Source organism: Dasypus novemcinctus, chromosome 12 (assembly GCF_030445035.2).
Source record: "Dasypus novemcinctus isolate mDasNov1 chromosome 12, mDasNov1.1.hap2, whole genome shotgun sequence".
Lineage (NCBI taxonomy): Eukaryota > Metazoa > Chordata > Mammalia > Cingulata > Dasypodidae > Dasypus > Dasypus novemcinctus.
In genome coordinates, this window is record NC_080684.1 from 87,163,825 (window position 1) to 87,308,003 (window position 144,179).

General features: G+C 43.1%; 2 protein-coding genes and 1 long non-coding RNA gene across 4 annotated transcripts; 2 read left to right on the forward strand and 1 right to left on the reverse strand.

Annotated features, from left to right (window-relative positions):
- Positions 1-2,734: 2,734 nt before the first annotated feature.
- PAH (phenylalanine hydroxylase) lies at positions 2,735-83,627 on the reverse strand. The gene is made up of 13 exons (XM_004446806.5): positions 83,439-83,627; positions 76,493-76,600; positions 55,630-55,813; positions 38,647-38,735; positions 27,516-27,583; positions 22,178-22,374; positions 16,407-16,542; positions 15,298-15,367; positions 11,689-11,745; positions 9,918-10,013; positions 9,249-9,382; positions 6,200-6,315; positions 2,735-3,637 (listed from the first exon to the last, which is right to left on the reverse strand). The coding sequence occupies exons 1-13, from the start codon at positions 83,496-83,498 to the stop codon at positions 3,594-3,596; spliced, it is 1,359 nt and encodes a 452-aa protein (XP_004446863.1). The 5' UTR covers positions 83,499-83,627; the 3' UTR covers positions 2,735-3,593.
- A 421-nt stretch (positions 83,628-84,048) lies between these two features.
- On the forward strand, positions 84,049-107,745 carry LOC131280642 (uncharacterized). 2 transcript variants are annotated; one of them, XR_009188326.2, is made up of 4 exons: positions 84,049-84,219; positions 105,063-105,167; positions 105,960-106,141; positions 107,398-107,745. It is a non-coding gene; the product is annotated as an uncharacterized lncRNA (long non-coding RNA). The 2 variants fall into 2 exon arrangements; XR_011650295.1 differs by lacking the exon at positions 84,049-84,219 and adding an exon at positions 104,024-104,155.
- Positions 107,746-113,881: 6,136 nt separating this feature from the next.
- ASCL1 (achaete-scute family bHLH transcription factor 1) lies at positions 113,882-120,734 on the forward strand. Its single transcript, XM_004446805.3, has 2 exons — positions 113,882-120,245; positions 120,628-120,734. Exon 1 carries the CDS (start codon positions 119,506-119,508, stop codon positions 120,196-120,198), a length of 693 nt encoding a protein of 230 aa, XP_004446862.2. The 5' UTR covers positions 113,882-119,505; the 3' UTR covers positions 120,199-120,245; positions 120,628-120,734.
- Positions 120,735-144,179: the final 23,445 nt, after the last annotated feature.

A 144,179-nucleotide genomic window follows, 5' to 3' on the forward strand; every position in this document is an offset into this window, starting at 1 on the left:
TTTCAGAAACTTATTAAATGCTAATGCTTACAGATTTGTAATGTTCTTAAATTCTTAAGTATTTCTTTTGTTTGGATATAGCAGTAAAATGTTACTCTTGTTACTCTTGTTTCTAAAAGACTGTCCACTAAGTTGATATACGACAGATAATAATACTAACATTTTGGAAATTTACTGAATCTCATTGCCATAGATTGATCTTTCATATCCAGATAAAAAGAGTTAAACTTCAAAGATTACCTTACAGTCAGTATGTTATTTCTTCCTGTAAAAATCACAATCTAAACCTAACTTAAAACACATTAAAACATTTTCAGGACCAAAACTCACTATTCAATGAAATATTTAGCCCAAAATACTACAATATGTAAGTTCCAAAGTCAATAGATTCTCTAATGTGAAGTAAAGAAACATTTATCAAAATAGTCCCATTACAAATATTTAATATCTAGGGGAATATCAGAGAAAATATTCATTTCCACTTTAGTGAAAATCAATGTCTGTCATTAGGTTCTGCAAAGACATAAGAAAATTGATATAGGCAACACAATACCAACTTCAGAGGAATGAATGAAACTCATTCAGAACAAATTGTTCTTTACTCTCAGCTCACATGCTTACGCAAGTATTACTACGCCACACTAGTGCATCAGGGAGAGCAGTTTAAAGACACATGTGAGCATTTGAGTCATATCTCAAGGCTGGAAGGGATCTTGGCTTATCCAGTGTTGTGTGTGTGTGTGTATATATATATATGTATGTTTGGATGTTCATTGGGTATTGATATAGTGGGTAGAGTTTCACATGATAACTGAGGGAGCTCTGTCACATTCCCCAATAGAACAGCAACAATCCCCCAAGTGCAAGGGCAAAGACCAGTGAAGAAGGATGATCTAACAATGAGCCCTTGATACTAACAACTATGCTTATGAGCTTTTTGCATTGAAATTTCAAGTTGGTCTAGTGTTGTAGGGTGCCTAAGAGTTACCTCCTGAGAGCCTCCATATTGCTCAAGTGTGGCCACTCCCTGAGCCAAACTCAGCATATAAATGCATTACCTTCCCCTTAGCATGAGACATGACTCATGGGGATGAGCATCCCTGGTTCCGAGGGATTACTACTAAACACCAGTTCATGATGCAACTAGAAAAAAACCTTGAATTAAAGGGGGAAATGTTAAAGACAAATGAGTTTATATGGCTAAGAGACTTCAAAATGAGTCAGGATTAGAGAGGACTTACTGGTATTCTACTATAGAATTATCGTGATTCTAGCAATGGAAGAAATTATATCATTGATGTGGAGAGAGTGGCCACAGGAATTGCTGACAGCACGAGAGGGAAAAGGAGTTGTGATATGGGAGCACTTTCAGGATGTGGAGTTGTCCTCAATGATGTTACAGGGACAGATGCAGGACATTATACATCCTGCCATAACCCACTGAATGGTCAGGGAGAGAGTGTTAATTACAACATACTATAATCCATGCTGTATAGCAGTGCTCCAAAATGTACTCATCAAATGCAATTAATGTACCACACTAATGAAAGAAGTTGTCAATGTGGGAGGAGTGGGGGGTGTAAGGAGTGGGGCATATGGGAAACTCTTATTTTTAATGTAACATTTTGTGTGATCTATGTATCTTTAAAAAAAAAGATAATAATAGAAAAATGAAAATAAATAAAAATAAAACAAAAAATAAATTAAAAAATTTTAAATGCCATATCATGTGTTGACTTAATAAGAAGAATTTGTTGGATCATGGTTTCAGAGGCTAGAAGGCTTACTTCCTCCTGGAGTCAGTATTTTCTGTCTGGACTGCAAGCTTTGGGGTTCTTTGGCTTCTCTGTCACATGACATTGTACATGACAGCATCTTCTCTTTTCTTTCCTTGGTTCTGTGGCCTTCCAGCTTCTGGCTGCTACCCTTTGCCATTCTCTTTCACCTCCAATAGTAGTATTAAGACCCAACCTGAATGAGGTGGGACACACTTTAACTGAAGTAACCACTTCAAAAGGTCCTATTTACAACAAGTTCACACCCCCTATAATGGATTTAGATTAAGGACTTGTTTTCTGGGGTACATAACTCTGAACCACCACATCCAGACTAACTCCCTCATAGTTACCAAGTAAAACTGAGGCCCAAAAAAGGGAAGTGACTTCTCCAAAGTGATGCAATTGGCAAGTGGTGGAATTGACCACCAGAAGTTAGGGTTTCTCAAATTCAACTGGTGGACTTGGTTGTGTATATTAAAATATAATCTAGGGTACTTAAAAACATAGGTTTTGGGGCCCTATTCGGTAGATGCTAATTGAGTAGAGATGGGGTGGTACCCAAGAATCTGCATTTTATTCAATTTCCTGTTGATGATGATACAGCTGATCTAAGAACTATAGTTGAAGAAATACTATGCAAATCCTTTTAAGTTTTTTCTGAAATAAAAATGTTCAAGTGGTGTGAGGATTTGAAAACATGCCTTTAAAGGTCTTTAGAGACCCCTAACCTCTCATATATTCATGGACTCATGTAAAATGTACAACCATAAGAGTCAAAACCTGTTGTCTATTCAGACATGACTTTCATAATCACATTGAGCCCTTGCAATGGGCTGGAAATTTGAACTTCTAATCCTTATAGGACAGAAGATTATCCGGCTAATACATTTCTGAGACAATAAAAGAATATACTCCAAAATCATATTTCATTTCAAGCAACATTCAAAACTGAAAAATTTTGTAACTACTTAAGATGTTTATTATAATTAAAATCTCACTTTTGCTGTAGATTTATTATTCCATAATGTACTCACTTATTCATCAAATGAATATTTACCAAATGGCTCCAGCCAGTCCCTGTATTACAACATCATTTTGCATCATAAATGACTTCAATATGTCTCCCAAAACAATTGAGAATTAATTGAAAAATTATACAGTTGGTCAGGCGGGGACTTTCATTACTTTCCACAGAATTATTTATGATTACAATAAGACCTACAGAAATGTTTTTTATATCCCACTATAGAAATTTAAGGTTTGTAATCATTTTCATGGACTCCTGAATTAAAGGAAGTCTACACAGGAAAAATAACAAGGAAATAATTAAAATTATAGTTAGCTCATAGAGAAAATGAACTTTGGGAGTTAAGATTTATATTAAATCTGAAAATGCAATTCTAATGACAATCTTGTGTTTTACATTTACCCCTTATACACTCTTTTAGGGATTCTTTATGGCAAATAACAAAAGTATATATGAAGTTTGAGTAAAGTGGATCCAAAATTTCAATTAATCTTAATGAAGGTGACAGATTATTGATTTTAACCCAATTGAACATATGGAATTATTATCTCTAAATCAAAGATAACCCCAAAAGATGAACCATTATTTTTTTGTGTATACAGTAATGTGTAGTAATTTCACATTATTCTGATTTATTTATTTATCCTCCACCTTATTTCAAAAAGAATTTAAGACTATTATTTCAGATTGAAGTTTTCCTTTGCAGATATTTTCAGATGAAAAAAAAGAAGTAGCTGGGGTTCCATCAAAATATTCATCAGTTGACAGACCAGGTACTGCCCATGACTTCACTTTATTTTCTGGAAGGCACTGCAAAGGATTCCAACTTCACCTACAAAGAAAAACATCTGTATGAAAGAAAAACATCTCCATGGGCTACTTGTATAATAACCAAACACCCTTCAAGTGTCCACAATGTGCAAAACACTAGGTGCTTCCCCAATCTTCAAATACTTACAGCTTAGTTTTAGAGATAAAATTTAGCTAGCTAGGGTATAGGAACTTATATATTTTAAGAAGTGCTGCAGCTGTTAATGTAATTAATTTTCTCTTTCCATAAGCCTTTCTCCAGAGAAAGAGCTAATAGATTTCTCCCCAGGGAAATCACTATCTGCTCTGTTTCTCCTTTACATGACTATCCGCAGAAGCTTGCAAGTAGCTAAGTAATTGTATATAAACGTATGGCTCATACAAGCCTTTTTCTCAAAACAATGTAAGGCATCATTACAAATACAAATTCCCAAAATTTACCTCAGAATTAGTAAATTTGGTCTGGGGCTATGGCCCAAAACTGTTGATGTTTAATGAGCTCCCCAAGCTATTCTGATGAACATTGAAGTTTGTGAATACATGGTCTAAGTAGATAACTCCATCTAGATAGCTAGGCCACTGGACTAAGGTACAATGGAGTGGTTCTCATTCATCCCATGTTCTTCTGCTGCCAACAGGCCACAAGGACATAGACTTTTCACAGAAGTGGAAGGGGCCTTGGAAATGAACAAACCAGCTCCCTCGTTCATGAGGAAACATGTAGAGAGTCAATAGGACCTTATATAAAGTCACATAGCTCTAAGAAGATTTTCAGTTCCTAAATTCGTTATTCTGTGGTTCTGAAAACTCTCTTATTAGCAGTGGCCTATGGAGTTACATTTGCCTTTTCAAAGAGAATGGGAGAAAAAGAGAGAGAGAAAGAGAGGGAGGGAGGAAGAGAGAGAGAGACTGTGGCTTGATCTTTCTGCTTTACATTCCAACCTCTGCAGCATTTTGTTGGTCTCTTCCGTAGACAAGTCTTCTCAGCTGAGTGTCCAAGATGGAATGTAGGGAAGCAGATGTGGCTCAAGCAGTTGGGCACCCACCTACCACATGGGAGGTCCTGGGTTCAATTCCCAGTTCCTCCTAAAGAAGACGAGCAAGACCGAGCTGATGTGAGGGTTTGGTGCAATGAGCTGACACATCAAGAGGACACACTGAGGAGACACAACAAGCAAGGAGTGGAGGTGGCTCAAGTGATTGGGTGCCTTCTGAGTTCAGTTCTTAATGCCTCCTAAAAAGGAGACAAGCAGACACAGAGAGCACAAAACAAACAGACACAGAAAGCAGACAGCAAGTGCAATCAACAAGGTGAGGGGAGAAATAAATAAAATATATCTTTTAAAAAATCATTTGGCTGAAGAGGTGAGGGTCTATTTCTTAAAAAAAAAAGAAAAAAAGATGGAATGTATGAAGATGAATCAGCCTTGGACTTGTTCAAAATGACTGGTCAGGGGTGATCATTCCTAAAAAGGAATGCCTATACTAGCCAGGACCAGCTGTATGCATCAGAGGCGTCTGCAGACAATGTCTGTAGGACACTTAAAGTCTAACTGCCCTTTTGGCCTTCATCAAAATTACATAAGGCAGGTACCCCCACATGGCCTAGAACTTCTCCATTTAGGCTCACGCTTTGGTGGGGTCATCTACTTATTCAACAGTTATTGAGCACCTAATATTGTTTTTAGGTAAAGAGCTAAAGTGGTGTTGGGGATTTAACAATGAACTGGACATGGCTCCCTACCCAGGTCTAATTGGGAGACAGACAAATAAACAGATAAATACAAAACAATATAATGACAAATGCTCCAAGAGAGGGGTCTGTAGGAGTGCAGAGATGTGGTAGGGACACCCAAACCAGTCATGGATGAGGAGAGGAGGAGTGAAGTTCAGGGAAGTCTTTCAACAGAAGAGGTATCTATGGAAGACTTAAAGGATGAAGTGGAGTTGGACATCTCTAAATGGCAAGGAGAACATTTTAAACATAATGAACTGCATGGGCAAGAGCTAGAAGCCAAGAGAGAGCACAAGAATGGAAAGCCAAACGAAGTAGCTGGAGGAGAATGTGTAGGACTGAAGAGAGAATCAGGCAATGAACAAGGCAATTTCTTGTGATTTTTGAGAGCAACTACTAAAATATTCTTGGTCAGAAAGAAGGAAAGACCAATAGTTCTTTCTTATCAGCATAGATGAGTTACTTGAATGCTAAGGATGTAGATAGAACCTGTCTTCTTAGAGTATGAGATTCCAGACAGAGTAAGATCAATTGGGCACTTAGAGGAAAAGGGATGGAGAGGGAAAAGAGAAAGAAGGACATGGAAATGGCAAGTCTGGGGTGTAAAAGTGGTAATGGATGTAGGGAGTGGGGTGGAAATCCAGGAAGGTCAAAGGGGAACGGACACTCAAGGCCACCTTGCCCTTTTCACTAAGTTTTTCTGCCTCAGTGAATATATGGCTTACTGTGTGATGCCTTTTTCCTTAAGTCAATATTTAATAAATTTCTTTTTGTTCCCTGGCAAAGGAAAGAAATACAACTCTATATTCCTGAGAAATAGGGTGGCCTTAGAAGTTGTAAGTTACTTACTGTTGATGGAGTCAGCCAAAATCTTGAGCTGTTGGGTATTGTCCAAGACCTCAATCCTTTGGGTATATGGGTCATAACGAACTGAGAAGGGCCGTGGGATTGTGGCAGCAAAGTTCCTGAGACCAAAAACAAATCTGAATGAAGGCCTCATTTGGGAAAAATTAATTCTGAAGAATGTCCTGGTGGAATTTCACCTTGCTATGGGTAACGCTGAAACCTCACTTGAGCAGGGACTTCAGAATTTTTGTGTGCTCTGTGTATACATCTACGTGTATACATGAACACACCTACATTAAGATTTATTTATTCATACATTTGCAAAAGGACAGAGGTAGCTAACAATAAAAGCATAGATTACAAGAGATCCAAAAATTCCTGCCACTAAATAAAATCAAAAGAAAGAGTAAAATCTAACCAAAGAAAGGAATTGAAAAAATAAGCTCCCAGATGCCTAACAGTCAATGCAAAGAGGAAAACACAGCCCAGGAGAACTGAAAAAAACAAAACAAAACCCCACTATGTTAATAAAATTTAGCATGGATTGAATGCCACTTACGTATCAGAAACTTTGCTAAGTTCTAACTCTTCTATACTCTTTACAAATCTCATTCTTTTTTTTTCCTTCATAATGACCTTATGAGAAAGATACTATTGCTATCCATATTTTATGAATGAGGAAACTGAGGCTTAGAAAAGCTATGTAATTCTGGGAAGGGACTCAGGCAGCCTGACTCTGGCTTATGCTCTTAGGTTCCCTGCCAGACCAATGCAGTACTCCTGGGTCTGAGAGGAATCCATGAGGGCTGTTACAAAGGACACTGAGCAAAATAACTAACAAGTTATTCCAAAAGGGCTTGCAAGATGCAAAGACATCTCAAACAGTATTTCTTGAGTTAGCCCCTGGATTAAGTGAAAGTTGATGTTCTGAGAAGACAATCTAAGGGAGTCTAGTGGGGCGGTCCTAGTTTTGCAAGAACGGTGGAGCACAGTGGCTGGAAACTCAAGCTCCAGAGGCAGACTGCCTAGGCTCAAATTCTGCCCCTCCGAGTATAGCCCTTGTGATCACAGGCAAGCAGCTCCACTTCTCAATCCCCTCATCTGTAAAATTGGGCCAATAATTGTACCTACCTGAGAGTTATAGTATGTGTTATAATAAAGTAAATGCTATGTGAGTGATAGCTGTTATTTTTATCAGTGATGAAGGACCTAGGCTGGTCAGGAGGTGGGCACATAATCAAAGTTCAGTCCATCAAGTCTTTGAATGGAACTTGAATCTTGAAACTGAAGATGGCTGGAATCAGTTTCTCTTAGCCATTATGTTCTGAGAGGATCTCTAGAGAAGCCCAGATCTCCCTCTTTTAGCCTCTTTCTTCCGTATTTTTTCTGTGAGCCACCTCATAGCAGAATTGGAGCTCTGGTAGGTATTTCCCCTGGGCCCTAAGGACTGACAAAGTAGGTGGGATTTCAAAGGTCCGAGAGGCCTATGTCAAGCCAATCTTTCTACTGTTGACCTGGAACTGACCACTTCCTGGGTCAGGAAGTTGTCTCCAGAAGAGCCCTTCCAAATGCAATCTTAGTACAAGGTGGTTGTGGACCTTGGCTCTGAGCTCCACTGCCTAGGTCCACCTCCTTGCTTGGCCTGCCACTTACTAGTATATGACCCTGGGTGAGTTACTTAACCCTTGTATGCTACTGTGCCCCCATCTATAAACCTTGTAGTCTCATCTGAGGATTCAAGGACTCAAGAGATGTAAAGCACTTAGAACAGTGTTTGGCACATAATAGTGCTAGGGATGTATTATTTATTATTATTATTATTATTACCCAATTGTGATAGTACATTAACCCATGGAGGTCCATAACCCTGAAGAGATACTGGGAATGGGCAGAGTAGAGGCTTCAGGGGCTTGGAGGAAGGCTAATTTCCCAGTCAGAGGTGGGGGTTTAGGACAGAACTAGGAAAGAGAGGCAAGAAAGACTTTAGGACCCTAGAGAGAGGAGGAGGAAGGGGGTCATTTTAGGCCAAACTGAGTGGCCTTTTGGGGCCAGCAGTTTACTTTTAGATACCTAAAGTCCAACACATGAGAAGTTGACAACTCAACTTCTTTGGATTCCAGAAGTCTACATTCTATCACAGTCTGTCATTCTATCACTGTTAAGACATAACAAAAGTGGTGATAGTGACTATCAGGATAGCAATGGCCAGGTAGAGCCCCTGCCTGGTCTGTCTCCTGCTTGGAGGGGCCTCATGGGGACCCAGCCATGGAGAGTCTGATTGGATGGCTACCCAAGCATGTTATAGGCAGGGCTATCAGCTTCAGAAGGCTAAGAGTCTCAGAGTCCTTTTATTGCTCTGTCAGCCTCCTGCTGAATTGTCTCTAGAACATACACATTCAACAGTTACTTACTGAGTGCTTATTATGTGTCAGGCATTATTCCAGGAACTGGCGGAAGAGCAGAACACAGAAAAGACAAAACTCCCTGCCCTTATGAAGCTTAAGTTATGAAATATATTAGAAGTGAAGTACTATGGAAAATAAATAAATCATATAAGAGTGTAAGAAGTGTTGTTGGGAAGGGGTGGATAGCCATTTTAAATAAGTTAGCCAGAGAAAGCCTCATAGAGAAGTTTGGGCAATGATTTGAAGGAGGTGAGGGAACAGTTTTGCTGGTGTCTGAGAGGATAAAATGAGCAAGGAAATTTCCCTGGTTAAATGACTTCTAACACTGAATTGGGGACAGGGACCTTTTGTGCCCACTTTGTACACAGGAGCTTTGGTACTAAATGTGTTGGTTACATTGAGGCAACTGGAGGAGTCAGCATTTCCAGGCCAATTGGCTGTGAAGTAAGGTCTGACTAAGGAGCATCTTCTAGCAGAGTGGAAAGAGACAAGGGTGGGGTGAGGGATGCCTGGGAGATAAACTCTGTTCCACAATGTTGCTGCAGGCACTTGAGTTCACTCTCCTGGCCAACCACTCATAAATTAGTGGCATCAAATCCAGCCCACAAGTCCACAGAACTGCTGACTCACCTTGGTAGCTGACTTACCTCACTTTCTCCTTGGCATCATTAAAACTCTCAGCCACGTAATACAGAGGCTGGAACTCTGTGATAGTGTACTCCTGGACTGCTGTCTTCTCCAACTCCAGGGGAAGGAGCTTTGGCTTGTCCGATAAACAGTACTATAGGCCACAAGTGAAAGTTTTCAGAGTTAAATCAAGCCCAGGGGTTCCTGATAATCCTATAGGCCTTTTGTGTACCTCCTCCCATCTTACCCTGATTCATTCTGCACTCCAGCCAAAATGCAGAAAACTAAATTATTTTGCATATCCTTGATTTTTGCATGCATTTCAAAGTCACCTAAAACCTATAACCAAGACAGAAGGGAATAATTCAATTCCTCTCATCTATTGGTCAATTAGGCTGACCAATCTATGTGAGGGCCAACTACATTTTATGATATATGTTTGAAAACACTGGTACACATGTTCCAACCTTGGTATCAAGGAGGCCCTTCTGCCCTGGAGAGCTGTGTACTTGCATTTTAAATGTTATCTCTAGCACATGGAGTCATGGCCAAATCAGAGCTGTCAAGGTACCAATCATTGGTGGATAAGCTCTCAGGTTGCATCTCAAAGTGAATGAAAACGGGGTCTTAGCAGCACAAAGGAAAGAAGAATGACTCCTCTCCATCATTGGTTCCTGTTAGGGTCATACCTGTAATTCACCAAAGGATGACAGGAGCCCAGCACCATATGCCTTTATGGAGTCTCCTTGTTTGCAGAGCCCAAATTCCACAGTAAACCAGTAAATCTGGAATGGAAAATTAAGTTGAGAACAGACCCCCAAGGATGGGAATGCAGCAGATGCCTCATGTCCAAAGATAGGTCCATCCAGGTGAGAGTATGTATAGGTATTTTCTCTGAATCAGTGTGACCTGGGCTCAGTCATCTTTTGAATCAAGTTTGTTGAATGTGATGAGAGACAGTGTGAGGTATTGAGGAGGTCCCAAAAGACAGACCTTTAAAAGCACACTCCCAACCAGTTCCTTTCTCCCTAACAGGAACCCCTCAACCATTTTTGCTTTTTTAGTTTTTGCTTTTTTCTAGTTTATCAACTGGAGTGAGATGTTCCCTTAGGATAATCATACTTATCCAGTATTCCCATTGGGTTCAGGAGTGGGAGGTAAGAGTATTGGGTAGTAATAGAATTAGGGAGAAGGGAATCCTGTCACTCATGATAAAGCAGGATGTTTCTGAAAAGCTCCCTGTCAAACACTGCACTAATCCTCTTCAAATAACAGTCTTTTTCTTCCAAATGTACCCAGTCCAACACATCTTAGATGCCTGCTCTGGGGAAGATGGTCCTGGGGTCCTGGCATAACCTTGCTGAATGGGGCCAAGAGTCACAGTCTCAGAGAACTGGGGGTGGGTTACTAGTTAAAATTTTTTTTCTGTTTTTTTCTTTATTTATATCATCCTATTCTATTTTTCTGGTCTTTATTTTTTTTTTTAATATTACATTAAAAAAATATGAGGTCCCCATATACCCCCCACCCCGCTCACCGTTGGACTAGAGAATGTTAAACCTGGAAGGTTGACAGAGCTTAGTTGTTCTGACCTCCTCAAATGCAGATCAGTCTTCAGCCCAGGGAGGTGAAGCAATGTTCATATGGTTACACAGCTAACTAAGAGAAGAGAAAGGGCCCAGGAGTATTCTGAGCCTAGTATATCAAGAAAAAGATAACTTTTTTTTTTTTTTTTTTGAGAAGTAAGACTGGTGGGATCCATGCCTTTGAAAGCAGGTGATGGGAGCTTTTATCATTGTTGTGGCAGGTAATATGATACTCCAAGTTCCAATTTTATTTTCTTCTTACAAGTGACAGATTGTACCCATTCTGAAGCTTCTCTGAAAACAGCTTCTAGCATCTGAACAACATCTGGCATTTTACAAATCATGTTCACATAAATTTAACAATTTAGACCCTCATGATAGCCTTTTGAGATGGGCAGGATATCGACTATTCTATTTCTTTTTGGCCATGAGGTAACAGAAGTCACTTGCACTGGGTCTCAGAGTGGCTGTCAGTAAAAAAGAACCTCTGATATTCAGGTCTTCTGATATACAAATTTGTAAACTCCCAAGCTGATCCATTTTAAGGATGGATTTGCATTCATTTATGACCTCAAATGCCATTATAAAATTTTATTTTTCATCTTCTAGCGTAGAAGACTTTCACAGCATAATAAATGTGGCCTAAAGACTGGGGAGGGACATGTTCAAATAGGAGTCTGAAGGAAGGAAATCACCCACTCCGCAGAGTTGCTGCTTCTGTCCCTTCAATGGATGAGTATCACAGGATTCCCTCAGGAAAAGGAAGTGCTCAGTAAATAGGGAAAAGCTCACTCCCATCCACCTTGTGTCTGGGAAAGGAATGACCCTAATGCTGGCTTCAGCACAAAAGTAGACAAAAAGTATTCTAGATTACCGTTGCAAGTTTCTCAACATATTCATCAGGTGCACCCAGAGAAGCAAGGCCAATTTCCTGTAATTGTGGAGAAAAAGAGTTACTGGATGGCTGGGATCTGCCCATCTTCATCCTTTACCCCCAGTACCAACCTGGTACTTGACCACAGGAAGACAATGAGTAGCTAGATAACTTCAGAAGAACCCAGACTGACCCTGATTGTTCAGTCAAGCTTTTCCTGGCCATACACTGTAGATTCACAGGTCTCTAGAGCAAGTTAAACTTTTCATCCTCTCTAGGTCCTTTGTATTAACTTTACAAATGAGAAAACTGAGGTTCAGAGAAGGGAAGTGACTTCTCAAGATCACACAGTAAATTAGTATCTAAACCTTGCCTCTTGACCCCTGGCCAGTGATTACTCCCCCACGGCACAATTGGAACATTCCTGGAGTATGTGGATGAGTCTTAATGATGTACACAGGAGGAGAAACACAACAGGAGAAATGCAGATAAGTTGTTGACAGCCATCAAGATGTACACATAGCCGGAGAGTCTGAACTATCACAATCAACTTCTCATTATGGCTCCAACTGTATAATTCCTCTACTGTTCTCTTTTGCAGCATTCACTCCAGCTTGCCTTGCATCTGACAGAGTTGTTTATTCATATATATCTGTTTTCCTACTATATGCATTCACTCATTCCAAAAAATATTTATTGAATGCTTTCTATATGACTGGCAGTGTATAAAGTTGACAAATATCCTTGTCTTATTGGTGTTTACATTTGAGTAGGTGGACATAAGACAATAAACCATATGCATACAAATTGGTATGTCAGAAGGTGATAAGTTCTTGGGAAAGGGGGAACAAATGTTTAGAAGAGAGCAAATGGAAATGGAAGTGCCAGAGGAGCGAAGAGAGACTTTAAATAGGGTTCCAAAGTAAGCATCATTGAGAAGGTCATATTTGAGGAAAGACTTGAAGGAGTTGAAGCTGTTGGCTCTACTGACATCTGAGAGGGGCACTGTGGGCCAAGTGTATAGCCAGTGTAAAGCATCCCTAAGGTAGGGAAATCTTGTTAGGTTCAAGGAGCAGTGAGGGACCAGTGTGGCTGAAGCAGAGTAAGTAAGGGGCAGGAGAGGCAAGGTAGATGATATCAAAGAAATATTTGGAGACCAGGTCAAATAGGACCTCTACAGTCACTTTAGGGCTTGGGCTTTCTCCTAGTGAAATGGGAAGACATGACAGAGTTTGGAGCAGAGAAGTGAAATGATCTGACTGGGTTCTGTGTGAGAATAAACTGCAGAGAGTCAAAGGTAGAGACAGGGAACCCAGTTAGAAAGATACTGCAGTCACCCCAGTTAGAAACTATAGTAGCTGAGACCAGGTTGGTAGCAGAGGATGTGATGGGAACCGTCAGATTCTACACAAAATTTGAAGGTGGATCAGAAAGAATTTCCTGAAAGGTTGGTTGTGGGATGTGAAAAAAAAAAAAAAGGAGTCAATGATGTCTCCATGTGTTGTCAGTTTTGTGAAACTGGACGGATATAGTTGCCATGAACTGATGTGGGGAGGGCTGTGGGTAGAGAAGTTCTGAGCAGGAAGATTGAGAATTTAGTTTTGGACAGGACGAATAGGGATGCCCAAGTGGAGATGTTGAGTAGGTACCTGTGTAGGTAAGTTTGAGTTTTTATGTAGAAGTCTGGGATGGATATAAAAATGTGTTCATCAACAGAGTAAAGATGATATTTAAGTCATGAGATTGAATGAGATCACCAAGGGATTGAGTGCAGACAGAAAGGAGGACCAACTTTTAAGCAAGAGGCTACATGATCTTCATCCCTGTGTCCCTTTCTGGGCCAAGCACAATGCCTGACCCAGATTACATGCTTAGAAAATGCTGATTTAAAGTGAACTGAGATGAGACACTGTCTTAAGCCTGGATCTACTGTCTTACACTTCCCCATTTCTGCTCCATCCACCCTGCACAGACATGCTACAATCCTGAGCCTAACAGACTTCTTCCATAAAGGCAAGATCAAAATGGTATCCTGTTCTTCAAGTCACCATTCTGTATGCCTACAACATGCATAAAACAAGGGCACCAAGATTTCCCTGTGCTCTAACCTCATTCCCTCCTGCACTGTAACGATAAGCAATTCCTGCCTTTAGATTAAAAGCACATAAGCTCAGTGAACTTTCAAAATGACCTCCCTGCCTTGGGACTGTCAAGATCAAACTTGGAACCATCTGACCCTGGCCAGAAATTTCTGTCTGTTGACTCGAGTAACTCCTCTGTGAGGCCTTCTCAAAGTGGAAATTGCTGAAGGAGAATAGCCACTTAGCCTTTGGCTGGCCAGAATAGCTTCTAGTGGTGAGAATGAAAAGTTCCTATAATCTTAGGAAAAAACTGCTTGTTCTTTGGCTCTAGTAACAAGTACTGGTTAAAAATCCATCCCAACCAATTAATGACATCTTGGCAGCAGCTATCATACTTCTAAAAGTCGGGAAGTCAGCAACAACTTCACTCCAGTCATGACACTTCCACAGTTAAAGTTTAAACCCTAAACACTCCCACTTAAAAAAGTCCAACAATCTTTGAACTCCATAATTCTCCAAACCCACATTAAGCAGCAGTTTTATCTTTACTCCCTTACTTAGCGAGCAACAGATGCAGTGTTTTCGTTTGTTTCAAATATTAAGTGGTAGCCTCTTCATTCAACAGTGGAAATATTTTATTTCTTCCAGCTACTTGGAAATGCTTATAAAATTCAAAATTAACACTTTGGTAAGAATATTACTTTGGCATTTACTCGTAGGTCATTCCATTTTACCTTCTTCTTCCATATGAGGAAGAGGACAGACAAGGAAGGTTTTTTCCCCCAACGTGCATGTATGGAGTCTGAGGCACAGGGTAGTCTAGCAAATTGCCCCAGACCACACAGCTGGTTGGTGGCAGGGGTGGGGCCTGTGGGTGCATCAGAGCCATAGCTGACCTCTCCCATGGCCCCAGCTGCCCAGCTTTGATCTTAACTGCCTCTCAGTTCATGGAGAGAATGGGTAGAATTCTCTCACTAATTCAAAACTGCTCACCACTGTGAACTAAAGTGAAGGTGAATCGAGGTCTAGGCTGTTGCTTTGATGGTGATGATGAGACATGTGGCTCATTAACTTTTGTCAACTATGAAGCAGGCTATTGGTATTGTATTCTTGGCAAATATCATCCCATACAATTAGGGCATATAATCATGACCTCCTGACAAGATGGTAGTGGTAAAGTCCTAAAAGAGGAGGAAAAAATTGTTAAGAGAAGCTGGAAGGAGGTGAGTTACTTCTGTCTAGGAACCAGAGAGAGCTTCAGGGATGAAAGGTCTCTTAAACTATACCTAGTAGGACAAAAGCACATATATAATTCAGATGAGGACCGATTCACCAGCCACATACTAGATCCCTGGGATGAATATTTAGCCTGCTCCATGGAATCACAGATTCATCTCAAGTGGTACCATAGATTTTCACCTGGTTTCTGCACTGCAGAGAGCACTGGGGTATCTCCATGGAATCAATTCATTTGAGCAATTTAGGCCCCATCCCTATAATTGTTAAATTAAATCAATCTGTTCCTTACCTGGGAAAACTGTGCAAAACTTCGGTCTGAAAACAAGGGCACATGTCCCAACAGCTCATGACAGATGTCACTGAAAGAAAGAAAGCACTGAGGTCAGAGAGAAAGGCTACAATTCAAGTCAGACTCGCTCCTTCTACAGAAGGAATGGATGAGAAGAAAGGATGTAACTCATTTGGGCTTATGGCCTCACTCTCATGAATAAGTAGTGCGCAGACTTTGGGGTCAGATGAGGCAAGTTATAAGAGAAAAGGAAGAAGTGGGGAGGAAAGCAAGGAACAGACCAGGGCACAGCAGGCAGGGGGTCTTAGGAATGTGCCCAGTGGGCAGCAGAACAGAAGAGCCAATATTCCTGTGGACATGCTCCCATATACTTATGAGTTGTGAGCACTTTCCATCCCAGCCTTCTACTTGGTATTGACATCTCTGGGAAGATACAATATGCTCTGTTATTTCCAATGGGAACTAGAGAAATTAATGCTGCTCCTTTCTTTGAATGGAAGGAGGCAGTAGTTAGGGAAGAAAATCTATATTTATTTAGCATTTTATATGCCAGGCCCATTAGGAACAGGTCTTTATTGACTTGTAGCAATAAATTTGGTAGACAGGAAAAATAATTTTTGATATCCTGCTGACTTCTTTGTATAAATTATGACTAAGAACATGGATACACGCAAAATTAAGAAGCATAGTGCTAGCCCGTCTCTTCCTCCATCTAAGACACAATCTAGGCAAAGAAAGATCAGATTTATCTAGACATGTATCCAGAAGGAGTTGAGATAGGTTGGCCATCACTTGTTCCTGTTGCCATTTGGAACTTTATAGCTCTGACTTCTAATCCCTTAGGAACTTGAAGATGACCTCTCATTCCCACTGCCAGGTGTGGGGTTCTCTGAATCCTTGGTTCATGGGATCCCTAAATATCCAATCCGTCCAGTCTCTGTGACAGAGAAAATCCCTAGAGTGGATGAGTTTTCTCTTAGTACTACTGTCAAACAATCCAGACAACTCTTCCTGTGTACCCACCCACAACTAACCCAATCTCATTCCTGGCACAGGGAAAGAAGATGCTTAGTGTGGCTGGAGACTGGCTGCTGGCAGGCACTACTCACGGTTCTGGTGTATACATGGGCTTGGATCCATGTCTGATGTACTGGGTGCAGTGGAAGACTCGGAAGGCCAGGCCACCCAAGAAATCTCGAGAGGAAAGTAGGCCAGCCACAGGTCGGAGGCGGAAACCAGTACAAGCTGGGAAAGGCAAAGGAGGAAGAAAAACCAAGCTCATCACAATGGAGCCAGAGGAACCTGGAAGACCTTTAGGTAGAGCAGCACACCACGCTGTCTAGGAGCAAGGGCTTTGATGACAGGTACACTTGGCTTCAAATCTCTGCCTCACTACTTTCTAGTGGGGTGACATGGGTCAAGTTCACCGATTCTCTGACCACAAAACGGGGGTAGGTACTTCTTAGAGTTATTCTGATAATCAAAAAAGCTAATGACTGTTTCAAGGGAAAAGGGAGGGGAGGCCGGAGTGCTTTTCTTCAATGAATTTGGCCAGCAGAACCTGCTTTGAATCTCTGATCTGGAGATTCAACACAGGAAAAGTCCAGACTGAACCACTTCCTTGGAAAGGTGTACTGGCTAGTGCCATCTCCTGGTTGGTCTGGAAATTGCATGGACAAAAATTATTCACAGTCTCTGCATCCAAACCTGGGAGAAAATCTGTGCCCTGTTACTGAGTCCCTGGCCTAATTTTAAAAACTTAAGCTGGGAAATTTTAAGGACTGAGAATAAGTTGAACCGAATATCAAAGAAGAGCTGTGAAAATAAAAACAATAGGGGCAGCGGACTTGGCCCAGTGGTTAGGGCATCCGTCTACTACATGGGAGGTCCGTGGTTCAAATCCCAGGCCTCCTTGACCTGTGTGGAGCTGGCCCATGTGCAGTGCTGATGTGTGCAAGGAGTGCCCTGCCATGTAGGGGTGTTCCCCATGTAGGGGAGCCCCACACGCAAGGAGTGCGCCCCATAAGGAGAGCCGCCCAGGGCGAAAGAAAGTGCAGCCTGCCCAGGAATGGTGCCACACACACGGAGAGCTGACACAACAAGATGATGCAACAAAAAGAAACATAGGTTCCTGTGCCGCTGACAACAACAGAAGCGGACAGAGAAGAAGACGCAGCAAATAGACAGAGAGAACAGACAGCTGGGGGGGGGGGAAGGGGAGAGAAATAAATAAACAAATAAACAAACAAACAAAACAATAGGCAAGAGAGAGAAATTGGCCATCAGAGTAAATTCACCAACATACTCAGATGCTTAGACATCAGCAAAAAAATTACAAGCCACACTAGGAAATAGGAAGAGATGGCCAAGCCAATGGAAATGGCCAAATATCCTGAAGAGATATAGGATTTAAGACAATTAATCAGTGATAAGCACACAACTCTCCTAAATCACTTCAAAGAATTTAAAGAAAATATAACTAAAGAAACAAAGGATATTAAGAAGATACTGGGAGAGCATAAAGAACAATTTGAAATGCTGCAAATAAAAGTAACAGATCATATGTAAATAAAAGCTGCAATGGATGAGATTAAAAATACATTAGAGACACATAAGAGCAGATGTGAATTGCTCAAAGACAGAAGTAGTGATTTTGAAGACTGAACATCTGAACTGGAAAAGACAGGAGATCAGAAAGAGAAGAGAATGGAAAAAATCGAGCAGAGTCTCATGGAATTGAATGACAATGTGAAATACACAAACTTGTGTGGACTCTTTCAGTGTCCCAGAAGGAGAAAAGAATGGAAAAGGAGCAAAAAGAATATTTGAGGAAATAATGACTAAAAACTTCCCAACCCTTATGGAAGACATAAATATCAATATCCAAGAAGGACAATGCACCCCAAACACAATAAATCCAAATAGACCTACCCCGAGACACCTACTATTCAGAATGACAAATGTCAGAGATAAAGAGAGGATTCTGAAAGCAGCAAGAAAAAAGCAAAGCATCACATACAAGGGAAACTTGATAAGATTAAGTGCCAACCTCTCATCAGAAACCATGAAGAAGAGAAGAAAGTGGTATGATGTATTTAAGATAATGAAAGAGAAAAACTGCCAGCCAAGAATTCTGTATCTGGCAAAGCTGTACTTCAGAAATGAGGGTGACTACTGTGAAAATACTCAACAAATATCTGATCATTTTTATATACCCTACATATATGCCCTGTAGAACTCCCTACAAATGAAAACTGAGGAAGTGCTGAGTTCCTAATCATGGGAGCTCTATCACATTCCCCAATGGAACAGCAACAATTCCCCAAGTGCAAGGGCAAAGACCAGTGAAGAAGGATGGTCCAATGATGAGCCCTTCATACTGATGACTATGCTTATGAGCCTATGTGCCTGAAATTTCAAGTAGGCCTAGAGCTGCAGAATGCCTAAGAGTTACCTCCTGAGAGCCTCTATGTTGCTCAAATGTGGCCACTCTCTAAGCCAAACTCAGCATGTAAATGCATTACCTTCCCCCCAGTGTGGGACATGACTCCCAGGGATGAGCCTCCCTGGTGCTGAAGGATTAATACTAATCACTAACTGGTGATGCAACCAGAAAAAGACCTTGGATGAAAGGAGGAAATGGTAAAGACAAATGAGTTTATATGGCTAAGAGTCTTCAGAAAAGAGTCAGGAGGTCATCTGAGGGGTTGCACTTATGCATGCTTCAGCAGGATCCCAGAGACAGTCAAAGTAGATACAACCCCAGGTATTGGTGTTCCTGAGGGCTATGGAGGCACACAGGTTCAATGGTCATGGCAGATGGCTCTGGAGTTCAGTGTTTTGTCAGTGGGCCCTACTTTGGAATTTGTGTTCCTGAGTGTGATGGAATTGGACTCAGATGTGACCTTTCTATGCATGCCTCTTCTGTCATTTTTACTGAACCTGTGGTTGGTTCTGGGGTTGGTGTATACTCAGAAGACTTGAATCTCTGGACTGGCTATCTGCCAGCTGGGCCTGAGCCTCAGCAGAGTTTAACTCCTACTCTCTGGTTCTTATGGGAACCTCTTATATTTTTTAATGTAACATTTTTTGTGTGTGATTTATTTATCTTCAAAAAATACAATTAAAAAAATAAAATATTAAAAAATGAGAGTGAGTTCAAAGTCTTCACAGACAAACAAAAACTGATAGATTATGTTACCAAAAGACCAGGTTTGCAAGTGATACTAAAGGGGGTGCTGCAGCCCGAAAGGAAATAAAAAACAAGGTGAGAGATTTGGAGAAGAGTTTAGAAATGAAGATTATAAGGGAAGGTAAATTAAAGGATAAGAAGAAAGACAATATCAGAGCTCATATATAACAGAAAGCCAAAGGGCAAAATGGAAGAAGTAAGTAATGCCTTTACAGTAATAACACTAAATGTTAATGGATTGAACTCCCCAATCAAATGACACAGACTGATAGAATGGATTAAAAAATATGAGCCATCTATATGTTGTCTACAAGAGACCTACCTCGAATGAAAGGACACAACCAGGTTAAAAGTGAAAAGGTTGGAAAAAGGTATTCCATGCAAATAGCAACCAAAAAGGAGCTGGAGTAGACGAGATAAGTGTAAAATAGCAGCATTATAATATATGAACAATAATTACTCAGTGCAACTGGCAAATTGTTCCTGTGATCACTATTCTGTAATTTTTTTTTCATACAAAAAGACACTTGCTTTTAATTGAGGAGGGCTGGAAAGAGATAAAGTTTTGGATACTTCATTTTTCTTTAACTGTTTTTATTCATACTCTTTAATTAAAATAATCTATCTGGATCAGTGATTTAGCATGACTACTGTTGAACAAGATTTTGAATTTTTCTGCTTAATAAAATTATGAATTGGCAAATCCGCTGTAATTCATTCCATAAGATGTGAAGAATTCCCAAATAAGAATTTGATTATCTAGAAAGAATTATGGCCTAAATGTAAATTAAATATGCAAACCAGTAATTTGTTTCATTCTTAGAGGTTATTATGTCTAATGGTCAGAGCTGTAATATAAAAATTAGAATTGCTTTATAATTAATTTTTATTATATTTGAATTATTTACATTTATAAGTGTTGCTATGCTATATATTTTTTATAATCGATTATATTAAAATCTAATATGGCCTTGCACTCTCTTTTAAAATTTGTAATTTCTTTCAATCTATTTTTCTATTTATTTACAATTTGACAATAAAGGATTTTTTAACAGCTAAAAAAAAAGCCATTACTTACACACTTTGAATAGATCCTATGGTATGTGAATATATCTCAATAAAACTGCTTAATAAACAAATAAATAATTGTGCAAGAATAGCCATAATAGCAGCTATGTACATTAGGGAAATAGATTGAGAGGTGAGGAATTTTTTTGTTTGTTTGTTTATACGTCTTTTGTTTGTTGTTATTGAAATAATGAAAATGCTTTAATAATGACTGACATGATGAACACAAACTATGTAATTGTACCAAATACCATTCATCGTATACTTTGGATAAATTGTATGCTTTATTAATACATATCATAAAATTGATATCTTTAAAAATAAAAAATAAAAAAATAAAAATATGAAAGCTAATGAATATAAAGTACTTAGCACAGAACCAGTTGAGCTCTGAATCTCAATGGAGATGCAACACCTACTCTCCAGTTCATTGGTCTTACCCAGAGCCTAGCACATAGGAAGCACTGAATTAATTCAGCTTCCGATATTGTTGATTAGAGTGGAATACAAATTCCCTATTTCTGGGATTTGCAGAGTTGAAATAGAATTTTCACTGCTTCTGTCAGAAAGGAAAATGATGAAAGGAGCATTTCTTACTTCTCTACAGCACATCGCATAGACCGTCCACCCCATAAGAAGCTGTAACTTCTCTGATTGGAGCATTTGGGAGGAGAAAATGAGTATTTTCAATTTGACCTTTTCTGAATTGCTCCTTCTCTCCTGAGGGCATACAGAAGAGTGTGTTCTAGTTTCTCTTGACCATGCAATAGACCATGTACTGTGCCAGAGCAATGGCAGGTAAGATTATGTAATCTAGGAGTAAAATGTTAGGAAGTCCATTTTGGCTGCACATCTCTACCACATTCTCTGAATAGCATTTATCAGTATTGCTTTATTTTTGCTGAATTAACACCCTCCTGGTAGAAAAGAAAGCATCTGTCTCTCTTGGAAATGATGCCCAGATGCCAGGCCTCCAGGTAATGTATATACTATGGAATTATCCAGATACCTATTCACCACAAATTCACAGAGCACCTACTTAGCTGCAGCCTTGTGCTGTATGCTTTCATGAGCAAGGTCTCATTTCATTCTCATAATTTCCCTGTGAGAAAGGCTAAAGGGCCGACACAGTCTCCATCTTACAGGTGACCAGACTGAAGCGGGTTCATCCAGCTAGAAAAGGTCAAAGGCAGCTTTCCTACCAAATGCATAGACTCAGAGCTCAGAGCTCAGGTACTACCCCACAAATACACACACACACACACACACACACACACACAAACACTGCTGCCATCTCTTAACATGGCAGGAATTGCAGGGAGAAACTTGATAGCCCCAGGGCTTTGACTATGAAAGAAAATACTTTTCACGGTCATGTGTAGGGGTTGATGCCTCTTCCTGAATGGCAAGAGATGAATGGTGGAGGCTGGATGGGTGATGGGAAGGGGGACACAGAATGAAATTCAGTTTTTCCTGGGAAAATCAACCTGCACGCATCACCACCAACACACGAACTCACACACTTCTCGCTTCACTTCTCTCCCCTCTTCCCTTCTCTTTCTGTTCCCCAGCCCTCTGCCAGCACTTCCTGCTGGGCCTTTGGCCCTGACATGGACTTACTCTGGAGAAATTGAGAAACCTCCTCCAGCTGGGGAATGTTATCCTCACGGAAGCCGCAGTACTTTTCCAGAAGTGGGAAAATGTGGTTGTGCTCGTAGCAAGCATGGGTTTTATATAAGGACTTCAGGGTCCTGAACACTGTCCCCCATGTCTTCTTTTCTTCCTCTGTGTATTCCACTTGAGGGATGGGCTGCCCACTGGAAGACAGACACAAAACATGTATCTCTGGCGTGGCAGGCACGGAGCAGAGGACAAAGGTAAAGTTAGCAGGAGCCAGGGCCAGTCTGTGAGTCCCACTATCGTGCACTCAAAAGCTATTTTAAAAAGGGAATTCCACTTCTTGTTATGGGAAACAGTCATGTTTCCATTTCCCAACCAAAAGAGTGACTTGATTTAAGCAACAATATAAGTTCTCACCTCAGCAGCTGCACTGAGGATTTGCTGTATCAGTTTGGGAACCACTTAGTCTTTCTGTTCTCCTACCTCTCCAACTATTTACCCAGGGGTAGAAATTCACTTACCTTCAGGGGCCAGGCAGGTCATATAAAAGTGTAAAATAGCAGGTGTAAGGCAAGGATGGAGGCTGAGATGAACTAAAGAATGCACCCTCTTTCTAAACAAAGTTATCCAAGTTCAATGAAAGCAACAGAGTTTTATGTTATATTAACCAAAGCCATTACGTCTATGGGCTAAGCTGGGTTTACTACGTGAATCATGAGTAAATGACCCTTTGCTTAGTGGAGCATTTACTTGCTGGATTTGACATTTTTGCCCCTGGGATGTTATAAAGGCATTTAAATGCATGCTAGGTGTAAGATACAATTACCTAGCATCTTCTGCTATGACATAGCAGAGCTATAGGGAGCTCATTAAAGTACAAATGCAGACCCTGCCACATAGATTCCAATTCAGTAGGTGAGGAGAAGACCCAGGTATATGGATTCTGACGCACTTTATAATTTGAGAGTGTTTAGTTTGAGATCCTTTTGAAAAATACCAAAGAACGACCTGTATTCTGAACAACAAAAACAAATGGAAACCAAACAAAGCTGGACTTCAAAGACCAGGGATCATTCCCTGGGATTCAGGCCTAGTTCCATAACAGGGTACATAGTGTCTGGGACAAGGCAAGCCTGTTTACCTCAGAATTATGAATCATCACCAAGCTCCAAACTAGGTCCTGCCTGCCCTTTCAGAGTTGTTGCTCATCCAAGTACATTAAAGCAAAGTCACCAATATTTTCTAGATAATGATGGCCAGGAATTAGGAAAAAAAGTCAGAGTTTTGCTTAAGAAGTGAAAGCAAGACAACCTCAGATGGTCCTGTGGAGGCCTGCAGCGACTGTGAAGAAAGCCTCAGCTAAGCTCATGCCTCAGAATGCACTATAATTTCAGGGCTGATTGATAAAAGATGTGAGCACTGATTTCAAGGAGTTAGCAGTCTGCAAGGGAAGAAACTAGCAGTCAAATAATTATAATTCCCAAGGAGTGAGCAAAGCACTCTGGGGCATAGAAGGAGAGTGATGGATTCAGTGAAGACTTTGAGGAAGGTGGCATTTGAGTTAGTCGTAAAGGAGAAGTAGAAGCTTTAGAGGCAGACAAGAGAGGGAGAGAGCATTCCAGACAGAGAAAAGAGAATGTCTAAAGGCACAGAGGGCCAGTTGGGCCCTGAATTGCAAAGGAGTTGCAACACCTACTCTCTAGTTCATTGGTCTCACCCAGGACAACTAACAAGGAAGTGATGATGGACAACTACCATCATAAGGCACAGGGAGAGTCTACAACTGCAAGCAAGAGAGTCCATCCATTGGCTCCATGGAATCACAGCTCCTTATCAGTTAGAGGTGGAGTGGACATCACCATCCCAGAATCCTCAGATTGGGGAATGAACTATGGACTAAAATAGACTTACTGGTATTATACTATAGAATTATTGTGATTCTAGCAATGGAAGAAATTATATCACTGATATGAAGGCAGTGGCCACTGGAGGTTCTGAGGGCAGAGAGAGGGAAAAACAGGTGTAATAGAGGGGCATTTTTGGGACTTGGGAATTGTCCTGAATGACAATGCAACAACAGATACAGGCCATTATGAATTTTGCCATAACCTACAGAATTATGTGGGATAGAATATAAACTACAATGTAAACTTTAATCCACACTTAGTGGCAATGTTCCAAAATGTGTTCATCAATTGCAATGAATGTACCTCAGTAATAAAGGATGTTGTTAACGTGGGAAAATGTGGGAGGAGAGGCGGGGGGGAGTGGGCATATGGTAATCCCCTACATTTTTTACATGAAATTTGTATAATCTAAGTATCTTTAAAATAATAATATAATAAAATAATAAAAAATAAAGGCACAGAGGTATGAAAAGTCACCTGCTACATTCTGACTAGTTCATTTTGCCTAATATGGATTGGATAAGTGTTGGAAGAAGGTATTGGAGCTATTGGCAGAGGACAGATGGCGAAGGGCTCTTAAGCCATACAATGGAGAGTGGATTTTAAACTATGAAGGGGCATCCATGAAGCCTCTAAAAGTATTTAAAAGATCATAGAATTTCATCCTGCATAGGATCAGAGCTTCAATTTCTTCATCTATCAAATGGCATCAGTAAGAATAACATCATAAGATTATCACAGGAATAAATGAGATGAATATAATATTAATAAACATAAGAATAAATATAGAGAAATCTTAGTACAATGCCTGGGACATAGTAAACATTCAATACATGTTAGGTGTTACTGTGCATTCATTTTTCTGTATTATATATAAATATATATATATTTTTTGCTTTTTTTTTTTTTGGTGGAGAAGAGGGACTCACAGTTTTAAATGGATTCTCAAGAACATTCGTGAGTTCACCACGAGTTACCATCAAAGAGTTGGAGCCCAATGGAAGGTTTTAAGCAGAATAATAACATGACCATGAGTTCATTTTAAATCGGTTGAGTTTAAGAGGTTGTGGGAGATACAGGGCTAAACATTCATGTGGCGCTCAGGATAGAGGTCAGGATTATTGGGAGCTCCCTTAGGAGCTGGGGGCTATTGTCATGGATGGTGGCTGAAGCCAAGGACGAGGGTCAAAGCTGAATCCTGAAAGATGCTACAATTTCTGAGGTGGGAAGAAGAGGTCAGCAGAGACAGAGAAAATGCTCTCAGAAAGACAGAAAGTAGAATGCCAAGAACCGAGGTAAGAGACTATTTCAAAGAAGGAGGGGAAGGTAAACAGTATCAGAAGCTTAAAAGAAATGAGATAAGAATCAAATCTGAAATACGCTTTGAATTTTAAAAGTTCAGCCTCTAATGAGCCACAGGACCTTGGGCACATCATTTTAACCATCTGCATTCTTCTAAAAATGGTGGGTGTGAGAAGAGAGGCCATAAATTCCTAGGCAAAAAAAAAACAAACAAAGAAACCGTTCCCTGTAGGTATATCTTAAACCACACAGGCACATTCCTAAGCACGAGAGCCATCTGTACTAAACTACTCCTGCTACGTATAAGTAACTTCAAAGAGACATGTTTATGATCTTGCAAATCCCCACGTGGCTCTGCTGGCTCTGCGCCTTCTTTGTCCTTGTCTAATATAAACCGCCTGCAGACCCCTGGGTGGCACAGAATGCTACTCTGAACTTCCTGTGGTCACCCAGACCAGCTCCCAGATTTAAGTTTCCTAATGAACTGTTGCTACTTTGCTATTTGGAGTGGCCTGCTTCCTTTTTCAGTCTTAAATGCCCACCAAACTTTGACAGAACCTATTCTGTAGGTTCACAGCCAGACAGTGGGAAATTAAGTACCGTATGTCTAACGTTCCTCTAAGAGCCGAATTTTCTACGCACAATTTTCAATAATCAATTTAACTTATTTGGTTAGCATCCAGGTTTGCAAGGAATGCAATCAATTCCACTTAGCCTAACCTTTTTTCTCAATAGGTTTTACTTTTTTAGGGAAAGGAGTTTGAAGACAATTAGTTTCTCCTCTCAAACCCCAACAGCTAAGAAGTGAGTGAATATACCTCCCAAGCAGCTCTTCTTTGATTATAAGGAGAAGTTGGTCCCCTGACCATGAGAGAGTGGGTCTCCACAAACTCAGGGAGGTGGTGTAGAATGACTTTGGAGTTAGACAAACTTGGGTTCAGAACCTATCATGCACTTATTAGTTATATGTCCTTGACAAGTTGCTAAACTTTTAGTTTCCCCATCTGAAATATGGAGAGTAAGACTAGGTGAATAACGTACACTAAGCATTTAGCAAAGCCCCAGACTCATAGCAAGTAGATAATAAATATGATCTATTATTATTGATTATCTGAAGAAGAACTCTTTGGATGGTGTCATCTAACCATGAGGGGGACAGTGGAGCGAGAGGTCACTATCGTTCTTTGATTTCTGCATAGCACAAGCCAAAACTTAGGAGGGGGGGGGCTGGAAGATTTTGACCAAGGTCAAGCAACAAAGTTCTGGATCCACCTACCACCAGGAATCATTCACAGAAGGACACTGCCTCATTTTCTCTGGAGGTTCTCTCATTTTAAAGGCAACTATGGATTCAGTATATTAAGTCCTATTATCTCCTTTATTCTCTGACATTATATCAAAGCTGTTCATTTAAAATACTATTTCTTCAGTACTGGTCAACTTTTAAGACCTATTTCTTCTTGTGCATGTCTTTTTTCATGCCTTTTCATTCAGGAATGGCAATCAGTTCCAAACTTTAATTCCCGCCGTAGTATTTTTCTAGTTCCTGCTAAGCAAACCCGTACAACAGGCCTCCTCCCAAATAATATATTTGCTATTTGCATTCTCTTTGAGCTAAAAAAAAGGCTGGAGGAGGAGCACAGTATTACAAACAGAAAAAAGCAGACCCATCCTAAAATTGCCCTTGGCAGCTGGGTCACACCAGATAAAAGTAGAAGGCTGAAGCTTGGCTCGCCTGAAACCTCCAATGATTCATTATTTCAGTAAAGCAGCCAGTGATTTCTTTAATGTAAATGATTCTCTTTTTCCTTTTTCCCTGTTTCATGTGGAGAATGCCAGAGGCTGTTTTATTCAGGACTGAAGCCTTTTGTAATTACTTCAGACCCCTCTGCATAATGAGACACCAAAACTTGGGAGAAAGCCTGGCATCAGTGCAGTGGGTAATTCTGTTTTGTCTAGAGGCAATCTTAAAAAAACAAAACCGTGTTATTCATGAGAGGGTTGAAACACACACACACACACACACAGAAGGCAAGACTTTTCACACAGGTCTTTTCCAAATTTGGGAAGGGAGTGGTAGGCTAGGGGTGTGGTCTCCTCTCATCCCCTAAAAAGTCCGCCAGACTTACTGTCTGTAGCTGTAGGCAATGTCAGCAAACTGCTTCCGCCTTGCTCGGTACACGGGATCTTTAAAACCCTAGGAGAAAAGAAACACGATTTTTCAAGGCTTTTGGAGGGAGAGGCCCAGCATATCTAGGAACGCTTTCAACGGGGCCCTTGAGATCTGGCGATGCCTCTCTCCTTCCCTGGACTAGTCTCGGAAAGTAAAGCCGCAGTTTAGCTGAGGCTGAGCTTTCCCAGGAGTTAAAAGTGATACATTATTAGCAATATCTTCAGTGCAGGGAGAGCCTCCTGGCCACAAGATTCCAAAGTGCAAACAGAGTACAGGAGTACCCTGATTTTTAAAGAAGTCTAATTTATAAACATGCTAAATTAGACAGTTGGGAAAATAAAAACCTATGTAAAGGTAAACAATATCCATTAAATCTCTGGCTAATAGCATGTGTTTAACACTGTCTCCTAACTTGTTCAATTTCAATTCACTTTGCCTTTGGTATGTGTGTACGTAAATAAGCAAACAGGTATATACTTACTACTGATCACATTTTTTAAAAATACCATTTATTGAGTGCCTACACTGGCAGCTTGTGCTTTAAAAAAGTATTTTTCCCCACAAATCTCTCCGCAAACTTGCAAGGAAGACCAGTATAATTACCCTCCTTTTATCCCTAGAAGAATAAACAGTGGAGTCACAGCAAAGGTGGGGCCATTCCCATGTTCATTTCTCTATTCCTCCATAATTGTCAACCTGCACATCTTGGCAGGGGCCCGACGAACTGAGAAATCTAGCTCAGTACATAAAAAGGATGAAAATCATTTCTTCTCTGAGATTGACTTGCAGGCAGCCTTTTCCCCAACAATTCTTAATGTACCACAGTTTCGGAGTGAAAAAGGACAAATGTGCTTTCGCGTTGGGGCAGCACATTCCTGAGTTGAAACTGATACAAAGGACTTTCTCTTTAAATGTTCGTTGTATTCCAAATTTTGGTAAGACAAGAAACTGCTGTGATCACTATAGAACTTCCATTTGTTCCCTCCAAACATTTCCCAGTAAGTGTTCCTGGCCATGGCATCTGTCATTTTAGCTTGAATTTTCTCCATCCACCATTCCTCTGATCCAAATTGTTAATGATTTGGGAAATAAAGGATTGTATTATGGAGCTTAATATCTAAGCAGTTTCTTTCCTTTTTCTTTCTTTTTTTAAAATACGAACTCCCTGATTTTCAGATATTGCTTTTTGTTTATCTGCTTGATTGGTTGGTTGCTTGGCTTTTTGTTTTTAACATCAGGGCCTTCCTCTAATTCCAAAGAAGCAGGAGTCAATGTATATAATTTAATTTCTTCTGAGAATCTATAGTACAGAGTCTGGTATACAGAAAGAACTACAAAACACTTTTTGAAAGAAGGAGGAAAATGAGGGAGGGAAAAGGGGAGGGAGGGAGAAGAATAAGTTAGTTTATTTCCTAAGTTACATTTTGAGAAACAGAGAAATACAAATGTTGCAAACTGGAAAAGTAAAGTTTCCATACAACTTTTTTAAATTCCAGAATTAAATTCCAGATAAATTAAGTGCCAATGCAGTTTAGAAAATGTTTCATGACGTGGTTACTACAAAATGTAATACAATTGTTTTTCCTAGAGCTCTGAATGATTTTAAATCATGTAGTACAGGTAGGATTGCCTGGGAATCTGAGAAGTGAAAACTACTGTTGGGCCCCAAAGTTACTTTGGAATGATGTAGTAAGAAATCTGGGCACACATGGCCTGATTTCCAAGCAACACTACCACAACCTTTTAAGAGCATGTTGACTGGCCTAAATCAGGAAATCTTGTTTTGAGCCCATACTTAGGGCTCAAAAATAAATTTGTCTGTCAATAGTTAAGACTTAATTGTTACAGCCATCCTCACTTACCCATATATATATATATATATTTTTAAAGAGCATGTCGACTGGCCTAAATCAGGAACTCTTATCTGTACATAACTCCATACTTAGGGCTCAAAAATAAATTTGTCTGTCAATATGTCAATAGTTAAGACTTGATTGTTATAGTCATCCTCACTTACCCATCTTTTTTTTTTTTTAACACTCAGCAGTAAATGACTTTCTGCAGTTCAAAAGTATAAAATATAGACTTTTGTACCTGCAAGACCTGTAGGAGAACATCTACTTTGCTATTTTGATCCAGAAATAAGAGAAATGAAGCCCATATGCTTAATTGCCTAAGGGGCCTTGACTGTGCCTCCATTCGGGTTTTCTTATCCTACAGAGTTGAGGTTGAATGGTGGAGTTAGAAACCAGGGAAGAAAAGAAAAGAATTGCCCTTACTTAGTGGATTTCTACTTCTTGCCTTGCCTCCAAATATGGAATGTCCATGACAACTTCTCCATTTGGTTCTTTATCTTTTATTTCTACTATGACTTGTCTAGGTAGTTTAAAGAGTTTTTCTATTGAGGAAAAAGAGCTTAACACAGAATTGTATATTCAGTGGGCTATCAACTATGTCAGAGGGAATGCACACACATACATACATATAAATCAAACGATAGAAAAGAAATACACCAAACTGTAACAAGCACCATCTCTAGGTAGTAGAAAAATGGTTGAGTTGTTTTATTCTTTTACACTAGTTTTTAAAGTTTTTTACTGTGAAAAATCTACTCACATAATTTTGGGGAAAGGGCAGAACATTTACACACTGACATGCATAAACACACGCATACATAATATACTACACAGGTTTTCCATATGGAAAGGCTCCTAACCATAACTCTTTTCAGCTCTTAGTTTTTAAGATGTTCACTATTAGCCTGCAAAGATACCCCACGAACCAGATTGCAAGGACTTTTGCTCTCCTAGTTACCAGGAGCCAAAGAGAGCTGTGGCCTTGAGGTCCAGTCTCTTGGGGATTTGGCCTACTATCCTTTGGGCTGCTGGATGACCACAGGGACTCTGCGGACACACGGAATGCATTTTAAATTACGCTACAGTTGGTGAATGACTAATCGCCCTGTCTCAATTTGGACTAATAGCAGCAATTTCGGTAGCACTGCATGTAATTTATTTATAATCGCCCTGTCTCAATTAAACTAATAGCAGCAATTTTGGTTGCACTGCATGTAACCAAGTATGTTTTGACAGGAAAATATATTGTTGGTGAAGGAGTGGTAGAAGGGAGGGAGAGGAGGAGTAGATAGGAGAAAGTGGGGAGATTTCTGCAGGATACAAAGTTACAACATGACCTGAAGTCTACATGCAATCACTTTTCTTAACTGCAGAAGTTTCTTTATTTGGACAATTGTTGGGGCGTTGAGGGTTGTGATTTTATTTCTATGGAAGTTTGCAGGAAAGTGTAACTATATGGAAAAGAGTTCTGAGTATTCTTCTAGACCAAGATATTTATTTGGTCATTTCTTGACATCATGGTTGAAGTTAAATATCAGAAATGCCTGGATTTTAGAGTCAGACAGGCTGGATTGGAACTCTAATCTACTCACTCACTAGGACCGTGGCCTGGGATCCCATCAGTTTACCTCTTAGTCTCATCAGTAAAATGAGACAGGTAGAAGTTACCACTTCACGGTGTTATGAGAAATAGGTCAGGTAATACAGGAAGGGCACTGTGGTAGACTAAATTATGCTCCACAATTTAGACATGTTCTTAATCTTAATCTGTATTCCTGTGGGTGTGAACTCATTGTAAAGAGGATTTCCTGAACATGTTATTTTCAGTTAAGGTGTGGCACAATTGAATGGGGTGGGATGGAGGTCTTATTCCATATTACTTGAGGCCTTATAAAAAGAAGAAACTGGAAGCCAGAATTAGAGAAGGCCACATGGGGAAGCCAGAAATCAGCAGAACCCAAAATAACAGCTAAAAAGGAGAAAACATTCCTTTGTGATGGGAAGCAGAAAATACAAGCCAAGGAACCCCAAGAAATGCCGGCAGCCAGTGCCAGAACATAAAAAATTTTCAGGGGAAAACGAGCGTTGCCAATACCTTGATTCTGGACTTCTTCTAGCCTCAAAATCTTGAGTCAATAAATTTTCACTGTTGAAGCCATTGTGTGGTATTATCATAGCAGCCTGGAAAACTAAGATAGGCACTAAGAAAAAGTCTGAGCATGCAGTGGGCACTTGAAAAAAATGCTGTATTTGTGCAAAACAGTGGGATACCCAAAAGCAGAGAAGTCTGGCTCAGAACAGAAAAATGATGTACTCTGGCATGGATCGCTGAGTAGCACCACCCTCCCTTGGGTTCTTTAACCAACATTGGCAGAATTTTTAATTTGGAATTTATATTTTATCTAAACCAATAAATGAGAGGCTTTTTACATTCCTTAAGTCGTATGCCAAATGGTTGCTAGATTGCGTGATATACTCTAGGGGAGGGAAAAAAATAACATGTTCTTAATCTGCTTTCCTGTGGGAGTGAATCCATTGTAAATGGATTATCTTATGTAAATAGATAATGTGATATCTTCTCCTGAAGATATTATTTTAAGATGTGGCTCCACTGAATAAGGATTGGTCTCATTCAGTTAGAATAAGATTGCTGGAGATCTTATAAGGACAAGATCACAGGGAGAATCTGGAAGTCAGTGGGAATCAGGAAGAGAAAGGAGAGGATGTCGCCATGATGGGAAGCAGGGATTCAAGCCAAGGAACCAAAGGATTGCCACAGCCAGCACCAGAACTGGGGGAGAAATCATGGCCTTGACAGTATTTTCATTTTGTCTTTCTACCTGCTGAAACCGTGAGCCAATAGATTCCTGTTGTAAAGCCAACCTCTTGAGTGGTGTTTGTGATGGCAGCTCAGGTAAACTAAGACTCAGGGGAAGGATGCTATACAGGCAACAAGAGGTTTAAACTGGTTTTGTTAAGAACCTGCCATTCCATCCTATAGGTGCTGGCTAAAGAGGACTTGCAAACCAAAAAGGCTTGCAGTATAATGGGTAATGCTGAAAAAAGCTCCTTCCCTCTTCCACTCTGAGTTGCTGGCCATGATCACCACTAGTAAGTCCGAGAAGGTTGTTCTGGAATGGCTTCTGATACCTGGAACCATTGTTTTACTTCTCCCTTCATCTCTTCCTTCACATTCAGTAATCAATTTCTATCTGTTCTATCTTCCAAATATATTGTCTATCATTTTTATTTTATTCACACCTAACACCTTAAGTCAAGCCACCATCATTTCTTGCCAGGAATACTGTAACTATTTTCCAATTGGTCTTTCTTTGCCCCCTTTTCCTCCTCCACTAAAGCCAAAGTGGGCTTATAAAATGCAGATCTGATAAGGTCACTCCCCTCTTTAAAAACCTGCAGTGGCTTTCCCCTATTTTTGAGTCCAAAACCCTTAATACTGTCTATAAGGCTATATGTGATTTGACCTTTGCCAATATTTCCAAGTCTCTGTTGCCCTCCCTCATAATACGCTGCAAAGAGTACTGGCCTTATTTTATCTCCTTAAGCACATCACACTCTTTTTTACATCTGAAGATCTTTACACATGCTTTTCCCCACTCTCTTAGGTTGATAATCTCTTACTAGTTCTTTTGGTCTTAGTTTATGGTGCACTTAAGAGATTTTCCTTGATTTCCCAAAACATATTGGTTTTCCTCTCTGATCTGTTCTCTTAGCAACCTGGGTGTTTCTCCATCCAGATAGTCATTATACTTGCTAATAATTACTAAATTCAGGAACTCTTTGTCTGTTTTCCTAACATATTCCTGAGTAGGAAGTTTTAAGAAAATTATCCAAAAACAGGGGTGGAAAGGCAAAAATTTACTGTGTGTCTTTTTGAAATCATTGTCTAGCATGCCCTCTGGATGCTGTAGGGGGAAGTATACTTATTTGAGGTGTAACTAGACTCTGAAATGCTAGATGCTGACTTTTAGAAGATCAATTAGTTGCCAAACCCTTTTTTTTTCCTGATAATATAACAAGTGATTTCTGTCTGGTATGGTTTTATTGCCTTGTAGGATATTAATCATTTGTATATTCATATTTGCAATCTTACTTCAGCATCCCATCTTTCACTGACTATACATATTTTGGTCTTTTGTATTTTCTTTTGAGGCACTTTTGTCATCCTCCTTGTTCCCTCATTGAGTCAAATGGATCTTTGACAGGTATTCCCTGTATAACTGTATGAAAGTTGCATTTAATGTTTAGAAAATTATGCTTGGACAGAGCAGCTTGGTAAGAATGAAACAAGTGTTTGATGAGTCAACAGGTAGACCTTTGGAATAGTCTCTGAAAGGGCCCAGAGGTGGAGAAGGTTGAGTGAGAGAAAGGAAGTAGAAAGGAGAGAAGTATTGGATAATATAGCCCTATTCATGAGGAAAGTGATGGGGAGTAGTTGTTGGTGATTGGAGTCATGTTCAAGTCTTACTCTGCATTTCTGTGGGTATGAACCAGTTTGTTATTACTTAAGTGTGGACTCATTTGTGAATGAGATCCTATTTAGATAGGAGGACAAATTGAATCATGGTGGGCCTTAATCCACATGGAAGATCTTATTAAGAGGGGATATTCAGATACAGTCAGAGAAAGCCCCAGGAAGGAGGCAGAAGTCAGAGGAAACCAGAAGATCAGCTTGCCATATGATGGGAGCAGCGAGGCAAGCCAAGGACCACCACGGACTGCAGGAAGCCAGCACCAGAATGTCATAGACTTTGGGAAGAAATTATGGCTTGTTGACATCCTGATTTTGGACTGTTAGCCTCTTAAACTGTGAGCCAGTAAATTCCTGTTGTCAAGCCAGCCATTGTGTGATATTTGTCATAGTAGCCCTGGCAAAATAAGACAGTTGGGAAACTTGATATCCACATCTTGAAAGGTGGAAATGCAGATGGAGAGACTTGGATCAAGCAATGGAAATAAACACAGAAGGCCAGTTGTGCTGACTGATACTGTCCTTAACAGAAAGGTCCCTCAGTATAGATCTTCACCTTGGTCACAGGCACAGGTGCCTGGTAAACTGGAACAGTAAACTCTAGGGCTAGGGTATGTGAGGCAGAGGCTGCTGGTGTTCCACAAGACCTGTCCTCGCCTCTTCTTCCAGGAGACCTGGCTAAACTATGTCCTCTACTCTCCTTTGCAGTTAGTAGTGGCCATGTGTGACTGATCTCTGACCAAGGGAATCTGAGTGAAGGCAGGGAGTCAACTCCAGGTCGGGCCTATAGAGACCTCCTAGGAGCATTCACTCTCTTTTTCCCATGTGCTGGAAGGATGGAGTTAGCTCCAAGGATTTGGAGAAGAGTGAGGCATGAGGAAGAGCACTGATACCTGAAAGACTGTGTGGAACAGAGTTTCCCTACTGACCCAAACTGGAAATAAAATTTTATTGGGTTAAGCCATGGAAATGTGGGGTTGTTTGATAAGCAGTTAACCTCCCTTGCTAGCTTTCTCAGAAAGCCCTCCCTAATCATTTGAGTCCTCCCTTAGAATTGTTAGCAGAATCTATGTGGCTCATCAAATCTAGTGTCTAATTATGTGCTATTTTGAGTTATGACTTAAGAATAGAACCAATCTGTGTTCCATGGAATGCTACCATTTAAAATAATGTTTACAGGCATTCTATTAAAAAAAGGCTCCATGGGTAAATAAGTTTTAGAAGCACCAGGTTGAATGGGTTTCACTTTTGTAGAACTTTTCAAAGCCTCTAGGATATAAAAGGACTTATATATGCCCAAAAAGGGATTCTAGAATACAGAGCTTTTCTCTTTGATCAAACAGTTTTTAAAAAGACAACAATTTGGCAAGTGTGTATATAACTCTTTCATATATCTATATATATCTATATATATCTATATATATCTATATATATCTATATATATACATATCTCCTGTGAGGTTATAAGACAAGGAAGAAAGGACTTTATTTTGGTTTTATGCTCTATGCTTAAAATATCAAACACAACATGAGGAATACCATCACTGAGACAAGCACACTGTTCTACAGTAACTGCATGAAAAGCCTAGCCTAGGGAAGGGCTAGCAGGAAGGTTTTAGGGAGGCTGTAATTTATGACTTGGGTCTTAAAAGATGAATAGAGATTTTCCAACAGGGGAAGAACAGGTGGAATGACAGAATGAAGCATCCCAGGTGAAGGAAACAACATAATTAAGAGCATAGAGACTGGAAAATTGTCAGAAAAAGGGGAATCAATTTTAAAATTGGGAATTAAAAAGAAACCACTTGGGTTCTGCCTGCCAAATGTACAATTGCTATGCCAGGTTCCTCTGGCATCCTTTTAGAAAGGGCAGACACCCCTTCTCCTCTATCACATTATTGGAGGCCCCTGGAAGTCAGGGCTCATGTTTAATTTATCATTTCAACCCCTTTCCTTTACATGGTCTAGGAAATAGTTCACATACACATGAGACTGCTCAGCCCTCTCTGTCTAAGATTCCTCATTTGACTTGAAGTTTAAATTAAAAATTCATGAAGCATTTATCACAGTGCCTGGCACACAGTCCACATTCAAAAAATGTTAGCTATGAATATCTTTATCTTATTTAATGTTCATAGAAGGAAGAAAGGAAGGAGGTAGTGAGGGAGGCATGATGGACAGAGTGCAGTACAGTCCTCCTATTTCATTTTCCCACTTAGTTAAGCTGGAATGCAGATGCCCTTTGCTGTCTATTTCGGGAACAATCCATACTTGGCCTCATTTTTCAAAATGATTGTTTTGGAGGCCCTTATGTGAGATATTGGGTCAAACGTCAGTGCGTACTGCCAAGGTCAGAAGGTCAATAGAAGAAGAGATCATGCTGAATCCAAGGGGACAGAGCAGAACAGGGGGTCCTTTCAGAAAGAACACCCATGAGCTCCTTGGGCTGGCGTCTGTTTGCAGTTCATATATGGAGGCCATGGCATGCGGGGGCCAGGAGGATGGGGGCAGGCACCCTGGTGGGTCTGCTTTGTCCTTGGCCCATGTCCCCGGGACCTGTTGGGAAACCACAGGAACACAGAGAGCCTGGCGTCTTCTCTTCAGGAGGACCGTGTACCTGATAAATTGTATTTTTATGATAAAGTTCATGATGCCAAGAGGCCAGGGAGCCAAAGATGTGGGTTGGGTTTGTAAAGAGAAATGAATTCCAGAGTGTTTTAAAGCTAGCACTGTCTGCTTGCAAGGGGATATGAGTATACAGGGAGGGAAATGTCAGTATTTCTGGGCTGGCCTCTTCCCCCACTACCCCAAAGGAGCAGGGAGTGAGGCCAGCTTGAGTCCTGGTGGGTGGGGGTGGAGGAGGGGAGGCTGGCAAAAGGAGAGATCCCCTGGGCAAGGTTACCAGGGGCCAGGCAGCTTCTCTGAGAAATGCTAGATCTGGAGATGCTCTGCTCACCTGCAGCTGTGTGCTACCCTGGGCGCCACAGGATGAGGCTGCACTACACACAGGAAGATGGAAGGGAGATCAAAATTCCCCACCTTTCTCCTTTCTTTTGGGAGTGGGTATTTGAGTAATATATGTTGGGAGCCTTAAATACAATTTTTATCCTGGCACTCAGTAATTTCAAGACTAAGATTCAAGGAAGCAATTGGAAGTTCACATAAAAAACGGGCAAGGCTTTTCACTACAGTTGTAATAGTGAAAAGCTGGCAACCTCCCACATGCTTGTCATTGGGAATTGGTTAGCAATTTATGGCACTGGCCTGAAAAAAAAATACATGTATATATAAAGAGAGGAGGAGAGGAAGGAAGCATATCAAATGTTAAGACTGATTATTTCTGAAGACAGTGATAATAAGTGATTTTTTTTCCTATTTCAAATTCTGGCAAAAGAGGGGATTCACTTTTGTTTCTGTTGACAAAATATTTTTCCATTGTAAAAATTTAGTGCAGAAAGAAAAATAAGGGCAAGGTGGTCTTCATTTTCATCATGCCTTCGATGTTTTCAAGTTCACTATTAGGAGTTCAACTATTTGAATTAGAAACAAAAGAAGCAGAAATTGCTTATATTTAAAAAGGTTGCCTGAAATAGCTCTCCTTTTGTTTCTATGAAATTCTGGAATTCTGGCATGAGCTGGGCCTTTCCTCCAGGCACTAGAGAGCGCTGAACTAAGAGCCTAAGGACCCAAGGTTTAGCATGGGATCTTTGAAAAGCCATTTACCCTCATGAGGCCTTAATGTCTCTGTAAAATGTGACACTTTTTTGCTTACCAAAAAGTGCCAACGTGAAGTGCAAATACTATCATGAGGGTTCCTTGTCCACTGTAAAGACCCACGTGGATGTGAGAAGAAACAGCAGATAAAACGCAGACGCTCCCGTTGGTTCCACTAAATCCTGACGAGTGGAAACAGCTTCCAAGTCACGCAAAGATTAAGGAGCAGTTTGCCTGGCAGAGAACACAGGGCCGGCCGAGTGTTGGTGGAGGAGGACGGCACTTCCTCTCACTCCACGACCAAGGAGGCTGTCAGAACCGGCGTTGACCCCCAGCTTGGCTGTCCTCCCCAGGACCCCTCCCCCAGAGGAAAGGTCCTCCCATCCCAGTTCTCTACTTAGAAACTGTTGAAGGACCTCCTCCCCTGCCCACGGGAAACAGGGCACACTCCTAGCTCCTTTGCCTTGCACATCAGACCTTCTTAGATCAGACTCCAACCCACTGCCCCAGCCTCATCGCCCAACATTCCTGCCTTCACACCAAATGCACAAACCAGCCATTCTGGAAATATTTCAGACCCTTTCAGAACCCGAACCTTTGCTCTACTGTTCTCTCAGCCTAGTGATCCCCTTTTTCCTTATTTGGCTATAAACTTGTACTCATTTTTTAAGATCCAGGTCCAATGTCATCAATCCCTATCCCACATTGCCCCATCAGACTTATTAGTACAGTTACTGTTTTCCAAGTACTTAATTTAAACCTCTGTGATTGGTAATTGTACAAAGGCAAAGCCAGAAATCAAGATGATACACACAGACACACACACACTAGTTTCTGGGTTGTGATTCATATTTGTTACAATGACTATGTCTTATTAATCTTTGCTTCCCCAACTCTAGCATAAGTAGGCACTCAATAAATGCTGAACAAATGAATAGGGATATATTGCCCAAGCTGGGGGTGGGAGTACAATGAGAGAGGGCGAAGGAATGGAAAGAATCTCGTCCAGAGGGACATGGACTTACAGGGTGGTCTGCATCCAGTTCGGCTCCATAGGTGAGAATCTGATTGGCAAATCTGTCGAGTTCTTGAATGGTTCTTGGGAACCAGGGCACTGCAACAGAGAAGGGCAAAGTCCTGAGGGTCAGGTTGGCAGGGAATAGTCAAAGGCCTCACCAAGGTCAGAAGCAAGGAATCAGTACCAATGAATTAAGTCAATGGTGACAAGGTGGGTTCCACATAACCTCCAAATTTTAAGAATTCCAGTTATATTCCATTTGCCTTGGAAACTAATTTAGAACCATATCCCCTAAACATACTACTTTTCCTGGAGATTTTCTTTGAAATATCTCAAAATTAATCTCCCACTCATCGTGGTATGGTGGAATGGTTTTTCTTTGGAAGCAGAGTACTATGTGTAACCCCAAAATATAAACAGATAAAACCAAAGCTGTTTTTTGGAAAACATGAGACCATCCCTCCTCTTCTTCCCATTATGTGTTTCCTTCCTCAAAGGCCCCCAGACACTCTGCAAAACCCTTTCATCCTAGAGCCAGTTTGAAAATCACTGTTGAAGTGGAATGTATGGAGTCAGATTGTTTGGGACTTGAGGATGCCTTCTGATACCCCAAGAATGTATGGCCTTGCTTTTAAAGCAGCACTGTGGGGAAGATGGGGGTCTGGGTTGTGTAACCTATCATGACTGGATCTCGCAGAAGGAGGGACCCTAGGGAGGAGTAGACAGTAGAACCCTAATCACCATGGCTTAAAGAAGACAGACGGGCTATGGAATTGTCCCAAGATGAGCAGAAACTAGGAAAGTTTGGACTGACATTTCCATGAGGGCAGAGACCATGAGTACATTATAGTTCCAGGCCCATGGAAGGAAGGAAGCAAGGAAGGAAGGAGGGAGGGCAGGAAAGAAGGAAAGAAGGAAGGAAGGAAGGGAAGGAGGGAGGAAGGAAGGAGCAAATAAGGAAAGAAGGAAGACGATAAATGAAAGGAAGGAGAGAAGAGAGAGAAAGCAAGGAAGCAAGAAGGCATGAACTCTAGTATGCCAGCAGTAGCCACCATTCATTCACAGAGTAGCTACTAGGGTCTGGTTGCTGTTTCTGCAATATCTCCAAAATCAGAATTTATTATAACCACTAATGTGCAAATGAGAAACAGAAACTCTGAAAGGCTAAAGAAGTAGCCTAAGATCACACAAGAGTAGGAAATGGTTGATCGAGAAAGAAATCAAAGAGCAAAGTAGACATGGTTAGAAAACCATAAAGTGAGCCCCTGGCATCCAAAGTTTCCCCTGAAATGAATTTTTTGGGGAAAGTTACTGAGCTTGCAGCTAATCAGGTCTGTCTTAGAATCTAACCTCCAACATCTGTCTATACACCCTCTCTGTGCCTAAGTATCCCCCTCTGTAAAAATGGGAATAACAAGAGGAAGAACAGAGAACATTTTCTGGGGGCTCACCACGTGCCAGATACTGTGCTTAGGATTTTTGATGGCTTTCTCCTTTAATCTGAGGATTGCCATGAGAATCAAAGGAGAATGAAGGCAAAGAGTGCATCCTGTGTCTAGCACATAGATGGAAGCTCACTATTTTATCCTTGTTAGTTCTGACTGTGGCCTGCTTTGATGGGGCAGGAAAGGACATGCATGCCATCTCGTGGCCAAACTTGAGAAATGACACTCATGATGTAAGCAGATGAGCCTCAGGACAGGAAGCAACTGCATAATTATTCCAAAAAAGCAACAAGGAATTTAAAAAAAAAAAAAGGTAAATAAAAGAGTTTAGAGCCTTGTTTCCATAGATTTGAGGAGTTTAACTCTTTACTGCCCATATTAATAATAAAAGTGACCACCGAGTCTCTCCTGTTCTAAGTACTCTATGAGATGGGTAGTTTTCCCTTATAACAGATGAAGAAACTGAGACACAGAGAGGTTAAGTGACACACCAAATATATACTGCTAGTAAACAGCTTAATCTGGATTCAAACTCAGGTGCAGCTGACTCTGCGGTCTTTCTTTTTTTTTTAAGATTTAATTTTTTTACTTATTCCCCTCCCGCCCCCCTTGCCACCTGCGCTCATTGTCTGCCCTCTGTGTCCATTTGCTGTGTGTTCTTCTATGTCTCCTTGTCTTCTCTTCTTGTCTTCTCTTTAGGAGGTACTGGGAACCGATCCTGGGACCTCTGACACGGGAGAGAGGCACTCAATCTCTTGAGCCACTCAGTGTCTTGGTTTTTTGTGTCTCTCATTGTCTTTCCTCTGTGTCTCTTTTTTGTTGTATCATTCTTGTTGTGTCAGCTTGCAGTGCAGGGCAGCTCTCTGCAGCACAGGCCAGCCATCCGTGGTGCAGGCCAGCTTCACCTTCACCAGGAGGCCCTGGGAACTGAACCCAGGTGCCCCCCCCCCCCCATATGGTAGATGGCAGGAGCCCAGTTGCTTGAGCCGCGTCTGCTTCCATGACTCTGTGGTCTTGACCACGAATCTATCCTGCCACTTGTGGGAAAGCAGCAGAGCATATGGCTCTGGGGGTTGGCCATGGAGCATGCCCTTCTGATTGGCTCTTTCAGTTCCCCATTGGGAGGTTTCCATGGCCCTAAAACCCAACCCACTTCTCAAGATTGGCCTCCTTTACAAAGCAATAACAGAAGTTGACATTGTCATAGTAATTCCAGCTAAAGCTTATATAACACTTGCTATGTGTCTAAACACTTTATATACAAAACTTCATTTACTCTTCACAACAGCCAAGTGAGGTAGGTATTGTTATGATCCCCCTTTTAAGGTGAGGAAACTGAGGGACAGGGAAGTAAGTCTCTTGGATAGATCTCTTTGATCTGAACTGCCTAGACTTTGGGGCATCAAATGATACATCACCACACTCTACTCACCTAGCATGAAACCTGGCTTCCCACTTCATCTCCTAACTTCTATGCTAACTTCCCTCTCTTCTTGTGTTCAGGGCTTTGCCTTGCACAATGAACCTCTGTTGTCAGCACTGGAAATAGGGCTTATTACCCACCCAAGTTTAGAGGAGTGTGAGAATGGAGACCCCATTGTAGGCACAGTGTCTCCTACAAGACCATTCCCGTTTTCTCTAGAACATTGCCACAAAGGGGCTTCACTCAGTGGCACCCACCTGAACAGAGAGATTGTCCCTATCTTTTGGGCTAAGCACCCTTGATAACCCCATTACTTCGCTTCCAAGGCATCAGAATACCCACTCACTCATCACGTTTTGTTTACCCGGAAATCATCCATCATTCCAGAAGCAATGATGTGCTTCCCCCAGAGATAGGGCAGGTCAGCCCTCTCTTGCTATACCACCTGCAGACTCGCCAAAGAAGAATCCACAAATGTGTGTTGAGCACCTACTATGTGCCAGGCAATGGGCACAGAGGGATGAACACAATGGAGTCTTCACCCTGTGGTGCTTACATTATAGTTATGGGGATAGGAAATAAAGAATAAATGAAATTTAAATAAATAACAATGCCAGGGAGTTCTCGAAGAAAAATAAAACAGGGTAAATGAAGAAGAGAGATGGGGATGCTATTTTATATGACATCCTATGGCTCCAGAACCCAGGGTGAAGGGTCAGGTCACTTGATACTGCTGCATAAAACTGCCTCCTGCAAAACACCCTCCATCCAGGATGCTCCAGATAGCCTGGGTCTATCCCTGGTTTCCTACTTGATTCCTATTTGTTTCAGGAAAAGTCAGTCTAGCAATGGTTAAAGGCCTGGAAAACAGAGCCAAACAACCTGTGTTTTAGTTTCCAAGCCGCTAAACAAAGACCATACAATGAGTTGGCCTAACAACAGAAATTTATTGGCTCATGGTTTCAGAGGCTAGAAGGCTTGCTTCTGTCCTGAGTCAGTATCTTTTGGCTGGCAGGCAATCAAAGTGTTTCTTGGTTTTTCCATCTCATGGCAATGCCCATGGCAGCATCTTCTCCTTTCTCTTCCAGGATCCATAGACTTCTAACCGCTAGCTGCTACCACTCTCTGAGGCTTACTCTCTGTGTCCTTCTTATAAAGCCTTCAGTAATAGAAATTAAGACTCATTCTGATTGAGTTGGGTCACACATTAATTGATATGACCTCATCAAAGTGTCCTATTTACAATAGGTTCTCACCCACAAGAATGGATTAATTTTAGAGCATATTTTTGTGGGGTACATAGCTGCAAGTCACCTGGTTCACCCTCTGCACTCCAACAAAGACAAGTTCTTCCTACATGCAAAATGTATTAATTCCATCACAACATCCCAAAAGCCTTAAGCCATTAGAGAACAATTCTAAGAACAAAGCCTATTTATCATCATTTATGGCTGTGGTCCATCCTGGGGCAAATTCTTCTGTTTAACGGACCTGTGAAACTAGAAAACAAGTATCTGCTTGCAATATACAAAGGTAGGACACAAATAGGATAAACATTCCTATACCAGAAGGCAGAAATTGTCAGGAAAGCATGGAGTTCCAAACAAGTCCAAAACCCTACAGGGCAAACTACATAAGATTTCTAGGTCTGAGAGTCATCTGTGGATGGATGTTTTTTCCTCTGAACTTGAAGAAGTAGCAACCCCACCCCTTCAGGCACTTGTGCAGTGGCCATACTCTCCCCAAACACTGGGGTGTGGGCCTCATTCTCTCTGAGCATCAGAATGGCAATCAGACTCTCCATGAATGCTGGGTATAAGCCCCACCATCTCTGAGCATCAGGTACTCTCCCTCACCATCAGGGCACAAGGCCTGCAGGGGTGAACCTGCCCCTTCTACACCCATGGGTTGGTCTGCTCTCTTGTCCCAAGGAGACCTTTTTTGGTCCAGGCCTCTGTTTCTTTGGTTCTGTCCTTAAAGTCATTCATCTTTCAATTTGTTCTTTTTCTGTCCCTTTCAGTCCAGACTGGCAAGGACTCTTTTCATACGCATTTCACAGAAAACTTGTTAATACTGAGTGCAGTTAAAGTGGGTCCAAACTATCAGATGATAGAACTTTCCACAGATCCTTCCTGGATGACTGAATTTCTAATCTTGGCTTCCACTGGTATGGCTAGCTATATCCAGGTTCAGCCACACCTTCTTTAGCAAAGGATTGTTCAGTGAAAGCCTCACATGGAGCCCTGTCTTCTGGGGTCTCACTTCCTGAAAGCTCAGGGAGATCTTGATAGAGATGCTTCTGCCTCTAGTCTCAGAGAACAAAGGATAGGCTCAGAATTTCCCAAACCATCAATTTCTGATTTCTTCATACTTACAAGTTCAATCCCCAGTCTACATCTTTCTTTCTCATTTTAATATAAGTTGCAAGGAAGAACCAGGTTGCAACTTTCATATTTTGCATGGAAATCTCCTCACCTAAAGATAGAAGTCCTTCACTTGCAACTGCTGCCTTCCACCCAGCATTAGAACTCAATTTCATCAAGTTTTCTGCTATAACAAGGGTCACCGTTCTGCCAATTTCCAGTGACCATCCGTAATTTCTTTCTAAGTTCTTACTGGAAGTGACATTAAGGCCCATACTTCTACCAACATTCTATTCATGATGAATTATGTATTCTCTAAGACAGTTCAAACTTTCTCTGTATCTCTCACTCATTTTTGAACCCTCACAATTCTTCCAGCCTCTACCCATAACCCATTTCAAAAGCCATTTCCACATTTTTCAGTATTAGTCCTTGCAGCACCTCACTTTTTGGTACCAAAATCTGTTTGTTTCCCAGCTCCTAAAACAAATGCCATATGATGGCTTGGCTTAACAGCAGGAATTTACTGGCTCACACTTTCAGAGGCTAGAAGGCACTTCCTCCTGGGGTCGTGATCTTCCATCTGTCTGACAGTCTTTAGGGTTCCTTGGCTTTTCTGACACATGACAGTGCACATGGCAGCATCTTCTCCTTTCTCTCCTGGGCCCACTGACTTCCAGCTCCTGGCTGTTCCCGTGGCTTCCTCCCTGAGGCTTTCTCTAGCAGGTCTCCAGTAAGAGGACGAAGACCCTCATCCAGATTCAGCCGGGCCACACCTTAACTGAAGTAACCTCATCAAAAGGCCCTGTTTTCAACGGTTTCACACCCACGGGAATGGATTAGGTTAAGGATACATAACTTCAAGCCACCACAACCTGGGTTTGAATCCTTTCTCTGTACTTACTAGCTGTGGGACCCAGAACAAGTTTTTAAACCTCTTTGAACTTCAGTCTTTCTATCTGTAAAATGGTGATAATAGTACTACTGCTTTATAGAATCAATCTGAGGTTAAATGATCTAATTATTTGTGATTTGGTGACAACCATACCTGACACATAGTAAAAACTATTTTTCTTCTGTGCTAAACTCTGGAGGACTATTTTTGTTGTTGTTGTTGTTTCACACTGCCTTTAGTTCAACACAATGCAGAGTAGAAAGAATACAAGTTTTCCAGCAAGGCTAGAAAGTCTGATACTTATTTTTGTGTGTGTGTAATTTCGAGGAAGTATTTCATCTCTCAAAGCCTTTGTTTCCTTATCTATAAAATGGATAAAAATGATCCTTCCATATTATTGGGTGAATTAAATGTTATAGCAAATGTGACACACCTTAGCATAGGAACTAGCCCACAGAAAATTCTCAATCAGCATTAGGCATTGGGATGACCAAGCTTGATATTGGTGACGATTGATTGTGATGAGGATGGTGATGAGTTGAGGACATAATGGAGACAAGTCAAGAAAGTGTTTCTTGGTCCAGCTCTGATATTAACAGGCTTTCTAATCTTGGACCTCCACTTCTCCTCCATAAAATGAGGGGTGTTTGACCCACTCGTTGCTTTTACATTCTTTGGGCCTTTGGGCTTTTACATTCTAAGAACCTGTGAAACACCTGGGAAGGGCTGAGGTTGGCCCAAGCACAACTGAAAGGACCTTCCAGTTCAATCCATGGGTCAACCTCACTTGCTTTCCGGTAGTAAAGACTCTATATTTGTTTCAGCTCCCCAAATTCATTACCCTCTACCATTTCCTTTTCTTCTCTCACCAAAGAAACAACGTTATATTCCACAGATTGAAGCCTTTTCCCCTCACCTTGATTCAGAGCTGTGCATGCTGTCATCTCCCAACCAAACACCAGAGGGCAGCAGAACCACCATATTCCAGCTCTAGGTGACCTTTTTTTTAACCCTCCTCCAAAGGGAAAACACTAACTGGGCTGTGCAGCTGAGTACATTTTCAGACTGCTTAGTGAAAAAAGAAAAAAAAAAAGTCTGGAGAAGTTAAAAGGGTTGCATTGACCAAAAAATTCAAGTCTTGGGAAAGAGGAAACAGAGGCTCCTTGTTACAGTGGCTTTGAGGGGTCCCAAGGAAGCTCGAAGGGCTCAACTGCCAGGCTGGGAGGCACTCACCTGAATCTAGGAGCTTCCGGTGGCTCCAGTGCCCTATCATCATCCAGAAAAGGCCCAGAACATAGCCATGCGGGAGTCAGATTGCTTGGGTCCAAATCTTACCTCTGCTGTTTAGTAACTTTGTGAAAATTACTTAATCCCTTTGTTCCCCAATTTTTCCATCTGTTAAATGGCTATAATAACAGTGAATACTTCAGAGGACTGATGTGAGCACTGAAATGAGCTAATACATATATTGTGCTTACAAAAGTGCTTGGCGCATAGAAAGTGCTTCACAGGTATTTATCATCTTCATCAATATTATAGCAGGCTAAGTAAGTACTAAAGGGTGGCAGGCTTGGTACATACCTCCTGCGAGCAGCAGCCCAGCCCTACTTTTGAATCTGTTTCTCCACCCTCTCCCCAGGCAGAGGTTAAGACTTTGTCTCCCAGAAGCCCTTGCAAAAAGCCTGCATATAATCTGGGCTGGAAGGAGGTCCCACACCAGGCTGAACAACTTAGAGATGGAGTTCACCAGCTGTCACCTTGGAGATCAGAGGCATGGCTTAAGGAAATGAGACTCAGGAGAGGCAAGTTCTGTGTGAGGGGGGAACAATGTCTTGACATGGCTCACTTCCTGGGGAAGAGGCTAATTTAAGCAGGTTTGTGAAGGAAATAGTATGAGGACACCAGAGACCAGGGTAGAGAGACTGCAGAAAACCTCAAGACAAAATCAGTACTAAGCCTTTACATTTGTACTTACCCTTTATACTGCTCAAAGGGGTGCACAGGTTGGACTTGAAGCCAGCCGGTCTGAGGTCAAGTTCATCTCTCCTACTTACCTTGAGCAAGTTACTTTGTTTCTGAATCTTTGGCTTGTCATGTTTGACATGGGCAAGGCAATAAATATCTCACCTGCTTCCTAGGATGGGAGTAGTGGTGAGTAACTAAGCTACCCTAAGACAGTTTGAATTTGGGTAGACTCCAGAAAATCAAGTTCTTTCTTGTGGGGGTGAAACTATTTTAGATTAGATAAATTTTGATTAGATTACTTTAGTAGGGCGTGACTTGGGGTAGATCTTAATCCTCTTACTGGAGACCTCTATAAATGTATAAATATGGAGAGAGACACAGAGAGAAGTCCCCAGAAGCTGAGAGAGGAAGCCATGAAGACCAGGAGGTTGATGGCAATGAGACCCAGAGAAGAAGGTAGAGCTGCCATCTATGTGCCTTACTATTTAACAGAGGAGTCCAGGATCACCAGCAACTGGTCTTTGGGTAGAGAGTATCACCTGATGCCTTAATCTGGACATTTTCATGGCCTCAAAACTGTACACTTGCAGCCTAGTAAATTCCCATTGTAAAAGCCAACCCATTTCTGGTGTATTGTTTTCAGCAGCTTGCAAACTGAAACAAAGTTGTTCTTGGTCATCATTGCTCTTGAACCTCAAAACAAATTCAGGTAAATATTGAAGTAAATAAGGCCACATGGACCACTGGTAGCAATGCCAGGATTCGTACTTGTATCCCCAACATCTACAATATCTACACCCCAACATTTACACTCTCAATTTTCCCCAGCTCAAAAGTTATAGCTACCTCTTTTTCCTTTGAAGTTACGTTTTTCGAGAGCTTACCACATGCCAAATATTGTACCACGTGGTTTACTTCCATTGCCTCTTTTAGTTCTCAAAGTATTCCTATGAGTAGACATAATCTTTCTGTTTTACTAATAAGCAACCTAAGCTCAAAGAGATGAAGTGACTTGCTCAAGATCACTGAGCTAGTGAGTAGCAGAACAGAGATTTGAACTCTGCTATGCTGGCTTGAAATAAAGCAGGGTACGTTGGGAGGGTGGATTATTTTAGATTCCTGTTATCCCACATAAAAAGGGAAAAGATATGACAGGCTAAAATAGGAGCTTAAAAAGGCTAACAAGCTTAGAAGATATCCCTAGGACAGCCCCAGTTCCTCCCTCACCTTCCAACCCCAGCCTCCCTGGGTTGAAGGTAGCAAGCTTTGAGCACCTAGCTTCACCGTTCCTCAAGCAGATTTCCTTTCTCCTCTCCAGTGAAGGTCACAGACCTCTTCCCTCACCCCGGACACATTCACAATGCTAGGAATGGAGACTGACCCCTGTGACCCCGGCCTCGGTTTTGAAAAGCTAAATCAGATTAGCTCATTAATGACCTTTCAAAATACCTCCCCGGTGGGCTGGCCTCTGCGAGCCCCTCCAGAGCCTCTCAGGCTGCTGAGCTTGCCGGTTAATGAATGACGTGGGCAGCCTGGTGCAACAGAGGTCCTCTGTGAAGCCAGAGGAACCCAGGGGGGACAGATCATTAATAAATATTGATTTGACTCCAAGGGAAGCAGGCCGCTGGAGAGCTGGCCCTGGACACCCACGTCGCAGGCCCATTAAGTTGGGGTCAACTGCTCAACCAGGACGCTGACAGGCGGCTGGTTCAGGATGCTCCTGAGCACCAGGGCCCCACAGGCCGGGCTGGAGCCTGATTCCTGGTCAGCGGGTCAGGAGCAGGCCCATTAGATTTATAGCAGTCCAAGTTGCAGGCTAAGTCCCTTCTAACAACCCCCTCCCTATATCAGGCCCCCTCCAGCCCCAGGGGTTAGCCAACAAGGCACCCAGGCCTGCCCCAGACTTCTGCCCCCAGTCTCAGGAAAAGCTATAAATCCTTCATTTCTTTGACCCAAAATAGAAGGGAATTTTCACCCTCTCTTCTCAGGCTCCTGGATGTCTCCTCGGAGGCAATGGTCTCCAGCTCTGCATCGAAGCAATACTTGTGCTGATCCTAACACCTCTCCAGAAGGGAGGCTGGATGGCTTGCCACCATCCTGTGGGATGAAGACTTTTAAGGGTCTTATTTTCCTCTTTTAAGAAGCTTCGACTATCCTCTGGAAGTTCTTGGTAAGAGTGGGTGAGCCAAGAGCTGCCTGGTGGTGCTAAGCCCTGACCCTGTCCTCCTGGACAGAGCAGCTGTCAGGAGTAGTGGGTTCAAAGCCACTTTTATCATCGACATGATGGGCAAAGCACTTGACCTCTCTGCTCACATGTTAAAATGGAATACCTGGAACCAGATGAATAAAACGGCCCTAGCACATGAAATAAAGAATAAAGATGTGTTGAAATGAATAAATAGATGGAGTGAATAAATGGATATGAGTACAATAATGAATAAATGAAATAATCATATGCAGGGTTATTTATTCCAACCACTGACCTAAACTGGCATTACCCTCCCAATATCCCTTTTAAGATGTCATGTATCTCTTGAATATATATATTGGTATATTGCCCACTGCTTCCTAAAATACATAATTTTGTCTTCTGAGAGTTCACTTTGCACAGAGATTTGGTTGCCTGCTACTTACACCTGGTCAGTCCATACTGGATCAAACAGAATACATGTAATGCTTCTTTGATATAATATCTCTCTTACTCCAGGAATCTTTGAGAACAGACTCACTGAGTGGTGAGGCTGGAAATGAGAATGTTTTCAGTCAGAGCATATAGGTTTTCAGAACATGGAAGTATGGAAGGTAGTTGGCTTAATCTTTCCCAGAGCTTGGAGTTGATAGGAAGGATATAAGAATCCAAGGGAAGATGTTTTTGTTTGTTTGTTTGTTTGCTTTATTTTGTTTTGTTTTTAATCCGAGGTGGGGTATTTCTTTTTACATAATGAAGATCACTGATTGGGCACATTCGATCTAATACAGTAATAGAAGACAATAGCTAAAGACCATCATTTTACCAAGAAAAAAAGCCTGAGACCCAGGAAGGTACAAGGACCTACCCAAGACCATGTAACTGGCCCCTTCTCATCACTTAGGTCCTGGCTCCCATGGCCCCTTCTCTTCCTATCATCTCACTCTGTTTAATTTCTTCAGAGCATGTACTATTTATATGAAATCATCTTGCATATTTATTTGTTTGCTTTCTTACTGTCTTTTCCCCCCAACTAGAATGGAAGTGTTAGACCTAGTCTGTGCCTCAAACAGGGCGGGGCACAGAGAAGGTGCTCAGTAAATATCCAAGGAAGGAAATAGGGAAAGGGAGAGGGAAGAAGGAAGGAGGGGGAGAAGGAAGTAATATTTGGAAATGAAACATCATTCCCTGGGCCCCTCATATCATCCATGCATGAAGTTGCCTCCCTGGCCACTGGGTGAGTTTGATCAGTTTCCATTCCCATGAATCTAGACAGTTCAATCTAGATAGGCCTGTTATTGGTCAGGGGTTAGATACCATAGAGATATTTCCCTACTGATGCCTAAGGATGTCTAAGACCAACAGTCTGTTCAACTTAAACACCTATAACTCAATCCATCAAAACACCCTAACCTTCAGAGTATCTTGCTGTCTCCCATGGTCCATCCATGAGCCCTAGGAGGTGGCAGGGTGGGTCTTAACTCCATCTCACAGATGAGTAAGAAGAGGATGCTGAGTATGTATTCAGATGGAATTCAAACCTACCTGGCAGTATGTGGAAGGAAGATCCAAATCCTGGTTTCCTGATTCTAAATTCATTGCTATTCATGAGTCACTGTGATGCCTTCCTCATTTATTGCCTCATTCCATGGAGAGGAATGCCCCTGCCACATATAGAAAAGGTACTCTTGTTCTTTCTCCTTCTAATGTTCACAATCTTTTGCATTGACTCAAAGAGCATGCCATGGTGGCCTTTGCTTATAAAAAATCAGGATTTGGGGATTCTGACCTTACATCAGCCATAAGATTCATTGGGAAAGAGTCAGGGATAGGCTTATTAACACATCTTGCACAAATTCTACATGCCAAGAACTTTACACAAATTATATATTGTGATTTACACAACCGCATTGGTGCATAGATATCTCCATCTTTTCCTGATGAAAAAAGGAGAGGCCTACAGATGGAAAGCAAGTTGGCCAAAAAGCTACAGCCCAGGAATTGAACTGGGATCAGACTCCAAAATCCATGCTGCCTCCTCCCAGCTTTATGTCTCTGCCTCATTTCCAATTACTGAAAATGAGAATAATATTATCTGCTTGCTCTAGCTAATCTAAGCTTACATGAGACAACTGGATAGGAAAGAATTTTAGAAACACTGGACTTGGCATGCAAATGAGGGATTCCTCTTTGAATGAGAATTTGCTTTTGATTTTATGATCTTCCTTAGCTCAAAGCCCTGTGATCTGGCTAACTGACAGGACTATGGACATAGCATTTGCTCAGGATCTTTGCTTGCCAGTGAATAGAGCTGCTCCTGACAGATTGCAGAGAGCAAGCTCCATACCAACCCCAAGGGGTTCTGCGTCCAGCTCCAGGGTTGCTGTCACCAACCCCTGAATGGGATTATCCTTTCAGCTGTGGATCTGCTAGACTCAACAACAAAATCTGTTAAAACAAAATCATGTCCTCAGTTGCAGCTACATCAACACATCCAGCAAGCATCCAGGTAAAGGCTGAAAAAGATAATCAATCCTGTGCCTTTTTGCAAATATTTTGATCCTTGGTCTCCTGCAGACCCAGGGCCAGAAGTATTTTTTAGCTCCAAGAGGCACGTGTGAGGCAAAATGAAAGACATGGGAGGAGGCTTAGAAGTGAAAGGGGGGAAATAAAAGGTAGAAACAGAACAGATGAGCAGAAGAAAGAGAGGAACACAGGCACAGGGGCAAGCTCGGAAAGATCTCAATGTTCCCTCCAGCTGGAAGCAGCTTTTCTCTAGAGGTTCTTAACTCTTTGGGAACCTTGACCCCTTTGAAAATCTCTCCTCAAAAAATATACATGTGTACCATTTTGCCCACAATTCCAGAGGCTTTTTGGACCCTGTTAAGGAATCTTAACTTCCCCCTAGGAGCTGATACCTCAGTCCTCTCAGAGCACTGCTCTCAAGGCAGTAATATTGGTAAAAACGAGAACTCAAGGGGGCTGAGTGGGTGCAGGGAGCATAGAAGAAGGAAGGGATGCATGTAATGATAATATTTTGGTCTTCTTTCAGTAATTTTTCCCTTAAGCCATTGCTTCAGAAATTGATCCAACTTAAATAGACAAATAAAACCATAGTGTTCCCAGGCTAAATAAATAAATAAATAAAATCTTTCTACTTAACCCCCCCCAAAAAAAAGCCCACAGTTGGACAGGCAGTCTGAACTCACTTTAATTCCCTACCAGGACTCTTAAAATCACCAAAATTTGAACAAAATCCCAAAAATATTCATTTATTCTCAGAAAATAACAGATTTTATTCAAACAGATAAATTTCTGTTTTTATCCAAACATAAATATCTCAAAAGATGATGTTCCTATATCTCTATGTACCTCTTTGCCCATCTGCTCCTCCTGGCTGCAATCTGTCTCCATGAAGGCATTTCCCATCCCCCACTAAATGTAATGCCATGCACAAGATTCAAAGGGAAAGGTAAAAGGATTAGTAGATTGATCGATGGAAGATATTAATGCTCTTTCATGTTGGGTCGAGGAAGGATTTGAGGTCATCAGGAGAGAGGGTAGCAGGAGAATAGACCTCAAGTATTCAATAGACTCTCTGGATTAAAATCCTATTAAACTACATTGGCTTCTCCAGGAGGCATTTTAGAAGGTTGGAGTTTCTTTAACATGTCACCGTAATTAACCTTCCCTTAAGCTGTTTTGGGTGGGGAACTTAAGCAATTAAGAAACTGAAAACTTTCATTTTCTATCATCCACATGGCCTTTTGAATGGTTTAGAGACTAGAATGGAAAGTGGTTTAGCCTAATTGATTTGAGGGGTTCAGATTTCCCACTTGAAGCTGCTGTCAGACTTGCCTCTGAGATCTGAGCACCTCAATATAAAGGGTATTTTGTCCAGAGAAAGAATCAAAGGTTCAAATCTACTATGAAGCTTTTCCCCCTAATCATCCCCCTACTGAGTTCCACAGAAAGAGCAACTCTGCAAAAGGATGTTTGTTTCCCCTCAAAAGATCTGTTTCTGGGCCCAGACTCCCCTTCATGAAAATGACCACAGCAAACCAAAGAGTCCATCTCTCTCCGCAGGTGGAAGGTCATGCCATTTCACCATTTGTACCCTAGCAGCTGTTCAGTTACATGTTCCTTAAGGTAGGAACTGTATCAGGTGGGGACTGCCATAATGGAATGGGGTAACCAACCATTCGAAGAAATAAGGGTCACAAAACATGGGTTTTTGTAAAGGGTTAGCAATAGCAGTTTTTGCTTCACCAGGTAAAATGTCAACCCAACTTCAAACAGAAACTCACTGCCATTTTGAGCTATCAGGTGAGGAGCCTTGTCAAATGAAACCTATGCTATGTCCAGCTCTGATGAGCCCAACAGTGATGACTGGATATTTTTATGTGACAGCATCAGCTTTTTGACTTTCACTTTTGGTGGGTGTTCAGAGTTCAAAAGTGGGGAAGAAGACAAATTCCATCAAATCTAATTCCATTATGTCACTCAACTGTATTCACCAGAACTTCATGTCCCTTGCCAGACTATGAGCTCCCTAAGAGCAGGCAGTTTTGACTTCTTTCTAGCTCCTACCACAGTGCCTGATACAGTATAGGGCTCAGCACACACCTGCCCACAAATGCACAGAATTCACTCCATGCCTTAAGGCAAGTCTCAGATTTCATTTTACAATGGAGTACTCAGAATCTCTGAAAAAGCAGCTGTGTATGCATTGGCTTTTTGGGGGCTCCAGTGCTCATGCCATTATTTGCAGTAACAATAATGATAAAGAATAGAGAACATCTGGTAAACCCTTAAAACTCTGTTCTCCATACTTATGTTATTTCACTAATCTTTAAGACACAGTCTCTTATTATTCCCACTTATGCAGTGGGAGACTGGGAGAGGCAGTAATTTACCGCAGGTCACACCAAGTATGGAGCAGTCTGGTTCTGGAGTCTGGGCTTCTAACTCTTCTGTCCTATAGACTATCCTTGCTAAGAATCTCCTTTCTGAGCCTCCATTTCGGGCTGGCAGCCTTTCAGCTGACCTACATACACCCTCTCTAGCTCCCGGAGAGGCTTCCTGCCTGCCTGCCTGTCAGTCGCTTTGATTTCCTTCCCCAGAGTTCAGCTAGCCTGGCCTCCACCTACTCCAGCCCAAGGCAGAGCTGGCCCCAGGATACATCCGGGTCCCTGTCCTGGAGGGCCTGCAGCTGCTATTGGGAGCAGCTGGTTGGAAAAACAGGAGAGGGCAGTCATCAGGGAAGCTGCTCAGAGGATGGAGCAAGAGAAGAAGGCAAAGAGGGCTGACCCGAGGTGATGTCCCCTCCCCACAGGGACCTGTGCCCAAAGGCATGGCTGTCCACCCTTGGTAAAGGCTGAGCCCTGGGCAGAGCTTCCTTGCCTCTCTTAGAGGCTCAGGGTGGCGAGGGGAGGAGAAGAAGAGAAGTCTCCCAGATCGGCCTTGGAGCTACTTTTTAGAAAACATTTCAATGGCCTGTGTTAGGAGGTGGCTCTTGTCTTCTTTTAAGGCATCTCTTCCTATTCAAGTGTGATTTTCAGTTATCGAGACTGAAAGCCTCTTGACCTTCAAAATCTTCAGAGTTTGGCCAGGAAACTTTTAGTTGCACAACAGAAAGAAAAATACCCCGATTATTTAGGGAAAAAAAAGTTCATGTGACTATGCTCTGGACTCTAAAAAGCAATCACCCTTTCTTCTGGAGTATTGTCTAGGCTAATCATAATCGTAACAACAACCATATACTATCATCTCTTCAGCCCTGAGATGTGCCAGGCACTGTCATAAGCACTATTCATATATGATCTCACTTACTTCTCACAGAAAAACCCTATGAAAGATTGAGGTCCATGAGGTTAAAGGAACTCATTAGGGGTCTCATATCTAATAAGTAGCAGAGGTAGAATGTGAACAGAAATCTGTCCAACCCCAAGTCCATATTTGTAATCCCTGTACTCCGCTTCCCTATGACTTTCCAGTGAACAGCAATGAGCTGCATTTCAGGAAGTCGATAAGAGGGCAAAGCAAGTCTTGCCATCTTGTCTATTTATTTATTCACTCAACTGACAAGTATTTGCTGAGTATCTGTGTACAAAGCACTATGGTAAAATTTGAAAATATAAATGTAGGTAAGAGGCTCTGCCTGCCAGCAAGAAGCTAGTAATCTACTAAAAGGGACAAGATAGAGACAGACAATTACGGTGAAAGACCTAGAAACAAGGAGTGGGGGCAGACCGAGCTCTAGAATTGGCATGTTATAAGAAGGACTTGGGTGGAGTTATCTGGTCAGATAACTAGGGAACTTATTCTAAACTTGCGTTTGCACAGAAAGCATCCTGGTCCCCTAATCATCATACCTCTGGAGATAGAAGACTGAAGGCATGATAGCCCAGGCACAAAAAATATGTAAAACTTGCAGCAACAGAAAGAAAGATACCAATATAAGAAATAGCTATTCTTTAAAAAAAAAAAAAAAGTTTTCTGAAGGAGGAAAAAAAACCTTAAATTGATCAATTGCCTAGGCACTGGTTTATCAATTTTTCAGTATATTAGGCACCAGTGTAGGTGCCTTACCTACACCTTCAAGCTGCTTAGATCCTCCAACAGTCCTCCAGGGCAGGCATTAGTTTTGCCATTTTATTTTGTGACGAGAAGGCAGAGTCACTTGTATCACAACACTCCTCTAATTCTTACCTGTGTCTTTCTTCTTATCTCGGGAAAGCTCATGAACAGTGGCTCCAATGTCTTGCCTCAAGATCTTGATGATGTTTTCCAGAGCAGGTATACTGTGTTTATCCAGAAAAGTGAAGAATTCATATTCATCCTTCTTTAAGCGCGAAGGTCTGGATTCGATGTGGGTCAGGTTTATATCATTCTCCTAACAGAAAGAACGATAGTGTGAAAGGGTGTGATGACAATAGCCATGAGGATTTCCAAAGGCTAACGACACATACATGCACACATGCACACACACAAAACAGGGCAAAACACCCAAAATGAAATGGAGAGAGTTGAAGATTTTTTTACTGAGTTGAAGTAAATCCTTAATAAAAAGTTGTTCACTTTGATTTCTGTGAAACCAAATAACAAATTGCAAGAGGTAGAGGAAATAGTTCAAATGTCACAGAAATTAATCCTCTGGAAATATGCTAAAGGCCTAGAATTGCAGCCATAAGTCTTTGGTTTTGTTCAAGTGTCCAGGACAGAGATGCAGAAATCTTTATTGTAGGGAACTCCCTCTTTCCCAGTTGAAACCCTGTAAATATCAATAAATAAATCATATAAAAGCAACATTGTTCTGCGTGAACAGGATCCACAGTCACAGTCGTCAGGCTTCTTGGATTTAAATATGTGTTCTAAATTATGCTTGCTCTGAGACCTTAGACAACTTACTTCAATGTTTCTAATCCTCAGTTTTCCATCTATAATTTAGGGGTCTTAAAGATACCTGCTTTCTAAGTTTAATGAAAGCATTGGATGAGATCATACATATGCATTTCCAGGGACAAGGGAAACGTGCAATAAAAATCATCTAGTATAATTACCATTAATATTTTATATAATTATTGTTAGTTCAATTTATTTAAAAATATATATATACATATATGTTTGTGTGTGTAGCCCCTCCCATGAGCCAGTCACTCTGGGGATACATCAGTGAACAAAAGAGAAGGATACTTTCCTTTATAAAGCTTACATTCAAGTGGAAAGTACAATCCACAAACCTAATAACTAATTTATATATTATTTTCTAAGGATTAGCGATGTGGAAAAAATACAAGGCAGATCAGGGCAAAGGGCACGGGTATTTCTGGGGAGGGGTGGGGTCAGATTGCAGCATTGAATAGGATGGTTATGTGCGGCCTCTTTGAGAAGGTTAGAGTGAGGTACAGGCCTCAAGGAGCTGAGGGAGTTGAAGGCCCTGAGATGGCCACATGCCTGGCCTCTGGAGGGGGCAGCAGTGAAGGCAGGGGAGCCAAAGTGAGTGAGTTCGTGGCGGGGGGGTGTAGGAGATCAGAGACCGGCCTTGCAGATGAATGCTTTAAAGATCGGAGCATTTATTCTGAAGGTTAATGAGGAGCTCTGGCAAGGTTTTGAGCAGAGAAATTATGTGATCTCACTTAGGTTTTAAAAAGGATCTGGCTTCTAATTTGGGAATAAACTTTGGAGGGTCATATAGAAACATCAAGACCTGTAAGGAGGCCATGGCTGAAATCCAAGTGAAACACGTGATGGAAGCTTAGACCACGGTGGTGAAAGAGGATGTGGAGGTAATGAGAAGTGGTTCTATTCTGGATACCTGGTAAAATTTTTCAATGGGATGAAGATTTTAAAAGGACATGAGAATAGTTTGCAGCTAAGAAAACGGGGAAAAAAGCCATTATATTTCACACCATCTTCAAATTTGTCATGACTTTGACTCACTATGTGGCTGGGAAAGGAAGTGCTCAGAAATCCAAGGGGAGGGAGAGAGCAGAATAAAGCCATCATCTCTCCCTGGAGAATCTCTTCTTTAAATCAAATATTGTGGGCCAAGATAGGTACTACAGCAAAGCAAAGATGAATAAGCTATGCCTTCTTTGACATTAGCCACCCCAACCCCCTACTAGATCATTTTTAATGGTGGCCTATTGGTCTAGTGTATGGATGTGCTATAACTTATGTAACTAAACTCTATGATGGACCTGTGAGTTGTTTCTTATTTTTTTGCCATTATAAACAAAGAACATCATTATACAGAGACTTTTGCCTACTTGCCTAATTGTTTTCTCAGGATAAATGCCTAGGGGTCAAATTGCTGAATCAAAAAGTATTTAACCTTTAAAGGTTATATATATATATAATACAGTCCCACTACCCTTCGGAAAGTCTCTACTCATGTACCCTTCTATAACAGAACCATACTTCTCAACTGTACCAACTTTGAAGATTTTTAATATTCTTGATGTGGTAGGTAAAAATAATTAATACCCTTGCTTAATTTTTTTAAAAATTGCTGGTGAGGTCAAACATTTTTCCTAGGTTAGGTGGCGATTTGTATTTCTTCTTTTGTGAATTATTCATGTCATTTTCCTATTACAGATTTTTTTGACAGCTAGTAATATTTTTATATATTGATGTTAACTCTGTTTATATATATATATATATATATTTCCAAATTAACATTTATCCTTGATTATTTTTAGACATCTTTATGCTATAATATTTTGTAAATGGCTTCACAAATGTATAAAAATAACCAAATCTAAAGAGTCCTCCAGATTTTAAGGACTGTAGCTACAGTATGTTTTTGGAAAAGGCAGTGACATCTTCCTCACCACTGCTTTAGTAGCAGGGTTTCTCTGATATGTCGAAGTATTCTCAAATTTTAGAACCAAGCTCAGCAGACTTCACATAAACCAGGAACACAAAGCTACTTGCATAATCTTCTCCAAATGTATTCCCTAAAAAAATAAGGCTGCTGATTCAAGATTCTGTCCCTCTCAGAGAAAGAGAAATGAGGTGGTGGAACTGGGGTCCATCTCTAAGAAAATGTCACAGTCATCTCGTAGAACCTGGATACTTTTATCCAGTTCAGAAAGAGAAATGGGTTTTAAAAAATAATAATAAATGTTTCTCAGCAGAACTTGGCAAAGTTTGGTGAAGCACACTGAATGGCCAACATAAAGAAGCCCCCCTGGAATCATCAGTGATAAGCTCATGCTACACTTTTTTTTTTAAAGATTTATTTATTTCTCTCCCCTTTCCCCCCACCCCGGTTGTCTGTTCTCTGTGTCTATTTGCTGCTGTTCTTCTTTGTCTGCTTCTGTTGTCAGCGGCACGGGAATCTGTGTTTCTTTTTGTTGTGTCATCTTGTTGTGTCAGCTCTCCGTGTGTGCGGCACCATTCCTGGGCAGGCTACATTTTCTTTTGTGCTGGGCGGCTCTCCTTATGGGGCGCACTCCTTGCACGTGGGGCTCCCCTACGCGGGGGACACCCCTGCATGGCACCCCACTCCTTGCGTGCATCAGCACTGCATGTGGGCCAGCTCCACACGGGTCAAGGAGGCCCGCAATTGAACCGTGGACCTCCCATGTGGTAGACGGACGCCCCAACCACTGGGCCAAGTCCACTTCCACTCACGCTACACTTTTAAACATCCTATGCCCACATCTATGCAAAGAACTCAGAAGCCGATTTTGTTAAATTCAGAAAAAAATGTAAAATCAACAATTATTTGCCGTAATTACTCAATTTCAGTGTCTTTAGCTGGTGATCTTCAAGCTTCTCTGGGTCTTATTACCGAAAAAAAAAAGGTAATTTAGTTAAACTGGTCGCCAAATTTCAATGCTCGACAAGTCATCTGCTATTATTCAATCTGTCATTTCATTGACAGTACTGCTCATGTGGAGAAACCCAAGAACTATTCTCCACACTTTATTAAGAAAAAATTAAAGATAATAGGGACTATCTCAAACATTTAAATGGACAAAAAGCATTCTGACTTTCATGACAATCCTTTGAGGTTAAGGAAGATGTAAAATAAAACAAAATCAGAGATGAAGGTGCATTGTCCTCAGCAGTAGGAAGGGGAAACCCATTTTCTCTAATCTCAGAGTCATCAGCTTTCCACTCCACCCATGTCAACTATCATTATTATTACTGCTAGACCAAACAGGGAAAGGAAAACCTTTGGGTCCAATAAAAATCATGCAGTGACCCCAAGCAGGCTCCCTTGCTGCAGGTGATTCCTCTTAATCCTCAAGAGTGCAGGCCTCAGCTGCAGGGCACGTGTCCCTGAGAGCTGTGGCCAGGTAACCCAGGGCAAAGGCCTCTGGAAAGAGAGAATGTGCAGGCGGGGGAGGCCAGAGAGATAGCGGGTCCTCTGAAACCTTCTTTGGCAAACAGAACTTATTTCCGAAAGAAAACAAAGAGCAGTGTCATCCTTCTTGGCTCAAGAAGAAAGAGCAAGTGTAGCTCCCCCTGCTGTTTACCTAAGTTGTATCTTCATAAGAAGAGGTAGCCAATCCCAACTTTGCACAGAGCAGCAAACAACGGACCGCAAAGCCAAGAACCAAGAACAGACGCGCACCTGGCGCACTATCATTGAACCATTTGGGAGGCCGGAGGGAGGGGTGGGGCGGGGCGGGGTGCGCCAGGATTGAAGAGCAGCGTATAGGCTAATAGAGTTCACCGCCACATCCCAACCCCCCTTCCCCCGAAGTAGCCACAAAACAGCTTATGCCTTAAGACCTAGTTCTAATTTTAGAATTCTAACCTCTGGGGAAAATTCTCAAAGCTTTTCAGTATAAGTGGTAAGCTACCTAAATAGCCAACAATAGGGGAATGATTAATTGGATTGTAGTGTAATCACTCAATAGAAGACTATGCAACCATTAAAAAGCAACAATAATGTGCATAGAACAAAGAATTTCAGTAATCACTCCAAGTTCCTGTCTCTAGATGATGCACCTAGGGTAATTTTCTTTCTTTCTCTGTATTTTCTTTCTTTTCTTTTTTTTTTTTAGGATCATTCAACTTTTCTGGAGACAACATATATTACTTTCATAATGAAAAATTAACTTTATTTCTTAAATGGTTAAAAGGATAACTACTTGGGGAAATACCTTTCAAAGATAGAGGTATGCACTAAACATAAATGTATTTCAGAGATTATGCCCTGGACCCTCTCCTCCAAAAATAAAAGACTAGAATTAAATGCATCGAAATGAATTGTTATGAGAAATTAAGTGTAACATCAGTTTATTTGACAAAATGCTTTTTAATATGGTTCTCTATTTCTCTCACATTTTAATAATTTTTTTAAATGTGAGAGAAGTAAAGAAGTTTTGGGATAAATATATACTGAACATCCAGCTAAATTTTTGGAAGATTTCTTTCCCATTTGAATCAAGTTGTTATTTAGCCCTTTAGTTAAGCATGGCATTTCTTTTATTTGTTTATTTCCAGCTTATCAGTGCGGAACCTTAGATACCAATAATTTTGATTGCTAAATGAAGCTTTAGAAATTAACCTCCCACCCTGATTAGGATCATGGTCAACTTTTAGCAAATGAAATTTTCTTTTTAAACAGGTCTTTTATGCAACTTACAAATTGATTCACCCACACTCACCACATCATGGGAAGTAAAGAAAGAAGAACTCTTTCTGTTAACCAAGTGATTATCTGGGAAAAGGCAAGAAAGGTTTAGAGCTAAAACTTTCAGAAACAGTTCCATGATTTCTCCAATAGTTAATTTATGTATAAAAGACAGCAGAGTAAAACATTGATGAATCAGGACTCTAGAGCAGAGAGTTTGGGCATCAGAGAAAATCAGGCAAAGTTAAATGAATGATCTGTTTAACCTGGGATTGACCAGGCCCCTTTTTGTTCTTATCTTTGAGGAAAATTTTTCTAAAGGGGGATTGATTACAAGTGAAGAAAACTATAGATACATAGAATTCACAATGGTGAAAAATTGTCTTGTTTTTCTGGATATTTTCTTGACCTCAAACACAGGGTCCTCTCTCCCCCTCCTTCATTTCATTCCTTGAGGAAAGGAGAATGGTACAGAAAAAAAGAGGGTGGGTTTTGGAACCCATCTTGAGTTCACATTCTACACATTACCTTTGGATGCATTAATTGGTTATTCTGAACTTTTGCTTGTTCATGTTTAAAATAAGAATATTTTAAATATATGTTTAAAATAAGGATTATGATGTTACCTGGCAGCCTTATGAGAACTTAAATGAGAAAAAGTACCTAGCACAATTTCAGCCTTATTAATAGGTACTCTGTGAGTTCTCATTATATGCTGCCTCCCACAACTTGATATAAATATGCAGTGCCCTGGGAGGTGTAATAATTAAGCTTTATGAGTCACTTTTCCCTATTACACTTATTTTACCCTAATTTTTTCTTAGCTCTTTTCCTGAGAATATGTTTTTAAAAGGAGAAGGAAAGGCTGAGCATATTTTGAGACAAGTTTAGACCAGACAGGTAGACTTATACCACTGTATGCTATTGCCTTGGAATAATCTTTTTTAATGTGATTTTGAACAATTTTTAAAGATACATAGATCATACAAAATGTTACATTAAAAAAAGATAAGAGGGGAATAATCTTAAATGAAGTTATGTCCTGGTCTATTTCAGAGCTTTCTGAGGACCAAACAAAAACTTTCATAAGCAATGTCTCAAATCATTGGTCTCAAATGAACAGACAGGAACATTCAATACTTTATCCGACTGATCATCTTCCATATTCCAAACACATTATTTTGGACACTGGAATGGAAAAGTGACAAGAGCAGAAAAATACCTTCCTTTAATGGAGCTTACATTCTAGAAGTGGGAGACAAATAACAACTGTTATAAATATGTAAGATAGAGAGTATTAGCTGCAGAACACAGTAATGGAGAAAAATAATGCAAAAAAGAGGGATTAGGTATGTCAGGAGTGCAATGGAGGTGCTATTTTTTTAAGTATGGTCAAGAAGTCCTCAAGAAATAAACAGGTGACCTTTAAACGAAGACCTGATGTTGATGATGGAGAAGTCCATGAGCAAATAACAAGTGCAAGGGTCCTGGGGTACAAAAGTGCACAGTATGACTGAGTATCATCGAGGAGGCCAGTGACAGGGCAAGAGCAAATCAGATAGGAGGTAATAGGACATGAGGCAGAGAAGTACCGAGGAATAGACTGTGTAATGCCATGTAAGGCCATTACCTGAAATTTAGTTTTCACTCTGAGTGATAAGACAAGCTGTAGGAGATAATTGACCAGAGGAGAGGCATCCTTTGCCTCCAGTTTTAAAAGAAGCACTGAGAATAGCCTGTAGTGGGCAAAGGCAGACACACTATGGAGGGTAATGGATTAGAGTGAACTTAACTGATATTCTACTACAGAACTATTGTGACTAGTATTGGAAGAAACTGTAGCATTGATCTGGAGAAAAACTGCAGTGTTTTGGGTGAGAGATGATGGTAGCCACGATTTGAGAAGACATCTTGTGGAGGTAGAGGTGGGACTTAAACAATTGTCACTGATCTTCTCTTGTTAAAGGAACTGCAACAGCCCTGGTTGGCCCTAGATTTGGAAATTCACACACTTGGATTAACAGGAAAGCAAAATAATTCAGGAAGGTCTGAGCAGCACAATTAAACTAAGTCAAATAGAGGGAGTCTGAGATTTTACCCCACTTTACTCGGCGGGAGGACTTCTTGGACAGGTGCAAGCTGGACTTTCAGTAGGAGTCACACTTTGGAGACTGTCTTTGGGGTCCCCCTTCTATGAGCTCTTGGCCTTCTCTTCTCTTGGTCTTCTCCCACCTTAGTGGATTGTTTCTCCCCCACCTTTCCCTCCATGTAGTGCTGGGGTTGCCCTCAAATTGGAGGGGACCCCTTTCTGGGAAGAGCTGAGGGTAGCAGCTTATAAAGGCTCTATTCAAGCCTTGAGAAAACAACACTTTCTTCCCTTTGTGTTCCTCTTTGCAGACCTTTTCTTGACACTAGAGAAATAAGGTATTGAGTGTCACAAAGTTCCCGTGGCCTGTTTCATTCTAGTCTACTGATGAACAATCATTAACTCAAGGGCCATCAATGTCCACAGCTCTGTACCTAAGCTATTGTAATATGAGATCTGATTTCAAAATGAAAGCTTAAGAAGTAAAGTCTGTGTTGCTTTTTTCAAAAATGCCCAGCTATGCACTGTCCAGTAGCTAAAACCAGTGGCAGTTTTCCATTTGAGATTTTTCTACTAAATAAATAGATCATCAGACCTATGAAAAATGTTGAGTGCAGCACTGATTGTAAGGACAAAAAAGGGAAACACCCTAAATGTGCACCAACAGGAAAACATATGAGGTATAGGATATTCACATAATGGAATATAGAGAGGGGGAAATGAATGAGCAAACTATATATATCAACATGGATAATTCTCAAAAACCGTGTTAACCAGTCTTCTCACAAATAAGACAACAGTAGAATGATGGTTACACTATGATTCTAAATTTATGATGCTTAAAAGCCTGTGAAACTATACCATATATCAAAAATTGATAAATCTACAAAGAAAAAGAATAAAAATATGCATGGGAGTAATAAATATCAAATTCAGATTAATCGTTACCTCTGAGGAGGCAGATGCATGGAGAAGGGATACCCAGGGGCCTTAGTTTTTTGCAATGTTTCTTAAAAAGAGCGTGAGTTACATGGGTGTTCTTCATATTATCATCTATATTTTTGGGGGTGTTTAAAAAAAACGGAAAAGTCATCTGGATTTTAAGAAGATTTTGTTTTCCCCCAGTGAAACTCAAAACTCTTCCTCTTCTAAGTAAAGAAGAAATGTTCCCTGTAAACATATTTCTGTTAGCCAGTGCTGTGGACCTAATGCCAGGGGAGTAAAAGCAGCCCTCGTGATTCACTTTTGATCCAGTCCTGCTGACCAGATCCAGGGGTCACAAGTCCAAATCTCAGTGTGATAAACAGCTTGTATCTTCCTACATGTCTCCTTTGCTACCTGACCACACGACCGCTGGGGTTGGCAGATGGTAAAGGATGTGAGAATTCCGTGACCTGACCACTCGCTTTTACTCTCTCACCTGAGGTCATCTGTTCCTTCATTCTGGAATTCACTTTCCCCTTCTTCTCCCTCCTTCTGGTCAACCCTTTCAAGTTTCAGCTTGAACATGTCTCCAAGAAACCTCTCCTGATCTCCTTTGCTTCAAGCCTGTGTTAAGAGCTCATTCAACCTTGAGCTCCTCCCAGCACGTGTCATATGCTAGTGTATTTGTCTGTTTAGGTAGAGTCTCTAAGCTCTGTGAGGGCAGAGACTGACTTCTGGCTCTCCGCAGCGTCCCCAGCACCTAATAGAGAGTCTGGTAACAGTATTAATTGAGTGCATAAATGAGATAGTAGGAGTGGAAGGAGTCGGTCCTCCAGGCAAAGGAAGGGCACAGGAAAGGAAGTGACAAGGGTAAACCCTACCTTTTCCATTTATTTCCAAAAGAACAGGCTACTGTGAAAATGGAGGGTGAGCCCTGAAGCAATTTTTAGCTGAGAAGTTAAGCCTTGACAGCGTGTTTAATTGGAACCTGTGTCTCCATCAATTAGATTATTCTAACTGAGATGCCCAAGTACCAAAGAGACAGCATCAGGGCACGCTCAGAGCTCTTTGTATCTGCCTGTTTGCTTGCTCCTTTCCCTAGAGAAAATATAGTAAGGTGATTAGTGGAGTGTAGGCAGAGGAAGGGAGATCTCTTCTTTGTTACTTCCCCCTGGAGCTTGCTTCTAATTTTATACCCATTACTATGCTGCTTGTGATAAAGACTCTCAGGAGACTAGTTTCTTAAGAAGCACAGGACATTAATTAGTAGAGGCTAAAATTATAGAGCGCTCAGAAGATGTTTACATAAATGAGTAAAGAAGTAAGAGGTAGAACAATCTGCTGAGATAGAGGGATGTTTGCAGGTTAGCAGGTAGGGAGTGGGGGATATTCCTAATCATTTGGTCCCACTTCGCTGGAACATTGACTTCATCCCCACTACCACCACCACCACCACCTACACACAAACACAGTCACCTGTATCTCTTTTATGAATAACCAACCTACTGCATTGCATTCTGTTGCAGTTACCACCTGAGCTCTGCATAGTCACAATCCTACAGACAGGCAGTAGTGTCCCTTAACTGGATAGTGACTTTGGTTCCAATCATCCAAAGGAAAGATGAACACAGATTCAAACCTGGCCAAGCTGCAGTAAGCCTGCCCCACACTCTGCAGACCTCCCTTTTCTTGGAGGAGCTGGGGTGTCCTGGTATTTGCTTCTGGTGGCTTGGGGGCTAAGGAAGTTTCCACTACGTGGAGTCAGGCCCGGGTGCCTAGGGGGTCAAGGTATACACTATTGCTATTTATTACTCTCAGCATTGAGTAAGGGTTGGTTGAACGTCCCAGTTTTGTCTCCGCTATGCCACAGGGGATTGAAGGTCCTCGTGGTACTTAGCACGGGATTCACAGGGTACAGGTGATTCTCCCCACATGGAGTGTTCCTCCCTCTCTTACCACCTTAGAGAAGCAAGATTTATTTTTATCTTTGTCTCTGTTAAGGAAAAAGAAGCTTATTTATACTACCATTTTTTGCTTTGATTCTGACCTGCCTTTGGCTGGTGGTTTTGACAGCAGTAATGTCGGGGCGCGGGGCTAATGCCTTCCAGCACTCTTCTACAGGGGAGATGTTGCCTTTAAGTGATTTGAAATATGCCTCCTTGTAATTTCTACCCATTGTCCTTTTGCTTCGGAAGTTATAGAAAATAAGTAAGATTCTTCTTCCAGGAAAACCCTTTAAATATTTGAATGAATCTATTTTGTTCCCTACAGCAAGTTTTTTATTTTGAATCTGTTGCATTCTCCACTGCAAGCCTTTTTTTTTATCCACCTCCTTGTGGCTTTTTTTTTTTTTTTTTTTTTTTTTGGCATGCTCTCTGCTCTGTGTCCATTCACTGTGTGTTCTTCTGTGTCTGTATTTATTTACTTTATTTCCCCTTCCCCCTTGCAGCTTGCTTGCTTTCAGGTCGCTGTGTCCATTCACTGCGTGCTTCTCTGTGTTTTTTTGCTTGTCTCCATTTTTTGTTGCGTCACCTTGCTGAGTCGGCTCTCCACAGCCAGGTGGCTCTCTGCAGCGCCTGCAGGCCAGGTGGCCCTCCGTGGTGGCGCTTGCAGGCCGGGCAGCTCTCTGCAGTGTGTGGGCGAGCCTGCCTTCACAAAGAGGCCCTGGGACATGAACCCAGGGCCTCCCATATGGTAGATGGGAGCCCAACTGATCGAGCCACAGCTGCTTCCCAAGCCTTTTATTTTGAAAGCCAAATAATTCCAGTCCTGTAGTTAATTTTCACATAGCCAAGAATTTAAGAGTTTTTGGTGCTCCATAACCCTCTAACGGTATGGTACAGAGAAATAGTGTGAACAAACATTTATTGAGCTCTTAACTATGTGCCAGATGCTATTCTTAACACTTTATCTGTATTGTTTCATATAACTTTAAAACACAACAGCCTCACAATACAGGCTATTATTTTTTTTCATTTTTAAAATGAGGAAACTAAGTCAAAGAGAAGTTAAAAAACTTTCCCAAGGTCATTTAGCTTGTAGGTGGGCAACTAGGATTTTAATTCTGACAGTTTGGCTCTAGATTGAATACTCTTATCCCCAAAGCTTTTTACTTTTCAGTGCCCCAAACCTAGGTTATAACTGTTAACACAGAGCTCTTAACTCTAGAACAGTATAGTTCTAGTGAAACACTACTGCCCTGCAAAATTTTAGTAGGTTCCGTGGTCAATACATTTGGGAAATGCTGAATGAGATAAAATTGAATAATCTTCCTTTCTACAGTACTTTCCAGAGTCTTTAATATATCCATGTGCAAAGTCTAAAAATAGAATTTTCCAAACATATTTACCCTTGGAACTATCTTATAATAAATACCTACTAATATGTAGAATGTGAAAGAATAGTATTTAGGAAACACTGACTCAAAGCATAGTTTAGATTCCTTCCTTCCTTCCTTCCTTTTTTCCTTCCTTCCTTTCTTCCTCCCTTCTTCCCTCCCTCCTTTTACCATGTATTTCCCTTGACTTCATTTCATATGGTCCAGAAAAGTTTAATGTGAAATACACAATTTAATGGTTTTCCCTGTATTTTCATCTAACACTGACTTCTCTACCTCATACACAAAAATCATGAAAGATGTAAATATACCAATGCACTATGGCTACCCTAATTCCATCTTCTGCCAAGCTACTTGGGCTCTTTTTAACAGTCTCACCCTGATTCTTGGCCATGATCATCTGTCTGTAAGTGTTCATGAACTGTGTTAAAGCAACTCATTCTGGGTTTTAAACTTTTTTGGAAAAACATTTTTTAAAAACCTAGTCTTTTGACTGTCTCCAGTCTTCTACACCTCTCTCATTTCTATCCTTTCTCAAATTTCTGACTGGGGTTCATATGGGAGGGGTAAATGAATCAATATTTTATGAGTATCTTCTCTGAACTGAGTCATGCCTTGCATTTTTACACAGCACATAAGCATCTCATGGCCCCATGCGGATATGAATCATTAGCCCCATTTTACCAAGGAGGAACCAAAGGCACACATTTGTTAAATGACCTGCCAAGATCAGTGAGCTTGTTAGTGACAGATCCAGGGTTCAGACTCCTAGTACGAAACCTGTGTTCCTTATATTCTTTATATGTACTGGTTCATTTGAAATAAAAGGTATGAACCCACCTAAAGGCATATGAGTGACCTCCTCACACCTCATAAAAACTGGGCCCCAGCTAGCTCCTCAGTAGGGCATCTAATTCATGCCTCGAGGTAACAGACGGGCATGGATTGAAGGGATCTGTCCAAGGACGTGAAGCCCTGAGACCCAGGCTAGCACCAGCACCCAGTCAAGCTTTCCGTGGTTCTCAGTATCTTGTTCTGACATTTCCAGTTTGAAGATCATTCTCATTAAAAACAGAGACTTGCCAAATGACTGTTGGGTTGTTCTGCTTTCTCATAAACAATTGGTTTCTCTCCAATAAAAATTATAAGCCCAAGAGTTATGGAATCACAGAGCTGAGTCCATTTCTGAGGTTCAAGCACATTGTCCGACTTAGGTAAACTACTGAGCAATCTGAATTTTCTATTCCTCATCTCTAAAATGGGTGTAGCACAATGGAATACTACTCTGCTGTAAGAACAAACACACTACAAACACATGTGATAACATGGATGAATCTTGAGAACCTTATGTTGAGTGAAGCAACCCAGACATTGGAGGACAAATACTACATGACCTCAATGATATGAAATAAACAAGCTGCCCTAGATAGCAAGAGACTGAACGATAGGCTTACAGGAAATCGGAGGGTGGAGGAAGGATATGAGCCGATGTCTGCAGGGGTGGAACTTAAGACGAGATGGTGGTAAGTATGAACACAAAGAAGAGATAAAATGGGGGCAAGGGGTTGCCTTTGGTTGGGGCTTTACGGGTTTGAGGGTGGCTGGGGAGGGACGGTTGGGTAATGTTGCCCAAAAGTGGGGGGAGGGAGGGGTAGCATACGAACACAGGAGAGGGTCAGGTGTTGGTGGAGAGTAAAATGCCGAGAAAATAATATCAAAATATAATAAAGAGGGTTACCTGTTTAGAATGCTCGGAGGGGAGGGTCTGATGCAGGACGGGCTCCTGGGGAATGTCTAAATGCTCATTCTGCCAGAGTGGGTGACACCATGGGGTAGAATCCCAAGTAGTGAGAGTGGGGGTGGACCCACATCCTGGGGAGGACTAATGCCACCAAATAGAGGGAACTCTATCCCTCGAGAGAAAGGGTGGCTCCCAGGGCATTGGGGCAGATGAGCAAGTTAGGCCCTAAACACTATTCCATCTATCTCTGGAAGTGGCTCCTCAGGAAACAGAGGTTGACTGTCACTGTGGGCACCAAGGTGGAAGGGAAAATGGACGTTAAATGTGAGGAACCAAAGTAAATGGGGGGCAAGGGAGGAGTTTCTTGAGAGTACACAAGGATGGATATAAAACATGTAATATTACACCATAACATATAGGAGACGACAGACTGATAATGTAAACCATAATGTAAAACATAGGAGAACTAAAAATGTAAAGAACTGTGTATCCTAAAGTATGCACCATAATGTAAGCACAGATATTACCATGTTAGAAAGCTAATATCTCAGACTCTGTACATCACCTTAAGTAAATATGATGTGAATAGGGTGTAAGAGTATTGCTGTGGAAGGAAAAAGGTGTCGTGGTGGATGTATGGGAGTGCTGTATATTATATATATGCATTGCTGTGGTCTAGGACTCCTACGAAGAAACGCTGAATAATTAGGGGGGGGGGGAAAGGATAGGATGTGGAATTTTTTCAAGTCAACATTCTTTATCTAAGTTCTTTATCTAACTTTATCCAAGTTCTTTATCTATCCTTTAAACCCATCGCTATATGCCATTCCCTAGTAAGGGACCATGACATTATATTGGGCTTCAAATTTCGGGGAGTTCTGGATCACAGAGTGTTTCAACAATGGCAATGGAGGGATACTGGTATGGGATACCAATGACAGGTGATATATGGCTGACAGGGAGCTGTACAGAACATATGTCCAGGGTGCATGGTAATGATTGGATATACTCATAGTGGCAACAATTAAAAACCCAGCAGGGGGGGTACTGGGTTCCTGGCCAGTGGTGCTCTGTCGTGGTCCCTAGGGGAGCAGCGATAGTCTCCCAGGTACAGCGGCGGGGACCGGGAGGGAGTGAGGGTTCAACAGTGAGCCCCTGATGCTAATGACTATGCTTGTGAGCTGATAAACCTAAAATAAGAACAAGGCCTAGAGCAACATTGTGCCTGGGAATTTCCTCCTGTCAGCCTTCATGTTACTCAAATGTGGCCAGGCTCGAAGCCAAACTCAGCATGTAAATGCAATGCCTTCCCTCCAGCGTGGGACATGACACCCGGGGATAAGCCTCCCTGGCAACGAGGGACCACTATCAAATACCAACTGATGATGCAACTGGAAAAGGACCTTATATGGAAGGTTCAATGGGGATCAGCAGAATATCCATGTCTACATAAAACAACATGACTTTAAAATGCTGTTTGACCTAAAGTAAGGGGGAAATGGAAAGGAGAAATGAGTTTATATGGCTACGAGTTTCTAAAAAAGAGTCTGGAGGCTGGCAGAAGGATTGCCCTCATGCACAACTGAGCAGAGTCAGAGAGACAGATAAAGCAGATACAACCCCCAGATATTGGTTCCTATGAAGGCTAAAGAGACCCATGAGAGTTATGGTCATGGCTGATGGGGTTTACTACCAGGGCAGATGGCCCCTCTCTGGAAATGGTGTTTATGTGTGATGAATCTGGACTCAGATGGGATCTCCCTTCATAAGACTTTCATACTAATCTGCTGGAGGTGCAGTTAACGTTGGGGTTTAAGATATAGTTAGGGGATTTGAATCTCTGGACTGATAATGTGATAGCCAGGTCCTGAGCCTCAACAGACTCCAGCACCTACAATCTGATTTATTGGACTTACCACACTCAGCTAAGATGGAGTTGAAGAAGGACAATCACCACACCATGGAGCCTAGAGTGATTACAACTGAAAATGGGAGGATGGCAGCCAGCATCCATGTGGAATCTGAGCCTCCTCTTGACATAGAGGTGCAATGGACACAACCAATCCAATGTCCACATAGAAGAGGTGGCATTGGATTGGGAAAAGTGGACATGGTGGACGATGGGTATGGGGAAGGGCAGGAAGAGATGAGAGGTGGGGGCGTATTTGGGACGTGGAGCTGCCCTGGATGGCACCTCGGGGGTAATCACCGGACATCGTGGATCCTCACAGGGCCCACTGGATGGAATGGAGGAGAGTATGGGCCATGATGTGGACCATTGTATATGAGGTGCAGAGGTGCCCAAAGATGTACTTACCAAATCCAATGGATGTGTCATGATGATGGGAACGAGTGTTGTTGGGGGGGGAGAGGGGGGGGTGGGGGGGTGGGGTTGAATGGGACCTCACATATATGTTTTTGGTGTAATGTTATTACAAAGTCAATAAAAAAATTAAAAAATAAATAAATAAATAAATTTAAAAAAATGGGTGTAGCACCCTTTCCCACCCATGACTGTGCTGGGGGTTAAATATGGTCTAATTCTCCTAAAGTGGAGAGCACAGACTCTGTGCGCAGTAGGAGCTCCACCAATGGTTCTCATTCCTGACTGGGCATCAGAGTCACCAGTGGAATGTTTTTAAAGAGATGGCCATTAATATGAACTCAATATATTGTGTAACATATTGTATGATTTTTTAAAAATTATATGAATCCAGTACATTTAATTGAGAAATGAATGTAGGTTTTTATTCGACTGTCTTTTCTTTTTCTTTTTAATTATTGTTTGTATTTTCAATTATTAAATTTAAGTATGAAATTTAAAAAATAAAAAAGAGATGGCCCCCAAATTCAAGAATAAACAATAATCCAAAACCCATTAAAAAAATAGCTGAAAATGTTGACTATATCAGAGTTTAAATTTTCAGTATGACAGATAACCAAAACCCTAAGTAAAACAAATCAGTTCAGAGGGAAAGAGTTGCTACATGCATAACAGCATTCAGATTATATAAAAAGTTAAGAAATGAATAAGAAGACAAGGGATGCAATAAAAAAGCTTAAAGAATCTGAATAGACAATTTACAAAATAAAAAAGTTCCAATGTCATGAAATACGAAAAGAAACCGCATCCCACCAATAATCAGGTAAATGAAAATTAAAACAATAAATTACCATATTTCAGCCATTGGATTGTCAAAGATTAAAAAGCAAGAATAAGCAAATGTTCTTAAGAGTATAGGGGAATACATTTTAAAAAGTGAGTATAGGGAAATGAATGTTCCCACTGAACCAGTGGAACTATGAGTTTATATGACATTTGAAGAATAATTTAATCATTTCTGCTAAAACTGAAAATGCCCATACCTTAGGACCATCAATTCTATTTCTAGGTGTCTACCCTACAGAAACACTTGCATATTACATAAAAAAGAACAAAGATATGTACTGCAGAATGTTCCATGCCTGCAGAAAACAGAAAACAACATAGAGGCCAAAAGTAGGAGGAATGGATGAATAAAATATGGTGCACACACATTAAGGACTACTGTTCAGAAGTTAAAAGTTATGAACTTGACCTTTAATGATCACCATGTATCTTTCTCAAAACATTGACTTTAGAGGAAAAACTACAGAAATTTTCACTAAGTGTTTAATATGTAACCATTATACAAACAGTCAATCATTTAATCCTCAGAACAACCTGTGAGGCAGGCACTGTTCTTATCCCCGTTTTAGAGATGGGGGAACTGAAGCACAGAGAAGTCAAGTGAGTTGCACAGAGCTACAGCCCTGCTAGGTGGCAGAGTCAGATTCTAGCCTGTCTCCCGCTCCTCGGCACTGACTCGGAGTATGTCGAACTGTGTGCACGGCATGATACTCGTCCATATCAATATTTTTTAAAAAGTCTTGGCAGGAAATATATTAAACTCATAATGATGTTGCTTAAGTCAGGAAATATATGGGATTATGAGGAATGAGGAGGGGACATCAGATAGGACCATGGCTTTACTTTTACTGTTCTAATTTTAGAAAACCAAACATACTCATACATGAGAACAATGAAAGTAACTAGGCCAAAATGCTATTAGTGGTTGATTCTGAATGGTGGGAATAAGGCTAGTTATTTTCCTTCTACTTTGCTTCATTTTTTTTTCCACTTGAATGAATAATTTCTGATGACAGGTGCCCCTCCCACAGAATCTGATTTAGAAGGCCTGGAAGGGAGTCAGGTTATTGTCATCTTTTAGAAACCCCACGCAGGTGATTCAGATGTGCAGGGGTGCCTCGATTTGGGAAAACTTGACTCTGCATTTTTCCACATTTCTCACAGGGCAGAAGGTATGCTGGCCTATATAATTTCTAGGGCAACTTCTGAAACATGTTGGAAAAAATATCAACACACACTAAAAACAACCATCTGCCAATACCAGGCCCTTTGTTCATTCCTCCATGAAAAGGTTATAGCAATACCACTTATGCACTGGGATGGTAGAGATTTTGGATAATGCTTTCAAAATTTTCTTGGCATATGTGCATACACACATTCACCCCCCCTTTTTGGGTGCATCTCATCGTGTCTGGTAATTTAGTTCCTGGTGGTTTATTTATTATTAGGTTGTAAACATCCTGTTAATTTACTATTATTTAATCTATTAACCATGATTGGGCAACCTCTCAAGGAGAAAGTATCTAATGGAAAGGCTAAAAAAAAAATTGCATAAGAGCATTTTACAGATATTTTCTTTCTCATCTCCGTACAGATTGCTTGCTTTAACTCAGGGAGAACTTTTTCCCTTTGGATAACCAGGCTTAATTTTATTTAAAAAGGCCAGAGCAAAAATTCATTGGTTCAGGCATAATTCTTCTTTTTTAAATCCAGGAGAGGAGAGCAAAAAGATTCTAAGTTCTTTTGCTCATATTTAAATTTACTTTCATCCTTAATTGAACATATATATATATGTCCATATATATATATATATATATATTTAAGTCCTTGACACTCCCAGAATTTCATATATATATAAAACTCTAGGAGTGTCAAGGACTTAAAGATAATTGAGACATCATTGGTCCGTCCCTAGTGACAGACAGAAATGTATACACTTAACAAGGTAAACAAGTGCTGCAATGAAAAGTAAAGCTTGCTCTGGGAAACCTGAGAAGTTAGCAATCAATTCAAGGAAGCCTTGATAAAAGAGGTTTGAGGCCAGGGCCAACTTTGTGGGTGTGTAACAAGTGCAGACACTCAGGGCCTCATGCTCAGATGGGCCGCACACTTGGGGTTTAATGTGCTTCTGTAGCTCTCTTGAAATTCCCAATAATTCTGTCTTTGAATCTGTTTTGTGAGAGAAGTCCAATGGACTAAGGAAGCATGCACCAAGGCCTCAGAGTCTTGGCTCATGTGTGATCCTGTCTCCTACTACCTCCCCATATTTCTGGGACGGGTCCTTGGGGGCTTGCTCCCAGCTCCCTGGGGCCCTGGGCCCTGCCTAGCCTCCCCCTCCCTGACTTCACCTCACCACCACTGCAGACCTGCTCCCAGGGCTGTGCCCAAGTTTTCATGGGGTAGGGGAGAGACCCATGTTCTGCTGGTAGTTGGGCAGGTGATTTGGTAAGAGACTAGGCTAGAACAAGTCCCTCTCTCCCATCCCCCATCCGGTACTGATTGTGTCCCAGCAACCCCCTGGGGGTCACCCATCCAGTGGGTTGATGTGGTGGGACCGTGGGAAGGGGAGATGGACTGTCCCTCCTCCGGCACAGGTGTGGTGTGTTGGTCCAGTGGCTGGCAGGATGGAAAACCTGGCAGTTGGAGGGTTGCAGTGCCCAAGGGAAGGAGTACAACATTAAAAAGCAAATGAAAAACACGAGGCAAGTCGAGAGAGAGATCATAGAAGAAGGGAAAAGTTTGCCATGTAGTACCCTTAACAGCAATTTTTTCCCGCCTTTTGAACAAAAGTTCCCATATATTCATTTTGCACTGAACCCCCCAAATTCTGTAGCTGGTCCTGTCTGAGGCAGTTTTAAGACTGTAGGTTCTGGAATCAGAATGCCTTGGTTCAAATAACATCTCCAGCATTTACCAGCTGTGTGACCTTGGGCAAGTTACTTAACCTCTCTAAGTCTAATTCTGTCTCAGAAAAAAAAAAAAAAAAAAAGGGATAGAAGTAGCCTTTACCTCATGGTATTATTATAAGGCTAAATAAGACCCCACCTGGGGAGCCTCTGTCACTGAGAGACGTCCTCGCCCTCCATCCCTGCTCCACCGGAGGCACATGCCTTCTCAGAACATTCACTTCCCCTGCTAGGTCCTAAACCAGGTGGTTTCTTGTCTTTACAATCCCTAGGTATCCTCCAGTCTTACCTGCCCCTCGCACAGTACTGAGAAGTCCTAGATTTTCAAGGGATATCTCATTATATCCAGCCCATATCCTAAAAGGTCATGTTGAATGTATGACCAAAAATACATTGAGCTCCAATTGTGCACAGCCCTGACGAATGTGCTACCCCTGGCTTCCAAACAGCTGAGAGAGGCTTAAGAAACATGATCACAAAGCGATGCACCATCAGGTCCAACAGTGAGTTCCAGCCAAAACATTAGCAAAGTACTGGGGAGAGCTCTGGATTAGGAAACCTCTTTGGAATTATGTGGTGGTATGATACCCAGCTAAAATCTAAACCAGCATTTCCTAAATTGTCTTCAAGATATTAATAGAAGTTCTTGTAATTAGAAGGGATCCAAAGTCAAATAAGTTTGGAAACTACTACATACTACATTTCCCATTTAGAATAGACTAGTGCACATTAGACTTTTATAGGATCTGAGAAGACCTACAATAAAGAAATCAGATACCATGATATAATCTTGGGTTTCCCAAAGTTGTTTGATCGCGGCCCCTTTAATGCTAAGAGATCTACGGATGGCTTGAAGAACATTAGCTGTTTTCTACATCATAGTTTGGAGTTAAGCTGCTTGAAGTATGGGACTGTGCCTATTATTTTATGAAGAGACTATAGAAGATAATCAAAATAAATTTGGTGACTGAAAGAATTAACGGTGTTTTCAATCATTATCTACCTTTTATACTTTGATCACATGTAACACATGTATAGACACTTACTGATTTACAAAGCATATGTTGTCATCAGAAAAATCCTCTTAAAGTTGGCAAGGCAGGAATAATCCATTCCATTTTCAAATGCAGAAACCCATCTCAGGGAGACTGAGAGACTTAATTAAGTTCACACGGCTGGTTAATGTAAGAGCCTGAGCTGAAAAACCAAGTCTTATAATTCTAGATCCCACATTCTTTTCACTGCATCTGGCTAGAAAATAGCACAGAGGTTTTCTATGCCATTATCCGATGCAAAAATGAAAAAAGTTCTTACCTCAAATAAGCGCAAAACTTTTGCCAGTGCACCAACTTCTTCCTTGAGTGAGAAGATGAGGGATATGGCACCATTTTCATTGGAATTGTCTTCAATATAGCTAGTTTCCTACAAAATTAAATAAATGGATTTAGTTAAAATGTTTTTGCAGCTTAGCAAGTTATACCTCTGAGATTGCCAAGGAAGAGTTAACCTCCCAAGTAAGGCTTGCAATACCATGAACTACATATATTAAATCCAGAAGTATATAGTGTTGATGGAAAATAAATGAGCCAAGGGCATTAGAGTTATCAGTGATGCTCCTAGGTCAGATTTCAATTTTTAAAAACTGAAATTACTCCTGTATATTGCCAGTCAACCCTTTAAATTCAATAACTTTTAATTAGCACCTGTCAAATGCCAGGCACTATTAGAACTCTGAGAGGTACAAACATGAATAAGACAATGCTCTTAAGAACTCACGATCTGGCTTAATAGTTACATACAAAACAAATTGTGTAAACAAAAATCTTCACCAGGGCCATAATGTAGTTCAAAAAGTGTCCTGGGAAAGCCTTGAGAAATACAGTATGAAAGTACTAAACATAGAATGCGCGCAGGCTTTTGAATCGAAAGACCTGGTTGAATACTTGTTACTTCCTTTACTAGCTGGTTCACTTTGGGCAAATCACTTAGCTTTCTAAGTTTCCTCCTCTGTAAAATAAACCTAATAATAAGCTCTATCAAAACAGAAATCAGATGATGAAAAAAAGAAAGGATAAAAATATTTTAAATGAAAAAAATCAAAAGAAGTGGATAGAAATGATGGAAATAAATATATAAGAATGATTTATTGGCCTTTGGCAAAGCTCTCAGAGGATTAATTTCCTCCCATATGCTAGGATCTAAGATGGTCATTTGTTGGAAAAGAACCACACAATATATAAAAACACACAAATAACTTACCAGAAGATGGGTGCCTTAAACCAAACAGCAAGAATATAAAAGATCTAACACTTACTACAGGGATGGCCCAAAAATCTAAGATGGGATTAGGTTTGGCATTCCAGGAAGAGTTTGCTACAACATCTGCCAAACTTTTCAAGTACTACATAAAACTCTACATATGCCCACAAATAAACAGTATGTGCCAAAAACTGGAAAGAAAAAAATGCCCAGAACAATTGCTCTCTTGTAAGCAAGTTAATGAAATTAGTGGAATGGATGTGACGTCATCTCAGTGACAGAAGGCTCTGTTGGGCAGTATCTATCAGTGGCTCAACATAATAAATCCAACATGAAAACTAATGACCCTTAGGACAAAATTCTTTGAATTCAGAAAATACAGATTTTCCCAGAACCTTACCGGAAATAGGATTGTGGGGAAAGAATCAAAATTATCAGCAAGTGTGATTCCAGGGATCCCCAAATAAAGTGGAAAACTGAACTGTTACATATCCCTATTTGAGTCATTTTGTAATTTTTCTTTTAAAAAAAATTAAGTCTACCATTTATTAAGAGCCTATTATCTCCAAAGCACTATAATAAACACTTGATTTGGACTTGTTTAATTTCTATGACAATTCTATTAAGAAGATTTAGAGAGGTTAAGTAACTGGCCCAAAGTTACCCGTTAGCAGTGGAGCCAGGATCAGAGCCCATGCCATTTGACCACAGCAACTATTCCTATACACTCAGCCATTCTGTCTACGAATCACAACCTACTGCAGATCCCACCCACCTTTTTCCTCTCCTAAACCCGGCCAGAGATGTATGGGTCACATCTTCCTGCCAGAAAAATCTGAGCCCTTAGTCTATTGTGGTTTCCTTGACATGGAAAAGGATTTCTTTGTTTCTAGTTTACTTGGCAACATTTTCTCATTCTGTTGGCCTCCAAGAAAAGCAACATATTCCTGATACACCTCAACAGATGCCACCTGTGGCTGGGTCAGTTCAGACTTGAATGCACCAGTGCTTGACATTCAGTCACCTTCCCACCCCTATGCCTATCCAATCAATCACCAAGTCTAATTTAATCTTCTCCAAAAATGACTCTTGCCTTTCTTTCTTTTTTTTTTAAAGATTTATCTATTTATTTACCACCACCCCCCCACCCCCGCCCAGTTGTCTGTTCTCTGTGTCCATTCGCTGCGTGTTCTTCTGTGACCACTTCTATCCTTATCAGTGGCACTGGGAATCTGTGTTTCTTTTTGTTGCTTCATCTTGTTGTGTCAGCTCTCCGAGTGTGTGGCACCATTCTTGGGCAGGCTGCACTTTCTTTCACGCTGGGTGGCTCCTCTCCTTGCAGGGCACACTCCTTGTGCGTGGGGCTCCCCTATGCAAGGGACACCCCTGCATGGCAGGGCACTCCTTGCGCGCATCAGCACTGCGCATGGGCCAGCTCCACACGGGTCAAGGAGGCCCGGGATTTGAACCGCGGACTCGCATGTGGTAGGCGGATGCTCTATCCATTGGGCCAAGTCCTCTTCCCTCTTGCCTTTCTTATGTTCTCATTGCCAACCTCAATTCCAGCTCAGTGATCTGTATTGATCCAGCACTAAAAGAGTTTTGCTCATGTCAGTCTTCAACTCAAAATGCTGTGAAGGTTCTCCATGGTCATCAGGATAAAATACCTCTTGCTGGTATTCAAGGGTCTCCTTGTTACCTCACCTTCCATGATCCACCTGCAGGAGCCTCCCCTTCAGCCAAACTGGTTTCTTCCTTATCTTTTCAATTCCCCAATAGAGTAAAATATTCTGCATTCCCCTTTCCAAATACCTTTACCCTTCCTCAAAGGCCTTCTTGGGTCTCCAATCTCTCAGAAAACCTTCATATTCCCTAGTCTAGACAGATAATCAATCCTGTATCTATTCATTCCATTTGGCTTCCGCTGCCCACATAGGACTTGACAATCATTGATACACAGAGATAGACATGTCCTTAGAGATCAGCCTCCTCATTTTACAGATTGGGAAACTAAGGCCGAAGAGAGAGAATAACTCCTGAGGTCAACAGGTATTGGATAGCAGGTCAGAACTCAGGCTTTTAAATATTGTCCATAACAATTCCCTCTGCTATGGACATAATATGGGAATTAAGGCCTCTGTTTCTTTCAAAGTAGGGGATTTATTCTGGTTCAATCATTAGTTGCTCAGTACCACCTTTAACACCCTACATTTTACTAATGTGCTTTCCAGTTCTCCACTCTCCCCACTCCTATTTTTTTTAGCAAATTTTTTATTGTCTTTTTTTTAAAAGATGCACAGATCACACAACACGTTACATTAAAAAATATAAAAGCTTCCCATATACCCCACTCCCAGCCCCCCCCCCCCATTCTTTCTACATCAACAACCTCTTTCATCATTGTGGCACAGTCATTGCATTTGGTGAACACATTTTGGAGCACTGCTGCACCACATGGATAATAGTTTACATTGTGGTTTATACTCTCCCCCAGTACAATCAGTGGGTTATGGCAGGATATATAATGTCCTGCATCTGTCCCTGCGATATCATTCAGGACAACTCCAAGTCTCAAAAATGCCCCCATATCATACCTCTTCTTCCCACTCCATGCCCTCAGCAACTCCCATGGCCACTGTCTTCACATCAATGATAAAATTTCTTCCATTGCTAGAGTCACAATAGTTCTGTAGTAGAATACCAGTAAGTCCATTCTAATCCCCACACACTTTCTAAGTCAGTGCTTCTCAAAGAGTGTTCCTTGGCTCTCCACTCCAAAATTGCCTAGATTCCTTGTTAAAATGAAGATGGGACCTTATAATATGTATTTTCATAAGCATCCCAGATAATACTTAACCATAGAAAATTTTGAGAACCACTGATAAATATACAGCCTATTTTTAAAATTATAACTTTTCCCAAACATGTCTACAAATGCACATTTACCAAATGATAAGACAGTGTTCTTTGTTGGTGTTAATATTAATAATAAAGTCCGTCATTTACTGAGTACCCACTATGTGCCAGGAACCACAGTTTGTACTTTTCTTAGTTAATAAACGTCATTGCTGGCAACAACTATCACTGTTCTAAAATTTTAATGTAATAACTCATTTAGTCCTCACATTAACCTCATGAGGCAGATGCTGTTATTCCTCCTCTTAGTAAATGAGGAAATAGACCCAGGAAGGTTAATTGGCTTGCCCAAGGATACACAGCTAATGAGTGGCAGAATCTGGACTTGAACCCAGGTCCAACAATTCCAAAGCCTCTATTTTGCCTCCAGCTGAGGTAGTAACTCTGCATTTTCAAAGCCTGAGTTTTAAATAAGAGGGAACTAATGGTAGTTTGTCAAACGGTAGGGTTTGGGGTAGATTCCAGTTATGCCACACACTACTGTGTTAATTCAGCTAGTTAGAGGCTCTTGGGCAACGTTCTTCTAGAATATGTTTTTATTGGCTCATAATCTATACCTTATTTGTTTGCATCAACATGTGAGTTGACTTACAAACATATGCATACTCAGAACTGGTAAAATGTTTAGAAAAGGAGCCCAGAAACTACATAGGAAAAAATAGAAGAGGGAGAAAGAACTTTTCTAGGAACGATGAAGGAAAGAATTTTGATCATTGAGCAATACATTTAACAATAGATATTTATCCTCATTGATTATGTCTAACAAATGCATTGTTATATTTGCAAAAGAGCAGCTTTCAAAATTAAGAACAATACCCTTTGACAAACATATTCCAGGGGCACTGAATTTCAAGCTTATTGCTTTGGGAGAGCATTTGCCTGTATGTTTGCACAAACACAACTACAGTGCAAGACTACAAAGAGCAAGCAGTAGACCCTCCAATGGACATTCCATACTTCTGTATTCCAGGATTTATCTACAGAGGAAGCAGCAAGGGGAGTGAGCACAGATATTAGAGTCAGATCTGGGTTTGAATGTTGGCACCACTATATATACCTGTGATTTCTGAGTTCTCCTCATCTTCTATCCCATTACCCTGGTCTATTTTTTTTTCTCAGTACTTATCTCCACAAAAAATTATAGTATATGTTCATTTGGTTAATTTTTTATTGTCTGTCTCCTCCATTAGAATGTAAACTTCACCAGGGCAGAAACTCAGATATATTTTCTGCTGTGCCCAGCACTAAGAGATGCTCAAGAACTCTTCATTGGATGACTGAATGAGCCACAGCTGTCTTGCAGGATTCTTGGGCATGTTGGTTGTGTAAAGAATGTGACACATCATATCCCCTCAACAAATGATGGGTTCTTCTCACAGTCTGCCTTAGATCAGAATTATATCCAAATTCATGGTATTTAACTGGGTCAGGAGCTTCAAGAAAACAAACTATGTGATTTCTGTTTGTTTGTTTCCAAAATGTCAGACCTGGAAGGAATCTTAAAGATCGTTCCAGTCCAATCCTTCCCTGTTTTACGGATACCAAACCAAGCCTCATCACCCTAATTAAATGACCTCAAACTTTAAGCTGAAGGATGTGAACCCCAGGCTCCTGACTCCATGTCCAGTAGTTTTCCTATGACTAGGCTGTACCAGTCAATGTTTGATTCAGCACTTGTCCTTCCTGCCACTTTTAAACACTGGCACTTGCCTATGGTCCAGGAACTGTACTAAGATCTTTACAGACATTATCTCGTTTAATTTGCACACCAACCCTAGGAAGTAGGGTTTTTTTTTAATTCCTGTTTTTCAAATGAATAAGACTGAGGGTCTGCAAAGTTAAATACCCTGCTCTAGATGCAGAGGAGGTACCGGGGGTGTGCATTAAACCTCATCATCAGTAGCACTCCAAGTCAATGACAGTGACAATTTTGTGGATTCTCTGTCTTGTAAGGGCTTGATGAGCAAAGGGTCAGCCCCCTGCCGCCCTAAACAGATCACTGCCCTGACCCCCCTCCCATGGTTGTGGGGCCCACCGCCAGCAATGGTGGACAGAACCACGATCCGTTCAGGCATCTGTCTGATTCCCAAGCTGTTCCTCTTTCCAAAACTAAGTTCTTCTGCCGGTGTGCATGCACGGCACACCATTTTCAAATGAAACCATTCTCAGGACCAAAACAAAGGCAGTCCAGAGTTCTGCAGTCTCTTTCATTACGCTAGATTTACCAGCAATATCCTCTCAGCTCTGGCCTTCCTGTTCTCTTCAGAAGGGAGTTCTCACGAATGCTACATGTGACAGGTGCCCACAGGCTTTCATCATCTGCCAGGTGTGGGCTTTAAGTCGGTCCCACAGGCCAGGAGGGCGAGCCCCTGCCTTGGGTAAGTATATGCCAATTAAAGAACTGGTCTACAACTGTTTGCCTCAAGGGAATGACAACAAGTCGATGTAATTTAATAACACCCTAGGAATTAACCCCTAGTCACATTTAGGATTCCATCACCGTCTAAGTTCCAATAACCTTGCACTGGGGCACCAAATCTTTTTCCTTTTCCTCTCAGATTAGTTTTTTCTTCCTCTTCAGATCAGAATAAGCCTCTGAGTCATATTCATACCTTATTTTCTCACAGAGGTGATAGGGTACAACTTCTCCCAGTTTTGCCATTTCCATACATGCATGAGAGCACTTTAAAAAAACATCACAAAGATCTGCTTTAAAAGGTCCCCCCTCCCCACCCTGCATCATCAAGGACCATTGCCTTCCATTACAGATGAGAAAGCAGAGAGGGGCAGCGCCTTGCCCAGAGACACACAGCTAGTGAGGTCAGCTCTGGAAGCTGGATCTCCAACTCCTAAAACTATCCACTCTTGGCCCCGAAAGGCACACAGGACAAAAGTTCCCTAGCTTGGAAACAATTGTTGGGGCCATAATATCTTAGTTGCTGACTTTTTGGACATTTTCGTCATCCTCAAATGAATCCAGACTTCTTGGTGAGCTTATGGAACTGGGACACAGCAACATCTCCTCGGACCCCTTTCCCCGGGCCAAACTCCCCTACCTGCAACGCTGACACCTGCCCTAGCTCACCAGTCCAAAATCCGAGAGTTTCCTGCCCATGCCTCGGCTCTCCAGGGCCACCGCTGCCATCCTGGCTTCTGCAAGTGAAGTCTCTAACTCTGGGGTCAGGCGCAGGGAGGTTTGCCAGTGGCAAGTGGTGCTGAGGTTTTTAACCCGGTGTTAGGGAGGAGAGGTCTTGAAGTGGGTCTCCTGCCCCCTACCCCGGCAGAGCAACGCCCTCCTCCTCCAGTGGGCGTTGTCCTGACGCAGGGGCCTAGAGCAGCCGGCGTCCTGCTCTGGCCACTGGGCGACCTGTGGGTCGCCTGGAGAGGCGGGGCTGAGCGAGGCAGGCGTCAGTGTGGCAGGTGCAGGAGGCAGGAGGCAGGACTTGGCTGCCTGCCCTGGATGGAGGGGAGAAGCCGAGGGAGTGCACAGGCACCTGGGCCCTGGCGATCCGTCAGCTTTAGCACCTCCGGGACTCTCAGGAGTTTGCACAGCGGGTCTTCTGCAATTGGAGTCAACCTGCAGAGGACTGTGATACTGATCATTCCTTTCCTCTCCACAGCCCCACTCCCCGCGATAGAAGCAGGGCCAGAATCCTAATGCCCATCATTTGCGTGTGTGTGTTGGGGTTGGGGTGGGGGGGGGGGGGGCTTTCTCTTTAACCACTAAGCGAACTACCTTCCTGTACTTTGACTTCCGAGAACTCTAGGTGGCATTCTGAATGCTGAGCACAGCTGCCAAAAATCTGAGCTGGAATCCAGCCCCATGACATGAACCACCGTGCCAGGAAGCTTGAAGAATTTGAAAGGTGAAGTAATGAATTCAACATCTGATATAGTTCCGGCCAAAAAAACACTCAATAAATGGATGCAACTGTTTGAAAGTAGGTCCACATAAATCTGACAGAGAAGTATTACATGATGACTACTGTGGAATATTGTGTGTCGGGTAACATTCTAGGCATGGGGTGGGGGAGGGTATAGCAGTGAACAAAATAGACAGCCTCCCCTCCCCCTCCATGCCACCGTTCTACTGTGGATGCAAAAACAAAAACAAAAACAAATAAATAAGTTTCTTCAGGCAGGGGATGTGACAGGAGTGCTCTATGTGCCTTGGGATGGGAGGGCACCCTTAGCTTGGGTGGCCTCCTTGAAGTAGGCCGGAAGGGTTCATTAAGCCCGTTTTTCAGATGAGAAAACTAAGGTGAAGCATTAGGGGGGAAAAAATGCTGTGACATTAGTGGTTCAGAAAGGATGTGGAAAATCAGGCAGAAAGGCCTTGAGAGTCCGCCTGATATTTACCCAAGTGCTGCTGACAGGCTGGGAGAAAAACCAATGATAAGGATGGCTGGAAATCCACCCTTCCCCTCCCCTTCCACACCTCTTGGACCACAGGGCCAAGAAGCAGCAAATAAAGCAAAACAGAACACCACCACTGATTTTGGATTTAACACAAATGGATAAACTCCTGGTTCCACTGCTGTTTAGCTGTGTAGCTTCGGTCAAGTTATATAAGGCCATCCTATGCTTCAGTTTCTTTATGTTTAAAACCGAGGATTTTAAGGGTTTGTTTAGCATTCCCTGAGCACCTGTCATGCACCAGGCGTCCTACTGGCTGCTAGGAATACAGATATGATTAAGGTATAATTTCAGCCCCAAAGGAGTTCTTAGGTCTGCAATTAATATTTCCTATGGTAAGCTGGAAGCCCAATGTTGCTAAACAGAAGCTCAAGTTCTTAACTTCTACCCTCAAGGCAATCTGTTTCCTTTATCTGACTCCAGTATTTCTCTAGTGTGGTAGGCTTTAAATGCGATGGTTTCCTCAGCCCCAGGATCACTTTGCAGGTATCATTTCATCCTTGGTGCTACTGGTGTGCTTAAGGAAAGCAATGCCTAGGTCAGCACCTGAAACGTAACAACCATTCAATAAATAAAAGCTGATTTATTTATATGCTTACTGCATGTTAGGTCCTGTGCTAAGCTCTCCACATATGTGATCTCACTGTGTCCTCTCAACACCCCCATCTTATAGATGAGGAAACTGAGGCAGTTTAAATAAGAAGCCCATAGCTAAACTACCTTTCACCAGACTCCAGGGCATGTGCTCTTAAATTCCCTTTCCTTTCTGAAATGAGGACTGCAGTGATTTTTAGGACACAAAACAGCAGCACTTCTCTTTTTTCCCTTCCGTGGCTAAAAATGAAATTCTTAATCCTACCTCACATAAAAATCCCCCACATCTGGGTTGGGAGAGAGCACATTTAATGGTATGCTAGCTCAGAGAAAAATACAAATAGCTTTTTTTTACAAAAACAAATAATTTTTTTTTCTGGCACAAAGGAAAATTTGTCTATGAGCTAAATAAAAAACCTACCTGATATGGAATAGTTTGTGACATGAATTTCATAGATGATTTTTAAACTCTTTTTTTGTTCACTATGGTAAGCTGGAAGGTCAATGTCACTGAACATAGAAGACCATGTTGAACTGTTTTGTTCAGTAGCGATGTGTTACTAACAAGGGTGGTGCTGGGAGCTCAGGGAAATAAAGAGAAAGAGAGGGCCTGTCTAGAAGGAGCATCCAAGAATTTAGTCTGTAGAGCTGCGCAGAGGTGGGCATCATGCACAAGATGTGCAGCGTACCTGGTAAACTTAGAGCTGACTTTCACTGATTTGTAAATTGAATATTTTCCAATCACTGAATGTTATCAACTCCTTTTTACTTACCCTCATGTGCAGAGGGCTGAGTTAATCATAATCCATGGGGTCAAGGCACTTCATCAAAACCTACAACCCCAGTCCAATCCCCTCTGCCAGAGTCAACTTCTCTGGACATGTAGCTTATATCTCACTCTCCACTACCACAAACAAAGCTGTGTTAAATATCCTCACCCTTGTCCCCTTACAAACTTCTGTAAGAATTTTTCCAGCATAGACAAGTGTTTGCTTAATTGCAGGGAACATGCAATTTTAATTTCTCAAAGTACTCCCAAGCTGCACTTTGGAGTGGCTTGTACCAGTAAATAATCCCACTAGCAGGACAAAAATTTCTGTTGCTGTGATCCCCAATGCTTGGTGTTCCCCATATGTCAAAGTTTTGCCATTCTGATCAGAGTGAAGCCACATCTCATTGCTTTTTCTCTGATAACTAAGTTTGAGTGGCTCTTTATACACTTAAGCCACTCGATTTCCCCTTCTGGGAATAGCTCATCATCATGTTTTTTTTGCCTATTATTCTACTGGTATTCCTATCTTTCCTTGTTATAGGCAGGAATAATTTGTAAGGCCGAGTCATTAGTTTTGTATCTTTTTCAGTCAGTGAAGATACCATCTCCCAATCTATCAGTTACTGTCAACTGATATCCTCCCTTGAGCAAAATACTCTAATTCTATTATAACAAAAATGCATCTTTTAAAAAATTTTATGGTGTATACTTTTGGGGTCTTATTTAATAATCCTTCCCCATCCCTAAATTACAAAGATATTCTCCTCTTCTTCTGTGTTCATTATCATTTTCTCTTACATTTAGGTCTTTATCTATTATCTCTTTTATATATGGGATATGCTAAAAACCCAGTTTTTTCTTCTTCTTCTCTCTCCATATCATGAGCTAGTTTTTCCAACAGTATGTATCAAAGACTTTTCCCATTGACTTTTTCATTTCAGCGTTTTTTTGGTTTGTGATGAGATGAAAGAATTCCATCTCAGAGATGCATACCAAGAGACACCTCTTTAACTTTTGGCACCACATATACTGTTTATGAAGTCCCCATTTATACCTGAGTCTATCTATAAGGTTTAATTTAATTCTATTGGTTTTATTTCTTTTATTGTGTCAGTATCATATTCCTCTTATTACTACAGTATGGTTTGGTAGAATGTCTTAATATCTGGATAGTAAGCCTTCCCTTCTTGCTCTTATTTTTCCCAAAATTTGTTTATCTATTAATGCACATTTATTCTTCCATATTATAGCTGAAATTTTTATTGGAATAGTTTGAATTTATTGGTTACTTCTGGGACACTTGTTTCAAACAGTAGTGGTAGTTGTAGGCATTCATGCTAGATCCTAATCTTATTATGAATATAGCCATGGTTTTTCCATTAGCATTATACCTAATGTAGATTTTTGAAGTTATAATCAAGTAAAAAAAAAATCTCCTTTTGTCCCTAGTCTTCTGGGGTGTTTATTCTTTTTTTAAATTAGAAACTATTGAATTTACCAAATGCCTTTTCTGCATATATATACATATATGCATATATACATATTTATAATATATATAAATGTTTGAATTTACTGTTTATGTTCTGTATCTTTTTTGTCTGCTTGATCTATTAATTTCTGAAACAGGTATGTTAAAATATCCAGCGACTATTATTTTATGTCTCCCCACAATTCTGTCAATTTTATATTATCTATTTGAAACTATCTTATTAGGTGTATATATGTTTATGATGGCTATATATTTTTTATCTCTTATCATTCCTCTTACCTATATATACAGTTGATTATTATTATTCATGGATTCTCTACTTGCAAATTAGCCTACTCTGGCGCGTTGAAATTATTTTATGAATCCCAAAAAGAGAAAGAGTATGTTTTTAAACTAATCTATTCCTGTGGGTGTGATACTCTTTGCATTAAATTCGGTTGAGGGTCCTTTGATTAGATTACTTGATAAGATCGATTTAGGGCTTTTAATTGGACTTTGTCAATGTGGCTTGACTCAGGTTGAGTCTCTGACCTCTTGCTGGGTCTGATAAAAATGGTGACACATACACAGGTAAAGGAAGGTGCCATATTTGATCCTGTCACATGAGAGCAGACTAGAGGATGGCTTAAGTATGAAGCCCCCAAGAGGTCAGGTCCACAGAGCAGCTCAAGAGCAAATGGTGACCCAGAGGGGAAGGCTGAGATCTTGGCAGAGGTCAGCAGCTATTTTGCTTTGCCATGTGACTGGACAACAGAATCAATAGTAGCTGATTTTTGTGAGAAAGCACTTCTTATGGTACCTTGGTTTGGCCTTTCACAGTCTTGGAACTATAAGCTTTTACCCCAAATAAATCCGCTTTATAAAAGCCAGTCCATTTCTGATACTTTGCATCAGCAGCCCTTTAGCAAACTAAAATCTCAGTATGAAGCTGGTATTATTCAGGGTTTTCTGGGGAAACAGAAGTGACAGGAGATATTGTAAATAGTATGAAATTTTATAAAAGTGTGTCATGCAACCATGGGGATGTGTAAGTCCAAATTCTGTAGGACAGGCTGCAAGCCAGGGACTCCAATGAAGGTCTTCCATAGGTTCTCCAGAAGACATGGGCTGTATGAATTAGAGATGGGAATTCTCTCTCTGAATGCTGAAATCATTTCTCCTTTAAAGGCCTTTAATTGATTGGATGAGTGGCAATCTCAATTAATTTTAGATGTGTTACCAGATAACTCTGGTTTCTGGGTTTCTAGGTTCTTGGTTTATGTCACATAAAAGAATTTAAGGACATGTCATAGGGTACACAAGGGAGGAAAGTGTTATTAAGAAACAAGAAAATGAGAAAAGTACATGGTCTCAGGCATGGACCATGGGTGTGCTACAGAATGAGACACACATGTGGGGCCCCAGGTCAGGACTTTTTAAGTCTTTCCTCTTCCCCCTTCATAATTTTGGGGAGGGGCCTCAGCTGTTGACTGTGCTGATTGGTTACCCCACCTATCCGTTTTCAGGAGGCTAATGGTGAGGCCTTTTGAAGGTATCTGGGTTTTTCCCTTGACTCCAAACAGGAGTCTCATTCCAAATGAGATTCTCATTCCAAATGAGATTCTCATGGCCAAGGACTCACAGGATGTTTCCAGTAGCCTTCCTCTCAGGTTTCCAGGAAGTTTCTCAGAGCCATGTGGTCTGTTGGCCATTTGTCTGCCAAGTCTTCTGCTGTGACCCAAGTCTTCCCTGTCCCTACACTAACTTGCCTCAACTCTCCCTTCAGAGAGTTTACATCCTTATTTTTAAGGTGACACTGAAGGGTGATGGTAATTCTTCTGTAGCTACTTCCTGCTGGTTAGGAGAACTAGCCCTTCCTGGCAAGGTATAAAATCCTCTGGCTATCCTATTGTAGTTGAGGGAAGACAGGTCTGGCACCCTGATTGGACTGTATGAAATCACTGCATAACTTATGAGGCATTGCTTCCATAAGAAATAAACTTAATTAGAATTTAAGATACATTGTCCCACTAAAAGGATAAAGAATATGGTGGTAAGTAGGCCCAAAAAGGGGGCTGGCCATGACATACTGGGCCACAAGACTGAGAAAAGCCAGGTACCTTCAGAAGCTGCATCCTCTCACAGTTGATGGGAAACAGTGTTCTTCCTTGAGTTCTTTTATGTTATTGGTTAACTCCAGGAAGAGACTGTGGTAGACCTTCAAAGTTTGGTATAAATTGCCAACCCCAGTATCCACAGTGGTGGTTTTGTTCAGGACAGCTAAGAGAAAAGTCTTATAGTTGCCTGTAGTGCCACAAAGACAGTATAGACAACAATTAGACAAGCATATGGCAAACAAAATAAAGACAGTACTTAAGAGAGCCATTCCTTTGTCTTATAGGCACATTCATTAACTATTTAGAAAATGAATAATATTTACCAGGACTTCTAGCATGTTTGACATTCTTCTGCATATGATCTAGAATATAAGAAATATTATTATATTCATCAGAATATAGGTACAGTACTTAATACTATTTAATGCATTAATCAATGCATAAGTTCCTCTCTGAGCTGTAGCTAATAGATCTACGCTCTAGGTTTGCAATACTATACATGTTATCTCTCCATGGGAGCATGTGTTTAAGTTTTACTCACATTACTCTGGTAATTAATGCTCCACTTGGTATGTCCTTCACACAGCCAGCATGTTGCAGCACAGTTGATCTTAGAGAGAAGCTAGGAAGGTAGGCACCAGTATTCCCAGCCTGGTGCATAGTACCCTTCAGCACTATGAAACAGAACCAGTCTAGAGGCAATGTCCATTGTATATCTGGCCAAATTGAACCATTGCTGGCTGCTGCAAGAGTCTGAAACTGCAGCATATTTTCCATCCACTTCAGGAGCATGCCCAGAGATGTAGAAGATACTTTTATTGTTTTAGGGGTCTTAAGGATCAGCCTAGCCAATAACTCAAATGGAAAGGTACCACATGGTATACTGAATGCCTGGTTTTAATGCACAAGAGAGTTGTACAATACTAAAGTCTACCTCTTACTTTTTATATAATTCAAAATATAACATATCAAATGAACTTAATTATTTTAGTACTTTGCTTTTTACTTCTATACCTTTAACATGATTACATTAATTAAAAGGTATTTTACTTTAACAGTACAGGAAAAACTACTTTCTCAATTATTTTATGAAAATCTAAGATTCCCAATGGAATCAAGATTATCTTTCCTGACCACCACTTTAATACGCAGATTGAGGTGGCCTCTGACAGTTTTCCCTGTTATGAAGTTATTTTTTGTTATAAATATCAATTTAGGTTTCTATATGAATAATGACTTCCTGGATTTAGCCATTTAAATGCTCATTTTAGACAATGTGTTTACAAACTTCTTATAATTAGCCATAAGCACATAGACTAGTTATTTTATCTTTAAATAAGCTTATTGAATTACAGTTAGCAACCAATGAAATTTACCTTTATCTTTTTTTATTCATTTTTTAATTTTAAAGATACTTAGATTACATAAAAATTACGTAAAAAATATAGGAAATTCCTATATGCCCTACTTCCTACCCCTCCCACACATTTCCATACTAACAACATCCTTGATAGTGTGGTGCATTTGTTACAATTGATGAACACATATCAAAGCATTGCCACTAAGTGTGGATTATAGTTTGCATTATAGTTTAATCTCTTTCCTGCACAATTTTGTAAGTTATGACAAGATATATAATGGCCTATATCTGTCATTGCAATGTCATTCAGGACAATTCCAATGTCCCAAAAATGCCCCCATATTACACTTATTTTTCCCTCTCCCTCTCATCAAAACCTCTGGTGGCCCCTGCCTTCAAATCAATGATAAAAGTCCTTCCATTGCTAGAATAGCAATAAGTCTATAATAGAATAGCAGTAAGTCTACTCTAGTCCATTGTTCATCTCCCAATCCTGAGGATTCTGGGATGGTGATGCCTACTTTGCCTCTGTTTGAGAGGGTTTTAGATCCTATAAGGCAGATGGATGGGACTATCTTGCTTGCAGTTGCAGACTCTCTCTGTTCCTTGGGATGGTTGTTGTCCATCATCATTTCCTTGTTCATTGTCCTGCGTGAATCCAATGAAGTGGAGAGTACATGTTGCAACTCTTTTGAGATTCAGGGCCCAAATGGATATGGAAAACCCAAAGATTTAAGTCTCTTGGACAAAAACCTATCAACTCTAGTACTAACTATAGGAAAAAATGGAAGGAGCAGAAGAGCCATGTGTAAGGAAACCACAACTGAATCCAATTCTGTCACACTGGCTGCATAACTTCCAAAATAAGGCCCACTGGAGAGGCACCAAACTCCTGAGCTGTCAGCCCTGCCTGTAGTGTCTAGATATCTCCAGAGGGCTTTGGAGCCCTGCTATTTGAGGCAATATTTACCATAGCGGTCAATGAGATCCTGCTGAGACTTGCATAAGTGTAACCTCTGGAATGACCTCCCAACTCACTTTGAAGTCTTTTAGCCATATAAATTCATTTGTCTTTACCCTTTCCACCTTTTGGTCAAGGTCTTTTTCTAGTTGCATACCTTTATCTTAATTTCATTAAACATGAACTTAAAATTTTCAATGCCTTAAAGATTTTTTTTAGAGACAAATTCTGAAACATCTTTATTTTCAAGTTCTTCCACTTATTTTAGATTTTTATAAACAAACAAAAGTGTTTCAAATATCATAAGGCTATCTCTTTTTTTTAAGATTTATTTTTATCTTTTTAAAATTATTCCCCCACCCCCTTGCTGCCTATTCTCTGTGACCATTTGCTGTGCATTCTTCTGTGTCTGCTTGTCTTCTTTTTTTAAAAAATTTTTTTGTCTTTATTTGTTTTTTTAATGTTACATTAAAAAAATGAGGTCCCCATCTACCCCCCACCCCCTCACCCCACTCCTCCTCCCATAACAACAACCTCCTCCATCATCATGAAACATTCATTGCATTTGGTGAATACATCTCTGAGCACCACTGCACCTCATGGTCAATAGCCCACACTCTCCCACAGTCCACCCAGTGGGCCATGGGAAGACATACAATGTCCGGTAACTGTCCCTGCAACACCACCCAGGACAACTCCAACCCCCGAAAATGCCCCCACATCACATCTCTTCCTCCCACTCCCTACCCCCAGCAGCCACCATGGCCACTTTCTCCGCACCAATGCCACATTTTCTTCGATTACTAATCACAATAGTTCATGAATAGAATATCAGTAAGTCCACTGTAATCCATACTGTATTCCTCCATCCTGTGGGCCTTAGAATGGTTGTGTCCACTCCACATATATATTAAGAGGGGGCTTAGATTCCACATGCATGCTGGATGCAATTCTCCTGCTTTCAGTTGTAGGCACTCTTGGTTCCCTGGTGAGGTGGTTGGCCTTCTTCACCTCCATGTTAGATGAGTTGGGTAACCTTAAAGATTAATATATATAATGCTAATTTATTTAATTGTTAATTATAAACCTAGGGAGATAGTATCCAAACTAAATAAAATTGAAACTGAATAATCTTTAAAGCATACTGACTGCTAGGTTCTGGAATATATCATAGTTGTTTAATTGGTTTTAATTATAATTTAGAACAGAGCTTTTCATCACTTTCAAGGACCTTTCCTTTATTGAAATTTAGTAATAGGATTATTAACCACCCTTATTTTAAGGCTGTTAAAAGACTTAAATTGGGGAACTACAGGATAAGCTATAATATGATTCTTAATCCCCAGACCTAGAAGATAGAGTTTTAATCTGCCACACCTAGCCCTTCCCTCATAGATCATACAGAGGATTGGGCAGGTCCAAGAGCTCAGGAAAATCTTCTCTTTCTGAGTAGTTTCTATACTCAAATTTCTATGTGACCTTTCCATCCTACTTATTCTAATTTGGGATCCAGGAATATTCATTCATATATAACCATATATTTAATTTTTAATAATTTGGGGAGCTCTTTTAAAAATTTTTATTTTTTAATTTGATATTACCATCATGATGTTACAAGGGAATAGGAAGGGAGCTAGGAATAGCCACAAACTTTTTAATCTTAATTGATGGCATATAAGGAGGGTCCTTATTCTATAGGGGAGAGGTTTAGTAAATAGCCTAGATCATGATTTCCCATTCCCTCCCCTCATTAGGCCCAACCAAGGTTGGAGATTTCTGGAGGACTGATTTGGACTGAGTAATTGGCTCCCATGTTAATTAAGAAATTAACAATCTTACCTGCCACAACAAGGGTCACTTGGGGCTCCTCAGATTGATGGTTCACGCATGGCTTCAGGCCCCTTCCTTCCTTTCCTGGGGCAAGGCTCCAGCCGGTCCATGTGGAGAGGCAGCGTGGAGCCAGGTTCCTGCCGACGTGGAGCCTAGATGCAGGTAACCCTGAGCTGACTATGCCTCTAACGGCAGTGGTTAGAAGATGAGCCTGTGCCCATGACTCCTTACCTTTTCCATCTTGGCAGCATGGCCTCGGTAGTTGAAAACTGAGAAAGCTGTTTCTAAAAGGGAGTTAATTAAAGTTTTGGGGCCCAGAGAAAGTTTCTGCAGCTTTCTACAGATATCTCAGGCAGACTGGAGCTCTTAGAAGGATCTGCCCTTCTCTAGAGTTAGGATCTATCAAGAGGGTATTTTATTGTCTCTACGAGCTTTTTAAAATATAAGGCTCAGTTTCTAGGTTCTGCCTCTGAGTAACTTACCCGAGCTTATTTTAAATTGACTGGTTTGGTAGTGCATTTCTTCATCCCTTTAAGGAGACATGACCACATGGTCTCTGGACCTCAGATCTGTCTTTTTCTCTTCTTCTCCTTTACGCAGGTTTAACTGGAATTCAGGATCCAATGCAGAGACCATGTTCAGCCATACCATGGCCATGTGGTATGGCAGGAAAAGATTAGCCTCTTCCTTGTTAGACTATCAGTAGGCAGGTTGTCCCAATTAGAAGCTGCCCATTATTGTAGGGGAGGATAAACACTTTTGTCAGTCAGGGTAGCGTCCCACCACTAGACCCGATTGAATGGATTGCTTGCTGAGCCAACATCCTGTTGGAGCAAACCCTGCTCACTGTCACCGCATTCTGGAGATCCCTAGAACGGTAGAGGTCTTGGAGATATCTGGGTCCAGATGGCATCCAAACCAGGATTTCCCACTAGGAAAGGGACTGGCTAGGGACCTTTTTATTGCCTACTTTGCAGAGGTCTTAGGAGATAGTCATGTGTGAGCTTATCTCATGGCCATTCCCAGGGACCAAGTTCTGCAGTTAAACCTGACAGAAGAGATGCATGAGAAAAGCAGAGACTGTTCTGTACCTTTTTTTAAAAAAATTATTTATTTTTTTATTACATTCAGAAAATATGAGGTCCCCATATACCCCCCACCCCCTCACCCTACTACTCCCCCCATAGCAACAATCTCCTCCATCATCATGAGACATTCATTGCATTTGGTGAATACATCTCTGAGCACCGCTGCACCTCATGGTCAATGGTCCACATCATAGCCCACACTCTCCCACGTTCCATCCAGTGGGCCATGGGAGGACATACAATGTCCGGTAACTGTCCCTGCAGCACCACCCAGGACAACTCCAAGTCCCGAAAATGCCTCTACATGTCATCTCTTCCTCCCATTCCCCACACCCAGCAGCCACCATGGCCACTTTCTCCACACCAATGCCATATTTTCTTCGATTACTAATCACAATAGTTCATGAATAGAATATCAGTACGTCCACTCTAATCCATATTCTATTCCTCCATCCTGTGGACCTTGGATTGGTTGTGTCCACTCCACATCTATATCAAGAGGAGGCTTAGATTCCACCTGGATGCTGGATGCAATCCTCCTGCTTTCAGTTGTAGCCACTCTTGGCTCCATGGTGTGGTGGTTGACTTTCTTCAACTCCATGTTGGCTGAGTGGGGTAAATCCAATAAACCAGAGTGTAGGAGCTGAAGTCTGTTGAGGCTCAGGGCCTGGCTATCATATGGTCAGTCCAAAGATTCAGATCATCTGGGTATATATTAAACCCCAGCACCAACTACAGTTCTGGTAAACCTAACAGTAGAGGCTTGTGAAAAAAGATCACATCTGAGTCCAGCTCCATCACACAGAAACACAAACTCCAAAGAAGGGCCAACTGACATGGCATTGAACTCCATCTGCCATGACCATAGAACCTGTGGGTCTCTGTAGCCCTCAGAAGAACCAATACCTGGGGTTGTATCTACTTTATCTGTCTCTGGGACTCTGCTGAGGTGTGCATAAGGGCAACCCCTCTGATAACCTCCCTTAAAGACAAACAGACTCAGGGCCCAGGAGGTAATCTCAGGGCCTTGCTAATAAAACAAAAGAAGGCACAGACAGGCTTTAATTAAAACTCACCAGTCTCCATGGGGGTCAGGAAGCATTACTTGCCTTTTTGTATTCCAAATAATTTTTTGTGTATTGCCAAACAATGTTACTGGATGGTTCTGGTTTCTGGGCTTCTAGGTTTTTGGCTTATGCTGCACAAAAGAATTTAAAGACACACCATAGAGTATACAAGGGAGTAAAGAGTAAAGAATAAACAAGAAAATGAGAAATGTACATGGTCCAAAGCATGGGCCATAGGTAGCTGAATAGTAACAGCAGTATATTTCTAGGAGAGAAAGCAATCACTTATTTCCTTTACCATAAAAGCAAAAGTCAAAGAATCAACATTTTAATAACACTGACCAAGTTATTTTCTATTCAGAATTTACTTTTCAAGTTGTTTCTTTAAAATGTATCCATCCATATATTTGGATTAAATTCAATTCATACGTCAAAAACATGCTCAGAATTCTAATCTTAGGTATAAACCATAACTTATCAAAGCATAGTCCAAATACTATACAATAATACTACCTTTAGATTTATATGCTATATGACCAGATTATTCTCACTGTGGTCACTTGTCCATGCTAAATATTCAAAGAATCTGGGCAGTTTCTGGCCTTTTTACATGAGTTAGGTACAGTCCTTACATCTCACAAATTCCAAAGGACATAAGCTAAATTCTTTGGTAGGTTCTTTTAACCTCCCTAAAACTTTGCATAAGGTGTAGCAGTTTTGTATAGTTATGAATTCTAAAAATAGATATTAGATTATGTCTGTAATATGGTTTGTACCTAGGCATGATTAAGTTACAATTAGGGCTTTGATTGGTCCATGTCATTAGGGCATTGAGTCTCCATCCCTTGGTGGGTAGGGACTCACAGATAAAAGGCATGGCAAAGAGCTGAGGGTTTTTGATGTTGGAGTTTTGATGTTGGAGTTTGATGCTGAAGCCTTAAGCTGACACCCTGGAAAGTAAGCACACAGAGGAAAGAGAAGCAAGCCTCAGGAAGAGAGGAACCCTGAGCCCAGGAATAAGCAAGCCCTAGGAAGAGAGGAATCCGGGAAGCTTGAACCCTTGCAGACATTGGCAGCCATCTTGCTCCAACATGTGAAAATAGACATTGATAAGGGAAGTAACTTACGCTTTATGACCTGGTATCTGTAAGCTCCTACCCCAAATAAATACCCTTTATAAAACTAGACACTTTCTGGTATTTTGCATCAGTACCCCTTTGGCTGACTAATACAGAATTTGGTATGGAGGAGTGGGGAAGTGCTTTTGCAATTACCAAATTGCTGGAATGGTTTTTTATAAATGGGTAAGGGATATTTTTTGGAGGAATTGGGAAATACTTGGAAGAAAAGACCTACACTGCTTTGAAGAGACTGTTGATAGAAATATGGATGCTAAAGAGAGCTTTTTATGATGCCTTAGAAGTAAATGATGAAACTATTATTGGAAACTGGAGGAAAGGTGACCCATGTTTTAAAGTTGCAGAGAACTCAGCAAGATTAAGTCCTGGTGTTTTATGGAAGGCAGAATTTGAAAATAGCAAGCCTGGGCATTTAGCTCAAGAGCTTTCCAAAGTAAACCCAGAGAATGCAGCTTGGCTTCTGCAGCTTATAGCAAAATGCTAGATGAGAGCAATATACTGAGGACTGAACTGTCAGGCCCAAAGAAAACAGAAACTAATTCTGGAAATTCCAAATCTCTGGAAATCAAGCTCACAAATGAAATGCCCCATTGGAGGACTTAACTAAACTTGAACTTGTAAATCAGGATTGAAAATGCAGTTATCTTGCAAAGACTTGTGGAAAGCCTTACTGTCTGATGGCTTGGACCCCTGCTTCTTGCATATTAAACCAACAAGGTTTTTGAGAGAACTGATTAAACAAAACCACTGCCAGCCTGGACAAAAAGGGACATGGAAAAGAGAGGTTGAAGGAGAAATTGACTTAAGAGGAAAGCCATGGAAGCTGAGATCTAGAATTAAGATATCACCTTGAGCCAAGAGAGGAACCCCACCCATGTATACAGAAAGGGTGAGTTTGCACCAGGAGTTCAAGAGGGCAGATATTCCCACCCGATGTTCTGGGAGAGTTTTGTCAGCCCAGGGAACAGAGAGTGGAGCACATTCCCCAAGGATTATGGCAGTTAAGGTCAGCATCCCACAGGACTGAGAGGGGTGGGCCTGTCACCCATGGATTAAGGAAGGCCAGATGGTCAATCCGTTGCTCTGAGAGGGTTGAGCCTGCATGCCAAAGTTTAGGGAAGGCCAGGTGGTCAACTCATTACTCTGAGTGGGTTGAGCCTGTTTGCCAAAGGTTAGGGGGAATGTTGTCTTCACATCACTGTACTAGAGGGGTTAAGACTTGGGTAAGATGTGGCAATCACCCCAACACTCTTGGAGGGGAAGTCTGGAGCTTGGTCAACACCCAGATGCTTGATGAGGGTGGAACCAAGAAAATAGCCATTGGGCAAGCATGTGGAAAGGGTGGTTTCCCATAAGGCACCAAAGAGAAGAAACCATCATCTTAAAGAATGATTATCAGACTGAAATCAAATGGAGGATGCCCTGCAGGGTTACTGAACTGTAGAGGACCCGTGACTCATGTTTCCCTCCCAGTTTCTCCTTATTGTAATGAAAATATTTATCCTTTGCCTGTCCATTCATGTATTGGAAACAGATAATAAATTGTTTTCTAATTTTCAGAGGTCTATAGCAGACACGACTTTGCCCCAAGACAAACTATATTTCTTTAAATTGATTGTGATATGATTTAATACTTGCATTGTTACTGATTTAAGGTTTTTTTTGAATATCATAATGTTTTTTTGAAATTCAGAAGGTATGGTTATGAATTCCAAAAATAGATATTGGATTATGTTTGTAATCTGGTCTGTACCTAGACATGATTAAGTAATGATTAAGGCTTTGATTGGGTCACATCATTAGGGCCCAATAAAAGACATATAAAAGACATGGCAAAGGACAGAGTTGAGGGTTTATGATGTTGGAGTTTTGATGTTGGAGTTTGATGCTGAAGCCTTAAGCTGATGCCCCAGGAAGTAAGCACGCAGAGGAAAGAGAAGCAAGCCCTGGGAAGAGAGGAACCCAGGCAGCCTTAACCCTCACAGACTTCAGCAGCCATCTTGCTCCAACACGTGAAAATAGACTTTGGTGAGGGAAGTAACTTATGCTTCATGACCTGGTATCTGTAAGCTCCTACCCCAAATAAATACCCTTTATAAAAACCAGCCAGTTTCTGGTATTTTGCATCAGCACCACTTTGGCTGACTAAACCATAAGGCAAAGAGGAAGAAGCTCTCTCCCTATTCAATGGAAATAAAAGAGAATCTCTAACAAAATGCTCTTTCTAGTCATTCATTTTAGCCTCCCAATATCCCTTTATGAATCCTTAAAGTGAGGGGATAGTTAAGTGTAGCAAAACATAGAAGGTCTCAGACTCCAAAACTACACTAAAAACCAGTCATAGATAACATAAATTTAGAATAGTAATTAGACCTTTGGTTTTTTTTGTTTTTTGTTTTTTGGGTTTTTTTTTTTAATGTGCAAGAAAGGTCACTTTCTTTACTGACTCAAACTATGCCTCTGAGCCCATTTAATAGAATGTGGAAAAATTAACCCCAGTCATGTTTAGGAGAGTCCTTTCCCAATGTCTTGCAAGAATTTGGGGGCTGTTATGGTTCCTAGAACATGGAAGAAGAGGAATAAGACTTGTTCTTTGGTGTCAGTATTTTTATTCTGTCTATTCCCTGTGCTGCTGGTGAGTCTTGCTTTCTGCTCTTTGCTGCGTGCAGTGTTCCTGTTCCTCCCAGCGATCCTCTCTGCTGACCCCAGATCTGACAGCACAGCCAACTCGAGACATTTCTTTAATAGTCAACTAGATTAATGCATTTAGGAGAATATTAGGAGGCGTTTCTACATGTCTTGGACTATCCAAGGACTAATCCAGGACCATAATGGACTATCAAGACAAACAGCTCTGAAAGCTTGAGATACTATTAGACAAACACGAACAGCTCTGGAAGTTTCAGATATTGTATCCCTCAGGGTCAGGGGACAGATTTGTTTCCTGAGTAGTATAATAAAGACAGAGAATTTCTCCATCCCTGAAGATTCCATCTTATTTTAGGAGAATTATTTGCTTACATTCCAGAGTAAAGGAAATTCCTCTCAATGGATAGGAGGATGGGAAAATTGCCATCAGTCCCTATATAACATGAAAGTTTCCTAAGCTCATTTTCCCTCAGCTATGACACAAATATGTGTGCTTAGAATCCATCTGGGTCCAGTGCACTTTGCCTTTCATGGGACTTTGGGTACAAGGGGAACCCATGTTAACACAAATCTTGTGTTCCCTGTTGTGCTCTGAGTAGTTTTGTCTAAATCCATTTAGGTTCATTGTTACTTTATTGGCCATATTTATGTAGGTATGGCAACTCAGTCTAGTAGTTATATTGCTGTTTAGGGATTGCTTGACCACTTGGTAGAAAGGGGGCTGTGGCATATAGATAGTTTCCCCCTTCTCTTGCCTTCTCTCTCGTGAAGACAGATGCACTGAATATTAGCTAGGCCCAAAGCTTCCTAGAGGAAGGAAAAACTACATTTCCCAGATTCCCTTGCAGCTAAGTATAGCTACAGGCCTAATATCTGGCCAGAGAAATGCAAGAAGTAGGTTCTGCAACATCTGAAAAGTGTCCTTAAAGGGGGCATAACTTTCTTCTTCCATTTTCTCCTTCTTGAAAGTGGAATGTAACATGCAGACTGGAGCTGGAGAAGCCATATTGGATTACAAGGTAGTCATAGGAGTGGAAGCCATGCTGTTCAGAGCAAATAGAAGGATCATGATAGAAGAAGCCTGATTCTAGATACCAGGGAGCACCACTCCAGCAATCCTGGACTACAGACTTAGACTTTAATATAGGAGAAAAATTAACTTCTATTTTGTTTAAACCACCATTATTTTGGCTGTCACTCGCAGTAAAATAGAATCCTGGCAGTAGAGGAGACATGAGGAAGATATTTGAGATGGACTCACCTGTCTGTGAATCACTCTCCCTGTGCCAGAATTTAGAGAACAATGGAAAAGCTTAGGAAATTCTCACTCTGCAAAGTCAGCCCAGCTCATGAGCTTCTTCAGAACCTCATTTCTGTAGCATGTTTCTTGTTAGTCTAACTTTTCTTACACAGATAATCCAGAAATCTGAAGATCACTATCACCTAATGTCCACACAAACAAAATGCAATTAAAATATGAAGTCATAGTTTTATCAAAATAAGATTTAAAGCAGGCTATTCCAGGAATTCTTAGCAAAACATAGACATTAAGTTGGGTCATAATAAAATTAGTCAGTAAATCAAGTGTATTTGATCAAAGGACTATTAAGTGAGGAAAAAAATGATCTCAGGACTCTGGAGTCCATTAGCATCCCATCTTGGCATCATCACAATGAGATCACTGAATGTAGTCACTCATATACTCTTTCATATTTGGTGAGTATAAACCATGTGCCAGGCACTCGCCTTGACATTGATAAGCAGGTTCAAGATTGCCTGCCCTCATTGGTTTCACATAAACAGTAACCAAGTAGACAAAAAAGACAAGATAAACTTAGTCCTGAAAATTACCAAGAAAAAATAAAGTTTTAAAAATGCTATTATAAAAGAGATTCACTGCTTTAGAGAGACTCTTTTAAGTTCTACAATAAGGTAATTGTGCTGAGAACTGAATTATGAGATGGCATCAAATGCAAATATCTTGGGTGAAAAATGTTCCCAGTAAAAGAGGCACCTGTACAAAAAAATCTCTGAAATATGAGCAAGTGGGGCTTTTGTGAGGAACAGACCGAGGCCAGTTGTGGGTAGGGAAAGCAAAGGGAAGAAAGGTGAGATGAATTTGGAGAGATGGACAGGACCAGATGATGTACACTGTAACAAGTCATGTGCTAAAGTGGCTCATACAGACTTGCCAGAGCCAATTATTAAATTTTCAGGCATTTTGTGAGCCTGTTGCTAAACACAACCATAAATAAAAATTAAATTAAGTAAACTTAAAATTAAATTTAAAAATTATATTAAAAATCAGGGTAATAAATCCTCAAAGCTCATTAATTTCTCATTATTTTACTATATTTTATTATCATATATGTTCTTAAGGTTAATTGCATCTCTTGTAATGGTATGGTAGAAATACTACATAATGATATGCTACTGCATATCTCTTTTCAACTCTGTGCTCAGTGACTTCATTTTGGTAACCTTAGAATCTATCATATTGAGGACACTTATACCACAGAAATCAGCAAATTATACCAACTCGAGTTCTGTCTTGTTTTGGTCTTGGTTTTCATTGGGTGGGGGAGAAATAGTTGCTAAACATTTACCACTACCCACTGGCAATAGCCATTACAAGAAGCAAGTTAACAAAAGAATACAGCAAAGCCATAAGTAGAATTGAATTGAAGCCAAATGCCTCGAAAGGAGGATACCAGGGTCACCCAGGAATTGAAAAACACTTTGGGGCAGAGTGGGCTCAGCCACTGGTTAACAGAGCATCAGGTATCACATCCAAGCAATCAGGTGAGAGTTGGTTTGAAGACACTCCCAAGATTAAAGCCAGAGAAACAAAGAAGTAAGGATTGATACTCAGTTGGTCAACCCAAGTACCACCTTTTCTAGAAAGTCTTCTCTGAATCACTGGACCCAGTCAGAGTTGGTTACCCCTCCTTGGCTTAGATAGCATTTTACATTTTTCTCTTTAGTTACACTCACAAACTCTCTTGTTGTCTTGTTTTTACTCTTATATTTCTGCTACCTTGACTAAGCGCTCCCAGGCCAGAGATCAAATCTTTATCTTTCTAAGTTCTCCCTACTAAACACAGTGCCTGATGCATAGTAAATACTCAATTCAAATTAATTTAATCAGAAATGTAGAAAATATGTCAAAAGAGCAATATTACTCAAAGAAAAGTTTGGGGAGAAATGAAATATTCAGCAAAGAGAAATAATTAAATACATTACAATTCATTCATTCAATAGAACACAATGCAGCCAAAAATTGCTTTAAAAATCGTAGAAAACTTATGACATCTTAAAAGCACACTGATTAAAGTAAGATATAAAACCATGTACTCTCCATTATTTAAATATGTCAGGAGGCACAAACAAGTTAAGAATTAGAAAGAGAAATTTTCTAAAGATTGTGGGGTTAGGAGTGACTTTTTCTGTCATCTTTGTGTTCTCCATTTAAATGTGTATAAAGAAGGAAAGTTGCAAAGTAAAGAGAATTTTCCTATAGTCATATTGGATTTCTAGTTAGATGTAAATGAGATGTGCCTCAGCTTTATTCTTTTCCTCTTATCCCCACTGGGAAGAAAAAGGGACAAATATTTATTCAGCATCTAAATATTTATTCAGTGCCAAAATATCTTATGTAATCTTTTCTGTAATCCAATGAGAAAGGTTTTTATTCTACCAATTGCGTGGATGAAGAAATTGGGGTATTTTGATCTTGTGGTGTCGGTGGCAAAAGAGCTGGATTGCAATGATTGGGCTCAAACAAGTCCCTATTAGCCTTTCTCTCTTGGCTTCAGAGTGAAGGAAGAGCTCTCTCTATCCACCTGGAGACCCCAGACCCCCCTCAGGACTTCCCTCAGTAGGTCTGAACTCTTGAAAGCTAATGTCTTGGTGGCTGCAGTTATTAGTCACTGAGTAATAATTTGGGAAGCACATCCACAGAGGCACACAGCCCACCTGACCTCAGGTGCTCAGTTCCTTGGTAAGGCACAGAAATGATCTAGGGCATGGGCTCCTCTAATCCATCCACTGTCTGTGTCACCTGTTGGCTATCATCTAGATAGGTGAACCCCGTTGTGAATTTCTGCTGGTATCTTCGCCCACTGAGTCCTTTATCCATGCAGTTTGAGCATTTTGGTGCTGACTTGTGGCATTTTTCTTCTTTAGAGAATAAGTTTTTCCACTCATTTGCTCAGATACACACACTTCAGCAAACCAAGGGCCATGCTGCTTAATCTTGTGAACTACCCCACATGTGCAGCAGCTGTTAAACAGATGAAGACCCAGGTTCAAGGGCCTGCCTCACCCTTCTTGTCTATGCAGGTGTGTTTTATTTAATTTTTTACAAAGTTACTTATCCTCTTTGGAACCCCTGGAGTTTTAACTTTCTTTGGTCATTAGGAAAATGGATTCCCTTTCAGAATCACTGATCTCCTAGTGACCCAGGTTTTTCCTCTGCTATTATCACATTCTCCTTAGAAGAGTGGTGAGACACACTTCACCCTGAACCAGAACCTCTGCATCTTTTATATTATTTTAAATACTTAGTTTACATAAAATGTTACCCAAAACATATTAGGAGATTCCCATCCTATGCATCTTCTGACCTCTAGGTCAGCTCAGCCTGTCCCCTTTGCCTTTTATTTCTACCCTGGCGGAGCCTTTCCTCAAAGGCCGATCAGCTCTCTCTGCTGATCCCAGATGAGGACCCTAATCCAGCACAGGGCTCAATTCTTTGTCATAGAGCTCCTAGACCCCATACAAGTCAACAGACAAGACTCAGCAGGTGTTCAGAGCCCCTGAACATTCCTTGATAGTTAAGATGCCTTAAGCATATTGTTTGGTAAGTACATCAAAGAACATATTCTTTGATAAAACCATGATGGCCTAAGCCCAGATAGCAGCATTCAGAGTCCCAAACCAAACCCCACCAAAACGGACACTGACACCCCCAAATGTGCTTTGTAGAATGTAAGAGCAATATATGAATTTTGATGTGATTACCATGTCTACCGTGAAACTGTTACACAAAACTCCTTTCCTGCAATATTTTGCAAGAATAGTTAAATCTTTGAAATACAACTGTATTTTCATATTGGAAATATGTGTAAGAGTCTTAGTTCAGAACTTATCTTCTTTTTCCAAGTTATAATCTGCCTCCCTCTGTGGTTAAGAACATGCTTAGAAAGCAAGTGTCTCCACCTACAGGAGGAGAGTATTAATCGTTCAGACTAAGAAAGGGAAATTGTACTTTCATTCAAGGAATATTTTTTGAGTGCTTATGCTGTGCCAGGGACTGTACAGCATGTGGGGACACAAAGGGTAACAAAACTAGGTGAGCATTTGCCCTTGTGCAGTTTATAGTCTAGTGGTGGAAGTAGACATTCAGCAAAAAGCCATGGAAATACATGTGAAATTGCAATTATGATAAAGGAGAGCAGTGCTGTGGAAACAACCAGTAGAGGATTTGACCTTTCTAGTCAGGACAGGAGATGCCTTCCCAAAGAAGTGATGACTGAGCTGAGAGCTAAAGGATGAGACTAACCTAGACTAACTCTAGACCGTAGAAATATAATGTGAGTCATATATGTAATGTGCAGCCTTTCATGCCATCAAAGGCCCTATCGTAATCCATTTCCCAACTTCTGTCTGGTTCCAGTTGTAGGCCAGAAACTAAAGATATCTTGTTTTCTATGTTTCCCAACCTGAGCAGCATCTTCCTAGGTGGGTTCCTCAGAAACTTATGTTGGTGTATTCCTTATGCTAATAGCATAAATACAGAGAAAAAGTCACTCTCTCCTCCAGGAGAGAGCAGTGGGGTCTGTGTAAAAGATAGTGCTAGGAAGTGTGGTAGAAGCAATCCCAGGAGCCTCACAGCAGTAATATGAAGGCCCTGTCCTCAGTGACCACAGTCAGGCAGTGGAAGCAGGAAGCAACAGCAGCAGCAGAGGTTATGGGGGTGGGAGAGGACACTGACAGGACCACAACACAGGTTAAGGAGGAGACAGAAATGAGTGAGATTCAGCCACCCAATCTAAAAATATTTTTATTAGGTTTTTACTACAAGACAAACACTGTTGCTAGTTCTAGGGATCCAACTGCCTCCCTGAATTTATGCTCTTTATAGGAGATGGCCATTTGTCCAATCACAGGAATATTGGAATTTAGAACTGTAACAAGTGCCATGAAGGAGAAGTACATGATGCTCCAGGAAACCTTGACCTGAGGATATAAAGTACAAAATGTCGAGATGAAAGGCGAAGGGAAGACCTTTCCAGATAGAAGGAGCAACACGTGCATACCCCAGTGGTAGGCACAAAAGGGGACTTGGTTGAAGATACGATTGGAAAGCTGGGGAGGAGCCTGGCCTCACAGGGCCTTGTAGAACACTTTAAGGTGTTTAATCTTTATCCTAAAAGCATTGGAAAGGTCTGGATGTGTGCAATCAAAGGGTGGCTCTATTAGATTTGTGTTTTAGAAAGATCACCCTAGCTCATTGTGGACAATGGAGCGGAAGTGGGGTAAAGGCAGTTAAGAGGCAAGTGCAATTGTCCAAGTGAGGAATGACCATGGTACCTTGGACCTCAGTAGTGCTGGTGGTGGAAAAAAAGAAGGGTGGATAGGAAAAAATTTAGAAGGTTGAAAAAGATTTGGTTTAGATATGAGGGGCAAGGGCGAGGAACAGTTCAGAGATACCTCTGGGGTTGCTGACCAGACAGAGATGGTGTATTCTCAGAGATGGCCCTGTCCCAGCTCTTGGAGAATCAAAGACATTAATTTGATTTGGATTCTTCAGGCTAAACCATTGAGAAGAGACTGTCCTTGTAGCCCTGGCATTTTAAGTTAAAGGAGGAGAAACTAGACCTTCCTTTATGTGTTGTATTTCTAAAAACCATGTATTTTTTTTCTTTATTTTCTTTTAAATGTTACATTAAAAAAATATGAGGTCCCCATATTCCCTCCACCCCCCTCACCCCACTCCTCCCACATCAACAACCTCTTTCATCATTGTGGCACATTCATTGTATTTGGTGAATACATTTTGGAACACTGCTGCACCACATGGACAATGGTTTACATTGTAGTTTACACTCTGCCCCAGTCCACCCAGTGGGCCATGGTAGAGCATACAATGTCCAGCATCTGTCCCTGCAGTACCCAGGGCAACTCCAAGTCCTGAAAATACCCCCACAATCCAAACCTTTAATACTCATCAACACATGGCCCTGCTCACGCCACTGTGTACCTGCTCACACATTTGTAGAAATATATACAGAAGAGTTCTGAAAGGTTAAGAACCCAGATTATATGATACCATCAAGACTAAAACCAGTAAATATTTATTACATGCCTGCTGTGTGCCAGGCTCTGGGTGTACTTTGGAGAGAAGATCCAATTGCTTTGCTTGAAGATTGGAAGATAGTTACATAAAAAGATCACTGGTGATCCTAGGGAGTTTATGCCAAGTGGAAAATGAGAATACAGACATTTTAGAAGGGAGGGCAGTTTATCTTGGGTCCATTCAATTATTATTCAAATGTGTTTTTTTCTTTATTTTTTTAAAGAAGCTTTAGGCAGCGGATTTGGCCCAGTGGTTAGGGCATCCGTCTACCACATGGGAGGTCCACGGTTCAAACCCCAGGCCTCCTTGACCCGTGTGGAGCCGGCCCATGTGCAGTGCCGTGCCACGCAGGGTGTCCCCTGCATAGGGGAGCCCCACGCACAAGGAGTGCACCCCGTAAGGAGAGCTGCCCAGCGTGAAAGAAAGTGCAGCCTGCCCAGGAATGGTGCCCCACACACAGAGAGCTGACACAACAAGATGATGCAACAAAAAGAAACACAGATTCCCGTGCCGCTGACAACAACAGAAGTGGACAAAGAAGACGCAGCAAATAGACACAGAGAACAGACAACCGGGGTGGGGGGGCGGGGGGAAGGGGAGAGAAATAAATTTAAAAAATAAAATAAAATAAAGAAGCTTTAGATTGCACAAATATTACATTGAAAATATAGGGGATTCCCATATACACACACACTCTCCCTGATTAACAACACCCTTCATTAGCGTGGTGCATTTGTTACCACTGATGAACACATATTGAAACATTGCTGCTAACCGTGGTTCACACTTTGCACCACACAATTTTATAGGTTTCAAAGGTGTTTTGAATGACACTTTCTGTATCACAGGTATGTACATTTCATACCATCTAAACAGCTTTGGTTCCACCAAGTCCATTCCTTCATTCAAAAGACATTTATTTGGCACCTGCCTTGTGCCAGACACCATGCTAAGGGTTAGACAAAAAACCGACTTAGTCCCTCCTCTTACACAGCTTAAATGACGGTGGGCTTGGCTCATATCCTAAGAGCAACGGGAAGCTATTGCAAGCTTTTGAGTAGAGAAGCAATAGAGAGTTACACAATTTATACTTTGGAAAGATCACTTTGCCCGAGATGTGTATGAAGTACCTTTTATTTACACTTTGATGCTTTTTCATACATTTGTCTACTCAGTTAGATCATTCTGGTGGCAGTGAGAAAAGTGTATTGAGATGAAACTGGATGTAGGAAGACAAGTTGGGTGAATATTGAAATAGGGCAATGCCAGTAGGGATAGAATGGAGGGAATGATTCAAATACATATATACTTTTAAATTGTGTGTGTGTGTGTGAGTTGTCTTAGTTTGCCAGGTCTGCTATAACAAATACTGCAGGCTAGTTGGCTTAAGCAATAGGCATTTATTGTCTCACAGTTTGGGAGGCTAGAAATCCAAAAATTGAGGTATCAGCGACCATACTTTCATCAAACTCTGTAGCATCCTGGTGGTGGCTACTCAATCTCTGCCTCCATCACATGGCCATCTGTCTCCTACTCACTCCCCCTACTCTGTTCAAATTTCCCCAGTTTATAAAGATCCAGTCATATTGGATTAAGGCCTACCCTGGTTCAGTTTGGCTTCATCATATTAAGATCTTCGAAGTTCCCATTTACAAGAGTTGATGCCCACAGGACCGGGGGTTGTTTAGGATTTGCAAATCTTATTTACATATGAGTTCAGGACTGGAGGGTAAGGACTTGAACGTGTCTTTGTAGGGAACATGACTCAATCCATAACATCTGTGTATATGTATAAATGTCATGATGCATTTGATACATCAGTGGGGCATTTCAGTAGCAGTGCTGGTCATACAAGTGTAAACTCCTGGGAGAAATGCAGGCTAGAAATCAGAATTTAAGGGAGTCTTCAGCAAAAGTGCTAGAAGCTAAAACCCAAGGACAGTGTGTTAGACAGCCTGAGTGGTGCTGACACAAAGTACCAGAAATCTGGTGGCTTTTTATAAAGGGTATGTATTTCAGGTAAAATTTTACAGTCACAAGGCCCTGAAGAGCCCAACTCAAGGTATCATAGGAGGTACTTCCTCATCCAAAGTTATTGGCCACGTGTTGAAGCAAGATGGCGGGCGACGTCTGGGAGGGTTCAGCCTTCCTTCTTCCTCTTAAGGCTCCATGGTCCCAGCTTCTTCTGATCTCAGCTGTAGGCTGGCATAAAGCCTCCCTGGAGCTTGTTTCTTTCTGGGCTCAGCTGCTCTGTTCTCTTCACAAGGTCAGCTGTAGACTACTAGGCTCATCTCTCTTCCCAGGGCCTCTGCCATGTCTAATGAACTGTCTCTATTCTATTTCTCTGTGTTCTTCTCCTGTGTGTCTAATTTCATGTGACAGTCTGTTTTATCCCCACCAAGGGGGCTAGGACTCAACACTGAGTCATACTCTAATAGTGGGGTTTAATCAAAGCCCTAATCTTAACATAATTTAATAACACATCTTAGCTGAAACTAATCCAATCAAAGGGTATCATGCCCACAGAAACAGACCAGTTTACAAGCATAATCACTCTCCTTTTTGGAATTCATAAATAGCATCAAACTGCCACAGACTATGTGTGTTGTCAGGAGACTTTTCTCTGGGGATAGAAAGCTAGAAATTTTAGTACTGAGGAAAAATATGATCAGAGAGAGAAGAATCATGGTAGCCAAAGGAGGAGAGAGAACATCAACAATACTGAGAGGTAAGTCGTCAACAGTGCCAAATGTGTTGGGTTATCTGTTGCATCCAGTGAAATTGGTCTACTTGAGAGGAACTCCAGTGACAGGGTGAGACTTAGAAGAGTGAGTTGGAGGTCAGCATGGAACTGTGGGCATAAACTATACTTCCAAGAAATTTGACCAAGGGGGTGAAGGGGCAAGGGGTGAGTTTTATTTTTCAGAATGGGAAGGTAAAGTTTTTATAAGTTACAGATTTAGGGAGTAATTATCAAACTCTCCATACTGAGTAAGGGAGAGACCAGACTGGAAAGTAATAAAAATGGAAAAAGAGGATTGAAAGTATTTTTACAGTGTAATTTATCAGAAGAGATTAGATCCTTAGAGGTCAAGTAGTGGAGACTCTTATCACCCAGAATATCTCTAGAGAAATAGTTCAGTGTACAGAAGGACTACCGTGTAGCTTGTTAGCTACACAGATGGACCAGTTTCTGGGTCGAAGCTTCAGAATCTGAATACTAACAGGAAACTCAAATATTGCTGATATAGATATTTTGGAGGACGCGATAGAGACAGCACAGCGCTCTGGGGTTGAACTGAATTCTACGGAATAGAATGGAGAGAATTGTACTGAGCTAACTGAATGAAAGAAATTGCAGGATTTTCGGACAGCCCCCACTGCAGTGCGAGAAACGACCCGCAGGTGGCGCGCGACTCGCACAACCCGCAAAAGAGTGCTTCGACCTTCCTTAGCCAGCAAACCTCAAAACCAAAACCTGCCCAGACAGTAGCAGGCAATTCTATTTCCTCAAGCAAGGCTTACGGTGATAGTGATGAGTTGCATTCCTTTGCACGTGAATCCCCATGCGCCCATGGCCCACCTCTTGCTAAGTTCCCCAAATCTGGGCCAGAGTCCCACTGAACCCAAGACGCCGCCTTCCGGTCACGAAGAGACACGATCGTTAAAGCAAAGGCTGATCTTATGTCATGCAGGCTGAGGCTGATTTCAATTGCTCCTCTGAAGGTCCTTGCTGAAAACGACAGCAAAAGATGTTTGCTCAAAGAGGGGAACGGTTGTCACTCTGGGGTCATGTGGTCGTGCCTGTATTACCTATAAAGAGCTGGAGGCATGCCATCCTACTCAGCTCCTCTTTTTGTAGCTGGAAAACAGCTCAGAGAAGTTTAGCAACTTGCCGGAGGTCACAGGGCTAGGAAGTTCCAGCATCTGAAGTCTGTTTCTTGACTTTAAGTAACTTGCCTTTTCACTGTGTCTAAAATGGGCTGAAGTGTGTGTGTGTGGTTCGTTAGTGTCTGCTCATGAACTGGCATATAGGAGAATTAAGGGGGGAGCCATCTAGTTACTGGGAAAGGCTGACTTCAGGATGTGTTTGCATAACAGGTCCACCGTTTTTACCTAGATTGTGTATTTATTTGGGTGTAGCCTGGTGATGGCAGAGGATAGGGTCCAAAGACTCATGGACAATGGGGGGAGGGATTCTCCATTGGTGCCCCTTCTGCCAGTTTTAATGGACCTTCTTTTCTTGTACATCTCCCTTTCCATCCAGTAAACTAAAAATTTATTGAAGGCAATGATTGTCCTATTTATCTCATTAAGTTCAGTGATGTTTGATGAATCAATGAGCAGATCGACCTTGATCTTATTTTTAGATCCAAATGGGATTTTCTACCATCTTCAATGAATAGCATAAACCTCCTTCGATGTATTTCCATATGCCTGTGCTTACCTATTTAATAAACGTGTATAAAAGGTTCACTTTGTGCCAACCACTGTTCTAGGCACTTTACATATATTAACTCATTTAATCTTGTCTTTGTTGTGTTTCTTTAAGGTTCCTTATCAGTGAATACCCACTTATTGTAATGACCCTCTTCTTCTATTCCTCACCCCCCACCCCATCCCCGGAGAAAAGAAAAAGACTGAAAATCAGTTACTGATCAGTGCAAATACTAGGCCTAGGGAAAATTTGTTGGTGGGATGAAAGGGTTAAAGAGCAGACCTGGGGCACGCAGTTTCCCAGGTAAACCCCCGGGTTAACTTTCCCCTCGGGCCTCGGGGCCAGCGTCCCAGCTCCGAGGTGAAGCCGGCTGGCGACCACCAGGCTGATTTATAGGGCTGAGCATTGCCAGGCCGCGCCGCAAGGAGTCGGGCTGCGCTCGGACTTTGGGGAGGTGATGATGGACACAGGACACGTGGCCACACAATGAGGACACACGACTGACCTCAGTCCCTTCGGCAAACTGTCCCTGCTCCCTCCCGGGAGGCGGCAGGAGCGTTTCAGGAGCGCGAAGGCTCCGCGCGCCGGCTTTCCCCTCCCCAGCCGGCAGCTCCGCTCACCCTGCGGAGCGCAGACGAGCACCCCAGGGTACGCAGACCCCTGGGAACTCTCAGAGGCCTCTGACCCTTCAAGCCCCTCCCGGGGGAATGGGAGCCTTAGTGCTTGCAACAGGACACAGAAAGGCGGGGAAACCCTCTTCACTTGGGGTTGAGAGGGGCCCGGACTTCGCTGGGAGTGAACCTCCCGGCGGATCAGATAGGCACGGCATAGGGGGCAGGGGGGGTTGGGACCTCCCAATGCAATCGGGTGGGGTGAAAGACCTTGGAAGGGTAAAAAAAAAAAAGGGGGGGGGGGACTTTGTGTGTTGGGTGTGGCAGAGGGTGGGGAGGAGGATTTGAAGAGAGAGAAATCAGAGGAATGGAGAAAGGGGACTGGGGAATTGAGAAGAAGCAATCAAGTTGGGGGGACAAAATAGCAGGGCTTTTCCCCCCTCCTGTATGCAAACTGTCACATCGGGTTAGCGGGAGCCCTTATCTGGCTCATTAGCATGAGCTGTGGCTAAAGAGCTTAAACCCGCTAATTATTTAATGTGCCGTCACCGAGCGGGTCGCCACTCCGGGGCGCACTTGCGGGGGCGGATAGAGCCGGGGCCTGACTTCCACGCTGGAGTCTGGCTGTGCGCTACCGGGGAGAGACCCCTCTCGGCTCAGGAGGCCCGCAGGGCGCCGTTCCCTCCCAGCATCGCCCGAGCTGATTGAGAGGGGGGGGGGGGGGGGGGGAGCTGGGGAATAGGGAACGCCTTTTCCCAAAATCCATCCCTGGGGGTGTGGTACCGAACTCGGACACTTGAGTCCGGACGTGTAGATTGCCAACTCCAAAGACCGAAGTTGGAGCGAGAGAACTTTTGGTAAAAATGGGAGCTTGGTTGGGTGTATCTTCCAGAAGGACTCTGGGGAGAACCTAAAGATTGCAGGAGCAAACTGGACTGACAAGGCCTCCTTTTTTCTTTTCTTTCTCCCCCCTCTTCCCCTTTTTTTTTGACGTGGGTCAGTAAAGTTGGGGAAAAACGCGTTGAGCTGAAAGCCGGCCACTCTCGTTCGTCCACGGTTCTATTCAGAAAACAGTTTCAAAATAAGTTAACCTCTGTAAGGGTTTTTTTTTTCTTTCTCCCCTTCTAATTGTCCCCCTTCCCCCTCCCTCTCCCCTTCTGAGTCTGTTTTATGTTCCTCTGCGTTGTGCCAACTATTTTATCTTTATTCCTTCTTTTTCTCTCTCGCCATTCATTCCTTTTTTGTGTGTGTGGCTTCTGGGGCTGATGTGCGGCTGGTTGCCACCCACTGCACGCTCGCTCCTGTAGCTGAGGTGTTTCTATACAAACTCGAGCGTCCAGTTGTCATATTAATTATTACACTGAGTAATGACTGAAATGGTCAAAATAAGGGGAGACTCAAGAGCGCTTTTTCTTGCTGCTCAAAGATTCAGCAAAGAAGCCGTGCAACAAAGCACTAATTGGTCCCCAGAAATACTCTGACAAGGCATGGAAGATAGGTTTCATAGAGCCCTGCGATTGTGAAGGGGGGAAAGCACTGAATGGACCCCACGCTTCTTTTCTAAACTCTCTTGCTGAGCAAAAAATGGACCTCTGTTTGAATACTGCCCTGATCCTTGAATACTATACCCAGCAGAGAAAAAAAATGCACCATTTATTGTAAGTTTTTTTTTTTTATTTCTCCAGCTATTCATGGGTTCTCTGTGAAGAATCAGCTGGTTTTGTTTACCATGAAAGACCTTTACTTTATTTTCATTCTTGGAGGAGGTGGGGAGGGGGAAGGAAGGAGAGCTGTGTGCCTAGAAGGTGAGGAGCTGGCCTACTGTAACAAAATAGAGTGTAACAAATCCTACAAAAGTTTAGAATGTATTGATTCTTTGGAGAGCTATATAGATTAACGACTTTCTTTATGCTTATCCCAGAAAGGTATTTAATCATAATGTAAATGGGACTTCAGAAAAAAATAAAGCCTTAGCTTTACTTCTTATTTGGAGAACTTCAAAAGGACTTGTAAGGGTGGCTGCAAATTACCCCCTCCCCCACCGCTCCACCTCCCTCCCCAACAAAAAAGCCACAATAAAATAATAGTTGGTGCCTTTTCTGTTTTGTGTTTTCTGCTTTTTCCCCCCTTTTAAAGGCATATTGAAAAAGCGGATAGATTTGTTAGAAGCCCAGATTCCTTTAATGCAGGTGCAAGCCTAGCTACTGTGACCAAGAAGTCCAACCAAGCCAAATAAATGGTTTGTACTACTCTCCCCAGAACATGCCTTCTAGGCTGGCACAGACCCAGCTCAGGCTGGATGGCAAACTTTTCTCAGTCACCTTGGGAAGGGTGTGCTTGGAGGCTGAATGCAAGTGTCCACTAACACAGTAAATTGTGCAGAGACGATCTTTCTTAGAGCATCATACAGCCCAGGACAGAGACCCTGTGTTGTAACTACTGGAAACCAAGTATTGGCTACGAATGCCTTGCACCCTCACTTCGCAAAACATGCATGGCTTCTGTGGCTCAGTTTTAGGCCAAATAGAGGGTTGCACTAAAAAAAAAAAAAATCTTGTGATCAAATCAAGAATACTAAAGCCCAGGCTCATCTTTGTACTTTCCCTGCCCTTCATTCCAGAGCCAAACTAAATGTAACATTATTAAATGATTTGTTCAACGAAAACCCCAATTTCAATTTTGTCAGCGCCGCCTCCCCATCCCCCACCCCCTTCCAAAAAAGGAGCTTTTTAAAAGAGTCAAGGCATATCTCTTTTTTGCAGAGGCAGGGCACAATTCTCGAGCTTGAGGATACTGTGGGAACAAAGTTAGTTCTGGCCTGGCCTTCAGCTGTGAGTAGAAGTGAAGGTGGCAGGAGATTCAGGTCACCAGGGCTTCAGTGGGTAGCAGCTCTGTGTGGCACCAGGATAGATAATGGTGTTGAATGTCCAAACCGAGGTATGGTCCGACTCCAGGATTCTCGGACATAAGAGAGTGACCTTATGTTGCACAACTTGAGGCCCTCATTGAACTGGAGGAGAAAGAGCAAGCTTCCTATTTTCTGGAATGCCCTTATTCTGGGTAATACACACCCAAAGGGCTACGTGCCTTGCCTTCCCCATTGTAAGACAGAATGTTGCTCTCCTGCTGCTAACTTGAAGGAAGGAAAAGACATTTGGGATTTGCAAATCAAGCTCACCAACATCGTCTTGATCTAGTTCTCATAGCAGATAGGCAGCACTAACTTATTTCGGATGAAAGCGTCAAACCATCTCCTTGCAAGTTGTTTTCTTTTTCCACGTACAGAGAAATGGAACCATATCTTGAGTGTCTTTGGTGAAGTAAGCCCCTTGGATTTAGAGTAGGTTCAGGCACCACAGGAAGCTGGTGTAGAAGTCAGGGCCAGAAGCTCTGCTGAAACCCTCCCAGGTGGAGACCAAGGAGCACGGCTTGATCTCACTTGCTTCTGTCTGTTAAAACCTTGGTTGGTTCCTCTCTCACTTAGATTTGGAAGTGCTACCACTCCCTGGAGCTGGGGGAATGGGACACTGTGGCATTTGGGTTTCCCTTGACCAGGAGTGGTTCCAGGAGGAAGCCAAGGCTCCTCTTCTCACAGCCACTGCTTCCCGGGTGGGCCTTGTTGATGGTGACTCCCTTATTGTTTTAGAACAGCTGTGCTCCTTAATCTCCTATTTAGTTAGACCCCATCCTGGAAGCTTCCCGTTGTGGAGCTCTAAGGTTAGGGAGTGGGGGCAGGGTGGTGATCTTACTCTAGAGCAGAGGCAGGATTCTAATTCTGGCTCTTGAGTCTCAGTCCTTTGCTTCAATTGGATGAAAGCAACCAAGAAACCAATTTCAGCAGAAAACTACCCCTGGCGGTGAGAAATCCGGGAAGGGCAGGGGGTAAACAAAAAGTTTAGAATCGTAGCGTTGAAGAAGGTGGAGATCACAGAGTTTGGCAAGGAGTGTGATGGTAGTGGCGGCGGTGGGCATTTTCTTCTTTACTCGAATTGAGAGGGAGTGGGCTCCCAAGCCTGGGTTTTTGGAGAGCGCTGCAAAGTTTGGAAGGAAGTAGACTTGGGATATGAGGGGTGGGGAGGGTTTGGGGCTGGAGCTGGAGCTGGGAGAATAGGGACAAATGTTCAAATGTCCGGGTGCCTTTGACCGGAAGGATCCCAGCGCCCCTATTTTTCTGCTGGGTTGAGGCAAAGGCGAACAGCCGCCACGATGCGCGGCTTTGCAGGTTGGCGCTTCTGTTGCGCGCCCATTTCTTGTGGCGCGCGCGCGCTGTTGCCTGGTTGTGGTGGGTCGGCTGTGGCCTTGAAATGCCTGGTATTTAGCATCTCTGTGCCGGAGAGGGAAGCTGAGAGCACATGCTGCTCCCAGAAAATATTATGCAGCTCTTAGAGTTTCGAAATCAGCTAGTGTTCACCCTCCCTGGACAGATCCAGAAATCGAGGCCGGTGTAGGAGGAGGGACTTGTTCAACGCTACAACGCAAAACTAATGGCCGAACGTGGACTCTGGACCTTTGTCAAGCGTGGAATGTCTGCATTGGAAGGGCCCTCAGGGCACATGGTTAAGCTTACAGGGAAGTGAATCCGGCAGTAGGAAGCTTTCCTAGAGGCCTCCAAGCTGCTTGCACGCTGAGCTCACAGCCGGGGCACGTGGTGTGTGTGTGTGTGTGTAGAGGTGTGTGTGTGTAGAGGTGTGTCTTAATAATTCTATTTTGCCAGGTCACCTGAGACTTCCTTGGGTTGGAAAGTCCAGAACGCCTAGGCCCAGTGACCGTACTCGACCTTAGACCTGATGGTCCTTTATGCTTCAAGGAAGAGAAGACAAGACACGATCCTGGAGACCTCTCAGCTCCTCTGCGGGAGTTGGGGGGAAAGGTCTTGATACACCCGGGTTCTGCAAAGGCTTGTGAGAGGGCCGCAGGCCACAGGTTACTCTGGGGTGAGAAGGGGCTGCATGGGTGAGGAGGTTTACAGAGCAAACCTCTGTTGGAACAATTACGTGCTATCCTCCCCCCAAGTCTACCCGATCTACAAAGAAACTGAGGCATAGAAAAGGGGTATTCCACCTCCGGGAGTCACCCGTCCTGACCCCCACCGTTCTGAAAACTCCAGCATGGCTCCCTGGGTCACCCCCACAAAGGGAAGGTCAATCAGACGCAGTTGTCCCGAGGATTCACCATAAACATCCCTGCACCCAGGTCTCTGATCAAAACCGCCTTTTTTCTATTGGACAAATTAATCAGATGATTGCCCTCCGCATCGTTCTGCCTATGTAAACGCGTCCTCAGACGCACTCGCAGACTCCGCACGCGAGAGGGACAGAGATGTCTGGCGTGGCTTGGTGCACTTTCCTCACAGCATCGTGTCCCCAGGCGCCCCGAAGCTGGACCGCGAGAGCCAGGGCCGAGGGCCCAGGGACAGTGCCTGGGCGGTCGCTGTCCAAGTGGCCGAGCGACGGCTGCAAACACCTCCCCCTCCCTCGCGGCGCCAGCACGCGGCCCCGCCGGGCTCAGCTCCCAGTCGCCTGCCACCGGCCCGCCGGGCACACGCCTGGGGCGGGATGGAGGCTGCGCCAAGGCCGCCAAAGTGTCTGCGGCGCCGCTGAACCACCTAGGAGGGCTCCTCCAGCTCCCCTCGCCCTGGTCCTAGCTCCCCCCCACCCCCACCCCAGATCCACCCAGGAATATCCCAGGGCGCTCCACTCTATGCCCCCAGCCTACGCGAAAATAATCCCCTGGCTCGGGGCGGAGGGGGGTGGGCAATGCTAGAGGCTGGTTGTAAGCCTTGGTGGGGGTGGCCGGGCGTCCCTGCCGTAGACACCTACCTTTAGTGCTGACAGCAACCACCCTCAGTGCGCTCAACTCCCTTCTCCTGGCTTCCCGCAACACCCCGCCCCCCCCTCCTTGTTCCTTGTGAGGAGCACATCTAGTTTTTAGAGCTAGGAGGGACATTAGGGACCATCTAATCTAACCTTTTGCTACAGATGAGGAAACTGAGGCCAGGGAGGATATCGCTTACCAAGGGCCACAGTTAGTGAGAAAGCACGTTGCACCTAGAACCCAAGCCTTAACTTAATCCAGTACTTCTTCCACTGCACTGCACTGAGCTCCTATATTTCTGAACTCCAATTCTTCAAATTTGTTTTAGCTTCTAAGGACAGCGAAGACTTCTAAAAGAATGACAGGGGTGGAGGGACGGGCGGGGAAGAAAACTGGAAACATGGAGCCCCACTGCTCCATAACCTACGCACGGCCTTGGCCCTTGTGCCACTTTCTCTACCCAACCCTTCCCTTCACTTTGCTCCAAGGTCTCAGGATAATCTCAAGGCACTTCACCCCCAAACCTTTCCACCCAAACACCCCAATTCACAGAGCCATTCTCTCCTCCTGAGATGCGCCCCCTCCTTTCTAGAGCCACCCCCGGCTGCAGCCCGCCCCGAGCGCGCCGCCTGTTTATTCAGCCCGGAGTCCGGCACGCGCCAGGCGCACGCACTGCAACAACAAACCCAGCTGAATGGAGAGTTTGCAAGGAGCCGGCGCAGGCACCGGGTGGGGGGAGGGGGTGAGGAGGGGGTAGTTTAGGGAGTGGGTGGGAGGAGGAGGTAAGAGGAGGGGGAGTGGGGGCTGCAGCCGCTCGCAGCAGCAGCGGGGAGTGGGGGGCGAGGCGGGGCCAGGGCAGCGCGTGGGGCTGGGTGTCCCATTGAAAAGGCGGCCGTACTCCGGCCGCCCAGCACTCTCTCGCTTCTGGCCAGGGAACGTGGAAGGCGCAGCGACAGGGAGCCGGCCAGGGAGGGCGACTGAAAGAAGGAAACAAGAAAGAGGGTTAACAAAATAATAAAAACAGCCTGAGCCACGGCTGGAGAGACCGCGACCCGGCGCAAGAGAGCGCAGCCAAAGCGAGAGAGAGCGGGAGACTCAGCAGAGCGCGCTCGGAACCGACGTTCCCTGCTTCTTCTGCCTTTTTTTTTTTTTTTTAAACAAGGCGCTAGCTGCAGCCGCACACGCGAGCGCCACGCGAGGCTCCCGAAGCCAACCCGCGAAGGGAGGAGGGGAGGGAGGAGGAGTGGAGGGAGGAGGAAAAAGCGTTGGCACCTTCTTTGCTCCCACCCAAAGAAGTCTCCCTGGGATTTTGTATTTTTTGTAACTTCTTTTCGGTTTCCCTCTTCACCTCTCCCCTTCTTTCCCTCCCTGTGCGTGCACCCAAGTCCTGTCTGTGCTCCCACCTCGCCCCGCTGCGCCCCGCTTCCCCACTCCCTCCGATTCCGCGACTGCTTGGCCGCCGCGGCCCATGGAGAGCTCTGCCAAGATGGAGAGTGGCGGCGCCGGCCAGCAGCCCCAGCCGCAGCCCCAGCAGTCCTTCTTGCAGCCCGCAGCCTGCTTCTTCGCCACGGCCGCGGCAGCCGCGGCGGCGGCGGCGGCGGCCGCGGCAGCGCAGAACGCGCAGCAGCAGCAGCCGGCGCCGCAGCTGAGCCCGGCGGCCGAAGGCCAGCCCTCAGGGGGCGGTCATAAGTCAGCGCCCAAGCAAGTGAAGCGACAGCGCTCGTCCTCGCCCGAACTGATGCGCTGCAAACGCCGGCTCAACTTCAGCGGCTTCGGCTACAGCCTGCCGCAGCAGCAGCCGGCCGCCGTGGCGCGCCGCAACGAGCGCGAGCGCAACCGCGTCAAGCTGGTCAACCTGGGCTTTGCCACCCTTCGGGAGCACGTCCCCAACGGCGCGGCCAACAAGAAGATGAGCAAGGTGGAGACGCTGCGCTCCGCAGTCGAGTACATCCGAGCGCTGCAGCAGCTGCTGGACGAGCACGACGCTGTGAGCGCCGCCTTCCAGGCTGGCGTCCTGTCGCCCACCATCTCCCCCAACTACTCCAATGATATGAACTCCATGGCCGGCTCGCCGGTCTCGTCCTACTCGTCCGACGAGGGGTCTTACGACCCGCTCAGTCCCGAGGAGCAAGAGCTGCTCGACTTCACCAACTGGTTCTGAGGGGCTCGGCCTGGTCAGGCCATGGTGCGGGTGGACTTTGGAAGCAGGTAGGTGGCCCTTGGGGGGGGGTGCGGGGTAGGGGGTTCTTCTTACCTTCATCCTTTTCCTCCCTCCGCGTGTCAGTGGGAGGGGCACTGTCTTCCCTGAGAAGGTTGCGGGGCGAGTTTGGTTTAGAGTTTCTTTTCAAGTTTGTCAATTTCAAATCCTACTTTGTTAGTTTCAGCACTGGCCTCGGAGAGAGTGAACTTTGTCCAGGTCTCCAAGGAGTATAGGGTAGGAGTGAGGGGGGGAAGATGCTGATGAACCAGGGGCTGGTGTGTGTCCAAAGAGGCCCTGTACCTGACAGACCCTCCCTCAAATCCCCATCTTCCGCCATCATCAGCCTGCAAGTTCACACTAACCTCTCCCGTTTTTCTCCTTCTGTTATAGGGTCACTGCCAACCTGCACCTTTAGTGTTTTTCTCTTCAGCGACGTTGGGAGGAAGAGAAAGGGGGGGGGGGGGGGGAACAAAACATACAGAAAAAATAAAAATAAAGAAGAAGAGAAGAAGGAGAAAATATCCAGACGACCAACCACAATGTGAACTGAGCAACGCATGCTGGCGCTGCAAGACTCCCAGAGAACAGGGATGCGCTCGGAACAGTATCTTTGCACTCCAGCCATTCACGGAGCTGTGAAGAGAGACTAGGATCTGAGGCAACGCCAAAATGCAGCTTGTGTGCAAAAGCAAGTGGGCTTCTGGCGGAAGGGAGCAGCACACGCCCTTGTACCAACTCCCACCCACCAGTAACAGGCAGAGCTTGAAAGCGTCTGCTGGGGTACCTCCACCTCCCTGACCCTTCTCAAAGCGCAATTCTCAGCACCCCAGAAATGGGCTGGTGTCTTTAGTCTCAGTCCCCCCTCCCACCCATCCCCATAATCTGTGGACATTTGTCTGCAGTGAAACTATGCTATACTCAGTCCTTTGAAATTCTCTCCTCGGGGTTCCCTTCCCCAAGCCCCCACACCCTCCCTCATTCGTCTTTTCTACCGTTTCATCATAGAATGCTTCCGATCTTTTGTGAATTTTTTTATTATAAGAAAAATCTATTTGTATCTATCCTAACCAGTTTGGGGATATATTAAAATATTTTTGTACATAAGAGAGAGAAAAAAAATTTATAGAAGTTTTGTACAAATGGTTTAAAACGTGTATATCTTGATATCTTAACATGTAATGCTATTACCTCTGCGTACTTTAGACATGTAGTTCACCTTACAACTGCCATTTTCCATGTGGTTTTGTAAAGAACTCTCCTCATAGGTGAGGTCAAAAGGCCACCAGATGTACTTCAGCACCAATGTGTCTTACTTTATAGAAACTTTGTTAATGTATTAATGCTGTTATTAAATACTGTTCAAGAAGAACTAAGTTTATGCAGCTACTGTCCAAACACAAAGTGGCAGCCAGGTGGTTTTGATAGGTTGCCTTTTGGGAAATTTCCATCACTGCCTCTTTTTTTCTTACTGTTTTATTACAAACTTACAAAAAAAATGTATAACCTTGTTTTATACAAACTAGTTTCATAATAAAACCTGTGTTTTTTTTCCTTTTTTTTTTTTTTTACAAATGAAAATAATCAGCTGCCTCCAAGCCTTCTTCGACTTGGCTGCCCCTGGCCAAGTTATTATCAAAATGCCAAGGGGAGGGGGGAGGGGGGGAGGGAAGCGAAGGTTCAAAACAAGCTGCGTGGCAGAAATGACAAAGATAAGGGCTATGTTCAGTGGGGTCTCTATGATGAATGTAGAGGGAAAAGATATATAGGCAAGAACTGTTTTCTTCCCTTTCTGCACTGCACATGTGTACACACACACTAGAGAATAGGCAATGATCAATGGCTGCATCATCCTTTGATGAAACCACTGCAGCATTTAAAAAAAAAAAAAAAAAAAAATTCCCAAAAGAGTGAACTGGAAAGCCAGGGCCTCTGCCCTGCTTTCCAACGCTGCCCCTATTCCGAGTTTCTCATTGTGCCACTAGCGAATGCTGGATGAAATAACGAAGACTCCGTGGTGGGTGGAAGGATGTTGGTGCAGGAGGTGTGTTGGGGGGGGGGGGGGGAATCCTCACTGGAGATACAAGCCCCCTGTGGTGGGTGTATTCCAGGGTCACATTTTCCAGGCCTTCGCCCACCCCCCCATATACACACGTTCCATACTGATTTGAAGTAAAAGGCACGTCTGCTACGAATTCCTTGCAGAAGGAGTTACATTTAAAGAAACGAATGCATTAGAAATGTGTGGTCGCTTTGAGACACTGGCGTATCTAAGCGGTGACTCTATCCGAATAGCGTGAGCTGCCTGTAAAAGTACCCAATTACCAAGATTCAAAAAGAAATTGGTGGGTTTTTGGCTGGCTTGCTTCTTGTCAGTTAGGAAGGACGTGATCAGAATCCTACTCCGCCTCTCGCGGGTTCCTCGCTCGCCGCCTGCTTTACTTGCAGATTCAGTTTGCGTGTCTCCAGCCAAGCGGAAAGCCGAGCGCAAAATGCATCTTACAAAACCCAACAAAGAGCCGGGAGCCAGCACGTCTTCCAGAGTTAAAAATCTAGTCTGTGTTGGTACATCTATACCATTTAGTGGCACAGAATAATCATTTTTTAAAGCCGCGATGCGCGGAGCACGCCACAGCGTCTGATGTCAGTTTGCTAAATGACCCTCTATAGAATGCACATGGAGGCTTAGTCCCTTTCAAAGAGATGAGCGTAATTAAGGAAAAAAAAATTAGTAAATTCCTCATCGCCATAAATAATCGGACTTTTCCTCCAGCAGTGGGCCAATTTAGAGCTTACTTGAGGGAAGTAATGCTTTTGTGATGTCTGCCTTTATTTTTTATCTTCTCATTGAAGGCGCTGAGCTGGCCTCCCTCCGCATTTCTTTTCCTTTTAATTTAGCTCCTTCGCAAGTTTCCAGATAAGGTATGCAAAGAAAGCGTAGCAAGTCATTTATAGCTATGAATATAACATTAGGATAACGTTTTAGCCCCCGCCCCCCCCCCCCAAAGGGAATTTTTCCCCCTTCTCCTTGTGAGGACAGGTGTTCTTTTACTCACTTCTGAATGGGAAAAATCCAGTCTCGTTAAACTCGAGGCAAAGTTAGCCGTTGTTTGCCACAATGTGAAGGCAAACTCGGAAAATTCACAAAAACACACACAATTTTGCCGAAGCTAGGAAAGGGCAAAGCGGGGATTGGGCAAAATCTCATTACATCTGCTCTAATCGCTTAGCAACACAAAGCCCGGGCTTGTGCGGCGCGGGGAAGCCATTCACAGCGCCCTGACAGGCCGTATTCAGCCAGCATTAGTCAGCTCCATAAATCACCGCTGCCCATTGGCTGCGCGGCGGGCTTTGGAGCAGCCCAGGGCTGTCAGCGAAATACAAAATGTAGACCCCAGCCGCTGGCAATCGCGGCCTCTGGCCAGTCCTAGCCCCCTCCCCACTTTTGCCAGGGGTGGGGTGGGGTGGGGAAGAGAGACCAGAACTGTGCTGACTTTATTGACTAAAAAATCTTACCGATTGAAAACTGGCCTGGAGACCACCGAGTTGAGGCTTGGAGACCAGCTGAAATTGACGAGGAGGGGCGGAGTTTGCGAGAGAAAAAGAAAAAAAAACTGTTGAATGCAGTGAGTATGAGAGGCTAGGGATGGAACTTCTGCACCCTTGTTTCACCTCCCTGACACAGTCATTTTCACTATCATTTTTCAGTTGGGAGTGAGGGATGCGTGCGGAAAAGAATCGATCTGACCTTCAGACCTGGGGCCCACCGAGGAAGACAGAAGAAACCATTCTGTTCTCTGCTTAAAGTGAGCTGCCGTAGGAGTCCGACTGACATATAGGAGGAAAGAGAGTGAAGTGTGCATTTGCACGTCACTATTCTCGCAGAGCTGGGAATGCTGGAACGCAGAACCCAACAACCCAAGTCCTTCCAAGCTTTGACCTTGTTTTGTGTCAAGTGAGGCTGATGGTATCACCTAGGCTAGATGAGACAATGTCTGTAAAGGAGTTAGTAAATGGCCTCCTGAAGAGACTGCAAGCCATGTGTAAATGTTGGTGGCTGTTGTTAGGATCTGTCAGTCCTGTCTCTCATTTTCATGGGAACTGGTTAGCTGCTGCATCCAAATCACAGCCTAGATTGCAGGGTTCCCCACGACCCCTATCAAAAGAAGTCTGGGGGTATCTGTGGAGTCAGGGTAGGTTCTCCAGGGAAGTTCAGGTTGATTTATCTTAAATATCACTTCATTGGAGACACCATCTCTGACCACCTTGTTTAGCATCGCTCCACTCTCCACAGTCACTCTGTTATCCTGTTTTTCCTTCCTGACACTTACCTTTATCTCAAAATACCTATCTTTTGTTTGTTTACATAATTATCCCTTACTAGATGGTAAACTCCACAAGATCAGGGAACTCTCCTGTCTCCTTTACTGCTGTATCCCCAATCCCTGGGGAAATAGGCATTTGTTGGGTGAAAGCATTGTCTGCTTTGTTCCATTGATAGCTGTGTTATTCTTCCATTTCTCCTTCAGATCCATCTCCACCTTTCTCTGCTCTGCCCTGTGTCTCAAAAAGGAGTCTGATCTTTATGGAATTTATTACTTGCCCTTTGACTTCCTGTTGGGTTTGGCTGGTGGGATGCACCAGCAGGTGACCTGAAGATAGGAGGGAAGACAACCCTGAGGTTTTCATTTCCCTGCTTCCGCACTGCCTGGCCTCAGTTGCTTTGGCAGTGGTTCTGCTCCTCAGACTAAGGCCATAGCTCTTTTCAGGAAACTTCACAGCTACAGCTCTTGCTGTGGTCAGTAATAGCTCCCTCTCCTGGCTCCCCTTGATGGCTCATCCCTGGGTGCTGAAACACTTTGGTTTCTTACCCCACTCCCCTTCCCCTCCTCCCCCCATCTTCACCTTTCCATTAAATTCTTCTCACTTAGCCTTTTAAGTGTGCTGTCTTTTCCTGCTGCTCCTGAAGGATGTGCTGGCCACTCTCCCATAGCATCTCCTGGACGCACACGTTTTGTGCACGCTTTAGGGATCCATAGGTCTATTGGCAAGAAAGCCCCTTAGGCACTGGCGTTGGCAGCAGGTGCCCTGGTTCTGATCAACATCTAGCTCTGGAAAACTTCCCCTGTTTGAGCCAGGAATGGCCTAGTTGAAAGTTTGCAAAAGAAGTCAATCATAGTTTTCTCCTCTGAGAATGGGGACATCTTCTTTCGCATACACCACCAGGTGAATAGAAACTGTCAATGACTACCAACGCTACAGATAACCGCTTCTGACCCAGGCAGAGAGGGGGTGGTAGGGACTTGCCACGGAGGCAGCGCGAAGACATTGCGCCTCTGCTAGCCATCCGTTCATCCGTCCACGCACACACCCGCCCGTTTATGAACTCGTTCAGAAAAGGGAGGGACAAACGGCTAAAGTTAGTCAACAATTCTAGGACTTAACTCTATCTTCTGGAATGAGTTCTGCAGAAGTATGTTTTACTACAACCTGTCTTTAAAACACTAAGCGCCCGCAAGCCTATTTCCCTTTTTCTGTCGCTGAGAAGGCTCTGAATTTCCTTCTCCTTCCCTCAACTCCTGGGCCAAGAAAGGATCATTTTCGAAGGTCCCCCTCAAACTCCAGGTTATCCCGTGTCGAAGGCGTGGAGGGAAACAGATTCGCGGACGCTACAGATCTTTTCCCCGGTGCTAAGGGTAAGGGTTTGTCTACAAGGCAGGTCCAAGTTATATTCCTTCTCCCTTTGTATGCAAGATTAGGTTGTTACAAAAGAGGGTGTGTAGGTTAATGGCAGGAAGGAGTTGCAGCGCCGAGTGCGCGCCGCGAGCGCGTGTCGGGCTTAATGATTTATTCAAGCTGCAGCGCACCCGCGCGCTGATTGGCCGCAGGCATGCGTCCGCTGTCAGCTGCGCGCGCCGGGGACTCGCCCGCTCACCTGACAGCGGGTTGGGGCCGCGGGACCTGAGAAGTGGAGGGGGCCAGGAGGCTTGCGGACAGGCCAGGAGGGGCGAGAGGGAGTGAGAAGGAGGAAGAGGTAGGAGGTAGTAGGAAGGGAGAAATGAAGCAGGGAGAGGGAGAAGAGACGAGAGAGGGAAAGCCAAAGGAGGGAGAGAACCAGAGAGAAGAAAGAAAGAGAGGAGAGGGGGCGGGAGGGAGGTAGGAGAGAAGAATGGGAAGAAGGAGGAGGAGGGGAGAGATGGAAAGAGAAAGAGAAAAACAAGCGGGAGAAGAAAAGTAGAGTGAAGGAAAAGAGAGGGTAAGAATGAATGGAAGAGAATAGAGAGCTTGGCGGGAGGAGTAGAAAGGGGGAGGAAAAGCTGAGCGCGGAGTGGGACTCCCAGAAGGTCCGCGTGCGCCCCCCCACCAGACAGCCCGCGGGCAGGCGGCTCACAAAGCGGCCTTTGATGCTGTAGCTACCCTGGCTATTTTGGGGGAAGCGCGGGGTGCGGGTGGGAGGCCGCCAACCCCCACTCCATGAAGGGAGTCACTTTCTGCAAAGTGCGTTGGAGAGGACTGGGCCCTGGGTGCTGGCTGACTGGCCGGAAGTGGATGCAGGGGACAAAAGCTCCGCACCTGCCCGAAGCCAGAGCACTCAGGGAGCACCTCCCCCTCACCCACCTCCTCGATGTCGCGCGGGCTCCCCCCTCCCCCCACCCCCCACAACTGAGCGCTGCCCAGCACCCCGGTCTCTGGGCTCCCCCGCAGCTGAGACCCGTCCCCCTGAATCGTTTCTGGACCAAAGGACTTCTGTCCGTCTTGCTCTGTGGATCTCTCTCTTCATCACTGTCTCTCTCTCCTTTCATTTTACTCAGTACTCGTTCTTCCTTTTCTTCTTCCTTTCCCTCTCCTTTCCTTCCTCATTTGCTCTCCCTTCTTTTCCTCCTCATCTTTTAAGACTGAAAAACAAACAAACAAACAAACACCTTTAGATTGGAGCCCTGGTCCAGCCAAGGGGCCCTTTGGAAGGAGGGAGACGGGTGGTGGGAAAGACCAGGAGAAAGGATATCAGTGGGAAAGGCAGTGTGGCATTTGAAAAACAAACGGGAAAACCAGCCCACAATGTGCAGTGCCCTGGATAAAGTCCTCGTGCCTGGAAATTCAGCAGTCAGAGGGGCAGCTTGTGTTGGGGGAGTTTGACATTCTATCCCCTCTCCCCAAGAAGACAGAAGTGAAACCAGACCAGTGTCCCTCTAGTCTCACCCCCCTACCCCCCCACCCTTGGCCTCCCTTGCTATCTCTCTTTACTAGGAAAAACAGTCTGTCTCCATTGTCCAGGTGCCAGCAGGGCCTTTGGCGAAAGGGAGGCCAGCCAGCCCTCTGATCAAACTCAAAGGTTAGTTAAAAGACAAAAACAGCTGAAAGTCTTCATGAATAATGCTGGGTGAGCCCACCCCCACCTCAGCCCCCCAGCTCAGTGTAGTGCAAGCCACACTCAATGCCTTGCCACTTTGTTATGCTGCTCGCCTAAGTCAGAATTTCACAGAAAGGCCCAGAAGAAAAGCTCCCACAATTAGGGGTCGCCTGTCAGAAAACATTAACGCCTTCCTCTCCCAGCCTGTCAGGCCTGCTGCAGATACAAACTGCCATGGCGAATTGGCCCTCCACCCCGTGAAGCACCCGCCAGCCAAAGGAGCACAGATTTGCAAGCCAAAGGAGATGGATCTTACAGAAGTGCTGTTTCTGCAGTGTCAGGATGCACAGAGATACTCTGAACTTCCGCGACTCAGCACAGGATGTCTGGGAGAGGTCATGGGAGCTAGCGCTGCAGATGGGCAGATGGACAAGCTTCCCAGACCAAGGCAGTGTAGAAGGACCTTTTCCTGCAATGGAAATGGTTAAAATAGCTATACATGGCTATATCATCATCATGTGTATACTGAGCATTTTCCAAGAGTCAGAGATTTTATTTTGCTTTATGTCAGGCAATCCCATAAGGTGGTGTGTTATTATATTTACCGTAGAGATGAAAAATCTGAGGGGCTCAGAAAGGTTATGTGACTTGTCCATGGTCACACGGCTAGGTAGTGGCAGAGCCAGGATTTTAATTCAGGATTTTAATTACTCCAAAATCCATGCACTTTCCACCATAATTTCACCTGCAGTTTCTCCAATAAAATCCAGAGATCACCTCTATGATTTTTTTGTTCTGGAAGTATTACCGATATTCCACTATGTTTTTTGCCTTCTTCCTTATATTGCCAAGAATATTCCCTGCTTCTAGAATAGTATCTGACACGTTTGACTCTTAATAAGTACTTGTGGAGGAAAGAAAGAGGGAGGGAAGGAAGAAAAGAAGGGGAGGGATTCCTTAGAAAGGTCCTTTTGGTTTTCTCTGAACAGAATTTTGTTCTGGAAGATATTAGGATTTGGGCCAGGGGATCTGGTTGGAATTCTGGAAACACTATCAAACATCTTTGTTTCCTCATCTGCATAAACAGAGATAACAATACCTTCCTGCCAAGGTAATTGTGAGGATGTAGTGAGATAAACTAAGCAAAAGTTCCAAGCATAGCACATAGCACAGAGTAGGTGTTCAGGAAATTTCAGTTAAAAATCAAATAGGATTCAATCTTTTATTTTTGTGTATCAGGAAAATATAAGTCACATATGCAATCACAACTATGGGGAAAAATGCTGTACTGTAGCTGAGTCATCAGGAAATTTTGTATGCCATTGTTCCATAGAATGCATATCATCAGGAGGGACCACGGTAAAGCGAAAACTCTGTTCATGGGTCCTAGGGAGACTGTAGTGGTGTGGAAGTATTAAAGGCCTCTAAGAAGTGAACTGTCATCTTCCAGGAAGAGCAGAATGCCTTGGCTGTTACTTACTCCTCTCAGGTGAGGCAGGTAGGAAATCATCAGTCCATTTTGCAGAAAAGAACTGAGTGTTTTGCAGGCAGAAAGTAAGTATTGGAAGTTAGGATTGGTCACTGTGCTCCCACTCCAGGAGTCTTGTCCTCTCAGAGCTCTGATTTGATGCAGAACTTGGCCCCTTCCCCAGGCATCAGAAGAGATTTTTTCTTTTTTTTTGGAAATCCATTAGTAGAAATACAAGGGTAGGCCATCATTTCCATTGCCTCAGACACTGGTGAGATTTCTTATATTTGCAAAAAGTCTCAAACCTCCAGGATTGCTGTCACCACCTCTCCTGGACTCCGACTACCAATTAGCCATTCCAGGAGCAAAAGAAAAGGAAGGGAGGGAGGCAGGGAGGGAGGGAAGGAAGGACAAAAAAAAAAAAAAAAAAGGTTATAATTGTTATAGTTTATAATGCCAGGACTGTTGAATAATTCTCCAGAAGACGGCCGGCTACTGCACCATTGTTTCCTTCACTGATTGGTCATGTGAATGGCTTGCTTTCAACAAGCAGGGATGAACTTCAGCATGTCCTTCTTTGTCTCTCCTACATTTTCTCTTTTTCCTTCTTCTCTGGGAAACCTTCATCTTCCAGAAGACAGAGGACTCTTTTGCACAGATTTGGTACTTGGTATATTTAATCATTACCTCAGGGATTGCTAGCCAAAAAGCATGGAGGGATGTAAACAAAGGGTCTTTTACTTTGGGGATATTTTATGAAAATATGATATTGTCATAGGCAAATCTTACAAGCAGACCTTCTCTTCCCACCCATGCATAGTATCTGATGCTAAAATGAAATCTATAGGGTTTGTGTAAGTACAGTGATGTAGCCAGTGTTGGTTTATGAAACTGAATGGTAAATTCTTCCTGGAAATGCCATCCATGAGACAAGAGAATGACCAAATATTGCAGCCTGAGGAGGAGGATCAGGCTGGGTCAGTCCCCACTGGGAACACAGTTTATCATGTCCCCAAGTCCTGGGCAGTTGGAACTTGGCAGGGATCGTAGCACCTGCTCTGGGCATGTATATTCTCTAAAGGGTTTCTTTCTGTTGGAGCAACCAGGAAAAACTTGCTCTAATCTATCTTCCCACTCAGGAATATTACCCTGCTTCACCAAGACATAGAGATGAGGGGGATTTATTTTGTGGCATCTAAATAGGGTATACATTTCAAAGAACAGCTCATTTGCTGCTAAAGACCCTCTACAGAGGAAAATAGAAATTCTAATTCAATTTCTAGATACTTTTTCTAATGGAAAAAACAGACAAGCTCAAAAGATACACAGCCAAGAATGTTTGTTGTAGGTTTTTAAAATATATATATAAAATTGAAAAATCTAAAGCAATCTGAAACGTTAACATTGGAATATTGGTTCAAATAAATATTGGCAGGCATTTAATGGTGCATTATGTGCAGTTTTGAACTGTGATGTAGATTATGTTTATTAACGAGGAAATACAGCTGTGATGTATTATACATAAGTGAAGAGAATAGCCATCACCAGAATTCCACCAACTAGAGAAAACCACAGTAAACATCCACTTATTTTTATATTTTTGATGAAACAGCATCATGCAATTCATTTTTATGCTTAAAATATAAACATTAATCAATTTAGTTATTAATTCAACAAATATTTTCAAAGTGCCTCATTTTCCCCAGGTCCTGTTCCAGGCCCTCAGGATAATGTAGAGAAAATATTAATATGATCCCAGCCATTGCAGTGTATGAGGAAAGATAACATTCAAAAATCTAGTAGTTACAGATTTCTGAATCATTAAATAGTATTCTACAACATAATTTTAAATGTTGATTAAGTATACAGCAACATCTTAACCAACTTCCTATTTTACACAGTGGTTTCTTTTTCTTTTCTTATTTTTTTTCCCCCACTACTCGCAAGTAAACTCTGGCATGAAAACCTTATAACCAAACAATTGCATTATGGTTATGTCCTTAGAACAGATCTGCAGAAGGAGAGCTTCTCTGTCAAAGGGAATGCATTTTTTGAAGGCTTTTAGATTCATATTACCAGGTCACATTCAGAAAGTTTGAATTAGTTACTATTCTACCAGAAGTTCATGTGAGTACCAACTTCCTTGCAGTCTCACAAACACTGGGTATTTAATATTTTAAACAAATGACTTCACCAATTTGTAAATTAAGAAAAAAGTTATATCTGATTCTTTCATTCTGCTTGTTTTACAGTCAATATCCTTTCCATATTTATTTATACCAGTGATTTTCACACACTGGACCAAGATGCGCTACATTATAATAAATTGGATAGGTTTGCTTAAAATACATATTCCTGGAAATTATGACTACTTATGTCACTCTAATGTAAGACCAATTTGTAGATAGTGATAAATAATTTTAGTCCTTCTGGAGAAGCAAGCCAGATAACCAACTTTAGAAACCACGATCGTAGGCATGATAAAACCACCAATCCCATAAAGGTGACGTATCTTTAGATTTACTTTTCCTATATTACAGAGGTTGAATATCCCCAATGGTAAGCTCTAGGAGGTGAACGCAGAGGATTAACTTTTGACACTGATTCCCCTAGCATTTCTGCCTGTCCTTTCCAGCCTTTTCCCAATTCATGTTGATTTCCTGGCCCTGCCCCCCACCTGCTGCTGGCCTGGAGAAAAAAGCTTCTTCCACTGACCTTGCCTGTCTGGGGAGATCTATATCACTCCAGGGAGGACCAGAGCTGTCCCCCATCTTGGTAAAGTGTGAAATGCGGTTTTGATTGCAGAGAGAAGCCATTTCAACAGGGATTACACCGTGACCACGTAGATTAAATTCAGCCATATGGCTTGGGGACACTTCTTTCCACTCTCAGGTAACAGTGCACTGCTAATGACGTGGTGATGACATTTTCAAATAAAAAATAAAGCCACCTGATTGGGAGTAAACAGACGAAAAGATAGCAAGACTGCTGGGAAGTAGTAACAGAGCTCTGGGCTCTCTTCGGCTTTGAAGAAAAGATGGGATTTGTTTAATTTATCAGTAAAACCAAAGGACATGTGCATGATGTTATAAGAGTTCTGCCTACTTGGTTCCCTGGTTCCTGAAAATAGGTTCCAGATGATTTAAACTCATTTAGCCACAGTTTCTTCATCTGTCAAATGAGTGTAAAAGCACACTTCGCAGGGTCATTGTAAGAATAAAGCAGGTTATATGAAAGTGATAGTAAACTGCTACTGCTGTAGAAAAGTTAAAAAAAAGTGATGGTTTCACTCTCTCTCGGAGCTCTCAGTTCAAGCAATAGAAATAAACCGTCTGATTTAAACTGAAAAAAAAAAACTTATTGGAAGAGTTTGGGGGTAGTTTGTAGAATTACTAGGAAAATTGACATCAGGCTTAGAGAATGGGCTCCACAAAAGTAAGGCTGGGCAGCAGCCAAAGCCATGGCCAAAATCCATCTTCCCCCAAACCCAAGAATATATGGATGAAGCCACTGTCACTACTGCCAACTGATCTCTGGACCCCAGTCTGTACTGCCACCATCACTAGCACTGGACACTGGATGCCCCTGTTGATTCCGATGGTGTCACTTACCCTGGTATCCTGTAGTCAAAGCCCCAAAGAAAGACAAAAAGCACTTTCTTTCCCTGCTTCTTTGTGCCGTTGAGGCCATGCCTGGGATGGGAGCTTCTGATTGGCTGAGGCATAGATGCAAAGGAGGCTGGGAAAGTGACTATCTGACTTAGTCGGCTTTTATCCTAGGAGATGGGCTCTGTTTTCTACCAAAATGCTTAAGATGGGTTCTCAGAGGGAAGGATGTTCGAATGCTAGGTAGACAAATCAAAATAAAACAGAACCAAAACAGCAAACAAACAACAATCAAACAGATATCTTTTAAAGCAGAGGTCAGCAAACTATTTCTGTAAAGGACCATATAGTAAATATTTTCAGCTTTACAAGCATCTTCTCTGTTCTGCTATTGTAGTGCCAGAGCAGTCGTGGACAATGAATAAACAAATGAGCCTGTCTATACTCCAATAAAACTTTATTCACAAAAGCCAGATTTCGTCCACTGGTCAAAGTTTGCCAATCCCTGCTTTAGGATAAAGTTTGCCAACTAGGCAAACTTTAGAAACTGTCCTTTGATTTCTGGCTGAAAATGGATATAAATGGAGGTAGTAGCAATTCCTTAAATTATGCTCTGGGAAGTTATCTCCCCTCATTCAGTTATCTTGACCTGGTAATTGCTGGTTTCACTGTGAAAACTGTTCCCAGTGAGGAGGTTAATAACATGTAAAATACTTCCATTCAAATAGAGTTTAAGCTCAGCTCTTTGAGCATTAGTTGAAGCCCCCTCCAGGTAGGGAGTGTGGCAGAGGAGAGGAAACAGAGGAGGCGACTTCCCCCATCTTTTGCCCTCCTTCAGAATCACCCCAGGTGATTCTGGGGTCTCCCAGCACCTTAGGTCTCCTAGGTGCTCCTGTCCTCATCCATGTTGTACTATTATTACATCTTTTAGGATAAGTTTCATCAATGCCTGTGGTGGATGGTACCAGAGGGCACTTGGTCTACCCCGGGAGCCTGGTATTAGTCTCTTCTTAAGAGCATGTCAACCACAGTTGTGGAATTCATCAATGACTTCCTGTGATTTCTATATGACATTCCCACAGGTTGATTTATATGACCTGGGGAGGGAGGAGAGTCAATCCAATGGACTTAATAACTAGTCATCAGATATACATGTTTGCTATTTTTCAGGCAAAATAACCCCTTGATGGAAAAAGATTGTTTCCTTCTTTCCACCATTCATTCAACCCATAGAAATTGTCTTTTTGAAGTATGCCATGTCTATGCTGGGTGCTGGGGCTACAAAGATGAATAAAATGTGGTCTTGTGATCTTGACCCTGAAGGATGCTCAATTAGTGTTATTAATATTTATAAGTAACCTTTTTTTTTTTTTTTACTGGAAGCAGTCATTTATTATATCTGTTGTTCCCAAACCTACTACATGTTGTGGAGAAATGGGTTAATTCATCACTTTATGGGGAGGGAGTCAGTCATCACTTTATTAGGTTAGAAATAATTTCGATGGCATGTGCAGAAAACTCAGCTTATAGTGGCAACACCAAATAAGGGTTTATATCTATCATCTATTTATCTATAATTTCTCTCTCTCTCTCCCTGCCCCCCCCCCCCCACCCGCCCAATCTGAGCAAGAAGTCTGGATGTAAGTGTTTGGATTGGTGTAATTCTATGTGGGACACAGATGCTTAACTAACATTCTACTCAGCCATCCCTAGCATGAGGCTTGTTGTCTTGTAGTCACTGGATGACTGCTCCATCTCCAATATCATGTCTAATTTCTGGGCAAGAAGAAAGGGAAGGATGAGGAGCAAAACATTTGTGCAAGCTGAGTCTGTTCTCTTCTAAAATGCTTTCCTGTAAGTACCTTCAGTGACCCCCAATTACATTCCTTGGTCAGAACTGTGTCAAATGGCTACTGCAAGGGGCAAAAGAGGCTGGGCATTGAGTTATTTTTAAATAACTATTTCAGAAAAAGAAAAGAAAAAAGGAGCTCAATAAGTTATGGAAGCATAACTCCTAAACAGTTCTGCCCAGGCACTTTTATCTCATCTAATTCCAACTAGTAACTCAGTTGTTCCTCTAGTGTTCAGAAAGATACACAGATAAACACAGATTAATTAAATAACATAGTCAAGGTCTCCTTATTAATGACAAAAAGTGAAGAGAAAAAAATGCTTAATCAAATTCATATCTCACAAAACCAAACCCCATATTCTTTTTTTGACCTTTAACTTTAATATAGTACCAACTTTGCTTTTGCTACAAAAATATTACAATGCTGTTGTTAACTATGTCTATAAATTACTTTAGTTATATTTTTCCTATGCATCACCACATTCTTAACACCTTATAGAAATACACTCCTGTATTTATATTTTTAACCAAAATCCTCACCTAGTGCCCAAATCATTGTTATATATTCTCTGTATTATCTTCCAGCTGCACTCCAACTAACATTAATCTCCCTAAACTACTTGGTTCAGCCACAATTACATCCATAAATCAACAGTGTTTGTTCTATTCATGATAGTGTGTTATCATCAAGTCCAATCATCACAACATATTTACATTTTTAAAAAAGATTTATTTATTTTATTTATTTCTCTCCCCTCCCCTCCCCACCCCAGCTGTCTGTTCTCTGTGTCTATTTGCTGCATGTTCTTTGTCCGCTTCTGTTGTTGTCAGTGGCATGGGAATCTGTGTTGCTCTTTGTTGTTGTCATCTTGTTGTGTCAGCTCTATGTATGTGAAACGCCATTCCTGGGCAGGCTGAACTTTCTTTCGTGTGGGGCGGCTCTCCTTACAGGGCGCACTCCCTGCACGTGGGGCTCCCCCACGCGGGGACACCCCTGCATGGCACAGCACTCCTTGCATGCATCAGCACTGCGCATGGGCCAGCTCCACATGGGTCAAGGAGGCCTGGGGTTTGAACAGCAGACCTCCCATGCAGTAGACAGATGCCCTATCCACTGGGCCAAGTCCACTTCCCCATATTTACTTTTGACCTTATTAAAAATTCTACCTATATACATTCAGCATCAGTTATCTCTTCTCATTCCAACTCCATCTTTCACCAACCTATACTTCATAGTCCAACTCCGTAAGTCTACTCATTGTATTTAGTTCATATCAGTGTAACCATACAATAGTTGTCCTTTTAGGTCTGGCTTATTTTACTCACTAAAACATCTTCAAGTTTCCTCCATGTTGTCATGTGCTTCCCCAATTGATTTCTTCTTACAGTTGCATAATATTCTATCACATGAATATATCCCATCTTGTTTATTTATTGGTAGGTGAACACTTAGGTTGTTTCCATCTTTTAGCAATTGTGAATAATGCCACTGTGATCATTAGTGCACAAATATCTGATTGCATCCTTGCTGTCAGTTCTTCTGATTATATTCCTAGTAGCGGGAATGCTGGACCATATGGCAGTTCTATATCTAGTTTCCCGAGGAACCTCCAAATTATCTTCCATAGAGGCTGCACCATTTTACACTCCCACCAAAAGTGAAAGAGTGTTCCTATTTCACCACATTCTCTTTAGCACTTGTTTTATTTTTTTATTTTAAATAATGGCTGTTCTGTATGATGTGAGATGATATCTCATTCTAGTTTTGATCTACATTTCCCTAATAGCTAGTGATGTTGAGCATCTTTTCATTTATCTTTTTTCTCTCCTTTCCCCTCCCTCTCCCCTCCATTTCTCTCTCCCTCTCCTCCCCCCCTTCCTGCTGCTTTTTCTGTCTGTGTCCATTCCCTTTGTGATCTTCTGTATCTATTTCTCTTTTTTGTCTTCTTGTCTTTCTGCTTTATGATTCACCAGGATTCGATCCTGGGGACCTCTGATGTTGAGAGAGGTTCCTTGTCAATTGTGTCACCTTAGTTCCTGGTCTCTTCTGTGCTTCACCTTGACTCTCCCCTTTGTCTCCCTTTTGTTGCATTATCATCTTGCTTCGTGACTCACCTTTGCGGACACTGGCTCACCATGCAGGCACTCGTCTTGCTGTGCAGGCACTCAGCTTGCCACACAGGCACTGGCTCATCATGTGGGCATTGGCTCACCACATGGGCACTCACACAGGCACTTAGCTCACAACATGGGCATTCTGCTCACCACGCAGGCCCTCACCTCACCATGCAGACACCCACATGGGCACTCAACTCACCATATGGGCACAGGCTCGCCATACAGGCACACTTTCTCATCTTCTTTTTCACCAGGAGGCCCCAGGGATAGAACCCAGGTCCGCCCATGTGGTAGGTGGAGGCCTTTTCACTTGAGCCACATCTGCTTCCCTTCCTGTGTCTTTTGACCATCTGTATTTCCATTTTGGAAAAATGTCTATTCAATTTTTTTGCCAAGTTTTAAATTGTGTTGCTTGTCATTTTGTTGTTAAGTTGTGCGAGCTCTTTATATACATGGAGATCAATCCCTTATCAGATATATAGTTTCTGGAGATTTTTCCAATTGAGATGTCTGTCTTTTCACCTTTTTCACAAAATCGTTTGAAATACAAAAGGGTTTAATTTTGAGGCAGTCCCAGTTGCCTATTTTTTCTTTCATTGCTCATGCTTTGGGTGTAATGTCCAAGAAACTACTACCAATCACAGGATCTTGAAAATGTTTCCCTGCACATTCTTCTAGGAGTTTTATGGTTCTAGCTTTTACATTAAGGTCCTTATCCATTTTTAATTAATTTTTGTATAAAGTGTAAGATAAGGGCCCTCTTTCTTTCTTTTAGATATGGATATCCAGTTTTCCAGGCACCGTTTGTTGAATAGTCTGTTCTGACCCAGCTGAGTGTGCGGCTGGGGCGGCTTGCACCCCGACGCTGACGGGGGGGTTTGGAGGGGTCAGCTGGCTGCAAAGGCGTCTGAGGCTGCGGCAGACAGCCTCAGAGGGGCTCTCAGGCGTGGAGGACGCGCGGCGAGGGGAGAAAGAATGCCGCGGAGACCAGGTCTGGTACGCAAGTCCGGTTTATTAAGGAAGTGCAGTGGGTTATATAGAGAATGAGGAGGGCGGGGTAGAGCAGGAGGAGTGAGGGCTACGGGGCGGCTGGGGATTGGCAGAAACTTGTGGGCGGACTTGTGGTTTTGTGCTGTTAGCTGTTGCTAGGGAAGTGGGCAGATTTCAGGTTATGATGCAACATTTGCCCCTTTTTCTCTTTTTTATTGGGGGGGGGTATAGGTGAGAGATTTGCTTGGGTGTGTACTTATGGACGTGTGCTGGCTATGTTGGCCGCTAACAGGGGGTGAGTGGCAGGTCCAAAGAGTGGCAGGCAAGCAGAACAGACCAGCTGTGCTACACGTGAGTGGTGGGCTGCGCACTTCCCCCACTAGGTGCGGCTACGCTTGCCATTCAGACTCGGGCCCGCCCCGCCCCCTGCTCCCTATTGATTGTCAAGCAGTTCTAGGGTGGTGGCAGCTGGGGAGGGGAGTGAAGTTGGCTGTTAAGGTGGGGAACGTGCGGGCTGGGGGAGCAATGGGATGTGTTGCGGGGTTTTTAGGTGTTGGGTTGTTCTTGATTTCTTCTTGGGGCGGGCTGAGCAGGGCTCGTTGGGGGGGCTGTCTTCAGTGGCGAGCTGATGGTACTGGATGCGCACGAAGGACGTGAGGATTGCGTTGGTTTGGTCCTTGGCGAGCTGGATGATCTTCTTGACAGCCCAGGGCCCTATGGTAAGAGCTAGGAGAATTATTATTAGCGGGCCTAGGAGAGGGAGGAGGTATGGGAGGAGGGTATGGAAGACTCCGGAAAAATAGTTAGCGGCTTCACGCTCTTTTTGGCGCCGCTCTAGTCCTTCTCGGACCTTTCTTAGGCTGTCCTCGGCAAGGCCAGTAGAATTGGCGTATATACAGCACTCTTCTCCAAGGGCGGCACAAAGGCCTCCCTCCTTGAGGAGGAGAAGGTCAAGGCCCCGGCGGTTTTGGAGAACTACCTCAGAAAGGGAATTGAGAGAGTTTTTAAGATGGGAGATAGCGACTTGGAGGTGGGAGATATCACTGTCGACAGCTTGCCTGAGGGAGGAAAGGGAAGAGGATTGTGTGGTAAGAGCAGCGATTCCCGTGCCGGCCCCGGCGAGACCTAGAAGGGTAGCAACTGTGAGGATGGTGAAGGGTTCTCTCTTCTGGAGGTGAGCAGGGAGTTTGTGACTCTGGAGGGCGGAGAAGAACTCTTCGTCACTGTGGAAAAGGACTCGAGGGGCTAGGAGAATGAGTAGACAGGTTTCATTGGTAGCGTTGAGGGTGGCGACATTGAGGCAGGGGGTTAGTCCGGTGGAGGTGCAAAGCCATTGGGAGGTGTTAAGGGGGATTAAGAATTTGGCGGAAATGTTGGGAGAGGAGTAGTTGGAGCAGGCATTTAGGAGGGGATGGGGACCTTGGCGAGAATGAACACAGCGCCCTGTGGAGGAAACAGATTGAAAGGTTAAGGGGATAGAAGAGGCGTTCCAATTGCATTCAGCAGGATTATGTTCAGAGGATTCAGTGAAGGCGAGGTTAGTGGCAACGGGCTCATATAGAGGAAGAGAGGGAGAGAGACAAAGCCAGCAGTTTGCAGTTAGGTTGGGGTGGGAGATATTCAGAGAGATGTAGGCGGCTCTAATTAGGTTAATGAGAGGGCTAGAATACTGAGTAGGGGGTAAGCGAGACTTGGGGTTGTGGGAGGTAAGGGGGGCAGTAGCGAGGGGGGTGCTGGGCGAGGGAGAGGGTGAGGCGGAGTGGGGGGGAGAGGGAGGCTGTGCCTGTGGAGGATTGAGAACCTGATTTGGGCCCACTGGGATGGAACGTGTGGGAATCGGCTCTTTTTTTATAATGATAAAGGCACCGTAGTCGTAGCCGGTTGCATACAGGCGGACTCCCCACGTGCAGCCAGACAGCCAGACTGGATCTAGGGGATTTTTGACTCGTAGGGTGACGGAGCGCCAGTTTGCGCCGCTGTGGATGAGCTTAATATAGGGGTCTTTGTTAGGGGCACCGGACCATCCGTAGGCGATGGTCTCGCACCCCCAGGAAGGGCAGTAATAGTGTGCAGGGTCATGGCATCCTCTGGCGGTGGATGGACAGATGTAGAAACCTGAGAAATGGTTATCATTGGGGCCACGGCACTCTTTGGGGAGGCCCGCACCGTACGTGGCTGCAGGGGTACGCCTGCTGCGGCGCGATGGGGGTGAAGTATAGCAATGAAGGGAGCAGCTAACGAAGGCACTGCTATAACTGGACGTGTAAGCTAGGTTGGTGAGATTACAGATGTGCACGGTGAAGGAAGGAGCGCTTGCAGTGACATTTGCAGCGAGGAGCTTTTCCTGCTGCCAAAGGGTGAGCGTCCAGTTGAAGGGTTGGTGTGAGGGGTTGGAGAAGATAGGCGGGAGAAGAGGAAGGAGGAGGAGAAGGACTGGGTACAGACGAGCTTCAGTCCTCTGCTCCATTGGCGTAGTCGTCTCGGGGGGCGAACGAAGAGGGGGTGCTCGGTGGTGGACCGTTGCTTGATGGCACAGGCGCAACGTTCTCTGGAGGTGCTGGCACCGGCGTGCGTCGGATGGCGGTAAAGGGTGCCAGATCGTCGGGTGAAGGGGTGTGGTCCGTTGCAGGTACTGTGGCAGGACGGATCAGACGAGCTGGGATCCACAGGGGCTGCGGCTCAGAATCTGGAAAGACACAAGCAAAACCTCGCCCTTGGGCAAGGAGGGGGGCTGGTCGTTGCCAGCGGTTAGTTTGGGGGTCTTTCCAATGGACAAGAGGGGCTTGGGTGGGACGCCACATGGGGCCCCAATGCTTGTGGGTGGGAGAAAGGCCTTTCTTGTCAAATGTGAGCAAGTTCAAGTGAATTAAGCAGGCGGTAACAACGTCTCCTGGTGGCTTTAGAGGAGCTTCGTTTTGCTCTTTGTGAATAAGGAGCTTGAGCTGTTGGTTAATGCGCTCGACGATGCCTTGTCCTTGTGGGTTGTAGGGAACCCCGAAATGATGTGTGATCTTGTACATTTGTAGGAAGGCAGCAAAGGCCGAGCTCCGATAAGCGGGGCCATTGTCTGTTTTGAGGTCCCATGGAACGCCCATAAAAAGGATGGCTTGGCGTAGCGCACGGATGGCGTGTTTGGCTGTTTCTCCTGGAAGGGGCAGGGCGTAGCACATGTGCGAGAAGGTGTCGACGGCAACATGCAGGAACTTGAGTCTTCCAAAAGAGTTGACATGAGTAACGTCCATTTGCCATCGGGAGTTTGGGCGAAGACCTCGCGGGTTGACGCCCTGTGGCTGTAATGGGCCGAGGGGTAAGAGAGGCGCGCAGGTGCGGCAAGAGCGCACGAGGTGCTTACAGGTTTCCATGGGCAGATTGGGAAAGAGCTTATGAATTGAGCGCTCTGAGAAGTGGAACTGCGCATGCAGTAGCTTGGCCTGGTTGACAACGTCCCCAAGATAAAGCGGCCAGGGCACGCTGTGGTTGGCAAGTGCGGTGTGCCGTGGTTGGCATGTGCAAGGCATGCTGTGGCAGGCGAGCGCAGCGTGCTGTGCTGGTGACGCCTGAGCTGGTGATGGCTGGACAGCACGGTCGGCGGCTTGATTTCCAGCGGTTAGCGGGCCAGGGAGGCCGCTGTGACTTCTGATGTGAGTGATGAACCAAGGGTGGTCTCTGACTTCTAATTGGTGCTGGAGGAACTGAAGCGCCCTATCGATGGCTGTATCCGTAGGGAAGAAGGTGGCAAGAGGCAAGGCATGGCACACCTGCAGGGTGTACAAACTGTCTGTGAAGATATTGAGCGGCTGGTTGGGGCAGGTGTGCAGAGCAACAGCGACTGCGAGCAGTTCTCCGACTTGGACGGAGAACGCGTTTGAAAACACAAGGGTTCGTGGCGTTGGGGAACCAGGTGAATAGATGACTGCAGCATAGGAGGTCTTTGAGGCATCTGTAAAGGCCGTTACTGCGTGTGGAAGAGGTTTCCTGGCCGGCAATGGATGGAACGGAGTGGAGAATGTGAGTCGCGAGAGGCCTTGGAGAAGTCGGTGATGAGGATAGTGGTTGTCGAAAGAGCCTCTGAAAGTTTCAGCGAGCACTTGCATGTCCACGTCGTGGATGAGCAGGTTGGTAGTAGCCTTGGCGTCAAAGGGCCAGACGATTGTGGAAGGAGGAACTCCGTAGGTATGCACACATAGCCCTACAAGGTCGGAGGCGAGGGCGATCCATGCCCTTGTGAAGGGGCAGATTTTTGGGAGCTTACTCTTGGAAGTGTGTAGCCAGAGCAGTGGCCCGTCTTGCCAGAGGAGTCCAGTGGGCGTTACTGGCGTGGGAAGAACCAGTGCGAGGATTGGCAGTCCTGGGGCGTAGCGCTCGAGGCGGCAGGCCTGAAGGGCCTCGTTGACATCCTGCACAGCCGCTCGGGCTGCTGGAGTGATGACGATGGGGCGGGTGACTGCGTCGGCTGGAAGATCCTTAGTCTGGAGGAGCTCGAAAAGAGGCTGAAGTTGAGCCGTGGTGATGGGGAGCGCTGACCGAAGCCAATTGATTTGGCCGCAGAGCTGCTGTAGCTCTGTTAGAGACATCTTGGGCGACACCTGTAGCTTTGGTGCTACTGGCTTAACATGGTGGTGAAAGTGAAACCCCAGAAATTGAAAGGGGGATTGAAGGCGAATCTTGTCAGGCTGAACAGTAAGTCCGATCTGTGAGAGATTGTGGAGAAGCTCCGAGACGAGAGTTTCCAGCTCACGAGGATCCTTAGCGGCAATGAGCAGATCGTCCATGTAGTGGATGATGTGGGCGCGCCTGTGGGCCTTCTTGCGGAGTGGATCGACTGCGCGATCGACAAAGAGTTGGCAGATGGCCGGGCTGTTGCGCATTCCTTGAGGGAGGACTCTCCATTGGTAACGCTGGGCTGCACCTCGATGGTTTGTTTGAGGCACCGTGAAGGCGAACCGTGGGCAGTCTCGTGGATGGAGAGGCATGGAGAAGAAGCAGTCCTTGATGTCGATGATGGCCGCGTGCATGTGCTGAGGGACAGCGGTGGGGTGCGGGCACCCTGGCTGCGGCGATCCCATTGGCTTGATGTGCTTGTTGACCTCACGTAGGTCATGGAGAAGGTGATATTTGCCACTGCTTTTCTTGGTAATAACAAAGACAGGTGAATTGTAGGGACTAGTGGAAGGTTCAATGTGTCCTGCCCGTAACTGCTCTTCGACGAGAGTGGAGAGGGCTTGCAGTTTGTAAGATGGCAAGGGCCACTGCTCGACCCAGATGGGCTCCTCTGTGTCCCATTCCAGAGGGATAGGGTCAGGCGTTGTGATGGGAGCAGTGGCCCCCGCTAGGGGGGGGGCAGGCTGAGCGAGAGGGCCTCAGTAGTGAGGATGGCTCCCGTTTGGCTGAGGTTATCTCTTCCCCAGAGAATACCACCAACGGTGGAGAGGATGAGGGGGCAGAAGCGACCGTGCCGGCCCTCTCGGTCCTCCCGTTTGATAGGAGTGGCGCATCTCCAGGACTCGGCGGAGCCTGTGGCCCCAATTACCTGAGGCCCCTGCTCAAGAGCCCAGTGGTTGAAGGCGGCGATTTCAAACGGGATGCAGGAGACCTCTGCACCGGAGTCGAGCAGTCCCTCTAACCATTGCCCTTCGATTTTGAGCTCCATGACAGGCTTGGAGGAGCTTCTGATGGGAACCGTCCACATCAAGGCTTGGGGGCTCTCTGGTGGGTGGCCTCTTTGGGGCGGGGCTGAGGCTTGCCCCGCTGGGAGTTTAAAGGTTGGCGAGGGCTTTGAGCGGAGCGGCAGTCGCGGGCCCAATGATATCCTTTTCTGCATCGAGGGCATGGGGTGGAAGGCCCTCTCGGGCGGCTGCCGGATGCTGGGAGGGGTGGTCTCTCGGTCTGCAATTGCGGGCAGTCTCGGGCGAAGTGGCCCGTCTCACCGCATCTGAAGCATCCGGAAGAAACGGCTAGGGCCGTGGCGATGGCTTTGGCGAGGCTAGTGGCCTGCGGGTCAAGGTTGCGGCAAGCCAAGACCCAGTCATGGACGCCCTTATCCCGCATGGTGAGGATAATCTGCCGGCAAGCATCGAGGCATCCTTCAACGATGAGATCTTTGGCGAGAGCGACCTGGGCCTCCTCTCCGCGGACCTTACGCTGGCAGGCCTCGATGACACGGGCGACAAAGGTAGCGAAATCTTCGTCTTTGCCCTGGGTCATCTGGGCGAGCTTTTGAGGTCTCGTGGCGGAGACATTGCGGAAGGATCGCAGGGCTAGTTCTCTAAGCCGGAGCCAAAAACCGGGGGGCGCATTGCGGTACTGCACAGGATCGGTGAAAGTACCAATGCCTGTGTACGCCTCTGGGGGGTCCTGGATACCCGCACTGGCATTCTCGGCGATGCGCCTCTCAGCCTCTGCCTGGAAGTGGCATCTCCATTCCACGAACTGTCCTGGGGCCAGAATGGCCCGGGCAAGTGAAATCCAATCATAGGGGAGAACAAGTTGTGCCCCAAGTTCCTCGAGCAGCTGTTGGGCGTACGGACTCCCGATGCCATCCTCCTTAACTGCGCGTCTAAG

What these genes read in the sequence shown, in the direction of transcription:
- PAH (XM_004446806.5), bottom strand. Translation starts at nt 83,498, where the DNA reads ATGGCAGCGGTGGCCCTGGAGAGCCGAGGCATGGGCAGGAAACTCTCG. An exon ending in AGATAAGAAGAAAGACACAG is followed by an intron (nt 38,736 to 55,629) that starts GTAAGAATTAGA and finishes TCTCTGTTGCAG; the next exon opens with TGCCCTGGTTCCCAAGAACC. An exon ending in ATGTTGAGAAACTTGCAACG is followed by an intron (nt 10,014 to 11,688) that starts GTAATCTAGAAT and finishes TTTCCATTCCAG; the next exon opens with ATTTACTGGTTTACTGTGGA.
- ASCL1 (XM_004446805.3), top strand. Translation starts at nt 119,506, where the DNA reads ATGGAGAGCTCTGCCAAGATGGAGAGTGGCGGCGCCGGCCAGCAGCCC.